Here is a 124,873-nt window from a genome sequence, read left to right as displayed (position 1 = left end):
GTCATGCACGGCACTGCAGATTGTCCCCCCCCCACCCCCACCCAGGGTTGTCACTCTGCCCTCTCCCTAAATAAAATGTGGACTCATTAGGCCAGGATGAAGGACAGATACAGGGAAGGAGAGGCTGTAACCAGAAGGCAGTAGAAAGCCCAGACCTCCCCAAGGGCCTCTGCTGCACTCAGTCCCTGTTGAGTCAGAGATAGGGAGAAGCCAGGAGGTAGGGGAGTTGGTGAGGGGAGCAGCCTTGGTGAGCAGGAGGTGGAGAGACAGAGAGAGAGACAGAGGTGGGGAGAGACAGAGATGACAGAGATCAGGAGAGACAGAGATGAAGAGAGACAGAGTGAGACAGAGATTCCTTTTTGCTACTCTACGCCAAACTCTTCATGGTGTAATTGCACATAAGCTCCCAGCAGGACCCAGACGGCCCCTGTTGGAGGCTACTTTTGGTGTAACCAAACTCTATCTAAAACTCTTAACCATACCTCCATCACCCAGTCCCTTTGCGTTCCGGTATCTTTAGTGCCTAGCTTAACCCTATATAGCGAAGGAGAATTGTCTGAACTAGCTTCCCAGCTCAGCTCCAGCAATAACATCCAAAAGCGGGCTGTTTTTCTTCCCTTAATTATCGGGGTTTCCCTAGCTTCAACAATTTAACGCCCCCTTAACCCCCGGACCACCGGTATGGCTACTGCCTGTAGTACAGCAGATGCTTCCATTCCTAATTCCCATACTAATCCTCTGCCTTATGTTATGTCTTGCTCCCATTCTAATAAAATTTCTCCGAGCCAAGGTTCAAGAGATCACCCGAGTCACCTTCAACCAAATGCTCCTGCATCCCTACACGCAACTGCCAACCTCAGACCCTAACTACGCCCCTTAACAGCAGGAAGCAGCCAGACAGACCACGGCGCCCTAAATTCTTATAATCAATAAGAGGTTGGACTGTTTGGGTGAAGGAGAAAGGACAAGATGGAGGAAGGTGAACAAGAAGGCATAATCCATGTTGCTTCCGGGTTCTTCCTCACCAACTTTCCCGCGCACGGGAAGATGCAGATCAACCGAGCATGCTCCAGGTGATGTCAATCCGAAGAGATAGAAACTTACCCGGCCACGCCTACGGAGATGCCCCTATCACGCCCTTATCCTGCCCACTGCCCTCCCCCTTCCAGTACCAATGCATAAAAGTCTGCCACTGGCAGGAGCCAGCGTGACTTCTTCGGCCCCCGCATTTGTGGACCGGAGAACATCACCCGAGAGCGCCGGTGCGACTTCCCTGGCCCCCCACACCTGAGGACCAGAGAACCTCGTCCGAGAGTGTATGCATATTTGCAATAAAAGACTGCCACTTTCTTATGTACTTTGGCCTCATGTTTAATTACTTAGCTCTCCCAAATTAAGTTACATTAAATTAAATCAAAACAGTTACTGCCAAATTAATTTAAATTAAAACAGTCTCAATCTCTTGACCTGGTGATTGGCCCACGCTGGCCTCCCTAAAGTTCTCAGATCACAGTTGTCCAGCTTCAGCTTACAGGGCTTCCGGAAATGGGAAATTTTATTTTTTAGTGGTTCCAGGCCAGAAGGGTGGGAAAAAAACTGGAAACATCAGTTTAGAGAAAATCAGATATTAGAGGAAACTAGAAGAATTCAGGATCCAATCCAGTTTGTAGGTAAAGATCAAAACCTCAAAAACAATGAACAGGGCTAGAATCTAATAATGGGTGCACTGTAATTTTCTTCTGAAACTAATTTTTCTCTATACAGTCACCCTATTTCTATCAAAGATGTTGAAGTAAGACTAATTCGTAGCATAAGTTTAGGTTGATTAAACTTGGCCTAATTACTTACATAAGTGCCACAACAATAGTGAGTGAACACATAGGCTTTCTTTAAGTTTGCTTTGCTAGGACTTTTAATGGGCATCTCAGATTGGGCTTTTAAAAGCCTTGCCAGGCTAGGAAGCCAAGCCAAAGCCTCACCATCATACTTCATTTGCAGTCGTTACAGGTTTGGGTGAATTCCTCTCTTTTTGAGGTCCGCCAAAATATCCTGACATTCGAAGTGACTTTCCTTACTCACCTACAAGGCAACCATGTGACCCATGTATTCAAGGTATCAAACCCATTTTTCCCCAAGGGCTTTATTGGTTCCATAAAGTCATCCTTAGTTACTTAAAGTTGTCTGGCCATATCTGAAAATATGGCATTTCAGTCAAAGCCTTGGTAATATAAACAGCATTTCCAATTGTATCCTGGAGAAGAGGTTCTTACTGAACTTATGTAAATAAACATATTGACATGAAAATCAAAATACTCATGAATAGTTTCTGAATTATGGAAGGATAAGGCAGAGAGAAAAAGTAATTGTTTCACTTTTGTTTACAAAGGCACACTTTACCAAACTGCTGTAAGCTATGCATAGCTTAAAAGAAAGGAGAAAAAAAAGCTTTCTTAAATCTGGAAAACAAAACATTAAAGAACCAGCAATGTTTCCAACAAAACATAAAAAAATTATCCTGGCTGGGTGCAGTGGCTCACACCCGTAACACTTAGGGAGGCTGAGATGGGAGGATCACTTGAGGCCAAGAGTTTGATACCAGCCTGGTCAACATAGTGAGACCCTATCTCTACAATAAAATTAAATAAATAAATGTCATTGGTTTATTCATCGCCATGTAATTTATTCTTGTTCTGTTTGATCTTGGTCAGCAGTTTCAGGAACCCATCGGTGTCGTCATTCGAGTTCTGAAAATTCTGGCCAGGCGTGGTGGCTCACGCCTGTAATCCCAGCACTTTGGGAGGCCAAGTCAGGCAGATCAATTGAGGCCAGGAATTTGAGACCAGCCTGGCCAATATGGTGAAACCCTGTCTCTACTAAAAATATAAAAATTAGTCGGGCGTGGTGGGCGCCTGTAATCCCAGTTACTCAGGTTGCAGTGAGCCGAGATTGCACTACTGCACACCGGCATGGATGACAGAGTAAGGCTCTGTCTCAAAAAACAGTTCTGGAAATTTTTTTTCCAGAGTTCTTGAAATTTTGTTCAAGCAATTCTCCTGCCTCAGCCTCCTGAGTAGCTGGGACTAAAGGCACGCGCCAGCATGCCCAGCTAATTTTTTGTATTTTTAGTAGAGACAGGGTTTCACCATGTTGGCCAGGATGGTCTCCATCTCTTGACCTCGTGATCCGCCCGCCTCGGCCTCCCAAAGTGCTGGGATTACAGGTGTGAGCCACAGTGCCTGGCTCCAGCCACAATTTTAAGTAATCAAAAACCTAATAAAAAACAACATGAAGAATAAGGAACTATCTTGATATAACACAAACATCTGTTTCCAAGGTCAATTATTTAAAAGGTAAACAGAAATCTTCACAATCTCAAATACTCTAAGAAAACTTTGTCATTTTAATAGAAAAGACCAAATTAAAAGTTCTGCATCACTGTACTACTAATAAAGCTAATTTTAACGAAACCTTATAAATGAATCCATCTAATCTCACACAAGATAATATTTATTTTCCAAGATTTCTTTTCTATAGATCTTTTACAACTTAAAAAAATTATGGCCAGGCACGGTGGCTCATGCCTGTAATCCCAGCACTTTGGGAGGCCGATGCGGGTGGATCATGAGGTCAGGAGATTGAGACCATCCTGGCTAACACAGTGAAACCCTGTCTCTACTAAAAATACAAAAAATTAGCCGGGCATGGTGGCGGGCACCTGTAGTTTCAGCTACTCAGGAGGCTAAGGTAGGAGCATGGCGTGAATCTGGGATGTGGAGATTGCAGTGAGCTGAGATCGTGCCACTGTACTCCAGCCTGGGCAACAGAGTGAGACTCTGTCTCAAAAAAAAAAAATTCTATCAGTACTTTTTTTCCCTACATTTTCTTTCTCATTCTGAAACAACCAGTTACTATATATATTAGCACAGCATCAGTTATTTCTTTAAGGGATTTTATAAATTAATTTGGTGCTACTATCTGGAGGTAGAAAAATATCATGTATACATAACATACAAACATACATATGTAGTTGCTCTGCAACTAAAGTTGGCAGAGGCCAGATGCGGTGGCTCATGCCTGTAATCCCAGCACTTTGGGAGGCCAAGGCAGGCAGATCACTTGAGGCCAGGAGTTTGAGACCAGTCTTGCCAACATGGTGAAACCCAGTCTCTACAAAAATACAAAAAAACTAGCTGGGCGTGGTAGTGTGTGCTTATAGTCCCAGCTACCTGGGAGGCTGAGGCAGGAGAATAGCTTGAACCCAGGAGGTGGAGGCTGCAGTGAGTCTCTGTCTCAAATTAATAAATAAATAAATTTGGCAGAGTATACAGTCTGGAGGGGTTTGAGGAGAGGGGATTCAGGTGACTGAGAAGTTCTGATGGGAGAAGTAGGATCTAATAGAGAGAACAGAGAGGCCTCATAGTGAACTGGGAAGAAGAGACTTCCAGCCCAGGAGTCAGGGAGCGAATCCCCATTCAGAACAAGGAGCCAGGAGGAAGACCTTCCAACCCAGGAAGTATTATACCTTTCAAAAGAAGCCTGGGACCTTAAAAATCAAAATCTGTCCTTACCAGTTAGAATAAAAGTTTGTCTACAGCCATGGCTCAGGAGTTTAACTCACCAATACATCCCCAATCAGCCAGTCAGGAGAGAAGACAAAGGCTGCAAAGTTGCACACTGAGAGTCCTGGGTTAGGCCGGGCACGGTGGCTCATGCCTGTAATCCCAGCACTTTGGGAGGCCGAGGCGGGCGGATCACGAGGTCATGAGATCGAGACCATCCTGGCTAACACGGTGAAACACTGTCTCTACTAAAAATACAAAAAATTAGCCGGGCGTGGTGGCAGGCGCCTGTAGTCCCAGCTACTCGGGAGGCTGAGGCAGGAGAATGGCATGAACCCAGGAGGCAGAGCTTGCAGTGAGCCGAGATTGCACCACTGCACTCCACCCCGGGGGCAAAGGGGGGACCCCCGTCTAAAAAAAAAAAAAAAAAAAGAGTCCTGGGTGAGAGTCCTGTGGCACCACAATCATTAAAGAAAAAAATTATTCAGCCTTTGTCAAAGCATGGTAGGGAAGGCCTTATTCAGGAGTATTGCCACCGGCATATGGACCACAGGCAATGGGGTTTTGCTGCAGGGGGGAGATTCAGCTCAACTCTGAATATAGCAGGGACAAGCGTGAACTGATAGCTAAGAAGCAGGGTGGAGGGTGAGTGGATGGAAAATTACTAAGAGGAAACATGAGTGATAAGGGGGATTCTGGCTAAGCTGACCTAAGAGGATTCTTGCTGAAAACAGGCTGGGGTGATCAGACATCACCTAGAGGATGGTGGAGGGATGAGGAATTTCATCAGTATTATGGGGAAACGAAAGAGAGATCAGCCTGTTACTGTGTCTACATAGAAAGAAGTAGACAGAACAAGACTCCATCTTGTTCTGTATTTGAGATGCTGTTAATCTGTGACCCTACCCCCAACCTTGTCCTTGCAAGAGACATGTGCTGTGGTGACTCAAGGCTTAAAGGATTTTGGGCTGTGCAGGGTGTGCTTTGTTAAACAAGTGCCTGAAGGCAGCTTGCTGGTTAAAAGTCATCACCATTCTCTTAATCTCAAGTACCCAGGGACACGTATACTGCCAAAGGTTGCAGGGACTTCTGCCTAGGAAAGCTAGGTATTGTCCAAGGTTTCTCCCCATGAGATAGTCTGAAATATGGCCTCATGGGAAGAGAAAGACCTGATCGTCCTGGAGCCTGACACCCGTGAAGGGTCTGTGCTGAGAGGCCTCTTGGCAGTTGAGATAGAGAAAAGAAAGCATCTGTCTCCTGACCGTCCCTGGGCAATGGAACATCTCGGTGTAAAACCCGATTGTATGTTCTGTTTACTGAGAAAGGAGAAAACCGCCTTAGGGCGAAAGATGGGACTCTGCACTAAAAAGGTTTATGGAGATGTTTACATATGCATATCAAGGCACAGCACTTTTCCTTAAACTTAAGTCACAGAGATCTTTATTCATGTCTTACTGCTCACCTTCTCCCTATGATGATCCTATTATCCTGTCACTCCCTTTTTCTAAGATAGTAAAGATAATGATTAATAAATACTGAGGGAACTCAGAGACCCCGGCCGGCCCGGGTCCTCTGTATGCTGAGCGCTTTTTCTTTCTCTATACTTTGTCTCGGTGTCTCATTTCTTTTCTCAAGTCTCTCCTTCCACAAAACAAGAAACGCCCACAGGTGTGGAGGGGCAGGCCACCCCTTCAAGTATTGAGGGCAATCAGATATCAAAAGCAGGGTGGTTCTTGCTAAACTGGAATTCACACAGATGGACCTAGAAGGTTTAGGAGCCTGATAAAGTTTGGCCAAGCAAATAATCTTTTGTCAATACAACACCACAATACTTTTCACTTTTTTTTTTTTGAGACAGAGTCTCCCAGGCTAGAGTGCAGTGGCGCGATCTTGGCTCTCTGCAATCTCCACATCCTAGGTTCAAGCAATTCTCCTGCCTCAGCTTCCTAAGTAGCTGGGACCACAGGTGCGTGACACCACGCCCAGCTAATTTTTTGTATTTGTAGTAGAGACAGGGTTTCACTATGTTGGTCAGGCTGGTCTAGAACTCCTGACCTCAAGTGATCTGCCCGCCTCGGCCTCCCAAAGTGCTGGGATTACAGGCATGAGTCACCATACCCGGCCTTGCCCACTATTTTTTTGGAGACAGTCTCGTTCTGTCGCCCAGGCTGGAGTGCAATCTCAGCTCATTGCAACCTTCACCTCCCAGGTTCAAGCGATTCTCCTGCCTCAGCCTCCCGAGTAGCTGGGATTACAAGCACCCGCCACCACGCCTGGCTACTTTTTGTATTTTTAGTAGAGACAAGGGACAAGGTTTCGCCACGTTGCCCAGGCTAGTGTCGAACTCCTGGGCTCAAGTGATCCGCCTGCCTGGGCCTCTCAAAGTGCTGGGATTACAGGCCTGAGCCACAGGGCCCGGCCCACTATTTTTATCACTCAAGATTTTCGTCTGCAGCAGCTATTATTGGGGTGGCTACCTAATGGGAAATTTTTCTATTTCCACTATTCCTTCCACATTTATTGACAGGAAAGTTAGTCTAAGGAAGAGCTGTACCCTCACTTACTCATATCCTCCTTTTCCTTTTTTTTTTTTTGAGACTCTCACTCTATCGCCCAGGCTGGAGTGAAAGTGGTGCTATCTCGGAGCACTGCAGCCTGGAACTCCTGGACTCAGGCGATCCTTCCACCTCAGCCTCCCGAGCAGCTCGGACCACAGGCACCCGCCACCAAGCAGCTAATTAAAAAAAATTTTTGAGCCAGGCGCAGTGGCTAACGCCTGTAATCCCAGCACTTTGGGAGGCCGAGGCAGGCAGATCAATTGAGCCCAGTTTGATACCAGCCTGGCCAACATGGTGAAACCCCGTCTCTACCAAAAACATAAAAATTAGCCGGGCGTCCTGGTGGCGCCTGTAATCCCAGTTACTCGGATGGGTGAGCCAGGAGAACCACTTGAACCCGGGAGGTAGAAGTTGCACCCCAGCCTGGGTGACAAAGCGAGACTCCATCTCAAAAAAAAAAAAAAAAAAGTAGATACTGGGGTCTCACTATGTTGGCCTGGCTGGTCTCGAACTCCTGGGCTCAAGTAATCCTCCTGCCTCGACCTCCCAAAGCTCTAGGGATTACAGGCGCAAGCCACCGCGTCCGGCCTAACCCTCCCTGTTTTGGATCTCCTGTTATAGTATTAGCAAATGGAAAAGCTCCAGACAGTTGAGCACACGCGTTCTTTGTAAATGATGACGTCTGATACAGTGATGCTTTTAACCGGGTTGTGTAACGCCTGTGTGTGCACGGTCTCTTCTGCAGTCTCCACTGAAGGTGGCCCGTCTGCGCGTCCGCTCCCGGCTTACCCCGCGCTCCCTGTTCCCGGCATTCCCGGCGCTCCCCGCGCTTCCCGCGCTCCCCTGCTCCCGGCATTCCCGGCATTTCCCGTTCCCGTCGCTCCTCGCGGCCGCCGCCCTCCGTCCGGCGAGCCCCGCCCGGGCAGCGACTGTTAGCGCGACAGCGGCCTGGGGGTCTAGTCCCGCCCGCGCGGCCGCGCTATTGGGCCGCGCGCCGCGGACGCGCGCGCTACGCGCCACCGATTGGCGGCCTCCGCAGCCCGCTCCGCGGCTCCCCCAATGCGGGGCGGCCGCGTGCGGGGATTGGCCGCGCCCGCGAAGGTCCGCCCTCCGCTCGCCCGGCGCGGCAGGCTGGTCTCGGCGACCGGAGGGCCTGGACAGGCTTTCCAGATGGCTGCGGCGGTCGGTCGGTGAGGCTCTCCCGGCTGTGGTCTGGCTGCGGGCGGCTCGGGTAGCCCGCGGGCGCCTCAGGTAGGTGCGGGGCGCGAGGGGCGCCCCGCGGGCGGGCGGGCGGGCGCCGCGGCCTGCGCGAGGGCGCGCCCTTCCCTCCCGCCTCCCTCCGGGACCGAGGCCGCGGGTGGGGCGGGGCCGGGGCGCGGAGCCCGGCCTTTGTGAGGCAACATGGCCGCGGGCGGTGGAGAGCGCGGGGTGGGGACCCCTCCGGGGCTGGGGGGCTGGCCCCGGGCCCAGGCGTTGCCGACTCTGGTCGCTGTCCGCCGGGGTAAAGAGGCTCCTCTCCCCGCGGGCCCGAAGCCCTAGCATCGCCTTCAGGCGGGAAAGGTGTGGACAGGGACAGTGCTCGCCTGGGACCCTGCTGGCGTTAACACAGTTTGGGAAATCCAAGAAGTCGCCTAAGTCTTTTTGTCCACCAAATGCTCACGGGTTGAGTGTCACGTAGATAATTGGGATACGGTTTTATTGTAACAATGAGCATGGCGGAAATAAATGGAAGGTGGCAACCTGTTGACAGTGATGCCTGTCTGGTGTCAACCGATGGACTTGGCTTTCTTGTGGCAGGAGTCTGATTTGCCTTTTTGCATGCTTGCATGTACCTTGTTCCTGTACGGCAGTCCCGTCTATGGCTGTCTACTGTTCGAGGCCAACCACCAGGCGAGGATCCACTATTTCCTGGCCAGACTAGACTCCTGGCTGTGGGTGTGGCCCAAACCCTGCTGCAGGCCTTCACTCACAAAAGGGAGTGAATGGCCAGCGCGGGGTACCCAGTGTTGCCTCTAAGTGCGGGATGTGAGGCCTGTTGGAGGATGACAAAAGGAACGGATGAGGTCATACTGCCGCTGGGTTGGGCGGGAGGCTGCAGCGGGAGAGACTTGACCAAAAAGCAGCATCCATGGCGCTGGCACTGGTGCTGGCCCGTCGCGGCCAGTGCCTCGGTTAGCCAGCACAGCAAGTGGACTAGGAAGAAGGGTGCTGTCCAAGTGTATGGGTTTTCTCCCCGTGCCAGGGGTCCAGGGGAGCTTGCTGTGAGCCCATTCCTGTCTGATGGTCCTGTTGGCAAGGCAGGGTTTGCATCCGGTGTTTGGTCAGCTGGAGCAGTGGGGAGGCCTATGGGCGGAGAGCTCCCCTTTGAGCCCTTTGCGGCCAGGCACTGTGTGGAGCACTTCCCAGGGGTTGTTTTGTAGTCTCACCACGACCTTGGGGTAGGAAATGTGCTTTCTGGCTGGCTTGCCCAGTCTTAGACTCTGTTGTTGTAGCCCCCTCCTTTGTGATGTCATCCAGCCTCCTGGCTTTAATGCCAACTTTCCTTGACATCTTAACAGCTCCAGCCCTGGCCTCCCTTCTAGGCTCCAGCCTGGTGTTTCTGGCCACCTCTTCTGTATCTCCATGTGTTACTCTGGCGCCAAATAGCCATATCCAAACCAAACTCAAATCTTCACCCATGCCAAAACATTCCTTGGCCTGTCTAAAGTCCCTTTGATTCCTCTTTTTCTTACAACTTCATGCAGTTGACAGGAGGCCCTGTCAACTCACCTTCTATTTCTAAGCACAGACCGTTTTCCACCACCTCCAGGTTAACATCCTGGCCCAGCCTACCTGGTGAACCTCTAATTCTCTTTACTGTCACCTTTGGTCCTCACTCCCCATCCACCACCTATAGTTTTTCTGGACACAGAGTGATTCTTCTTCCTCTTCTTTTTTTTTTTTTTTAAGACAGAATCTTGCCCTGTCGCCCAGACTGGAGTGCAGTGGTGCAATCTCAGCTCACGCAACTTCTGCCTCCCAGGTTCAAGTGATTTTCCTGCCTCAGCCTCCCAAGTAGCTGGGACTGCAGGCTTCCACAACCACCACGCCCAGCTGATTTTTGTATTTTTAGTAGAGACGGGGTTTCACCATGTTGGCCGGGCTAGTCTCAAACTCCTGACCTCAAATGATCTGCCTGCCTCAGCCTCCCAAAGCCCTGGGATTACAGGCGTGAGCCACTATGCCTGGACACAGAGTGACCTTTTTTTTTTTTTTTTTTTTTTTTTTTGAGATGGAATCTCACTTTGTTGCCCAGGCTGGAGTACAGTGGCGCAATCTCCGCTCACTGCAATCTCCGCCTCCTGGGTTCATGCCATTCTCCTGCCTCAGCCTCCTGAGTAGCTGGGACTATAGGCACCCACCACCATGCCCGGCTAATTTTTTGTTTTTTTAGTAGAGATGGGGTTTAACATGTTAGCCAGGATGGTCTTGATCTCCTGACCTTGTGATCCACCTGCCTCGGCCTCCCAAAGTGCTGGGATTACAGGCGTGAGCCACCGCACCCTGCCCAGAGTGATTCTTTTCAACCATAAGATGGTATAAAACAGAGGTGGTGTAGATGCAAGCCAGCTTGCCTGCTTGTAAAGCAGTTCCATCACTTCCTAGCTGTGTGACCTTGAGCACATGAGTGAACCTTTCTTTCATAGTGCTATGTGAGAACTGGGTGAGTTAAAATGCTTAAAAGTGCTTAGAACAGGGCCTGGCTGAGGGTTGGTTGCCACCGCTATCCTGGAATCAGCTGATGCCACTGCGTGGGCCTTCCTTTCCGGTGGCCCATCTCTCTCACTAAAAGCCAAAGTCCTGGCAGCAGCCTCGGAGGACCAGCCCTGATCCATCTGCCCTCATGGACCTGGCCCCCTGTCACATTCCCTCAGCACACTGCCCCAGCTGGCCACACCACATTCCTGACCCCGGCCCTCTGGTTTTCCTCTTAGTGTCACCTGGAACTTCCCCTCCTCCCAGCCCTGTTACCCACCTGGCTTACTCCTCTGCCTTCACGTGGACGCAGGTCATGAGGCCTTCTTGGATCCTCCTTCCTAAAACTGCCTCCCCTTCTTCAGGCGCTTTTCTTGTTTTGTTTTTGCTTGAATACTTCTTGGCATGTGACAGTGTACATACTCTTCTTAGTTGTTAGCGGTCCATCACCCCCACTAAAATGTGAGCTCTGTAGAGCAGGGTTTTGTCCACTTTGTGTCTGCAGCATCTAGGATGGTGTGTGTGTGTGAAGAATGGAGAAAGCTTGTAGAGGGGAGGAAGGAACTTGACCAGGACTGCCCACCACTGAGCTCTGGGACTGGGCAGGTTTCCTGCTTTCCCAAGGAGCTCACTCACTTGCACGGCGCCAGGCTTCCCTGCTGTGCATTTCTTCAGGGCCGCTGCTCAGCCCCTATTAGCACCTTTGCTTGGAATGTCTACTCTAGCTGCTGCTTTGCCTTCTGTGGTAGCAGGCTTCCCCATTCCACCATACTGTTGGTCTCTAATCCCCTGCTCCCTGTAGCTTCTTCATGTAGCTTTTTGTGTCCCAGAATCACGGATTGACTCACCAGGGTCTCCATGGGACTGCCAGGTTCTGAGGTGTCTGGTAATCTGTGGCACTGGGCGCATTGACCCCTCGGTCTGTTCTCTGAAATGGTCTTTCTTGGTTGTCAGGAGACTGACCTCACCCCACTTAGTGTTCCTCATGCCTACCTAGTTGCCGCCCACAGCCTCCTGAACGTCTTCGGCACTTTATAGTCAGTTATGTGCTGTGTTTCCTGGATTATAGTCAGTTATGTGCTGTGTTTCTTGGATCCTTAGCACTTTTGATGGACACATCTTTCGAGATGTACTGTGTGAAATTCCCATTGGATTCAGAAATGTTAGGACATCCTAGAATCCAGGAAATGGGGTGACAGCACAGTGGTCATTGCCCTGCCAGTGTGTCCAGGCCCTGTAACCTTGTCTCTTGTCCATGTAGTGCGTTCCTCAGAGTAGATTGCCAGTGGATAGTTGTTCAATGTATTGAGTAAACCTAAACTAGTCTCTGGTTTTCATGTCGTGTCCCCTTCGAAGTACAGCCACCATGCCCTATCCCTTGTTAAATGCGTGATGTCTGCATCTCCTGTTCTTTCTGGGAATCTTGGGAGGATGTTATGTCATGCAGTGCGGTTTGCATGTGTGCATCTTTACTGGTGTGCACGCATGTGCATGCATGCGTGTTCCTGTGCACGTTCTGGGAGTGTGCATGTGCGTGTGTCTGCATGTGCTCCTCCTGCTCCGATGCAAGGTTTTCTGGCTGCCCCCTCAGACCCATCTTCCCTGCTTCATGTTGTCCCTTTCTTCATGCTTCCTCTGTAGTAAGGCTTCCTACAGTTTCTTCCTTAACCCTCATCTCGGGGCGGCCTTCCTCCTGTGGGTTTGGCGACTACCTCCTCAGTGCATCTTGGCCTTCCGTATCTGGGCCAGTCATGGCTCCAGAGTTGTGGCCTCGGCACCTTCAGAGCCTGCCTGGAGGTCCCCTCCATTCTCCTCGCCAGGCTCCTGCCTGCATGCTGGAATTTGGGTGTCCTTCCTTGTCTTTAGTTCCCTCTTTTCTCTGCTCTCCACCTCCACTGGGTCAACAAGTGCGGTCAGTTCTGTGACACTGTTCTTGGCCCATTGCCTGGGCCTCTTTTACACCTTTGTCCTCTGGCCTGGAGGACTGTCCCTGTGCCTCGGGTGCAGTTGCTTCTGCCTGGCACAGCTGTGGGTCTCCCCTCTCAAGCAGAAACCTACTTGTGGCATGAGAGTCGCTTCACCTTCAGTGGCTCCTTATTGTCCCTAGGGCGGAACAGGCTGCAGATGGCACCCAGGCCCCTCTGTGCCTCGGCTCCAGCTGTCTCTTGTGGCTCCCCACCCCAAATCCTGGCAGGTCCCTTCCCCACAGCCACCCACCCCTCTCCTCCATCGGGAACAGAACTATGCTGCCACCTCTGGTGACCTCAGCACGCTGCATCACTGTCCCCGTCCACGTGCTACCCTGTGGGCCCAGGAGAGCCCTGGGGTCCCTGAGTAGCAGAGCGCCTGGCCATGCCTCTGAGGCCCCTAGTGCCGCAGAGTTGAGCTGAGGGTCTCGCGCTCGCCCTCTGACTGACCCAGCCCTTTCAGGTGAGTGGATTGCTGTGCTCTAGTGGCCTGAGGGAGGCCACGTGCCTTCTGTGTGTTCCAGAAAGGGTGCCTCCCACCGCATGCTTGCTTATCTGAGTTAGAAGAATGCTGTGGTGGGGTTTAGTGTAAATTTTTAAAATATTTTTTGAGCCTTATGATTATATAGTTTTTGTGTTTCTGAAGTAGGAATTAAAGTGGGCAGTTAACAAAATATTTAACTTTGGACTTAAGTTATAATTCAGGTTCTGAAGAAAAAAAGTAAGGTTAATTTGTTCTGATGCCTTAAAGGTCCTCTTAGGGAATATTATTTGAAGCCCTTTACTGTGCTGTTAATAGTGCTTGACTTTTAACTTGGTACCAGGGAAGTGGAAGGTTTCTGTCATTTTGTGATGATATTTTTAAATTTCTTTGCAGGTAGAAGAAGAAAGGTGCCACTCCGGCATGAAGACAGACTCGCTTAGTCGCCAATCACTTAAGCTGAGTGCATTGTGATTTCCAATAATTGAGGCAGTGGTTCTAAAAGCTGTCTACATTAATGAAAAGAGCAATGTGGCCAGCTTGACTAAGCCGCCAGCGCACAGCGCGGCAGGACGCGCCTGGGTCTCAGCGGACTTTTGCATGTTAGCTGTGTAGATTTATGTGAGGGCTTGTAAAACTCTGGTCTTGTAAACTAGTCTTAAGCGCTTTTAATATGGAGACAGATGAGAGCCCCTCTCCGCTCCCGTGTGGGCCCGCAGGAGAAGCGGTGATGGAGAGCCGAGCTCGCCCCTTCCAAGCGCTGCCCCGTGAGCAGTCTCCACCACCTCCCCTGCAAACGTCCAGTGGTGCAGAGGTAATGGACGTTGGCTCTGGTGGTGATGGACAGTCCGAACTCCCTGCCGAGGACCCCTTCAACTTCTACGGAGCTTCTCTTCTCTCCAAAGGATCCTTCTCTAAGGGCCGCCTCCTCATAGACCCGAACTGTAGTGGCCACAGCCCGCGCACCGCCCGGCACGCACCTGCGGTCCGGAAGTTCTCCCCTGACCTTAAGTTGCTTAAGGATGTAAAGATTAGCGTGAGCTTTACCGAGAGCTGCAGGAGTAAGGACAGGAAGGTGCTGTACACAGGAGCAGAGCGTGACGTGCGGGCGGAGTGCGGTCTGCTCCTTAGCCCTGTCATTGGGGACGTGCATGCTTGTCCCTTTGGCGGGAGTGTTGGTGACGGGGTAGGCATAGGGGGTGAGAGTGCTGATAAGAAGGATGAGGAGAATGAGCTGGATCAGGAAAAGAGAGTGGAGTATGCAGTGCTCGATGAGTTAGAAGATTTTACTGACAATTTGGAGCTAGATGAAGAAGGAGCAGGCGGGTTCACGGCTAAAGCAATCGTTCAGAGAGACAGAGTGGATGAAGAGGCCTTGAATTTCCCCTACGAGGTATGTTGGCAGCCCCTCCTTTAGAGGGCTCTTAGCAAAACCCAAAGAGAGATTTGGAAATTGCAGCATCTTTTGAAAGCAGGGAAATTAAAAAAGAAAAAAACCAAAATCGTCTCTGAGGTGGAATAATGTTAATGTGGAGAAGAGAAAGATGTAAGGAGTCCACATTTTTAAACTTTCCTAATGAAAAGTTTGGCCCATGGATAGGCCTTGCACCCCTGATCCAGCACCTGAGGCAACAGGTGCTGCTGAGACACTCCTTGGCAGTGTGTGCCCCTGGACCAGGTGTGTTGGTGTCAGCTGGTAGCTTCATCCCGTTTGTTTTTCAGATGATCATGCACCCTAAGGGCACATCTAGGCCCCGTGAGAGCACCTCCTTTCTGTGTCTGTTCTCAGGAATGCTGTTGAGCTCTCCTGGTGCAGGAGCATGAGCGCCAGGGGCTCTAGTGTCTGAACAGCGTGTTTTGCAGGATGACTTTGACAACGATGTGGATGCTCTGCTGGAAGAAGGCCTTTGTGCCCCCAAAAAGAGGCGAACAGAGGAAAAATATGGCGGAGACAGCGACCATCCGTCCGATGGAGAGACGAGTGTGCAGCCGATGATGACCAAGATTAAAACAGTGCTCAAAAGTACGTGGGTGGGTCAGAAGTGGTGGGTGTTCCAGGGCAGTGGAAGGGTGGTTGCCTCCTTAGCAGAAATGCTTTGAGAGAGCTCTGGTGCCAGGTAGTGGGCTGGGTGGAGGCATGTTTGAGGACAGGACAGTCATGTCTGAGGAGGGAAACACAGGATGTAAGGATGCAAGGACATCCTGGTGCATGACCCAGATTCAGATCCTGGTGTGTGCTATGGAAACCACAGAGCAGCAGGCACTGTGCAGAGGAATAGGAGGGGACTTCTGAGGGGGTCAGGAGGAGATGTTGGTGCATGCCAGGAGCCAGCATGACCGTCAGCTGAAGGGTGTGGAGGCCAAGGGCAGAGGTGGGTGCACAGTGAGATGGCAGGTGATAGTTGTGGTCCAGATTCTGGTTCTGTACCAAGTGTCACAGGAAGCCACCAGAAGCAAGTGGTGTTACCTGATTTTTGTTTAACAACATGGCTTCTGGGCCACACATGGTGCGTGTACTTCAGGTGGGCAGGGTGGAAGTGCCCTGGTAGATGTGGCACTTCCTCAACTTTGAGTTGAGGGCAGTGGGGAGAGCACTTGGGAGGCACCCAGAGTTGCACTGTGAGGCTCTGTCATCGATGTGGTGCAGGTGTTGGGGGAGTTGGAGTTGGTGGCTTGGAGGCACCTGTGAGGGTCTTGGTGGAGATGTGGGACTCGGTAGAGGGACTAAAGAGATGCACGGGGACTCATGCTCACAGGTGAGACCCCAGGCTGAGGGCTGGGGTGCAGAAGGTGGCAGGGTGCAACTGGGAGCAAAGCAAGGGGCGGGTGGCACATGGCCATCCTCCTTGGGCCATTGAGGGGACAAGTCAGCCATGCCAGGTGCCACATGTTGCTGCCTATGTCGTGTTGGTAGCAGTTAAGCAGGAGGGCTTTTGGGCCAGAAGGTTGCAGGCAGGGTAAACCTGGGGCTTCAGCTTCTGGGGGTGGGGACAGGAGGCTTGACCTCCGGGCCTCTAGGAGGCTGGTTTGGTGCTTCAGTTTCAGCAGGCTCATTCAGAAGGTAAACCCATGTTTGTCCTGCACAGCTCACAGGTCAGCAGCCATTCTGGCCTGGATGCCTGGACGCTCACAGATGGACAGCTGCATGTGATCCCTCCCTCAGGTGGCTGGGCCAGCTTTGTGTCCACTCACAGTCACAAAGGAGCAGCCCCAGCGGACCCGTGGCCCGTCTCTTGCCTGGCTCCTTATTCACTTTGCTTCTTTTCCTGACTTAGCCCAAAGCTGGCAGGAGGCAGCTCCATCTGGGTCTGACTCCGTGGGGAGAGCACCCCCGCAGTGTGCGTGCACTCCGACCTTTAACACTCCCTTCCTGGATCATCACCTGATGGTGACCTGGGTGCAGGTGTCAGGTCCAGGGTCAGGGCCACTTGGTGGGAACCTGGCCCTGAGAGTCACTGGCCCTTTTTCCCCTTATGTATATTTTTTAAGATTTAATTTGCTTTCTTCTGTTTTCTAATTTTTTTTTTTTTTTGAGGTGGGGTCTTGCTGTTACCCAGGTTGGAGTGCAGTGGCATGATCATAGCTCACTGCAGCCTTAGCCTCCCAGGCTCAAGTGATCCTATCCCCTCAGCCTCCCAAGTAGCTGGGACTGTAGGTGTGTGTGGCCATGTCTGGATAATTTTTAAAAGGTTTTTGTAGAGTCGGGGTCTTGTTGTGTTGCCTAGGCTGGTCTTTCTAAGTTTTTGATTTGTTCCCAATACCTGTGAAAAAGTTAAGTTTTAGTTACATCTTTGCCTTATGCTCTTCCCAGCAGTCAGGCCTGGTGGCAGGTGTCAAGTTGATAAGTCGTAAACCTCTTCCTCACAACTGCCTATAAAGCAAAGAAGGGGTTGGGAGTAGTGCATTTAACTGACTTAGAAACGGAATCATTTGAAGCAGTGTTTTGTATGCTGCTGAGAGTGCAGCTCAGTTACAATGAAGACTTGTCACCTGGTCCCTGGGAGCAGTGGCTGACAGCCATGCAGTTTATTAGTAAAGCTCACCCAGCCCCAAGGCGCCTCTGGCCACAGCCAGGCAGACAGGAGAGGAGTCCAGTGTCTACAGTGCTTACCAGATGTGGAGGCAGGAGCTGAGGCTGGGACTTGTATCTTGCATGGACCTGTTCTGTGCTCCTTCATGTACTGGTTTGACATGTGTAAATTCCCACCTCAGGCCGCATGCTATCTGTCCTAGGCCTAGAGGCATAGCAGTGAGGAAGGAGAGAGGAACTTCGATTCTTTGTGAAGATCCAGATAAACACATGCATAGTACCCAACAATTTCTTGTGCAGGAGGTGCTGTGACAACAATTCCAAATGTTTTTACAGTGATTATAGGATGTTCTTGTCTTCCTGTGCAGGTCGTGGCCGCCCACCTACAGAACCGCTGCCCGACGGGTGGATCATGACATTCCATAACTCTGGAGTCCCAGTGTACCTACACAGAGAGTCTCGGGTGGTCACCTGGTCCAGGCCATACTTCTTGGGAACGGGAAGCATACGGGTAGGGGAGGCATCAGTCGTGACTTTAGGCTTGTAAGTTCTCAGACCAAAATGTGCACATCCCCCCACACGGCACCACAGCCAAGCAGAGGCCGGTGAAAGGCATCAGAGTTTCAGACTCTCGGGTTGTCCTTGTAATCCATATTGCAATTTCACTATCCACAGAAACACGACCCTCCTTTGAGTAGCATCCCTTGTCTGCATTATAAGAAAATGAAGGACAACGAGGAACGGGAGCAAAGCAGTGACCTCATCCCTAGTGGGGATGTGTCCCCTGTCAAGCCTCTGAGCCGATCTGCAGAGCTGGAGTTTCCCCTGGATGAGCCTGACTCTATGGGTGCTGACCCGGGGCCCCCAGATGAGAAAGACCCACTAGGGGCTGAGGCAGCCCCTGGGGCCCTGGGGCAGGTGAAGGCCAAAGTCGAGGTGTGCAAAGACGAATCTGTTGGTGAGTTTTGAAGGACTCTTCCCTTCTTGCCTCCTGGGACCCATGAGCTTTGTTTTTCTAATGAAGGTCATCATTGTTCCTAGTTGTACTTGTCAGCAAGGGGCTGCGCACCTCCGCTGTTGATGTGGCTGAAAGGCTTGTCTTTCTGTCCTTGCAAGAACCTACCTGGGCGCAGCACCCTAGGCTCCTGTCCCTGGGCTCTGCAGGGCCTGCATGGCTGAGGCTGCTGGGGAGATGGCTGCTGGCATTGGCAGTGGGCCCTTTTCTCTTTGGTTGTTTGTATGATCTTTCCCTAAGTCTTGCTTTTTCAGTAGGATGTGCTCATGTGGCATTGTTTTGATTTATCTTGATGAGCTCAATGAGCCTCTTTAATCCATGACTCAGTGTTGGGAAACTGTCACCATTTTGTGGACAGTTCCCTCTTCAATCCTGCAATTGCTTGTTGGATGTATACTGGTGTTTCCCATTCTCTCTTCCATGTCTTTTAGCCTAGTCCCACCATTTAAGTCTTAGTTCTCTCTTCAGGTGCGGCAAGTCTCTGTGAACCCACCTGCTGGATTACTTTCAAAGAGCACTTTCCATTTTCTAGGTTTCTGTTTGTCTGTACATCACTACCCAGCCTGTCTCATAACTCCGTGGAGTGTGGGGTGCCCTAGAAGAGCCTGTGATGGGGGCTCTTGCCAAGGATGGGAAAGTGGCCCGGGAGGAAATGTGACAAATGCGAGACCCTGTGCAGGGAGCTGCCTGGGTGTGTTGCTGACTACAGAGGTGGCCAGGATGGCCAGAAGGAAAAGAGGTGGTCAGAGGTGGCGGGCGCATGGAGCCCGGGTGCTGCTGGCATTCTGGCACCTGTTTTGATGCAGGGAGGAGGTCCCGAAGGCCATCTGACTTTTTAAAGCTTTCTTTTTTCCTTTTTATTTTTATATTCTTCTTGCCCCAAATGAAGTAAAAGAACGTCTCAGAAATTTATCCGGAAGGGACCTGCCAGAATAATCTGAGCTGCTGTAGGGAGGGCTTCATTCTTTGCTTCCCTCCCCTTTGAAAGGGACGGGGAAGGGAAATAGTGTAACGTGACCTGGGCCTGCCCCACGCACTGGGCTGTGAGAACCTGACTCCTATGTTGGAAGTTAAGTAATTTGGTTCTCTGGTAAATCTGGGACAGATCTCGAGGAATTTCGAAGCTACCTGGAGAAGCGTTTTGATTTTGAGCAAGTTACTGTGAAGAAATTCAGGACTTGGGCTGAGCGGCGGCAATTCAATCGGGAAATGAAGCGGAAGCAGGCGGAGTCTGAGAGGCCCATTTTGCCGGCCAATCAGAAGCTCATTACTTTATCAGTGCAAGATGCACCCACAAAGAAAGGTATAAGCCTCTGCGTTTTAACATCAGCAGACTGATTCTGTTTTTATTTCTAATGTGATGTGTTGAGGGCATGTTTTCTGAGTTGCATTTCGTTCAAAGCTTATGTTTATCCCATGAATGCAGGGGTCTGCCACATTCATGGTGGTGAGCCCCTAGTTACTGACATGGTAACAGGAAGCTGTGTGCTGGCTTGTGGCACTGCTTCACACTTGCTGAGATGATCCTTTTTGTCACAGAGTTTGTCATTAACCCCAATGGGAAGTCCGAGGTCTGCATCCTGCACGAGTACATGCAGCGTGTCCTCAAGGTCCGCCCTGTCTATAATTTCTTTGAATGTGGTAAGTCTAACCTTCCCCATGTCAGTCCTAAAGAATCACAAGGTGTCACTTCAGTCAGGGCTAGGGAGGCAGGCGCTGACCACTAGCCCTCCTCTACTGGGATGGGAGGGAAGGGAAGGTAGAGAGCAAGGTGCTGCAGATGGGTGGCTGGTTTCCTGGAGCCGCGCCCCATCCGAGTGGGTGGCTCTGCTTTCCCCTTCCAGTCTGTCCGCTCTCCCCACCTTCCTTTTGTCCTGCCCCATCTGCTTTGCTGGTTTTTGATCCTGTGTTGTCATGGACAGCCTTATTGCAAGCAAGTCCTCCCCACTGTGCACTGGGTCCTTTCCCTGGTTTCCTGGTGCCCCTGGGTGTCTGAAGGGTCCTTGGGCATGCATTTCCCACCAGCTCTGTTTTCCTTGGGCGCCCTCATCACACACCTTTGTGAAGACCACTCTGTCTTCCCCTTGGAAGCTGGAGGCTGGGGGTCACTCATCCTTTGGGGTGGTGTTTCTTTGGCAAGCAACATCTTGTGCTTTCCCATTCCGACAGTCCTGTGTCCGTCTTTCATAGACCTCAGTCCCTGTCATAGGAGGCTCTGCCCCTCAGCCTTCTGCCGCCCCTCTGGCTCACCATCTCCCATGTGCCCCATTTCCCTCCACTTTCCCAGCTATGCCCTTTGCTGCTGCCTGTCTGCTGCCCATCTCCAGTCCCAGGGAGCCCCAGGTCTCTGCAGTCAAACACAGGCTGACTCTCTTCAGGGACAGCCCCTGACTGCGCCTTGTCTGTCGCTGTGGGCAGACTGTCTACACGCTTTTAATGTCTTGACTAGTATGTTTTAAAACAAGTAATTTTAATTTTAAGAGAACCCAAGTGAGCCTTTTGGTGCCTCGGTGACCATTGATGGTGTGACTTACGGATCTGGAACTGCAAGCAGCAAAAAACTTGCGAAGAATAAAGCTGGTAATATGCTTGCTTGGGTGTCAAAGATACGTGCTGCCTGCTGTGTCTGCCTTGCTGCTTGGTTAGGGAGGGGCTGAGCAGTGGTGACAAGTGGCAGGTGTGGGTAGGGCATGTTTATTTTATTTATGTAATCATCTACTTTGATTTTTAAAATTACATGCTCATTGGAAAAGGCTCAAATAGAGTAAAATGTGAGATTTAAAAGTAGAAGGCCTCAGCCAGATGCGGTGGCTCACACCTGTAATCCCAGCACTTTGGGAGGCCAAGGCGGGTGGATCACGAGGTCAGGAGATCGAGACCATCCTAGCTAACATGGTGAAATCCTATCTCTACTAAAAATACAAAAAATTAGCTGAGCGTGGTGGCGGGCACCTGTAGTCCCAGCTACTCAGGAAGCTGAGGCAGAAGCATGGCATGAACCAGCGAGGCAGAGCTGTGGTAAGCCGAGATTGCACCACTGCACTCCAGCCTGGGCGACAGTGCGAGACTGTCTAAAAAAAAAAAGGAGGCCGGGCACGGTGGCTCAAACCTGTAATCCCAGCACTTTGGGAGGCCGAGACTGGCGGATCATGAGGTCAGGAGATTGAGACCATCCTGGCTAACACGGTGAAACCCCGTCTCTACTAAAAAAAATACAAAAAACTAGCCGGGCGACGTGGCAGGCACCTGTAGTCCCGGCTACTCGGGAGGCTGAGGCAGGAGAATGGCGTGAACCCGGGAGGCGGAGCTTGCAGTGAGCTGAGATCTGGCCACTGCACTCCAGCCTGGGTGACAGAGCGAGACCCCGTCTCAAAAAAAAAAGTAGAAGGTGTCTCTACTGAGTGACAGCTGGGCCAGTATACCCCTCCCTAGTCCTGGCCCTGCACATATTCAGGGGTGTGCCTAGAGCCAACTGGGCTGTACTGGGCACACGCTGTAGTGCTTGTTTGTTTTTAAACTGAGCAGCATGTGGGCATGCCAGGAGGGAGGAGAAGTGGGCCAGCGTGCTGTCGGCATCCTCCCCCAGTGGTGCTGGCTCTTACCAGCACTATTTCCTGAGTCCTCCCACTCCATGTTTGTGCCTAGCCACACAGAACACCTGGCACAGCACAGCTCTGGGAAGGCCGTGTATCCTGGTGAAGACCCACTGCCCTTTTGTACCATGCCCTTGCCATTTGCATTCATGCCGTGCATTCATGGTAGTTGACGTTCTTTCACGAAAAACCATTTGCCTCAGCGTCAGGGTTAGTTGGCCTCTTGTAGGGTGGTGTTGGGTGTACACCAGGCCTTGGCACCCACAGGTCAATTCTTGAGGTATCTGTCATGGCCATGCGTTTTCCAGAAGACCTACTGCCCATCTTAGAGAGATTCTGCCTAAGAGACTTTTGCAGCTCAACAAAGTGGGTGTGGTGGAGGTTTTGACAGATAACTTGCAGTGGGGTCTTGTGTGGCGGTGGAGATGCCTTGGGCATGGCTGTGTGCCCTTCCCTTTGCGGGGTCACCCGCTTTCCTTCCCATGTGCTGGAACCTACTTCCCCTGCCCAGACTCTGGCTGCCTTATAGACATCGTGGCTCCATGTCTTGCCAGCACTCATAGCTCTGTGGGGTCTATGGAGCCATCAGCCGTTGGCTACGGCACCTCTGACCCCAGTGGCCATGCCTGTGCTCTGCCCTCCGGCAGCCCCCTCTAACGTCTCTCAGACCTGGCTGCATCTCTCCACCCACGCCAGCCACTGCCGTTGCCACCTGGTCTAGGTGCCTGCAGCAGCCTGCTCTCAGGCCTCCCTGTGTGGTCCAGGGCCCACGAAGCTGTTTTCTCGCGTACCACCAAAGTGGTTCCCTAACACACAGCTCTGAGCTCTTCCCTGCCTGCTCCCAGGACCCCAGGGTGAGAGCGCACATACCCAGTATGGCCTGTGAGGCTTTCCGGCAGCCTGCCCCACGTCTCTTTTCTTTAGAACGGGCTTTTCGTCTGTCCTGTCCTGACCCTGTCTCTGAAGTGCTGCCACTCCTCAGGGCCCTTGCTCAGCCCCTGAGCTGTGGGGATGGGAGGCAGCAGTGCACAGTTCACTCTGCAGGATGGTGAGAAGAGGGCAGCGCCCAAGCCTTACCCTCAGGCTCTTTTTTTTCATAGCCCGAGCTACACTGGAAATCCTCATCCCTGACTTTGTTAAACAGACCTCGGAAGAGAAGCCCAAAGACAGTGAAGAACTTGAGGTGAGTGTTGTGGTCCTGCCCTACTGGGAGCTGCGGGTGCAGTGTGGCTACCCTGCCCTATTAGTGTGAGTTGGGGGTGTCCATGGGCTGTCCCCATGCCTTCCATGCCCTGCAGGTTAGTCATCCAGCCTCCAGGTTCTTCTGTTTGTATTTTCATAAAAGAGGAAACTTGCCTGTCTTTGTATAGGCAGAGAAAAAATGTCCTTTTTCTTAGAGATTTTTGTCCTCTGTTTTGCAGCATTGAGTGTGCACCGTAAATGTCGGGTACATGTAGGTTTGTGATGGGAATGAATCTTTGAGGCAGAGTCTACAAGATTTAGATTTTTTTTTTTTTTTTTTTGAGATGAAGCCTTGCTCTATCACCTAGGCGGTGACAGACTTTGATCCTGACCCTATTGCAACTTTCACCTCCCGGGTTCAAGTGATTCTCTTATCTCAGCTTCCTGAGTAGCTGGGATTACAGGTGTGTGCCACCATTTCTGGCTAATTTTTGTATTTTTAGTAGAGATGGGGTTTCACTGTGTTAGCCAGGATGGTCTCGATCTCCTGACCTCTGGTGATCCGCCCGCCTCGGCCTCCCAAAGTGCTGGGATTACAGGCTTGAGCCACCGCGCCCGGCCGGAAGACAATTCTTTCTACACTTGACCCTTGAGCAATGTTGGGGGGCAGGGGCATGAGTCTCTCAGGATGACTCAAGCACATCACATTTATTGTGCACTCTTAATTTCTGTTATTGCTACATTATAATATGTATTGAAATAACTATACAACTCACCATAATGTAGAACCAGTGGGAGCCCTGAGCTTGTTTTCTTGCAACTAGATGGTTCCCTCTGATGATGATGGGAGACAGTGACAGATCATCAGGCATTAGATTTGCATAAGGAGTGCACAACCTAGATCCCTTGAATGCACCGATCACAATTGGGTTCATACTCCTGTGAGAATCTAATGCTACTGCTGATCTGACAGGAGACAGAGCTCAGGCATAAAATGAGTGATGGGGAGCAGCTGTAAATACAGATGAAGCTTCACTTGCTCATTCACTCTGCACCCCCGCCCCCTTCACTCATGTCCTGCTATGCAGCCCGGTTCCTAACAGGCCATGGATTGGTACCTGTCCGTGGCCTGGGGGTTGGGGACCCCTGATATATACTGTATTCTTACATTAAAGTAAGTTACAGAAAAGAATGTTATTAAGAAAATCATAAGAGAAAATTTATTTACTATTCTTGAAATGGAAACATCATAAAGGTCTTCATCCTCCACATCTTCATGTTGAATAGCTGAGGAGGAGCGGGAAGAGGGGGAGTTTACCTTGGTGTCTCAGGGGTGGCAGAGGCAGAAGAAAATTTTTGTATAAGTGGACATGCAGTTCAAATCCATGTTGTTCATGCAGTTCAAATCCATGCAGTTCAAATCCATGTTGTTCAAGGGTCAGCCATATGAAGAACCATTTAAAACTAGCTGTAAACCTTTTTGGGTAAATGGTTATTTGTAGCAAGGGCTTCTGAAATTTTGAAGGCTGCATTCTTATTTATATAATAGCTTTATTGAGATAGTTTACATACTATTAAGTTTGACCTTTTAAATTATATAACTAAGTGGATTTTTGTATATTCAGAGTTGTATAACCATCATAACTACCTAATTTTAGAATATCTCGTCACCCCCAAAAGAAACTCCATACCCATTAGCATTCACTCTTAGTTCTCTCCAACCACCAAAAGCCACTAATCTGTCTTCTGTCTCTATATATCTGCCAACTCTGGACATTTCATATCAGTGGAATCATATGATATGTGGTCTTTTGTGACTGGCTTCCTTCACTTAGTGTGCTATGTCAGCTGTAGGTTTTTATCAGAATAAGGAAATTTCCTTTTCTTCCTGGTTTGCTGAGAGTTTTTGTGGGGATGTTAGATTTTGTTAATGTTTTTTTGCTTCTATTCAGATGATCATGTATTTTTTTTTTTTTGTCTTTTATTTTAGTAATATAGTGTATTATATTGGTTTCTGAATGGTGAGCCAACCTTGCATTCCTGGGATATATCCCACTTGGTCATGACATATAATGATTTTTTTAATATGTTGCTGGATTCATTTTGCTGGTATTTTGTTAAGGATTTTTGCATTTGTAGTTATAAGCAATATTGATCTGTAGTTTTCTTGTGATATCTTTGTCCAGTGTAACAACAGGTGCAGGTATCAGGATAATACTGGCCTCATAAAAATGGTTGGAACATGTTCCTCTTTCTTCTGTTGTGTGGGATAGTTTGTGAAGGATTAGTGTTCATTTTTTTTTTTTTTTTTTTTTTGAGGCGGAGTCTCGCTCTGTCGCCCAGGCTGGAGTGCAGTGGCCGGATCTCAGCTCACTGCAAGCTCCGCCTCCTGGGTTTACGCCATTCTCCTGCCTCAGCCTCCCGAGTAGCTGGGACTACAGGCGCCCGCCACCTCGCCCGGCTAGTTTTTTGTATTTTTAGTAGAGACGGGGTTTCACCATGTTCGCCAGGATGGTCTTGATCTCCTGACCTCGTGATCCGCCCGTCTCGGCCTCCCAAAGTGCTGGGATTACAGGCTTGAGCCACCGCGCCCGGCCTAGTGTTCATTTTTTAAATGTTTGATAGACTGTGCTCAGTGAAACCTTCTGGTCCCAGGCTTTTCTTTGTCCAGAGCTACTTAATTGCTAATTCAATCTTACTTGTTATAGGTCTGTTGTGATTATCTATTTCTTCTTGAGCCAGTGTTGATAGTTTGTGTCTGTTTTGGAATTTTTTTCCCATTCGATATAGATTATCTAATTGATTAGCATATATTTGTTCCTAGTATCCCCATATGACCCTTTTTTATTTCTATATGGTTGCGATGGTCCCTTGCTATCATTCCTGATTTCAGTAGTTTGAAGTTTTCTTCTTTTTCTTGGTCAGTAAATTGTTACACTTGATATCTCACAGGTCTCTGAGGCTCTATTGTTTCTTCTCTGTTCTTTTTTCTTTCTGTCTCTCAGAGTGGATTATTTCAGTTGCCCTGTCTTCAAGTTTGCTCCTCTATCTTCTGTCGGCTCAGGTTCTGCTGGTGAACCCCTCTAGTGACTGTTTCATGATTTCTATCCTTTTTTTTGAAATTCTCTATTGGGTAATGTATTGTTTTTATACTTTAATTCTTTTTTTAAAAAGTTATATATATAGGGTCGGGCGTGGTGGCTCACGCCTGTAATCCCAGCACTTTGGGAGGCTGAGGCGGGTGGATCATGAGGTTGGGAGATCGAGACCATCCTGGCCAACATGGTGAAACCCCATCTCTACTAAAAATATAAAAATTAGCTGGGCGTGGTGGCAGGTGCCTGTAATCCCAGCTACCTGGGAGGCTGAGGCAGAAGAATCTCTTGAACCCAGGAAGTGGAGGTTGCAGTGAGCTGAGACTGCGCCACTGCACTCCAGCCTGGTGACAGTGAGACTTCTGTCTCAAAAAAAAAAAAAATATATATATATATATAAAAAATATATATATATAATTTTTATATATTTTTATATATATAAAAAATATATATTTGTATTTTTTGCTGGGGATAGAGATGGGGTTTCGCCATATTGCTCAGGCTGGTCTCAAACTCCTAGGCTCAAGCAATCTGCCCACCTCAGCCTCCCAAAGTGTTGAGATGACAGGCGTGAGTCACTGTGCTGGCATTATACTTCAGTTCTTTAGACATGGTTTCTTAGTCCTTTGAGCATGTTTTCTGTAGGTGATGTAAAATCTGTTTCTGGTAAGTCCAGTCCTCAGAGAACGTGTATATTAAACTGCCTTTCCCTTCATGTATAGGCTGTCTCTATTTTCCTATTTCTTTGCTTGTCTCAGAATTTTTTGTTGTTGTTGAGAATTGGACATTTAAAATATATGGCAACTCTGGAAATCAGATTACCCCACCTCCCTTAAGTTTATAGTTTTTGTCATATGTCCTTGCTCTCTATTTGTGACTGTATCAGTCTGCTAGGGATGCTGTAACAAAGTATCACATACTGGGAGGCTTAAATGACAGAGATGTATAGTCTCAAAGTTCTGGAAGCCAGAAGTCCAAAATGAAAGTGTCAGAAGGCTAAGAGAAGGCCTTTCTCCGTGGGTGGAGGATAGCGATCTTCATGTCTATGCCTTTCTCTCTGTGTGCATGTTGGTCTCCACATTCTCCATTTGTTAGAGAGACACCTGTCTCACTGGATTAGGCCCCACCCTAATGACCTCATTGTAACGTGATGACCTCTGTAAAGACCTTGTCTCCAAATACTGTTGCATTCTGAGGAACTTCAACATGTAAATTTGGTGGTGACAGTTTGCCTCATAATAGTGACTTTCCTAGATTGATTTTGTGAAGTGTGTATTCTTTGTGATTTGTGGCCACTGAATACACTGGCCCTTTAGCTGAGTGGTCTCCTGATGCTTGGACAGGGATTTTCTTTTGTTTTTGTTTTTTTTTTTTTGAGACAGAGTCTCGCTCCGTCGCCCAGGCTGGAGTGCAGTGGCGTGATCTCCACTCACTGCAAGCTCCGCCTCCCGGGTTCACGCCATTCTCCTGCCTCAGCCTCCCGAGTAGCTGGGACTACAGGCGTCCGCCACTGCGCCTGGCTAATTTTTGTATTTTTTTAGTAGAGACGGGGTTTCACCGTGTTAGCCAGGATGGTCTCGATCTCCTGACCTCGTGATCCGCCCGAGTCGGCCTCCCAAAGTGCTGGGATTACAGGCGTGAGCCACCGCGCCCGGCCTGGACAGGGATTTTCTTAAATTCCCTGAGCCAGTAAGTCTCCCGGCCTGTGCTGAGGTCTGTGGGTCTGTGGGGCTCACCTGGTGTGCTCCGGTGGCTGCTGTCTTAGCCTTTGTCTGCCACCTGCACAGAGCCTCCAGGTCAATCAGCTGGGAGGTTTTCCTGGGCCTGCATGCAGCCATCTCCAGACATACGCTAGAGCCTTTCAGAGGCCCAAGGACATATCCAACTTTTCCTTCTCGGGTTCTTGGCCAGCCTCTTGTTTGCCCAACTAGTGCCCCAGCCTCTGGCAGCTGCAGGGTGAAACAGTTGCTAGTGACTCCTTTTGACAAATGCTCTGAGGAACTGGGCTGTTTTCACTGAGTGAGGTCAAATAAAGACAAGTCCTGCCATGAGGCTTTTCCAGAGAGTGGCCAGGTAGACCCAACAGTGACAGTTCTCTGGGCCTGGGGCCTTGAGGACCCATTCTGCATTGAGTGGCTACCACAGAGCTGGGGAGAAGGGCTGGGAATGGGGCGAGTTAAGATGCCAGCAGCTTCTTGTTTTTAGCAAGACTCATTGTCTTTCTTGAATCAACACTCCTCGGATTGTTGAAAGCCTTTCTTTAGTTTTCAGGGTTCTGAAAGAATTGATTCTGACTATTTTTGCTAGCGTTCTTGTTGCTTTGATGGAGGAGAGCAGATTTTGAAGATCCTTATTCAGCCATTCTAGAACTACTTTATGGTTTTGTAAAGTTTTGTCATCTTTGTGTACTGGGGCTGTTGTAAAATATGGTTAAGTGTCCATGGTAGTACTAACTTGCTCTTAAGTTTCTCGAACTCCTGGCTTCAAGCAGTCCTCCTGCTTCAGCCTCCCAGGGTGATGGGATTACAGGCGTGAGCCACCACACCCAGCCTCTTGCTCTCAAGTTTCTACATTTTTTCTGTGCTTTATGTAATTGCTTCATCGTGGACAGGCAGACAGATCCCAGGCCGCACTTGGATCAAGCACAGTCTCCAAGTACTAGCTGCTCCAGGAAGAGTCACATTTGTACCTTTTTTTTTTTGAGATGGAGTCTCGCTCTGTCGCCAGGCTGGAGTGCAGTGGTTCGATCTCCGCTCACTGTAACCTCCACCTCCCAGGTTCAAGCGATTCTCCTGCCTCGGCCTCCTGAGTAGCTGGGACTACAGGCGCATGCCACCATGCCCAGCTAATTTTTGCATTTTTAGTAGAGACAGGATTTCACCATGTTGGCCAGGATAGTCTGTATCTCTTGACCTCGTGATCCATCCACCTTGGCCTCCCAAAGTGCTGGGATCACAGGTGTGAGCCACTGCGCCCGGCCACATTTGACTTTTATTTCTGAGTGATCCAACTGTGGGAAAGATGGCTCCCAGGGAGGCTTCCAAGGCCCTCTGGGGAAGCGCTTGCGTAGACCCCTGCCCACCAAGACTCTTAGCATGGGTTGTTGCAGATGATGGTGCCTGAGTTGTATGGGTCTCACGCCACCTTCCTGTTTGAGTAAAAGCCCTGCCTTTTCTTTGCTATGGGGTGGTGGAAATGTCCGTGAACCACTATGGGTTCTGGCGCCAGAAGAGGGCCCAGCTGGGAGTCAGGTTCTCAGCCTCCGTTCTGGGGCTCTTCTGTGAAGTGGAGAAGATTTTCAGAAACTATATTGCAAAGTAGTATGAGAAAGAATAGGTTTCCCCAGGTGGAGAAGGACATGGGGGTGGGGCATGTGGTGGCTTCCGCTGTAGACTCGCCTGCCTGGGGCTTTTTCCACACCCTCCTCCTGGCCTCCCACACTACAGTCTGTCTGGAGCTAGCGTCAGATCTCCCCAGGTAAGGAGTTCAGTTCTGTGGGACTGCCACCACTTCCTGTGCCAGCTGCAAATGGGGACCCCGCCACCCAGCACAGGACCCCTCCTCATGCTTGGAAATTTGCTAGGACTCAGGGAACTCAGGAAGAACATTTTACTTACGAAACTTATTTTTCATGAAGGGCTGAGAGTTCCTCCCCTCTAATGACACATTTGATCTCTCTAGGGAGCCCACCCTGAGCCATCTCAGCATAAGCACTGTGGTGGGGTCGTTTTGAATCACAGACAAACTTAGCCTCAGGAAATCCTCAGGGTTTTAAGAGCTCTGTTCTGGGAACCTGAGAGAAGACCATGTATTTTTATGATGCCATGCCTTGGTTTAGGGTGCCTTTTGTATGTGTCCCTCCTGAGAAGCTCTTTGACCCTCTGATTTGTATATATGTCATCTGTCATGTCCCCATTTTAAAATCTGTCAGAGGGGAAAGTAGCTTTTCCCTCAGTGGTAGGGCGCGGGTTTAGACAGGGTTGGCTGTCTCCCGTTCCTGGAAGTTCCTATTTGCTGGTCCTCCTGAGCGAGGCTCTCAGGTTGTGCTCCTGCCCCCTGCGCCTCCCAGCTGCCTGTGCAGAGTTGCCAACACCTGTCCTTGGACTGTCCCCTGGACAGCCTGGGGCGTGGGGTGGCATCCCCTCCTCCTGTGGACTCCGGAGGTGGGGCAGACGTTGCAGGAGGGTGGGTTGATGCCTGTGAGGTGTGGTGGCCACGTATGTGTGCTACTTGATTAAAAAGGGAAAAAGAGGAACAGAACTGGCATCATTTCCTTTTCATAAAGCTTGTGGTGATCTCTTCTTGGTATTTTGTTGCTAGCTGTGGGTTGGTGTTTCGTGGCTATTAAATTTAGGTATTAGTGACCAAATGTTTTTTTTTTTTCAACTTATTTTAAAATTTACGTAGAGTTAAATTAACTTTTTCGTGCAATACTGTGAGTTTTGACAAATGCAGTCATGTAACCAACACTGCAATCAAGATGCGGAACATTTCTGTACACTCCCACATGCTCCTTTGTTGGCCAAACTCTGCCACCTGTATCCTCTGGTGGGCACTGAACTTCCCCTGTAGTTTTGCCAGATCCTGAATGTCCTCTCAGTGGAATCACATGGTAGGTAGCCTTTGAACCTGGCCTGTGGCTTGGTGTGGTATGATGCATCCGTCATGTGGTCATTTGTACTCCTGAGTGCTGGCCACCAGGTGGCTGTGCCCCTCAGTGCATCTCTCCATTCTCCCTTGAGGGACACTGGCAGGTTTCTGGGTTTTGGTGATGGGCAGTAAGGCTGCTGTAAGGCTGTCCAGGTCTGTGTGTGATGGACAGATTCGTTTCCTTCAGGTAAACCCCTGGGTTGGGGTTGCTGGGCCATGCGGCAGGTGCACGCTTACGTTAGCATTGCCCTCACACCTTTCTCAGTCACTAGGTGACCGTGGAAGTGTGTCTGTTTCGGGGTTCTCTACTGTCTCTTGAGCTGTGTGTCCTTTCACTGATGCCACACTTTGCTGATGACTTGAAGTCTTGGAATCAGATAGTGGGAATCCTCCGAGTTTGTTATTCTTTCTCAAAAAATTGTTTTGGCTATTCTAGGTCCTTTGCTGTTCCATGTAGACTTCAGAAACAGTATGTCAGTTTCCATAAAAAGTTCTGGGCTGGGTGCGGTGGCTCACACCTGTAATCCCAGCACTTTGGGAGGCTGAGGTGGGTGGATTACCTGAGGTTAGGAGTTCGAGACCAGCCTGGCCAACATGGTGAAACCCCATCTCTACTTAAATACAAAAATTAGCCGGGTGTGGTGGCGGGCACCTGTAATCCCAGCTACTCAGGAGGCTGAGGCAGGAGAATCACTTGAACCCAGGAGGCGGAAGGTGAAGTTACAGTGAGCCAAAATTGTGCCATTGCACTCCAGCCTGGGCAACAAGAGCGAAACTCCATCTTAAAAAAAAAAAAAATCCCAGCACTTTGGGAGGCCGAGACGGGCGGATCATGAGGTCAAGAGATCGAGACCATCTTGGCTAACACAGTGAAACCCCGTCTCTACTAAAAAATACAAAAAACTAGCCGGGTGAGGTGGCGGGCGCCTGTAGTCCCAGCTACTCAGAAGGCTGAGGCAGGAGAATGGCGCAAACCCGGGAGGCGGAGCTTGCAGTGAGCTGAGATCCGGCCACTGCACTCCTGCCCAGGCGACAGTGCGAGACTCCGTCTCAAAAAAAAAAAAAAAAAAAAAAAAGCCTGCATTTTGATTGGAATTGATCCTGTAGATCAATCTGGGGAGAATGGACATCCTAACAATATTGAATTTTCCAAATCATAAACATAGTTCATCTGTCCATTTATTTAGGTCTTCTTTGATATCTTTCATGGGTGGTCGGCAGTTTTGATCACATAGATTTCATCACATCTGTGTATATTCTACTAGATTTATAGTTAAATATTTCATGTGTGGCACTGTGGTGAATAGTACCTTAGTTCTGATTGATTGTTTATTGCTAGCATACAGAGCTAGAATTTGTTTTATTTATACTGACTTATTCTAGTAGTTTTTCTGTAGATTCCGTATCCAATTTTCTTCTTTTATTTGTCAATATAGTTAATTATGTTGATTTTTTAAAAATGTGTTCCTGGAATAAGTCCTACTTGGGCATGGTATATATTCCTTTTCGTGTGTTAATGGCTTTAATTTGCTAGTTCCCCACTGCATCTGTATTCTGGATGTTAATGTCATGGTACGGTTAGTGTCGTCAAGTGAAGGGGAAATAGCCCTCCTCCTGAGTTTTTCAGAAGGGCAAGAGAGATGTAGAATTGGTATCATTTCTTCCTTAAAATTTGGGCCTGTAGTTTTCCTAGTGGGAAAGTTTTAAACTACTACTGTATGAACTACTAACTATAACTACGACTATTCTGAACTACTGTTGAGTTTCTTGAACAGGTGTAGGGCTGTTGAGGCTACTGAGATAGTTTGTGTCTTGCCAGGCATTGGTCCATTTCATCTAGATAGTGGAATGGAGAGGTGTCAGGCGTCTGTGGTGCTCCCGCATGGTCCTTTGGCATCTCCCAGGCACTGATTGCTTAGGTTTCTCCTGTGCTGTTTGTCAGAAGCAACAGGGATTTGTCTGCAGGTCACTTCTGCCGTCCATCTGCTCTCACGAGCTGGAGCCTCCACCTGTCCCTGGCGGGTTAACCCTCAGTAGCACATATGGCTTCAGGCAGCTTGGTGCCGGGCATCCTGGCTTAGGTCTTTTGCCAGAAACTTCTGAGCATGCTCTCTAGCTTCCACGGCCACGGCTTCTCTAGGGCCAGTCCCGAAGCCGCGGGGTATGTGGGTCCTTGTGGGCCGAGAGCACTAGACGTTGCTAATTGGTTGGCTGGTTGACAAGCCCTTGAGGTTCCAGGGCCTGATGTCTTGGTGAGCGACCTTCCCTGGAAAAAGACCCACGTTGATTTGTGCACTTGAGAGGAGCAGTGTCTTCTGGAGACCTATTTGAAGACCGTAGCCAAGCCGTACTGTGAGGATTTTTCGCTTGCCAACCTCAGTGCTAGTGCCTTCCTCTTCCATGCAGTTGCAGCGAGTTGGCCTTCTTGCTGCTTACTGGAGTGGTAAGGGCAGAGGAGCTGCCCGCTGCCCTGTCTGTAGGGCCAGCATCCCTGTGGAGTGGGCTTGCCACACTGTGGGGCCTGCACGGCGAGGTGTGTGAATCATTTGATTCTAGGCTTCCTCGCTGCCCATGGGCCAGGCAGGCTCCAGGTCCCTGCAGACCTCTCCAGAACAGGGCCGGTGGGGGAAGCTCTGTGAGGGTGTGGCTGATGGGTAATCTCCAGTACTTCAGCATGTGGTCTTTTTTGGAAAGAGGATGATTACAGATAGAATTAGCTGGGTTAACATGAGATCACACTGAAGCAGAGTGGTAGTGTGATCAAGTGTGTCTGGTTTCTCTAAGAAGAGGGAGGAGGGGCAGGGCTAGTAGACCACATGAAAATCGGAGCAATGCTGCCATAGCCGAGGGGTGTCGGGGCCATCAGGAGCTGGCAGAGGCTCCCTGGAGGCTTCTGAAAGAGGATGGCCCTGCTGAGGCCTTAATTTCAGACTTCAGAATGGTGAGAGAATAAACCTCTTGTTCTAAGCCACTGAGTTTGTGGTATGTTGTCACAGCAGCTCCACCAGGGAGGTTGTCCATGCTCCAGAGTGGGCTGGATGGCGTCTTCCTTTCACCCAGGAGGGGCTCTCAGCTTCAGCCAAAGGCCTAGTTGGGGAAGGCACAGCAGGCACTGCCTCTACACCTCAGCTCAGTGCAGCTTCCCTATGCCTCAACTGTGCAGAATCTCCCCACCCCCTCGAGTGTAACTTAGGGAACTTGTTTACCTGTATGCCTCTCTTGCCCTTCCTGTGTGTCTTCTTGGGTTGGCTGCAGAGCCAGGGTGATGGCACTGTTGGAAGCTGCGCTGGGCTGGGCCACCTGGGGCTGGGCTCTGTGTGGCTGTGTGGGGCTTTGGCCTTTGGGGAGCTGGGCCTTTTAAGGCCAGCTTTTGGGTCTGGCTGACTTTCCCTCTCCTGTAGTCTCAGTTGTGACAATAGTAAAGCCTCTCTTCAAAAGTGCTTTATCTTTATAGAGTTCTGAGAAAGGTGCCTTGTCGATCAGAATCAGATCCAGATGAGGTGGGCCTGGCCAGCCAGCCATGTGCCTGGGGCTCTCTTGGGATGCCAGACTCCGTCCCACAGTGCTCAGGGCGGAAGGGTGCTGTGGGCTCTGGAGATGGGCAAGTGGATGGTGATGTATGGAGCGTGTCCCATATCCGGTGGGTTCCTTGCAGAGTTGAGGGTATGATGTGCTAGGCGAGCTCACAAGAACAGATATTAAGCATCTGGGGAAAGCCAACCCCAGGCCCAGCCGTGAAGAGGCAGGCGGGCCTGGTGGGGACTCATGAGCCTCTGCTTTGTGTTGTAGTATTTTAACCACATCAGCATCGAGGACTCGCGGGTCTACGAGCTGACCAGCAAGGCTGGACTGTTGTCTCCATATCAGATCCTCCACGAGTGCCTTAAAAGGTAGGGTAGGGGGGTGCCTCCCCTCCTGAGTCAGGTCAGGGGAGCTCCTCTCTGGCGTCTCATATTCTCGTGGCTGTTTGTCCTAAGGCAGAGGCATGGCCAGGTTTCCCTGGTACACAGCAACTCCTTGGCCCTGGCCACCAGTCAGTCCCGCAGGCCTGAATAGGGCGTGTGGAGAATTCCCCCCTCTGGCTAAGACGCAGTCGGGGGAGAGGCTTGGTCATTTCCTAAGGGCTTCCCAGAGCAGGCCTCCTCAGAGGCAGCTGGCTGCTCTGCTCAGGGGACACCACCTGTTGTCTGTTTTCTCTTAAAGAAACCATGGGATGGGTGACACGTCTATCAAGTTTGAAGTGGTTCCTGGGAAAAACCAGAAGAGTGAATACGTCATGGCGTGTGGCAAGCACACAGTGCGCGGGTGGTGTAAGGACTCCTTCCCTGCTGCCTGGTGGCTGCCGGGCAGGCGGCCCCTGGTGTGGCCCTGTGCCTCTGTGGCTTGGTCTCAGCTGCTGCCCTGGCATTGTCCCTGAGCCCAGCTGTGTGTGCTGGCCACCACACATTCAGCCTAAGGCAGACTTGCGGCCGTCCTGCCTGTACTTTCTCTGTCTTCTCCCTTTCCCCCGCTGCCATCCCTGTCTCTGTCCAGCCCTTGTCCCTGTGGCAGGAGGAAAGGTTCTCCTTCTCAGATAGCTGGCAGAATCCTGCTGCTCCCTGTTTCTGGAGGTGTGGGTCTTGGCGGGAGGGAGGCTCTCAGCTGTGTGGCTTTGAGTGGTGGTGCCCTTAGCTCCTGGACTCTGAGGGCTACTCTCAAGGTGGCAGCTGTGTACTGTGAGACTCAGGTGCCCAGAGCAGTGGCAGAGTGCTGCCTGTTCCTATAGAATGTGCCCTTGCTGGCGTTCGGGGTGTGGGTCAGGAGGGCTGGGGGCAGCAGGGGGCCCCGTGAGCACTGGGTGTTTGTGACACCCTTTCTCCGTGCTTGCTCTTTCTCTGTGTAGGTAAGAATAAGAGAGTTGGAAAGCAGTTAGCCTCACAGAAGATCCTTCAGCTGCTGCACCCACATGTCAAGAACTGGGGTTCTTTACTGCGCATGTACGGCCGTGAGAGCAGCAAGATGGTCAAGCAGGTAACTGGCCCTCAGCAGGTCCCAGGGCAGCCTGTGCTGCCACCCTGGAGCGTGTTCCTGAGGCTCTGTGCTCAGAGGGTTGCTCACAGCTGCCTCTCTCCTGGGCCACTTGTGTGGCTTTGTGGGCAGTGGGTGGGTCGTCCTAGCCACATCTCCCATCCCGGCCTGCTGGGAATGGTCAGTGAAATGTGGGTGATTGAGAATGCAGCCTGGGCCCAGCTATGTGGCTTGTAGGGAGATGGCTGAAGTGCAAGGCAGGGCCGGGCAGGAGATGCTGAAGGTGCGCCTGGCTCTGGGATATGCAAAGGCTCAGGAGCCAGGGCCAGCCCTCCCTGCTTGAAAGAGAGTGTCAGGGTAGCTCTCCCTGGTACCAGTGCCCACTCCTGAGGGGTGGAGGGTAACATGGGGAGGTGAGTGTTCACGTTCCTCATTTTCCCCAAATGATTACAGAAACTCTCTGGGTTCTGGTCAGTGGAAGGGGAAGTAGGTGTGGAGGGGTTGGGGCTGCAGGTGGGGCGGCCCCAGGACTGTGTGGTGGGTGGGCCCTATGCCAGAGCCAGCTGCCAAGAGCAGGGCCTGCCTTTAGGTCCCTGAGACCATGGCCTCGGCACTGTCCCTGAAGAGGCCCTTACTCTGGACATGATAAGGGAGGGTGAGGGGGCCCACACGGGCCACCAGGGCGTGTTGAGGAACTTGAGGAGAGACATTGTTGGGAAGCAAATTGAAATGTAGGTAGCGCTTGCTTCAGCCTTTGCTGTGCATGGTCCTTGGCTCCGACGGAGGGAGAGAAGGCAAGCCCCACTCTGGCCCGGGGGTGGGAAACTTCCCTAAGCAGGAGGGGGAAAAGTCCCAGCCTGGCATAGCCACAGTTGGGAGGAGCTCTGGCATCCCGAAGAACCACAGCAGCCTTGGGGCTGGCCTAAGACTTGAAGGGGCTGAGGCCAGTCTGATGCTCCTCTGCAGTCATGATATTTGCAGAGAGCTCAGTGCCTGGGGTTGATGGGCTGGGCTGCAGCATGCTGTTCTTTACTGGCTGCAGCCGCGCTCTGGTTTCTCTCCTTGATGAGGGCTCTGGGCACCACGAGCACCTCACCTCCCTGCTCTGCCCATGGCAGGAGGCCGCATAAGTGGCCTCGTGTGGGCAGAAAGGCCTGGCAGCCGTGGACTGCCCCTCACTCTCGCTGCTGTCAGTGGGCCTGGCATCACTGAGGCGGGTAGTCAGCATGCAGTTATGTGGCCACAGCTCCTGGCTGTTTGGTGTCTGCCAGGCCCTGGACGCGCCTGCCTTCAGGGTTGCAGGCACACAGCTGCTGGGCAGTGGGCAGGCCATGGAGCTACAGCCTGCAGTCCTGAGCGTGAGGTGCTGTACTTCCCAGGAGACGTCGGACAAGAGTGTGATTGAGCTGCAGCAGTATGCCAAGAAGAACAAGCCCAACCTACACATCCTCAGCAAGCTCCAGGAGGAGATGAAGAGGCTGGCTGAGGAGAGGGTGAGTGCTACCCTAGCGGGGGAGCTGCTGGGCCACGGCCATTCCTGTGGCAGCTGTGGAGGGACAGCAGGCGCCCCCAGCACCCGTGTCTGAGCTTGACACCTTGGAAATGCTTGGATCCTCCTTCCAAAATCAGATACAGGCTTTTCTTTGAGCTTCAACATGTGTGATACTTTTATAAATCACTTCAGTTTTGGTTCTGTTGTTAGAGAGCTGGCAGGCCAGCCTGGTGGTGGACCATGAAGGTCACAGCCTTGGTGGGCCACCTGGGTCCCATGTGCACCCTGGGTGTTTGGAGGTAGGTCAGTGCGCCTGCCAGGGTTGAATCTGTAGGGCTTGGTCCTGATGAAGCCCCTAAAGCCACCTTGGGAACCCCACTCAAAGAGGGGTCTGTCAGGCTGGCAGTGGTGTCGTCTGTCCTCAGGCATCGTCTGCGTGGCCACGGCGTGACGCACCCGCCTGGGCCTTCTGGGTGGGAGTTAAGTGTGGCAGTTCCCTGGCCTGGGTGAGAGCCCCAGGAGGTATCTGCCGCCGCCCAGGCCAGCAGGTCCCTCGCTGCTCCCTGGGGTGGGGCTTGGCCTCCTGGAGCCAGTGGGACTTCCTGGTTTCCCCCTAGTCGGAAGAGGGGCTGTGGGGCTCAAGGGCAGCAGGTGCAGGACACAGTGCTCCTGGCTGGGCCTGGGGCAAGCAAAAGCTGGGCAAGGGAGAAACACCCAGTGGGGAAGCCTGGCCTGCCACTGTAACTACACCCAAAATTCTTCACTTCTTGGTACATATCCTGATTGCCAGGTAGGCTGCGCATGTTGTGCTCTGATGGCAGTCCAGGGGGCCTCTGCAGTCTCAGGCTGGCCTGCCTCAGGCCTTCCCTGCTTCTTCTAGCCTTCCCTGCCCTTGGGCTCCAGGGCCTCCTGGCATGGTCTGCTGGGCTCTCCCTCCACCTTGTGCCCTCCCGAGCCTCTGCCGAGCCCCCCTCATTGGCACCCCTGACCTTTGTTGTTCTTTCAGGAGGAGACTCGAAAGAAGCCCAAGATGTCCATTGTGGCATCCGCCCAGCCTGGCGGTGAGCCCCTGTGCACCGTGGACGTGTGAGGGAGGTGGCACAGGCCAGGGCGCGGGGGCCGCCAGCAGCACTTCTGAGGAGACCAGCAGTCATGCATCGTGCACCACAGTGTCAGGCCTCCAACCCAAGCTCCTTCCCTGTGGCCAACCTGTGGGCCTGGCCTGAGGGTGGAGGCTCTGATGTACAGGGACAGTCACGGCCACACAGCACACATGTGGAGCAGCGGCTCCCCCTGGAAAGCTCCAGGCCTGAATGGATGGACTCAGCGACTGCACCAGTGGCAGCTGGTGACTGTGGACAGTGGTGGACCTTGCTTCTGTGCACCTGCTGCAGGCTCTTTTTATGAAGGCTTTCATGAATTTTAGTATGTAATATGCACTGATGACACATGATGCTTGGATGACAGATGAGAGGGGATGGCTGAGTCCTGCGGCTGGCCCGTGATGCCAGGTGGCCCATGTGCCCAGGATGCCTGTAGGGCTGCTGCAGGGACCTGGTTAGGAGGTGCACATGGTGCCCTGCCCTCACCTGCCTTCTGTGTTTCCCCTTCTTTGAAAAGGTAGAACAGAAAAGAGTATTTTAAACCTTTTTGGCTTAAAATAAGCAGAATTTTAGTATCAGAACTACCTTTCTGGGATTGGAGGCAAACCATCAAGGTGGTCCCTCTTCAGTCTGGACATGATGCCAGCGAGGATGATGTCCCGCCACCTCCTGGACTTGCCCTGGCCTCCTAGGGCCCCTTTTTCTGATGAAGTCTTAACACCCTAAAAGCGCCTCTCTGGACACTGAGGCCCTCCCTGCCTTTCCTGGCCTCCGGCAACAGTTTTTTACAAAGATTTTTTGCAGTCGAGTCCATATGTCCACCCATTGATTTTTAAAGCTTTTGTGATATCTTCGCATTTTGAAAGAGACTTTTACAGTGAGAGTAGAAGGTAGATTTGGAATCATGCATTTTAGCAAGTGGACCTGTTTAAACAGGAAGCAAGGGCCTTCAGTGTAGCCCATTCTTCATCCAGAGATGTTGACTGACAGCGGCTTCTCTGGATGTCCAAGGCAGCTGCCCGGTGCCCAGCTTGCTTCTCGACTGGTGGCCCCTGTGTGTGGGTGTGGGATGGAAATGTGTTCCTGCCTGAGTCTGAGGCACCAGGGTGTCCTCAAAGGCACCTATGCAGGGTGCCGTGTGCTTGTGGTGCACCATCTGAAGCAAGAGTCCAGCATTCTGCTGTGTCTGTCCTCCACCACACCCCCCACAGGTGGTACTGATGGCGTTTTTTTTTTTTTTTGTCAGGAGAACAATGTTGGCCCATGGGCCGCCCACAACATATCCCTCCCTCACCACCTGTGTGACCAAGGTTGGCTTCTGTTAACCTTTAAAAAGGAAACCCTCAACTCAAGTTGCTGTAATTAGATACTTGCTTCTGTCTTGCCTCCTGTCTGCAGCTGTGAATAGTCATTTGACTGTGACTGTTGCCCTTAGCCAGCCAGATGCGCCTGTGAACCAAAGCTTCGTGCACATGTGTTCCCCTAAAGGTTGGGGAGCCTCGCTGTGTCTTGCTGTTCCCAGGCACCACCACCACAGCAGGTGCTGCCATACTCTCGTGGTCTCCGTGCCCCCACCCCCCCACCCCCACCCGTATGCCAAGTGTGGGTGTGAATTGTGCACACAGCCATGCTTCAAGGCTAGGGCAGGGGAGCCTATGCTGATGCCATCCAGGGCACTGGGCTGTGCCTGGAAGGCGAGCCTCAATTGTCTGAACGCATAAAGCAAACTGTCCAGAAGGGAATGGCTAATGTCTTTATTCTGAGTGTGAGAGGCTGGCACCCTGTGGACCCTTGACCGGGCAGATCCCCTCCTGGAGCCTCTGCAGGCTGCACCCTGCCTTTGTAACAGCTGAACAGCACCACAGGATGGCCCCTTCCTTGGTTGTGAGGGCAAGGCTGGCCACGGAGGGGCCAACTCTCTGCCCAGAGTTCTCCACCCCCGCACCCAGCTGGTGCAATTCCCAGACTTATCTCTGCCTCCTCAAGTTTAAGTATCAAATCCAACATTCTGTTTAAAAGTAAGCTCTATGCCCTGACTCCCCTAGCTGTGCAGAGGGGCTTGCAGAGCTGCCCAGGCTGTCTGACCCTTTCCCTGGCACCCAGGCCCTGTGTTCAACCCCTGGCTCTCATCACAGAAACACCCCTCATTGAGCAGTTTTTTATTCTGGCCCTCATAGCCTTGGCTAGTCCACAAAGACCTCGCGGGTGGGGAACAGGCTGCAGGAGCCCATCTGCCTTCCTGGTCAGGCCCCCTGGCCCCCAGCAGCAGGCCAATCCTGGTGGGGCGCAGGGTTCTGTGCCCTTTGGCTGCCTACCTCTGAATATCCTGGCCAGCAAGCCATGCCTTTGCTGCCCCTGGGGCCCCGGGAGCCCTTCAGCTCCTGTCCCCATGATGGGTCCTGGGCCTAGGATAAGGGGAAGGCCCCAGTTTCTTGGGTATCATCTGGGGGTCCTGGTGTGGGTTGAGCTGGAGGGCTGTGGGGCCCCAAGACCCCTGTGCCATTGGGGTGCTCCACCCTCTCGAACAAGATGAGCATCTCACAGTGCGGGGTCTGTGGGAACAGGTCCACTGCCACGGCCTTGACTGGCCGGAAGGGGGTGCCCTTCACCCGGTTAGATGGGGCTCTGCAGAGGCTGTGGGGGGAAAAGGCAGGCACCAAGGTCAGCCGATGGGCTAGTCACGGGCTCCTGTGGGAGCTGGGGGCTTGGTGCCAGGCCTGGCCCCCGTCCAGGCCCCTGCTGACACTCACTCCACAAAGTTGCCCATGGCTGCCCGGGGGTTGCATGAGACGTACAGCAGTCGCCTGATGTTCTCGGCTCTGCGGATGGCCAGGATCACCTTGGAATCTGAGGAGGCAAATACCAGCTGGGTCCCCACAGCCAGAGAGTCCACAACCTGGTGAGTCACCCCATGTGTCCTCGTTCCCATGCCACCACGTCAAGCAAAAGCCACTCACGCAAGCCGGCACGGGGTGGGTCCAGTATGGCCACAAGGTGCTGGGAGGCCAGTCTGCTCACCAGGGCGGGCACCAGGTCCTCGGCCCTCCCACAGTGGAACTCCACATTACTCAACTCTGAAGAGATGGCACGGCGGCCTGTCAGAGGGCCGCATGCCCTCCCAGCAGGGCCAGCCCCGGGGAACCCCTAGCCAAAGAGCTTGTTCGCTTGCTCTACCTGTTGGGTAGCCCTCAAGCCCTGGCCGTGGCTGACGCTTGCAGCAGGGGTGGCGGCTGCCCCTGTCCCACCCCCACCCTCGGCCTTGCCACTCACCATTGTCCTGGGCGTTTACCCGGGCGTCCTCCACGGCCTCTGGGCATAGCTCGACCCCAATGACTCTCTTCACCTTCTGAAACAGAAAGTGTGGTGTCGCCCCACCCAGGGCTACCTCAGGGAGGGGAGTGCATGGGGCCGAGGGCAGCAAAGAGGAGCTGGCCCTGGGGCATGATGGAGTCAGTTGCAGTGCCTTCGAGCTGGGGTCAGTGGGGGTCTTGGGGGTGGGAAGAGGGTGCCCTCAGCAGGGCGGGAGGGCTCACCCGGGCCAGGGCCAGGCCAATGGTGCCGGTGCCACAACACACGTCCAGCACCGTGCTCCCTGCATCCAGCTGGGCCCAGTCCTGAATGACCGTGTAGAGCACCTCAGCTGCGGGTGTGTTCACCTGGGGGCAGGCAGTGCCCAGCATGTCAGTGGCTCCTCTCCTGTGGTGCCACTGGCGCCCTCTGAGGCCCACATTCCTGGTCCCTCAATCCTGCTGGGACCTCTGGCGCCCACTCCCCTACCTTGGTGCCCAACCCCATCCCTGACCCCATCTTGGATCAGCCTTGCTGATGCCCTCACCCAGCCCCCAGCTTTAAAAGCCAAGCCTGTGCTAAGCACAGCCTCCTCCTTGCCCCGCTTGGTTGAGGGCTCACGAGGCCCCACAGGCCAGTAGAGTGTACTTTCCCTGCCCCAGCAAGGGGGCTTTGCCTCCCATAACTCACACCAGGGTCCCTGGATTCACCCAACTGCAGCTCCCACCCCTACACCTGGCCCTCCAGGAGGTCCTGCTGGGCCTGTCTCCAAAAACAGGGCTGCTCCAGGTCCCCACAGCCTTCCTGCAGCAGTGAGCGGACAGTGAAACAATGTTTCCCAGTCCAGAAGCCACCATGGCCTCCCTCCTGCCAAGCCCAGAGCAGCACCCCGTGGTAGTGCACTGAGGGCCACTCCTCATCCTCCCTGTGACAAGGGCCACTACCATGTGTACCTCTAGATTGTCACAAGTCAAATCAGTGATGACCAACCTCTTTCCTACTTCACCTCCCCTGTGGCTTCCCTGCCTGGATGCTTCCCCAAATCTTCCCACCTGAGCCCACTGTTCCCATCACGTCCTGATGGCGCGCCAGGCCTTCCTCAACATGTCCCCATGCCCACCAGGGACTCAGGGCTACCTGGAAGAAGGCGTGCGGAGAGATCCGGAAGGTCAGCCCTAGCAGGTCCTCATGGATGCACCGGTCCCCAGCCACGTGCTCCAGGGGCAGGCCCTCCTGGCTGGGAGTCTTTCTGTGGGCGGAGGTGCAGGTCCTTCAGTGTCACAGTCCCTGCAGGGACCCACCCCGCCCCACTCGGGCTCCTCACCGCTGTCCCTCCTCCACGAAGTAGAGGCAGGTCACTCCACTGGCCCTGCCTGGCCCTGCTGTGAAGTGCTGTGCTAGGGAGGCTTTCAGCTCTGCCAGCTCCTCCGGGCTCAGTTTCTGGAATAAGTGGTGAAAAGGTCCCATCAGGCTGTGCCGAGGCCCACCCAGGCCAGGCATCCTCCCTCGGCAGGGCCCCCGTTGAGACCTGGGGGTGGAAGTAGGCAATGGCCATGGCCTGGCGGCGGCGGCTGGTGCGCACAGTCAGCTGCTTCCAGTGGCCTGTGTATGTTTCTGGGTCGTATGCCGAGTATGGAGTTGACCTGTGGGGATCACGAGCTGGCCTGAGTGGCCGAGACTGGGGAAGCAGCTCCCCTGCTCTCTCCTCTGGCCACACCTTCCTTCAACTGGCTGAAATGGCAGGCACTCCAGAATTCCCTGGGTGGGATCCCCACCCTCTGCTCCCACACCACACAGGACTTCCCAGGAGCCCCCTCACAGGTCCTCACCGGATGAACTCCTGAAAGGCCTTCACCACCTGCTTGGTGGCTTCGGGGATGTGCACGGTGTCAAACGGGGCCGCCACAGCACACGTCCCGCCCTTGTACTTGCCGAGCCGACAGCCCACGGTGTTATCCTCCCCATCCACCCCGACGCCAACCAGAAACTCACACTTATTACGATACTCAGTCTGCAGGGAGAGACAGCTGCACCTTACCCTGGTTGCCCAGCACTTGTGCCTGGAAACCCTGATTTCCCCACAGGGGCTGGCGGTCAAACAAGAGGAATAGCTGATAGCTATGTGATAAGTTACCAGAGAAAACAAAAAGATCAACAGGAAGGGTGAGCAAAAGCAAAGTTTTCAAATCCCGGGATAGGGGTTTGTGGCCACCGAAGTCTAGCCTGACCTGCTGGGGTGATGGCCTGACCCCCTCCAGTGGGCAGCAGGCCTTGTTGTGCTTGTGCCTCTGCTCGAGCAGCCAGGGCAGCAAGGCACGGTTGGTGCTCCCGATTTCCCTGTAAGAGGAGCAGATCTGTGGTTGGACTCCACCTACTGTCCCCCACCCATGCTAGGCCACTCCCCAATGTCCAGGCTCCCAATCCCTCCTTTCGGACCTCATTGTGCCCCCTGTAACATGGGTGTCCCACTCGCTAGCTCCCAAAGGGGCCGCCAGATCCTGTGCTGGGCCTCCTGACTGGTGCACAGGCAGGCTGAGGAAGCACAGGGCCGGGCAGAGCCCCAGCCAGGAGGGGTGTCTTGCGCCCTCACTCACTTGGCGAGCTTCTGCAGCACCTGCTCGCACTCCAGCTGCTTCCGCTCAAGCTGCTCAGCATAGGGCACTGTCCATAGAGGGGTCACCACGTCGGCCACTCGTGTTGCCGGTGGCTCACTCTCACCCTCCTGTCGCCTCCTCCTGGCCATGGGGTCGGCCTTGGGTCGGGCCAGGCGCACACTGAGTGGGCGGCCTTTCCAGAGGGCACCATGCAAAACGCGCAGGGCCTTGTCCCTCTCTGCAGCGCTGCGGAATGTCACAAAGGCGCAGGGTGGTTGCCCAAAGAGTTTGGTTTTGTGGGGCTGCAGGCCAAAGCGGCCCAGGAAGCGCCGGACGTCGCTGAAGCTGGCGTGGCGAGGCACGTTCTGCAGCTCCAGTTTGAAGATCTCAGAGGTAAACAAGTCATCCCTGATGTAGCTGTAGAGCCCAGGTTGAGGCCCCGGCCCTGTAGCTGCTCCAGCGCCCTCTTTCTCCACCTCCTCCAGGGCTGCCGGGTCTGCAGGGAGCACCGAGGCTGTAGGGCAGCTCGGGGCACTGCTGCTCTCCTGGCCACAGCTCTCCATGGGCTTCGGGCCCTGTGTGGGGACAGATGGGGTGCTACGGTGAGGACTAGGCCCTGGGGCCTGGCCCCCCAGGCTCCCCTATGGCACACTCAAACCTCCGTCGGTGCACTCTGCACTCAACCCTGCCCCTTCCCTCCCCCATTCTACCCTCCCGACCCCATTCCCGTCTCCTTTCCTCCCCCATCGCACCCTCCTCGTCCCCACCTATTCTCTGGCAGGTTTCCTGCCCCACCCCGCCTCCTCCCACCCCATCCCCGTCTCTACCCAGCGTCTCCCCGCACTCTACCTCGTTGTCGAGGTTCTCACTCATCGCTCAGGCGGTACTCCGCCTAGACCAGGGGTGCCACGGGGGCCGCCTGGTCACCTCGTCCTGGGCCTGTCACAAGGGAAGTGCTCAGAGGGGAAGTGCTCAGAGAGCCAGTGCAACGCCGCGAGGTCGCCGCCAGCCCCGGCTTCGACCCAGATGGGGCGGTACTCGAACCTGCGGTGCTCAGGTCCTGGTCTCAGGCTTGGGGCTGCACCGCCCGCCCGCCAGGGGCCCGCGCCGGCCGCACGCTTCGCCAGCCACTCTTAGTCCGCCAGCGCGTGCCGCGGAGGCCGAGCGTCTCTATGATCCTGACTTCCGGCAACATCATAGCCACGCGCCGGCTCCAACCACTTTAGCCAGCTGTTGGGGCGCGCGTGGCCGGGACGGAAGTGCGCGCAGGGGTCGCCGGGAATGCGCGCTCCTCTGGCTGACGGGCGGGCCGGGCATGCGCCACGGGCGTTTTGGCGGGAAGCGCGGGGCGGGCCGGACAATGAGAGTGTCCGCCGCCTGAGCCAATAAAGCTGTACTGGTTTTGAATCGCGGCGCGTTTCCCGCCGCTGGGGTCAGGGGTCGAGGTTCGGGTCGCGGGGCGGAGGGAAGAGCGGGCGGGCGGGCGGCGCCGGCGCCAGACGCGGAGGGAAGGAGCTACGAGTAGCCGCCCAGAGGCCGCGGAGCCAGCGACGACCGACCCAGCCGAGCCGCCGCCGCCGCCGCGCCCCCATGGCGGCCGCCAAGGTGCGGCCGGGCCCAAGCGGGGACAGGGTGGGCGGGCGGGGCCGGTGGGACCGGGGCCGTTATCAGCGGCCACGTGGGCGGCCCGCGCAGCAGCAACCAACCCCCGCCGGCCTGCAGGTTCGGCCGTCTGCTGGGCCTCGGTGGCGCGGGGTCGGGACGCGTGGGGTTTGGGGGCTCGAGGCCTGCGGAGTTGGGGCCTCTGGGGGTGCAGGCTCTGCAGAGGCCTGGGGGCTGCGTGACCTTGGGGTGGGTTGGGGGGCGGCCGTCGCCACGCGGGGCGGCCCCAGCCTCCGGGAACTGGTGCGGGCGGCGGGTTTCCTCCGGCTCGGCCCACTTGGGGCTTCCCACTAGTACGGTGCATTTATTCCTTCCGTCGCCCACGCAGCACTTCATTCATTCGGTTCTCACGTCTGGAACCGGCTCTGGCCTCTGTGGCAGAAGCTCGCGTTCCAGCGTGGGGCACAGGTCCTGGACGCTCCGACCCAGGCAGCGGCTTTGTTGGCTGAGGTGTATGGTTGAGTGCGGGCCGCTGCAGAGCCGCAGTGCTGTGGGAAACACAGAAGAGCAGCGAAAAGCTTATGTTTTCTTTTCCAGTTTGAGTCTAGTGGTGAAGTCTTGGGTCTCTTATGGACTTCTGGGTGACCAAGGCACGTGTTCTGGAAGACTCGAACCTAAAATATGATTATTGGTGCTCTCTTATCCTCTAAATTGGGTCAGGATTTCATGACTTTCACCGGTACAATTTATCTAGTTACTAACTTAATTTCTTGAACTGTGAAAAAATTGCTGGCAGAGCTATGAATCCAATGTAAATACTACCAGTCCTGTAGCGACTTTTTTCATTCTAGTAAGCAAGAGCACAACTATTTCCTAATTAGTAAAAGCTGAAATAGTTACATTTTGCTTTAAAGTAACATTTCAAAATCTATTTCGACCCATCATTGTGTCCTTTGATCTTCACACAGCAGGTATCGTCTGCATTTTATGGATGAGGAAGAAACTGATGCTCAAAGAGATGAGGCAGTTACTCCCAGGCCACTCTGCAAGTGCTGGCGGAGTTGTAGGGCCCCCCATCAGTCTGTGCACAGATCTGACTGATGTCTGTGAATCTGGGGGAGGGGCCCCAAACTCAGGTGTCTCGCTGTAGGCTCATGCACTGAGTATATGGAGCTGGGCGTAAATGCAAACCTTCCCTAGCGTGGAAGAGAGGGCCTGATTTCTTGCTTTGGGGTGGAGCCCATCCTTGTAGCTGAAGTCCCTTCACTGTCAGGGGGCTGACCACTGCAGGCACTGGTTGGGCTCTGGCTGTGAGCCAGATCCATAGGCCAGCAGTGTAACCTCTTTGTATTTCCTCAGGACACTCATGAGGACCATGATACTTCCACTGAGAATACAGACGAATCCAACCATGACCCTCAGTTTGAGCCAATAGTTTCTCTTCCTGAGCAAGAAATTAAAACGCTGGAAGAAGATGAAGAGGAACTTTTTAAAATGTAAGTAAGCTGATGTCCCAGAAATAGGACCCTTTAAGGTTGAAGTTACAGCTTTTTTGGGTGTTAAGGTCTTGGCCTGACTTTTAATCAGACTGAGGTTCTTTAAAGAAAGGGCCTAAAGTTGCTTGGTGACTAATCCCATGTGGAAATTTAACCCATTGCTTTTATGAATCTTCACCAGGTGCCCTTGCTGCCCTGCAGCCAGTTGCATGAAGGGCATCCCATTATTGCTGCTCTGTTCACTGACATGGCGGCCCCACTGCTGTTTCTTGCCACTGGCTTCTGAGGATCCAGGGAGTCCCTTTGGTTGAGCAGGGGATTTTAACTTTTTGCAGCAGAGTTCTTTGGCATTGTGAAGCTTATAAATCCCCCACCCGGTGGTGGTGTTGTTGTTTGAGATGGAGCCTCGCTCTATTGCCCAGACTGGAGTGCGGTGGCGTGATCTCAGCTCACTGCAAGCCCCGCCTCCCGGGTTCACGCCATTCTCCTGCCTCAGCCTCCCAAGTAGCTGGGACTCCACGCCTGGCTAATTTTTTGTATTTTTATTAGAGACGGGGTTTCATCTTGTGAGCCAGGATGGTCTCGATCTCCTGACCTTTTGATCTGCCCGCCCCAGCCTCCCAAAGTGCTGGGATTACAGGCGTGAGCCACCTCGCCTGGCCCACCCTTAATACACAACGTAATACTGCGATTACACGTGAAAATAGGTGATGGTTTAGTTATCAAAAACACCTGAAAAGATTCTGTACGTGTGCTTCTTGACACTTTCAGTTAAGAGCTATTTGCAGTGGTGGATACCAGCCTTGTGTCTTGTGAGAGCGTCACAGCACTGCAGAGACTGGCCTGTCACCTACACTCAGGATTGCAACAGACATCATGTTTAGTTATACACTGTAGTGAAATGAGATTGTAGTTTTTCCCTGTTCAAGTTCACGGAACCCCCCACCCTTGAAGTAGCTTTAAGAGTACAGGTTAAGGTTTGGTTGCTCTGGGGTGGGAGAGGGAACCAGAGAGAGTCATTCCTACTGTGAGTTTCTTCTCCAAGGAAAGGGGCCAGGAGGGATACCTGGGAAAGGAGAGCTGTGTGTCACCCTTTGGTCACAGAGGGTGATGGACATCTCCCTGAAGCCACTGGGTGGCCATGTCTCCACTCTGCTGATGCATTGCTGCAGCCCGTTTGGGAGTAGCTCCTTGCTGGGGTGAAGTGCTTGCCTCTATCCTCTCACTGCCCACGTCGGGTGGGAGGTGCTCCTGGTGGCCTGGGCCCAGGCTCTCCCTGAGGGAGGTGAGGCCAGCAGGGTGGGCCCGGGTCTTTGCGGTAAAGCCTCAGGGGCGTCCTGTTGGGGAACTTTGTGAGACAGTCTCTTGCCAGAATCATGTTGGGGCAGAGAGTGGAGTCGTCTGAGAGAGGCAGGTGGAGCTGTGCCCAGAAGGAGGGCGCCAGCCTGAGCCCTGAGTGCATTGCTAGGTTCTGGGTGCCCTGGTCCCCAGCGGGAGGGGCTGTTCCTGGGCAGGAGGGCCGGGTGTTGGCCAGGACCTGTTGCCTGATTAGAGGCCTGGGCCTCTTCTGTGGGTCATCTGACCTCAGGTGACCTGCCTGCCTCGGCCTCCCAAAATGCTGGGATTACAGGCGTGAGCCACCGCATCCGGTCGTCTAATTCTCTTGGTTCTGGAACTGGAATTCAAGATGACCTGGAGTTTGTTGGGCTGCTGCGCTTTCTGGTGGTGTGACGGAGGTCCTTGGCCCGCACCTGATCCATGCTGTCCCTGCAGATCTCTGGGGCTGGGGTGCTCTTGCACAGTGACCATGGGATGCCCAGCCCACCCAGGGGGCTTCTTTCCCTACATTGGGCCATTTTTCTCTCTCTTTTTTTTTTTTTGAAACAGATTCTTGCTCTGTTGCCCAGGCTGGAGTATAGTGATATGATCTTAGCTCACTGCAACCTCCGCCTCCCAGGTTCAAGCAATTCTCCTGCCTCAGCCTCCTGAATATTTGGGGCTACAGGTGCCCGCCACCCCACCCAGCTAATTTTTTGTATTTTTAGTAGAGATGGGGTTTCACCGAGTTAGTCAGGATGGTCTCAATCTCCTGACTTCATGATTGGCCTGCCTCGGCCTCCCAAAGTGATGGGATTACAGGCATGAGCCACCAAGCCTGGCCTCTTTTTTTTTTTGAGATGGAGTTTCGCTCTTGTTGCCCAGGCTGGAGTGCAATGGTGCGATCTCAGCTCACTGCAACCTTGGCCTCCCAGTTCAAGGGATTCTCCTCTCTCAGCCTCCTCAGTAGCTGGGATTATTGGCACGTCCCAGCATGCCTGGCTAATTTTGTAGTTTTGGTAGAGATGGGGTTTCTCCATGTTGGTCAGGCTGGTTTCAAACTCCTAACCTCAGGTGATCCCCCCACTTCGGCCTCCCAAAGTGCTGGGATTACAGGCGTGAGCCACCATGCCCGGCTTTTTTTTTTTTTTTTAATAGGGTCTCACTCTCACCCAGGCTAGAGAGCAGCAGTGGGATCATGGCTCACTGCAGCCTTGAACTCCTGGGCTCAAGGGATCCTCCTGCCTCTGCCTCTTGAGTAGCTGAGACTATGGGTGTTAGCCATCATATCCAGCTAGTTTTTTATCTTTTTGTAGAGATGGTTTCTTGCTGTTTTGCCCGAGCTGGTCTCCACTGGGGGAAATATTGTGACTGTAGGTGCAGTGGGGCGATCTCCGCTCACCGCACCCTCTGCTTCCTGGGCTCAAGTGATTGTCATGCCTCAGCCTCCTGAGTAGCTGGGATTACAGGTACCACGCCCAGCTGATTTTTGTATTTTTAGTAGAGACAGGGTTTCACCATGTTGGCCAGGCTAGTTTTGAACTCCTGACCTCAGATGACCCACCTGCCCCGGCCTCCCAAAATGTTGGGATTACAAGTGAGCCACCTTGCCTGGTCATCTTAATTCTTTTGGTTGTGGAACTGGAATTCAAGATGACCTGGAGTTTGTTGGGCTGCTGCACTTTCTGGTGGTGTCATGACAGGCAGTTCTTGGAGCCTGAAGAAGGGCTGGGGCGTTTGTGGAGGCATCGGGTCCTGCAGTGCAGAGTTGTCCTGTGTCCTCCCGAGCAGGCCCTGCATGTGGGCTGCAGGTCTGCACTCTTACCTCACGGCTTTTCTTGCAGGCGGGCAAAACTGTTCCGATTTGCCTCAGAGAACGATCTCCCAGAATGGAAGGAGCGAGGCACTGGTGACGTCAAGCTCCTGAAGCACAAGGAGAAAGGGGCCATCCGCCTTCTCATGCGGAGGGACAAGACCCTGAAGATCTGTGCCAACCACTACAGTAGGTGTCCTTGGGCGGGCGTTCATGCTGGGCCCAACAGTCCTCAGCAGCTCAGCCTGGGACCTTCGGGAAGATTCTTTCAGGGCTGACTGGGAACTGGGGAGCGTGTTATTACATGGAGTGCAAGTTTGTGTTTGTTGAATTTAAAAGCCAGAAACGTTTTTCAGACGTGCCTCTGAACTCAGAGCAGGCCACTTGGCAAGCTTAGAGCACGGGGGTGTGGAGTCAATGACGGGCCCTGATGGGGAGGCCTTGGCCTTGAGCTGAGGCACTGAGACGGGGAGGCAGGCAGAGAGTAGCTGTGTGTGTGTGTGTGTGTGTATATATGTATATGTAATATAAATATCTAAAAGTAAAAGTAAATATCTAAAAATTGTCAAAATATCATATAAATATCTAAAACCTTAAATATCCTTAATAAATATCCAGTATATAATTAAAATGTATATAAGTAAAATCTAAATATCTAAAACTATAATTAAATGCAAATGTCAAATGTCTCTTTCTATATCTATATCTATTATCTGGTAGTAGTGTGGTAATCTAATGTCGTATTTAATAAGAAATTGTAGTTGGGTATTGGTATTTTGAGGTAACCTGGGTGGGAGTGCAGAAATTGTGTTGTCACAGTGTGGTATTTGAGGGGTATGAGAGGAAGAGGTGATGGTGGAAAAGTGTATTATTATTATTGTTATTATTGGTATTATTATTATTTTGTGGTAGGTATTATTGTGTGTGTGTGTGGTGTCGGGGTGTGTATGTGGTGTCCGGGGGGGGCTATGTGGTGTCTGAAAGTGTGAGTACTGTAGCATGTGTAGTCTCTGAAGTTGTGTGGTGGTAGGGTGTGTGTGTGGTGTCTGGAGGGCATCTGGGGGCGGTGTTTGGTGTCTGGGACGGGGCAGTGTGTGGTGTCTGGAGGGGTGTGTGTGTGATATCTGGGGGGGTATGTGCGAGGGAGCTGGGGTGGGTGTTTGGCGGTGTCTAGAGAGGAACCTCTCTGACTTGAACCTCTCGGTTGGCTTGCCCAAGCAGGCGGCGTGGTGTGGCATTTTGTCCACAGGGGTGTGTGTAGTATCTGAAGATGTGTGGTCTGGGGGACTTGTGTGGTGTCTGAAGGTGTGGTGTCTGGTTGTTTGTGTGTGTGTGTGGTGTCTGGAGGGGTGTGTGTGGTATCCGCGGGTGTGTGTACGGGGCATCTGGGGGGTTTGTGGTGTCTGGGGCGGGAGGTGTGTGGTGTCGGGGGACAGCTGGTGTGGGGGGTTGTGTGTGGTGTCTGGGGTGGGGTGGTGTCTGAAGGTGTGGTGTTTGGGGGTGTGTGTGTGCGTGCGCGCGTGAGATTAGGGGTGTGAGGGTAGATGTGTGAGGTGCCCAGGCGCCAGCCTCCCCAATTATGGTGCGTTCTACCCTCACCAGGATCTTCCCTGGGGAGGAAACGGGAGGGGACGGGGTTGAGAAGGTGACCAGGTCCTGGGCGCCTGTGAAGCTACATAAGTAGAGGCCCTTGGGCAGGTTCAGCCAAGAGCTCCAGCCACCCTGTGAAGGGTCCAGCCTGGCCTGCAAAGAAGTGACAATAGGTTGTCCCAAGTGTGCCTGGCTGCCAGCTGTCCTTAGATTGAACCTGTGCTGCCCGGCTTGGTGGCATGTTGGAAATACACTTGTCCTGGGGTGTCCCTTGGTAAGCTCCCTAGTGTCATTTGCCGAGTGTGATGTGTGTCCGGCAGGGCAGGGCCCCTTATCCCAGGTGCAGGATGACTGCTGGCAGGAGCCTGAGTGGCTCAGCCCTTGAGGGCGATGCAGAGGGGTAGACGGTGGTCTGCCTGTGCCATGGTACCTCGCTGCATGGCCTGACCTGCCAGACTTCCTTGGGAACTGGCTCCTGGGTTCCCCGCCCTCCCTGCCCAGCATATCTAGTCCTGGGGAAGCTTGTACTCTGGCTGGTCCTCCTCCTTGAGCCCAATATGAATAATTTCTTTGGGGGGGTCTTCCCTTATGCCCTGTGCTGCTCCCAGAGCCTGGTCAGGTTGTGGGTTATTGTGTGTGCATCATAAGTTGGTCCTGGGCCCCTAGGCATCTGGGCAGAGCCATCTGCGTAGCCAGTAGTGTCTTGTGCCCATCATGGGCCCTTAGTAGACAGGGAAGGTGGCAGTGGGTAGAGGCTGCCCTCTGGGTAGGGTGTTGGGGAGGCTGTGGGCTGGCTCGGGGGCGGGGTGTGAAGGGGGCATGCAGGGGGCCTGCATCTGCTGTGGCGGGCTGCAGTAGGTGAGACCCCCCAGCTCCCAGTTCAGATGGTGACATGTAGGGGTATCCTGGGGGTGCATGTGGCCTGGGCTGGGCCTGGGCACCTGGGATAGTCCGGGTTCTCAGGGAGCTGTTCTGAAGAGTGGTCGCCTGCAGGGCCATCTCCCCTTGGGGCTGCCTGTGCCTGGGCAGTTGGGGTGGAGGCGTCCATTGCAGGCCGTGGCTCTGACTCCTGTGTCCTCCAGGCATCAGTCATGGGGATGCATGGCCGTGGCCCCCAGTGGGCTCCCTTCTGGCAACTGCCCCACTTTCTAGCCTTCTGCTGCCCCCACTTTCAGACAGGCTGGCTCCATGTGTTGGGTTCCCTCAGGAGAGTCTGGACCCCCTGGCTTGTGCCCTGATGTCTGACCCAGGGCTTCTGACTTCACAGACGGGGTCAGGATGATCAGGGTTGGGCTTGAGTGCAGCCCTGGGATACAGCTGGGGCCTGCTTTGCCAGCTCTGCTTCTCTGTGTGCCAAGTGGTGTTGAACACTGCTCAGGATCTCCTTGCAGAGACAGCTTTACGGTCAGGGAGCAGGCTGCCCATTCCTGGTTAGGATGGTCCTGGTTTTAAGTAAATATGGGGCATTTTCAAAGAGGTTTGAATAAAACTCAGGCCCTGTGGTACTTTTGTCTAAGCGTGGTTCTCCGACCCCAGACTGACCATCCCCGTGTTGTCTGAAGCAGACCCCTCAGGTTGGTGAGCAGGGTGCTCTGTGGCCCAGGGCTGGGTGGGCTGGCCTTTGCAGTCATCCCACCATCCTCACGAGCTTCTCTCTCCTCAGTCACGCCGATGATGGAGCTGAAGCCCAATGCAGGTAGTGACCGTGCCTGGGTCTGGAACACCCATGCTGACTTCGCCGACGAGTGCCCCAAGCCAGAGCTGCTGGCCATCCGCTTCCTGAATGCTGAGAGTGAGCCAAGGGGCCCTGGGGACCTGCCCGACTTAGGGCTCACCTACGTGGCAGTGTGGCGGCTTATGTGCAACAAATGCTGTTGCCTTTTGGGGAGAGGGGGCAGTAACTGGGAAGTGTGTCGTGTGGGCTGCCTTGCCCCGCCGTTTGGGGGCCATGCCCAGACTGAAGCCACGAGCAGCGCCTTCCCCCTAAAACTCAAAGCTGTGCCAAGTAGCTGCTAAACAGCAGTGCCCCCTCAGCCGCCTTGTGGCTGGCACTTTGGTTTGCTCTCCAAGCTCCGGTTCCCATCAGTTGTTGCAGAGCCTGAGGCCCAACCCAGGGCTTCCTCCCAGTGCTGATCCTTGTGCCAGGCTTTGGCTTACTGGGGCCAGGGGCCCCTCATGGTTGCCTGGGTGCCAGCAGGGGCTGGCATCTCTCCTGTGGAGCGATCCACAGGCCCAGGCTGATCTCTCCCCTGCTCAGAGGTCTTTACAGTCCAGATCGTCAAAGCTGTGTCCAGTGGCTCCTAGAGTAGTCAGTGGGTACTGTGGCCTGGCGCCTGGTGGCTGACCGTCTGGTGCCGAGTGACCTTGTCCTTGCTCTGGGAGTGGCTGCCCCAGCAGCCCTTCCAACACGGTTGGGAGCCAAGACTATGGCAAAGAGGCCCATGCCCCTTGGTTGCCCAAGGGTCCATGCTCTTTACCGCTCTGCCCAAATGGTTACAGTTAGATGAAGGAGACAAAAGGCCAGGGCCGATGTCAGGTGGTCCAGTCCTTTCTTAGGTCAGAAATTACCATGAAACGGGTCTTCTGTGAATCCCAACTCTTCAGACCCGGCAGAGCATGTCCCTTCCACTGCTCACAGCTCTTAGGAAATCTCTCTCTCTTCCACAGATGCACAGAAATTCAAAACAAAGTTTGAAGAATGCAGGAAAGAGATCGAAGAGAGAGAAAAGAAAGGTGACGTGGTGCCATGGGTGGGGGTGCTTCTTTGCAGACTCACTCTGCACCTGACTGTACTTCCAGGCGGGTGCTTTTTCTGTCTGCCAGATAAACATTCCAGAGTGCTGTGGCTGCCTCACCTATCCAGGGCGATGCAGCTCCCTGGGGACACAGGTGCTTCCTGGGGAGCCCTGAGCACTTGTCAGTGTTGCTGGCCTCACATCCAACTGGGCAGGCATTGGAGTCCAGGCATTGCCTGGAGCTCACCAGAAGGTGCTCTCTCAGAGGGCTTGGTCACCTCTGCCGTGAGGCTGGACTGCAGCTGTGGTGGCAAGTGACCAGATGTCACTGAGCAGCCTGACCATGGTCTAGGCAGTGCTTGAATGCATCCACTTGGCTTCCTTTGGTCATTGAATTTCAAGAAGACAGACTCCAGGGGTGGCTTGGCCAGGCAGGAGTCTGTCCTGAGGGTGGGCAAGCCCTGTGGGTGGGTGACGGTGCTTGGGACCGTCCTGGCGAGGGCCATGTGCTTGAATGCACTGTGCTTCTGTTTTCTCACTGTACTGCTTGTGTTTTAGCAGGATCAGGCAAAAACGATCATGCCGAAAAAGTGGCGGAAAAGCTAGAAGCTCTCTCGGTGAAGGAGGAGACCAAGGAGGATGCTGAGGAGAAGCAATAAATCATCTTATTTTATTTCCTTTTCCTCTCTTTCCTTTCCTTTTTTTAAAAAATTTTACCCTGCCCCTCTTTTTTTGTTTTGTTTTTATTCTTTCATTTTTACAAGGGACGTTATATAAAGAACTGAATTCAACATTCAGGTTGTTTTTTGTTTGTTTGTTTCTAAGTTTTTGCCCTATTGAAGATGACTTCAGAAAATCCATTCCCCAGTCATGAAAATGTACTGTGCTAACTTTCTTTTCCATAGTGGAAACACTTATTTATAGTCATCAAAAATAGTGAATAAAAAACACATTTGGAACCTGGACCAGATGGCAGGACTGTGTGTGTACGGGCCCCTGTGCTGTGAGCACTGCTTGCGTAAAAGCCCCCCAGGTGTATGTCCAGGCCTGTCTGCAGCGCAGGTGGGTGCTGCACCTCACTATAGCCTGGGTTTCCGGGAGACACCCTGGTGTCTGAGGTCTGTGTGTTTTGCTGTGGGTCTTGAAGCTGAGGTGTCTGAGCTGGTGCTGGTGAAGGACCCTGGCCAGGGGTGTCTGGTGCTGAGTGTGTGGTATTGATGCACGGCTGTGGGCTGGGCAGCGTGGGCTCTGCCAAGGCAGGCTCCACTGCGCCTTATGGCCTGAACAGCCGCTGCTTTTTTCTGTGGTGAGGAAGGGTGGGCTTTCTGTGTTTCGAGGAGAGAAAGGAAGACCACCAGAGTACCTTGGCTTTGGAGCAGGAGGCAGTAGCCAATTGAGTGGGTCTCTGGCATCAGCCAAGGCTGACTGGCCCCTGTGGTAGAGTGGCCCCTGTGGAGGGAAAGGCCAGTCTGGTGTGCTGGGTGGGGCTCAGCCCTGTAGCCCTTCTGTAGGAAAGCCTGTCATACCTTGACCTTGGAGAAAACTTCTGGGGTCTTGGCCTCCTGAACGTGAAGTCCACACTTGGCAGTGTTAGAGTTATGGGCATCTGCAGTAACTTTAAAGAAGGAGATGTTTTCCAGTGTGCCATTGGGGGTTGTCACGTGTAATGGATTGTCTCTGCAAACACCATCTTAAGTGTGTGGTCTCAACTGCCATAACGTGCCCTGTCACCGTTTATCATGAACCAGACGTGCTTCACTGTGAGGCTGGCTGCCTGCTGCCATCACTTGCTCTTTTGTGTCCTCCACCTGGGCCTGGGCCCAGTTCTCTCTGGTCTCCATGTGCTGTGTCCTGTCTGGTGACTGCCTGCTGGTTTAAACACCAGTCCTTTGTTCCTCTGGGGCTGGGGTCCCCAACCCCTGGCCTACTGACCCGTACAAGTCTGTGGCCTGTTAAGAACTGGGCCACACAGCAGGAGGTAAGTGGTGGGCGAGCGAACTTTACCACCTGAGCTCCTCCTCTCAGATAAGCAGGGCATTAGATTCCCATAGGAGTGCGAACCCTATTGTGAACTGCACATGTGAGGAATCTGGGTTGTGCACTCCTTATGAGAACCTAATGCCTGATGATCTGAGGTGGACAGTTTCATCCTGAAACCACTCCCCTACCCCTGGTCCATGGAAAAATTGTGCACCAAACTGATCCCTGGTGCCAAAACGGTTGGGGACCACCGCTCTGGGGGATGTACTTCCAAAGGCAACTACTCAGGTTTGTTTATTTTTACATAAATGGGAACCACTTTATGGTCTCTAGCATCAGCCAAGGCTGACTTTGGTTGGCCCCTGTGGCAGAGTGGCCCCTGCAGAGGGAAAGGCCAGCTCAGGAAAGAAGGCTGTGCTGACTCCTCGTGGTTTCCAGTGCCCTACATGTTCAGAGAAAGTTCTTTGGTAATGAACTATGGAAATGATCCCTGAAAGTATGGTCTTTGCTCCTGGTTTTAAACAGCCCAACTGAAGACTCCTCACTGGCATCTTGCCTGTTTTCTGTGAGCTGTGGCCCTCATGCTCGTGGACGGCCTTTTAGCAGGTTGGCAGGGGGACAGTGGTGCACTTTGCACCCAAGAAGAGGTGAAGCCTGTGCCCCGTGCCGAGTGAGGTCCTCGTGTTGGGAGGGTGACGCTGTCCACTGCAGACAGTGCCTTGCTGTGCCGTGTCACCCTTGGGGCCACAGGCTGGGTACAGGTGTCAATTGGAGGCTTTGATGTCTGTGAAAGGGAGGGCCCCATGCACTGGCCGGAGCTTCCAGGAGGGAAGCCCTTGGCTAGGACAGGCACCCCACACCCCCAGCACAGAAAGGATGTTTAGCATTCTGTATTTGATTTGGGGTTCTAGTAAAATTCCAGGCTGACTTCCTTCATCTGGGGATGGGAGAAATGTCTCCAAGGAGAGTCCTCAACAGTGGGAAGGCCCCTCGGAATGGCTGGGATACAGTGCCATCCTGTGGTGGGGCTGTGTTGCAGGGCGCATTTGAGGATGCAGCTTGTTGACACTGCAGGATGTGATGTGCTGCAGGAAGGGAGCTGTGCTGGCCCCACGGGAACACAGGGTAGGCTCTACAAGGACACCCATGTGGGCACTCACGCCAGCTGTCCAGCCCAGTGTGTTTCCAGTGGGTCCCCTTCGGCAGACAATGGTGAGCGGAATGGGGTCCTGCTGGTGCTAGAGACTGTGTGAGAAATGCAGTGTGGTTCAGCCTTCCATCCCACGTCTGTCCGCCAGGCTGCAGGCGGGGGAGCCTCCTGCTTTCTGCTTCATTTTCCTCTTCCCTGGGATCTTAGCTCTTCTTGGGGAGGAAACTAGGCCATGGGCTCAGCAGCCATGCTGGTGGGGGAGGCCGGTGCTGACCTCACTCAGTTCTCTGTCTCCAGTAGTGGGTCTGTACTACTGGGGATCCCTCTGCCCAGGCCTCTGTTAAGGAAAAGGGATCCCAAGGCCAGATGCAATGGTTGACACCAGTAACCTCAGCACTTTGGGAGGCAAAAGCGGGAGGATCACTTCAGGCCAGGAGTTCAAGACCAGATTGGGCAACATAGTGAAAGACCCTATCTCTACAAAAAAATTTAAAAAATAACCTGGCGTGGTGGTGCGCGTCTGTGGTCTCAGCTACTTGGGAAGCTGAGGTGGGAGGATCACTTGAACCCTGAAGGTTGAGGCTTCAGTGAGCCATGATTACACCACTGCACTCCAGCCTGGGTGGCAGAGTGAAACCCTGTGTTAAAAACTCAAGGGAAAAGGCATCTCACCAAGTAGGCCTGATTCCGCTTCTTCCCACAGTCAGCATTTGATAGTTTACTCCAGGGTTCAGCTGGTGGAGGAAGGTGACTGTCCTGGCACCCTGCACAAAGCATGGACTTGGAGTCAGACCTGGACCCTGAGGGGTTCTGTGGTGTGTGCCACTAGAGGAGTCACTTCCTTGGGGAAGGTAGGAGCAAGGGGGAGGCTAGAGATGGGCGCCAAGTGGCAGGTGTGTTGCCAACCGAGAGGCTCACTCGTGGCCACTGCAGAGCCCAGGTAAGGAGGCATCTGCTCCAGTGGTGTCTGCTCTAGGCTCACCATTGTGCCCTGAGACCCCTCCACTGCCTCAGTGCTTGCGAGCACCTCCTGGAGCAGGGCACCCTGAGAGCAGTGCTTACCACTAGAGCTGCCTGGGAGAAAGCCCATCACCATTTCAACAGCCACAACCCTGGCCTGCCCACCCTGAGGAGCTGGGGCCAGGTGCTTCCCCAGGTGAGCAGGGGCCTCCAGGCCAAGGAGCCCCATGCCTGCACAGCATGGTAGGGCCGCATGGGGTTCTGGTTGTAGGGGAGCAGACACTCAGGGCTGGGGGTGATGGGTGAGGTCCCCCCCACAGATCTCCACCTAGGGAGGAGTCTAATGGGTCTGGGTTTCAGAACTGGGGGTGATTGGGACCTGTTGGCGTCGCCGAGGACAATGACCCTCACTGGAGAGGCTCCGGAGCTTGACTGAGAGTCTCCCGCTGGCGCCACCTGCTCTGCCAGGGGGAACCCACACGAGGCCCCGCCCACAGCGCCGAAGGCCCCGGTTCGGTCCACCTTAAGCGGCGGCGGGGCGGGTGGGATTTCCTGCGGGAGGAGACGCTCAGGGCCTATCGGGCAGGGCCGGGGCGCCGGGCTTCCCAAGGGGCCCGCCTCGGGGAGGATGGGGGCTTCAGCCTACCCTCTTTCAAGCCTGCAGTTCGGGCCAGGACGCGGAGGGCCTGGCGCCCGCTGGCCGGGCTCCTCCAGCCCAGTCGCCCGAGGGAGGGCTGCGAGGCGGTCAGGAGGCAAAACAGCCACGACGCCGCTGCGGTGTCACACCCGCGCCCCCTCGTGAATGCCAGGGGGTTCCAGACCAGAGGGGTCGTTAGGGAGAGGGCTGCGCCCACAGACGCCCCCGAGGCCACCTGCACGCCTCCGCGGCCCGGAACCAGGGAGCCCTGGCCTTCGCCGTGGTGACCACCGGCCGGCCGGGCCGCAGGGGTGCGTGGGTGCCCGGCCCCCGAGAGCCGCGGGCGCTCGCCGAGATGGGGTCCCCGAGGCCGCGAGGCCCCGCCGACTCCGAGGGTCCCGCGAACCGGTGGGCGGCCCCGGGGACCCGTCGATTCGCCCCGCCCCGTCCCTCCTCGCCGCGGCCCCCGGCGCCCGGTCCACTTTAAGCGGGCGCGCTGACATCAGCGAAGCGCCGCCGCCGCCGCCGCCCGTGGGTGGGATTTCTCCGCCGCCGCCGCCGCCGCCGGGCGGGTCCTGCGCCGCGTCCAGCCCGCCCGCCCGACCCCGGCCCGACCTCGGCCGGCCCCGCCCGCCCGGCCCCGGGAGGGATGAGGGCGGCGCGGCGCCCAGGATGCCCTGCAAAGCCCCGGGACGCGCCTCAAACCCGCCGGGTACATCCCGGTGGCCACGCCGCTGCGCTGCTGGTCGGCTCCAGCACCCTCTTCTTCGTGTTCACGTGAGTCGGCGCCGCGTCTGGGAGCACCGGGGCAGCGATGGGCAGGGCCCGCACAGCCCGGGCACGGGGGCGGCGCTCGCGGGCTGGCGGGGCCCGGGACAGTGGGCGGGCGGGGCGCCGGCTGCAGGCGACGGCAGTCCCTCTCCCCGCGCCGGGGCCGGGGGAGCTGAAGCCGTGTGCGGGCATCCCGGGCACCGGGGTGAGTCCGTTGTGTGGGGACACCAGTGCGGGCTGGGCACCTCGGGAGTGTCCAGGCAGGCCCTGTCCGGGAGTGCTGGGCCCGGGCAGGGGAGGAGGCCGGGCTGCTCTGGGTGTGGCTGCAGCCCTTCCCTCCCCATGGGGCTCCCGAGGGGACGTGGGCCACCCAGAGCCATGAGCCCTCCCTGCAGGTGGCTGTGGGTGCCTCTCGGGTCTCCTCCTGGCTGCCCGCCCCAGGCCAGAGTCAAGTTGTCCCCACGTAGGTGTGGCCTGGTCTGGTTGCCACATGCCTGCCCCACAGCCACTGGTGACCCGGGCCTGGCCCTTGGCCTCCCTCTCAGGAAGACCCAGTGGTCATCACAGTTGGAGGACCCAGGTCAGGCCACACCCAGGGCTCGATGTTAGCACAGCACCTCTGTGGTTAGCCATGGTGCACACCAGGACCCTTGAGGTCCTGTTTCTGGGAGTGAGAGCCCGCGCCTGCTGGACACTGGGCCCCTCCAGCCTCAACTTCTTCACCCAAGATACAGGCTGGCTTAGGACCAGAGAGGCATGTGGACAGCACAACCTCTCTCTGTGGCTGTGGGGTCACCACAGGGCTTCTTCAGGCACAAGGAGGGTTGGGGGCTCCAGGCTTCGGTTGCACAGATCTTCAACCACACACCCCCCTTCCACCAATCTGGGGTTGAGACATAGCCCAGGTGACATGAACGATGGCGACCTATTCCAAGGTAGGGCCACCCCTGAGCATGTGAGCCTGGAGAGGGGCAGGTAGGGGCTGCCTGACACTCGTCACCTTTGCAAGAATTTGGGGAGTCGCCGCATGCATGGCGAAGCTGAATCGGGTGCCCGTGGAGGCGAGAGAGTTACCTGCAGGCTGGGGCTGGGTGGGCACCGCAGGCTGCCAAGAGCATGTTTAAAAAAGGCCTGTGTGGACGGGCTTATTTCTGGCTCGGGCAAGCCAGCGTGTTCTTGTCACTCAGACAGTGCTGGTGTGGGGCAGAGAGAGGTGGGTGGTGGGCAGCCGGGGGAGCCTGGCCTGGGTGAACACATCCCACCAAGGCTTCTGGAGGGGTGGGCCCAGCCCAGTGTTGGTCCCCAGGGCCTCTGTCAGTGTGGGGGTCTGGCTTGGTTCCTTACTCCCTCCATGCAATTCAGTGTCCTTTCTCATGACTTTAAAAGTAATGTGTGGGCCGGGCACAGTGGCTCACGCCTGTAATCCCAGCACTTTGGGAGGCCGAGGCGGGCAGATCACCTGAGGTCAGGAATTTGAGACCAGCCTGGCCAACATGGCGAAACCCCATCTCTACTAAAAGTACAAAAACTAGCCAGGTGTGGTGGCGGGCGCCTGTAATTCCAGCTACACAGGAGGCTGAGGCAGGAAAATCGCTTGAACCCGGGAGGCGGAGGTTGCAGTGAGCCAAAATCGCACCACTGCACTCCAGTCTGGGTGACAGAGCAAGCACTCTGTCTTGAAAAAAAAAAAGTAATGTATGTTCTTTTAGAAACTTGTGGTAAAATACAGAAAAAATATGCTAAGAAATTAAAATCAACCCTGCACACCCCCCAAATCCCATCCTCCTTGAATGGCTCCTCTGTTCCTGGCACTGCATCTGTAGCCGGCTGTGGTGGCTGCGGCTACTGGTTCCCTCGCGTGTGATGGATGTCAGAGGGCCCTTTCTGTGACTCTGCTGAGAACCTGACCCAGCCCCAGGCATGGAGTGCTTGGGTGGCTCCCACTCTGCTGAGCACCAGCTTCTCCTCCTCTGTTCTGGGGTTCTGTTTCAGCGACACCAGCAGTCTTGAGGTATGGGGTTCCTTCTTGGGGCAGTGCGGGCTGTGCCTGCACCCAACCCTACGCCTGGCCTGTGCTGACCTCTGACGGCCCTGCACATGGGAGAAGGTGCCATGTGTCCCTGTAGAAGGATGGTGGCCCAGGTGCTCACCTGGGTTTGATGTGCAGTGGCCACCTAGCAAGGCTAAGAAGCCCTGCTTGCCCCTTCAGGACAGGGCTGCCCTGAGGCCACACCCCTGGGCTGAATGGCTGTGTCAGTGATCCTGGCCTCTTCCCCGACCCGCCCCAACTCTGCTGAGCTCCTCCAAGACTGCTCAGTTCCTGAGAAAGGGTTCTGTTGGGTCGGCTGGCCCATTGATGACACCCATGGCAGCTGTGCTGATTCTGAGTAGGCAGGGGTCCAGGCGGCCCCTTTCTTGAGGCAGGCCACTTGTCCACCCGTTGCCCAACCTCCTGCCCTGTATCTGGTCCAGGTACGCAGGAAGGAGAGCAGGTTGCTCCTGTGCCCCCTATCCCTGCCCACAGGGCCTATACAGGGTTCCCGACTTTACTGTTTGCTCCTCGGACGTTACCAGACAGTGAGTGGCCCCAGCCCCGTCTCTGCACTCAGTAAACATGAGTTGCTGCCAGTGGGACGGCTTCACCCATGCGCCAGGTAGGCAGGAGTTCTGGGTGTCATGTGGTGTGGGGAGCTGGAGGCCTGAGAACCAGGGACCCCTCCGTCAGCCAGATCGCCAAGGGTCTTGGGACCAGCAGGACATTCACACATCTCTCTAGGAGGGTCTGGGCATGGAAGCATGCCCGGTTGTGAGGGGTACCCTCTCAGGATGGGGCACATACAGCAGGGCAGCTTGTCAGAGGCCCTCTTCCTTCAGGAAACCTTCCCAGGATTTTGTTGTTGTTGGTTTGTTTGTTTGAGACAGGGTCTCACTCTGTCGCCCAGGCTGGAGTACAGTGGTGCTACCTCGGCTCACTGCAGTCTCGACCTCCTGGGCTCAAGTGATCCTCCCACCCCAGCCTCCTGAGTAGCTGGGATGACAGGTGGGCACCCTCACACTCGGCTAATTTATTTATTTTTTGTGTTTTTTTTAATAGAGATGGGGTCTCGCTATGTTGCCCAGGCTGTTCTCCTGAGCTCAGGTGATCTGCCAGCCTTAGCCTCCCAAAGTGCTCGGACTACAGGTGTAATCACTGTTCCCGGCCCCTTCCTATGTTTCTGGGTGTTTTGTGTCCCGCTGGGCTGCAGAAGCCCTTTACACTGTGGCATAATGCTAGGCTGGGTCAGCTGCTGGCAGAGGGTTCGAAGACTCTTAGGCCAGGCTCCCGACCCTGCCCTGACTTCACTCCAGAGCCACGTTGCAGAATGACAGGGACCCTGTGAATGTCCAAGGTCTGGGGCTGCCTGGCAGGCTGCCAATGCCTGGGGCTGAGCCAGGCTGGCTTATCTCTCTCTGGGGCATCTGGGATGGTGTGGCTGGTCCCTAGATCGTCCTGAGCCCTCTCCTTGCCTGGAGGCCCAGTTCAGGACAGCAGTCAGAACAGGCCCTGGGCCAGACTAGCCTTGGGGGGCCAAGAGGGACTGAACTGCTGACTGGGACCTCATGAGTCTGGGGAGCCTGGGGGTGAAAACTCAGTGTGAGCCCCCCTGCTGGAATCTACCGAATGTGGCCTGGGGTATTCCTGGCCCCTAAGCCTCAGTTTCCCCATCTGTCCAGGTGTCTGTAGGGACTGGACAGGTAGGTGCAGGTACTTTGAGGTCCAAAGGCCCAGCCTGACAAGGGCACAGCGGCTTTTGTCCCGCCGGTCCCGGGCGCCCCACGGGCGAGTGCCACTCATACACAAACAGTGCTAATGAAGAACCTGATTTAAATGAAAACGTCTGAGTTAAAATTTTCCATTCCACATTTAGCTGTGGCGGACATTCTGCCCCTAAGCCACCCCCCCTTGCTGGGCGGTGTCTCCCTGCCAGCCCAGGCGGGACTTGGGGCCTCAGCCCGGGTGGGGCCTATGGTGGTGGTGCATGTCCCAGCCTGTGGCCCTGGATGAGGGATTGGAACTTCGGGGCTGGGCCCCCCGGACCTGCCCTCCGCCCATTGCTTGGCTGGAGCCAGCCAGGAGGGGCTCAGAAGGACATGGCGGGCCAGACACTCCACCCCCAGCCCAGGCCCAGAGCCTGTCTCTGCCTGGCCCTCCGGCAGGCAAGCCTGGTGTGCACCATCAGGTCTGGGTGGGAGTGGAGCCTCCCCGAACCAGGACCCAGACTACTGGCTGCTGGGCCCTGCCCATAGGGAATGTGTGTCTTCGAGTGTCCCTGAGCATCCACACATGGCCTCCCCTGTCTCCATGTGTCCTCATGCATCCTTGCATGTCCTCCTGTGTCCTCCCGTGTTCTTGCACATCCCTGAGAGTGCTTGTGTGTCCCCACACTTGCCCTATCCACAGAGGAGCAAAAGGAAGCCCAGAGAGTGGGAGGGCCATGTCTGAGGCCAGAGTGAGGGGCAGCTGAGCCGAGGCTGGATAGGGCTGGATGCGGTGTGAGGAGGCGTGTGTCTTTGCACGCCTGTGTTCACGTGTGCTCACACATCGGTCTTGGCTGAGTGATGTGCAGGCATGTCTGCATTCTTGCATATGCGCCAGCGTGTGCATGTGTGCATGTCTGCATGCAAGTGTTCATGCATGTATGTGTCTTGCATGCAGATATGATTCATGTATGTGTGTGTGCCTTCTGTGCACCAGAGCAGGTTGTCTGTGTGTTTATGTGTGTACATGCCTGTGTATTTGTGTGTGTGCACCCGCCTCATGCACATGTGCCCTGGAGCATGTTTGTGCGTATGTCCATATCTTCACACATGTGTCTGTACGTGCCTGCACGTGCTCCTCATCTTCCCCACTGAGCCCTGAGAGTTCTGGGCCCTGGTGGGTTGGCCCGTGAGCTGGTCCCTGTTAGGCAGGATCCCACCTTGGGGATTACAGAGAGGACAGTTGCCTCACCCTGAAGGACTGGAGAGGTGGGCAGCAGCTCAGGTCCCAGTCAGAGAACCCACGACAAGCCTCCCCAACCCCTGGCTTAGTGCCCATAAGGGCCCTCACAGGCACGTAGGCTGGTGGTACCCGCACTGGGCGGGGGGACCCGGTCACACTGCAGACTTCCCAGAGTGGCCCTGTGGCTGTGAGGCTGCTGTCTGGCCCGCCTGGCGTGGGAGAGTCCAGGCTCAGGGAGGACACAGCAGTACCGCCTGCTTGGGCTGTCAGGGAGCTCAAGTCAGCATGGGGTTCAGGCCCCACCTGCCTGATGGGCAAACGCACTCCCGAGGCCCCAGTTAGGGCCAGGAGGCAGGCTGGCAGCCAGCACAGGTGCAGAGGGGCCCTGAGGCTTCCATCCTCAGGTCAGCAATGGGAGGATAGAGGCTGCCTCCCTCCTCGCAGCCCAAGGGTTGACCAATGGCACTTGCCCCATCCCTTCCCAGAGCAGGCCAGCCCCACAGGCACCATGAGAGCCTGTGTTTGATTTAATGCTCTGCTGTCAACATCTTAAAATTTTCTGTAATTTTAAAATAAGGGGCCCACAGTTTCATTTTGCACAGATTACGTAGCCAGCCTTCCCCAGAAGGCTTGTGGGGAGCACAGGCCCTGCCTCTCCCTAGAGGGCCGCTCACCTGCCTGTGCCCACCTTGCTGGGCTGACCATGCCTTAGGGACCTGTGGTCCTTGCTGAATGGCGTTGCATTGGAGGCCAGGCACGTTTGAGTGCTGCCTGTGTGCCAGGCAGGGCTGGGGAGGGTGGAAGGAAGCCTGGGGGCTGGGCCACTGGGCAGGGACAGGGAGAGCCCTCCCAGCAGAGGGAGCTGTGGCCGCAGCTGTGTCCTCACCCTGGGGTCTACGCCACGGGCTGGGCCCTGGACAAGAGGAAGGGTAACTTGGGCTCCTGGCCCTGCCGAGGATGGCTGTCGTGGGAAGCAGAGTCTTTAAATAGCCTCTTGCTTTCCACTAAAAATAGTGAAGCTCTGCTGCCGTGGAGGTGGTTGCCGGGGCGGCGGGGCTGGCTGCTGGCCAGGCGGGTGTGGGTGCAGCAGTGTGGCCACGTGCGCTAGGGTGGTAAGCAGCGCGTGGGCCCCGTCCACTGCTAGTGGCCACGGAGGTCAGGGCTGCTGTGGGGGATCCCCACTAGTCCCCCAACTATGCAGAGGGCCTGGGTACAGGGAGGGACGCAAAATCCTGTGTTCCTGTCCCTGCTGCTTGTCACAGCAGCCGTCTCAGGATGTGCAGGGGAGAGACGAGGAGCCTGAGGCCAGAGGGGCTTCTCGGAAGCTGAGTGGGTGGATTTAGGAACCTGCTGCAGGCCGTGTGGCCCGAGGACTGGCAGGTCTCCTCAGAGGGGACTCAGGCCAGGCCCCTTGCGGGCTGAGGAAGGCACCTTTCAGGAAGACGTGTGAGGGCACACCTTACAGGGAAGCTGCGGAGGGCAGCCTGGAGTCCTGGAAAGCTTCCCGGAAGAGGGGGTGGCCTTGGAGCCAAGTGCTGAGGGCTGGGAAGATGGGAAGTGGTGGGGGACATTGTGCATTTCTAGAGTCCCTAAGTGTTCTACTTTGTCATCTGGGGAGGGAGGTGACAAACTCAAAAGAAGGGGCTGTCTGGATGGGGCTGTGCCTGTCTGGGAATAGTCGGGGCATCCCATGCATTTACTGACCAAGGATTGAGGCTCCCCACACCCCAGAGTCTCCCTGGTGAGAGGTCCCACTGTGCCAGGGATGGGCCTGGATGAGGCGTCGTGGGCGCATTTTCCATCTGCGGCTCCCACCTCCAGCCTGTGCACTGTCCCCCCCAGCCCCCGGCCCCCCGCCCCGGTAGTGGAGCCCAGGGACATCGCTGGAATGGTGTGACCTTAGGCCTGTGGGCCTGTCTGAGATGGCTGCCCTGAGGGGTTGCCAGGTCAGGGCACGGGTAGCCCACATGCTGTACTGATATGCACAGCCTCTGGCGGTTACTCGAAGGAGCCATGTGGCTGAGGTTTCTTGGCAGGGCTGTGGCAGCCTCCCCACTGCCTTTGAGCTCTGAGGGTGACCTTGCAGGCCCAGTCTGCTGCACCACATAGCTCTGCCCCTGCATCCCCTCTGCACCCCCAGACTCCACTCTCTGCCCCCACTGTCTACTGCAGGTGCCCATGGTTGACACGAGCTGTGTCCCCAGCTGTTCCCGTCTACAATGGCATCATCTTCCTCTTTGTCCTCGCCAACTTCAGCATGGCCACCTTCATGGACCCTGGTGTTTTCCCCCGAGGTAGGGCCCTGTGCTGGGCAGCTCATCTCACTTTCACTAGAGTGTGAGCGGCTAACTCGAGACAGCCTCAGGGGTTCCTGGTGGGTGGGCTGGACTTGGGGGAGGGATTCACCTGCCAGGAAAGTCAACTTCGTGCTCCCTGCCTGGCTCCTGGTCTGCAGCGGATGAGGATGAGGACAAGGAGGACGACTTCCGGGCCCCACTGTACAAGAACGTGGATGTGCGAGGTATCCAGGTCCGCATGAAGTGGTGCGCCACGTGCCACTTCTACCGCCCGCCGCGCTGCTCCCACTGCAGCGTCTGTGACAACTGTGTAGAGGTGACCGCCCTGCTGCCCTGCGCTCCCCCAGCCCTGTGCCACATCCCTGCCTGCCACGTGCCCTGACGCACTGCTCCCGCCCAGGACTTTGACCACCACTGCCCCTGGGTCAACAATTGCATCGGGCGTCGAAACTATCGCTACTTCTTCCTGTTCCTGCTGTCACTCAGCGCACACATGGTGGGCGTCGTGGCCTTCGGCCTGGTCTACGTGCTGAACCACGCTGAGGGGCTGGGAGCCGCACACACCACCATCACGTATCCTTGGTTCCTGTGGGCCTCATTGCAGAGGCGATGTGGACCGGGGACACGTTCACTGGGGAGATGGAGCCTCAGAAGGCTTGGTTGCTGCCCAGGGATCCCCAGCGGGCAGGTGGCCATCCCTAGGTTGGGAGGGGGTTTGTCCACAGGCACCTGCTCCGTGCTGCTGCGATGGGGTCTGTGGTGTCCTGGCCTGTGCCGTTCGCCTTAACGGGCTAGCATGGCTGTCATGTGTGTGGCCGGCCTCTTCTTCATCCCTGTCATTGGCCTCACTGGCTTCCATGTGGTGCTGGTCACTCGGGGGCGCACCACCAACGAGCAGGTGCAGACCCCACGGGGGATGGGCAGCCCCAAAGGGCAGAGAGAGTTGGGCCTGCATGGGGACAGGGTGGGGCCTGGGGCACCCTTGTCTGAGGTAGCTTGTGCAGCTGTGTTGAGACGAGGCTCCAACTCTGAGACCCCCATGTGGGGCCACGCCTGCCCCATCCCCTGTGCACATCCTACCTGTGGACAGTGTAGCCACCAGTGACCCAGAAATCCCACAGCTCCCTGCAAGGACAGGCTGGGTAACCTATATGAGGGGCAGCCCTGGGCTACCCCGCCCAAGCCACTTCCCATGAGTACCAGCTTCTAAGGAACCCCAGCTCCCCTGCCCAGCCCCCTGCCCACCCTGGCCTGGACCTTGGGAGGCCAGGCTGGCTGAGGGTCCTGCATCCACAGGTGACTGGGAAGTTCCGCGGGGGTGTGAACCCTTTCACCCGAGGCTGCTGTGGGAATGTGGAGCACGTGCTGTGCAGCCCCCTGGCGCCCCGGTGAGGCCCGTCCTGGGCAGGGTGGTGGGGGCCCTCTGCTGGGTGTGGGGCAGGCAGCCTTAGACCCTCAGCTTGGTCCGTTTTGGCTCTTGCCAGGTGTGGCCAGCCCTGCCCTTGTGTGTTTGTGGCAGGTGGGCTGGCTACTGACCCCTGTGCCCTGGTGCAGGTACGTGGTGGAGCCGCCCCGGCTGCCACTCGCGGTGAGTTTGAAGCCGCCTTTCCTTAGACCTGAACTCCTGGACCGAGCTGCACCGCTCAAGGTCAAGCTTAGTGACAACGGGCTGAAGGCTGGCCTGGGCCGTAGCAAGGTGGGGGCCTGGGCTTGGGGATGGGCTGGCAGTCAGGCCCGTGGATGGGGAAACAGGCAGGTTGGTGGGGGCCTACAAGAGGTGGATGGGGCAGGTGGAGCTGTAGACGGATTCTGGGGAGGGGACCAGGTCCCAGGCTAAATCCCTAGTGAAGCCCTGCCCCTCATCCAAGCCCCACACACCACTGACCCCGCCCCCTCCCAGTCCAAGGGCAGCCTGGACCGGCTGGATGAGAAGCCGCTGGACTTGGGGCCACCACTGCCCCCCAAGATAGAGGCTGGCACGTTCAGCAGTGACCTGCAGACCCCGCGCCCAGGCAGTGCTGGTGAGGTTGGGGCAGCCACACCTAGGGAGGGACGTGGGTTGACCCCCATCTGACCTCAGTCTGACAGTGGTCTGCATCCCCAGAGAGTGCCCTGTCGGTGCAGAGGACCAGCCCCCCGACGCCTGCCATGTACAAGTTTAGGCCGGCCTTCCCCACGGGTCCCAAGGCGCCCTTCTGTGGACCAGGCGAGCAGGTAAGGAGGCCTAGCCTGTCCCCTGGCAGGCCTTGTCCCCCAGGCCCGCCTCCAGGAGCTCTCCCCACAGCCTTCACCCCATGGAGGCCCCACCTTCAGAGCCCGGCCTCTCCAGTGGAGGCCACATCCCCTGAGACCATGCCCCTCAGGGCTCTGCCTGGGTCACCAAGGACCTTGTGTGACTGGTAGGACCCTGCCTGTGTGCACCCAGAACTGGGACCCACGGAGGGGAGCAGGGTGTCCTGGAAGGGACTGGCGTGGGCCGTCCAGGCTTAACGTCTGTCCCTTGGCTGGCACTGCCCTAGACCAGGTGGGCGGCTGCCCCCAGGAGCACTGTGTACCAGGATGCCTGGAATTCCACCATTAGTCACTCTGTAAGGCCCACGGGAAGACTTCGGAAGAATTTGAGACGTGCTTGAGAAAGCACATTTCTCTTCCCTGAGTTGCATGAGTGCTCTGTGGTCGCTGGAGTAGTAGGCAGCATGGGGCAGTCTGTGCAGTGAACCAGAATACCCAACAGTCCCACAGTGTCATCCTTCTTTCTGTTCTTTCTGGGCCACCCCAAAAGGCACCCTGTGGCTGGGCCCCGTGCACCTAGATGAGCCCCATCCCCGGGGACCTCTTCCCTCAGGATTGATGTCCTTCCTGGAGAGAGTCACTGGGTGGAGCAGTGAGTCTGGGCCTCCTTGGCCAAGGGTCTGAGTCTGCAGGCATGTAGGGGCTGTGCCTCGAAGGAGGAGGCAGCCCTGCTTGGAGATGAGGGCTCCGGATACGTCATCTTCCTGGGACTCCTGAGTCCAGTGGGGGATTGGGTCTGGTTGGCCCAGTGCATTGATCCCACATTTGCCCTGATCCCCGTCTGGCTTTGTGGTTCCTGAGGCTCTTGTCCCAAGCCCAAGCCCATGCCCATGTGCCCGTCACAGAGGCTAGACGAGGCCCCTCCTCCCTGTGGCTGCCCTGAGTGGTGGGCCCCTGGGGCTGTGTGGCTCCAAGGGCAGAGCCCCAGGTGTCTGCAACAGCCAGCTGTGGCCTCCCTCCCACTGCAGAGCCCCTGCCCCTCAGCCATGGATGCTCAGGGACAGGGCCTTGGGTGCTCAGGGACAGGACCATAGGTCACTGTGTGACTCTTACGGCTCCTTGAGGCCCAGTTCCTGAGGCCACGGTGCCAGGTGTGGCCCCTGTGGGTGCTGACTGGCGGCTGCAGGTAGGGTGGCAGGCGGGCAGTGGTGAGAATGCCTTCTCCCTACAGGTTCCAGGCCCTGATTCCCTGACCCTGGGGGATGACAGCATCCGTAGCCTGGACTTTGTGTCCGAGCCGAGCCTGGACCTCCCTGACTATGGACCCGGGGGCCTGCACGCAGCCTACCCGCCATCCCCCCCGCTCAGCGCCTCTGATGCCTTCTCGGGCGCTTTGCGTTCCCTGAGCCTCAAGGCCTCGAGCCGGCGGGGCGGGGACCATGTGGCCCTGCAGCCCCTCCGCTCTGAGGGTGGGCCCCCCACGCCCCACCGTAGCATCTTTGCCCCCCATGCACTGCCCAACCGCAACGGCAGCCTGTCCTACGACAGCCTGCTCAACCCTGGCTCACCTGGTGGCCACGCCTGCCCCGCCCATCCAGCAGTTGGCGTGGCCGGATACCACTCACCCTACCTGCACCCTGGGGCGACGGGCGACCCGCCACGGCCCCTGCCCCGCAGCTTCAGCCCCGTGCTGGGCCCCAGGCCCCGGGAGCCCTCACCTGTGCGCTACGACAACCTGTCCAGGACCATCATGGCATCCATCCAGGAGCGCAAGGACAGGGAGGAGCGTGAGCGCCTGCTGCGCTCCCAGGCCGACTCTCTCTTCGGCGACTCAGGCGTCTATGACGCGCCCAGCTCCTACAGTCTGCAGCAGGCCAGTGTGCTGTCCGAGGGCCCCCGAGGTTCCACGCTGCGCTATGGCTCCAGAGACGACCTTGTGGCTGGGCCCGGCTTTGGCGGCGCCCGCAACCCTGCCCTGCAGACATCACTGTCCTCGCTGTCCAGCTCCGTGAGCCGTGCACCGCGGACGTCGTCCTCCTCCCTGCAGGCTGATCAGGCCAGCAGCAACGTCCCGGGGCCCCGGCCCAGCAGTGGCTCACATAGGTCGCCTGCACGCCAGGGCCTGCCCTCCCCGCCCGGCACTCCCCATTCACCGTCCTACGCAGGCCCCAAAGCTGTCGCCTTCATCCACACGGACCTCCCAGAGCCACCGCCCTCGCTGGCCGTGCAGAGGTGGGTGCCGGGAGGTGCGGGTGGGCTTCCTGGCACAGGGCAGCTGTCCAGCCATCTGCAGGGCCCCTCTTGGCTGGGCACTCATAGGTCATCCCAGGGGCCTGAGTTTTTCTCTGGGGTCGGGACAGGGAGGATGCGCCTCGCCCTGCCTTGAAGGCCCTGGCTAGCCCGTGTGGCCCAGCTCTGAGGATGTCCTGGGCACGCTCTGGGGACGGGGTATGAGAATTTGTGTCCTCATCCCAACAACTCGTTCCCCTAGAGCTGGCGTAGACCCAGCATGTGGGAGGCCGTGGGGCTTTCTCCTTGGGGCGGGTGTCATGCGGCAGCCTGGGTCTCCTTTAGGCTGTGGCTCTGGCTTCCTGGGTCACAGTGGCCCTGTCCACCTGGGCCTCTCCTGGACCTGCTTTGCTGCATCTCTAGGAGGCTGGGGCTGAGGACATTACCTAGCCGCAGAATGTGCCACCCTGGGTGACCGGTCCCTGGCCCTCCCTGTGGGACATAGTTCTAGGAAGCAGGGGTTTCCCTGCTTGTAGGTGGGGAAACTGAGGATTGGAGAAAGCAGGCTGGCTCCAGGCAACCAGCAGGTTGGTAACTGAGACAGCGGGGTCAGCTGGCGTGCAGGCCCAGGCCCAGGTAGGAGAACTGCACACCTGCTGGGGCCAGGACCCAGGCTGCGGCGCTTGGTGTCCTCATGACGTCTGTCGCCCGGTCCAGGCCTGGAAACCTCAAGCACAGGCTCAGCTGTTTCCCGTTGTCAGATGCAGCCCCAGGCGGAGAGCCCAGCCCAGCCTAGGCCAGGCCACTTGGCCACAAAGGGGCTGAGGGCACAGCAGTCCATCCAGCCCTCAGCAGACCTCCCCTACCCCACAGCGTGGGAGTCTGTTCAGCTTTTGTGGAGTTGGGGAGGAGGCTGCCATTGGCAGTGATGAATGGGGAGCCTGAGACCTAGAAGTGGGCAGCATTGCAGCCAGGCGGGGATCGCCGCCCTGGGATGAAGGGCTCTCACCTCAAGAAGGTTTAAGCGGCAAGGGTGGAGCTACTGTTGGTCAGTGCTGGTGGGCAGGAGGGCAGCCCCTCGTTTTCCTGAGAGAGAGCAGGAATGAGGCCAGGCAGAGTGACCAGGCTCCCAGTGCAGGGCAGGGCAGGGGCTCCGGTCACTGCCCACCTGGCTGCCCCATGCTCTCTGGGGCCAGTGCTGCCTAGGAGGGACCCAGGGGCCCGGGAGGGTGGTGGCAGTTGTGGTGACATCTGTCTGTCCTGTGACGGCACAGCCACTCCCCAGGCAGGCTCTGCATCTCCTGCCTGCTTTCCAGGTGAACCCTCCGAGCCCAGAGGGCAGGGACTGCCTGGGGCCCCACGACCCGGCTACACTAGTCCACGTCTGCGTCGTCTCTGTCCTGCTGCCTCCTCTGTCCTCTGTCCCCATGTGTTCCTGTGTTCACCGTGTGCATGCGTGTATGTGCTTGTTTTGATGCAGGGACCACCCTCAGCTGAAGACTCCCCCAAGTAAGCTTAATGGGCAGTCCCCGGGCCTGGCCCGGCTGGGACCTGCCACCGGCCCCTCAGGGCCCTCTGCCAGCCCTACGAGGCATACGCTGGTTAAGAAGGTATCCGGCGTGGGTGGGACCACGTACGAGATCTCGGTGTGAGGACTGACTGCCACCCATCTGCCGTGGTGCCACGGGGACCAGGACCCCGCAGCGTGCTCCCCCCACCGACTTCTCTGCCCCAGGGACAGAGAACCATCCCAACCTGGTGTGGACCCATCAGCGGGAGAGAGTGCCACGCCTCCACAGCTTGCCCCAAGCGCTCTGCCTGCCCGTCCACTCATCTGCCCATGGGGAAGTCGGCTCACTGGGCCAAGGGCCACTGGGCTGTTCTGTGTCTGGGCCCGTCCCATGGCTGGGGCAGTGAGGGGCCCCAGTCAGCCTCTTTGGGGCACCCTCTCTCAGCCAAGCTTGGCCCACTCCCATCACCCATGCACCCCAGATCATCGCCAGGCCAGCCCCCAACGGCCCCCTTACGGACGGGTCCCAGAGATGGACAGAGGCATCCAGAGCCCCCACCTTCCTTCCAACACAGCCTGTGGGCTCCAGGACCGAGTGTCCCCCGCCAGGCTACTCCTAACTAACGCGTTGCCTTTCATGGACCCCGCTGGAAGCTTGTAGCTTGGCAAGGCCAGTGCTTCTGCCCTGGCCTGCTCTGGGTGGTGGTGGATAGGTGGACAGACGGCCAGCCAGCCAGCTGTGGCAGGGGGCCCGGCTCCATGTGTCCTGTGTTGCCCGGCGGGCGGGCTTGTGTCCCGTGTCTGTGTGCTGTGCTGCCGCACCGTGTCTGATGTGTCAGTGCTCCGGCCGCCGCTGTCCCTTTCATCAAAGCCTTAACCTTTGCTTCATGCTCTTGTGGGAGGCGACGGGGGGCAGGCGGGAGCAGGCACGGGGGTGATGCTGCCACAGGGGGCCAGTGACACCCAGAGCCCCCTCCCCAGCCCTCAGGCCCTCCCTGCCAAACTGGAGAACCCTGCCCCAAGGCATGCCACGTCCCCAGCCCTGGCCTGGCTGCGGTGCTTGCGCCGCGGGAAAGCACACTGGGGAGGGGTCCGTGCTTCCCTTGGTGTCAGGGACCTGAGAGTAAGCACACGACAGCGTCCGCTTGCGTTGTGTCTGTTTTATGTTTTTATATCTACATCTATATATCTATAATTTTATTAAAAAAAAGAAAAAGAGTTATTTTGATTCTTTCCTTGGGCAAGGCCAGGGCTGTTGCTGCAGGACCCCCAGGTTAGGGGAGGGCAGAGGCCGGGCCCCGGAAGAGGGGGTGGCTGCTGTCTGGTGTGCAGGGGTAGGTGGGTTCCTCGGGGGCATTTCTGCCGACTTGGGCCAACTCAGAGGCCTGTGAGGAGGGGGCGGCCGATGGTCTGTGGCTGGGAAGTGTGAGGGTCTCTCGCCTTGGGTCTGCGTCAGTTCTGGCAGTGATGGGGTGTTTACGGGAAAGATTTGGGTCTGCCGCTACCCACAGGGGAATCCCAGGAACCCAAGTGCTTGGGGAGATGAAATGGGGGTGCATAGGGGCCACCTGCTGGCTCAGGGCCCTGTGGGGGCTGCTGAACCTGCTGGAACTCTCCTGCCTGTCAAATCCCAGGGGCAGGGCTGAGGGAGTGTGAGGGATGCGCAGCTGTTCGGGGCTGAGACAGCCTGGGCTGGGGCTGTCCAGCGCGGGAGGCGTGCGGGCTGTAGGGCCCTGAAGCTGACCTCCACCTTTCTGCTTCTCTCTCATGGACGCCGCGGCCCACAGGGGGCGGATTGGCACCTGCACCCGTGGATGGGGGCGGCGTGGCCAGCCTTGGGTGCCTCCTGGGCTGCACCTGTGCCACCTTGGCCGCCCGGAGGACCGCCCACCACTGCGGGCCCCCTGGAGCCCGGCCGCCGGGGCAGCCCCACGCGGGGCTATGTGCCGCCTGCACTTGGCTGCCTCCAGTCTTTTCCCCAGCCTCTCCGGGCCCTAGCAGGATGACAAGTAGGCAGCTCTGGGGCCCAGGACAGCCCAGCTGGGGACCCAGGAGGTCAGACTACCATGGACCCTCGGGCAGGGCTGGGGGTGGGCTGGGCTCTCTGCTCCACCAGCCACAGCTTGACAGACTCCCAGCCTGCCAGGGCCCGAGACTCTGTGTCCACATGACCTCAGGAAGTCCCTCACCTGCTGCAGGGGGTCCAGCACCCCACAGGGGGCAGCCCCAGAGCTGTGGGGACCAGCACGACCTTTGCCCAGCCTCCCTGTCCAACCAAGCACTTTAGACTAAGCCACTTCCTCCTCGGGGAGCCCAGGCCTCCGTGGGTTGGGCTGGGTTGGGGGGGTCTCAGGTTGCCCCCGAAGGTCTCTGCACTCCTCCTGCCCTTCCCCTGACACATGAACAGATGCCTTAACTTCGTGGAGCTGCCAGCCTGGTGAGCCACTGGCCCCTGCCTGCCACCAAGGTCCTATAGTCATGGCCAGCTCTGCCTGGGCCCCACTGGGGCTGCCTGCACCCAGAGACGATGCTGCTGGGAGGTCAGAGGGCCCGAGGCCCAAGCCCTGTGTCCTCCAGCAGTGGTACGGCCTACAGCAGGGTGGCACTCCGGCCAGCCCTTCTCCGGCACAGGGTCCCGGTACCTGGGTGCACCCTGGGCTGCGGCTCTATTTCTCCTCTTTGAGGACGAGAAAGCCGCAAAACTCTTCTCTGTTGTTCTTAAGGGCACCCCTGCTAATTAATTCCCCAAATAAAATGTTTGGTGTTGATCTCCACAGCTCTGTCTACCAGTGTGGCCCCCTGTACCGGACAGGGCCCTGGGTTGGGGAGGTGACAGGAGCTGGGCAGGGCGGGTGGTGGCTAGGCAGGGAGGGGAGTTGCATGAGGGGCATGAGGTCAGTGGATCAGCAGGGTCAGCACTGAAAACCTGACCTCTGAGGTCCCCGGGAAGGCCTGGTCCAGGGGGCAAGACCTGAGGATCCCCCGGTCCTCACTGCTGTTGCCTTTCAGCGGAGACCTTCCTAAGACGCCTTAGGAGTCAGAGCCCTGTGCAGAGGGGCTGCCTTCTGGATGGCAGGTGGGATGTGGGGTGGGAAGCCAGCCTTGAGGCTGGGGTCTCCACCCTGACGGACCCTCGCTGCTGGGTCACCCGGTGTCCCTCCCCCAATTTCCACAGAGACATGCTCACCGGCCACATATGTCATGACTCTATGTCCAGCCACAGGCCCAGCCCTCAGGACAGACCCCGCCTCCACCCTTCTCTGCAGCTCCTGGCAGGGACGGTGCACAGTGGTGCTATGTGCAGGGGGCCGGCGCGGCCACTGGGCATCCGGGGCAGTGCTGGTCGCCTGGCCTCCTCGCTGGGGCCGTTGGGCTTCCGGCCTAGAAGGGCAGGAAGCCGTCCACCTCGAGGCGCAGGAAGGGGTCCAGCAGGGCCCGGAGCTTCCAGACGGTGGCACGGCTCAGCAGGGGCGGCACCAGCCCCTCGAAGGGCGTGGGGTTCACCACGTACACGTAGGCAGCAGTCCAGACCAGCAAGGTGCCCAGCAGCAGCCTCAGGGTCAGCAGCCTGCGGGCGGCGGTGGTCAGGGGCAGGGGCGCGCGGGGGGCCTGGGGGCTGGTCTCTGCCGCGCAGTCACCTACCAGAGCTGGCCTGCCAGGCTCTTGGAGCTTCCCAGCTTTGGCCTCCCTTTCTGTCGGGGAGGGGCTGGATCAGAGTCCACCCCGAGGGTTCAGGCTGAGGGCAGGGATCCCTGGCTTTGGGAAACCCTCCTCAGACAGGGGTCCCCCCACCGCAACCCCGGCCCCTTCCTTCTGGACAGGCTCCTGCAGCCTCTTTTCGGATGCCCCCGCCCTGGGCCGCCCTCCTGGACCCCATTTCTCCCCCTCGCCCAAGTAGGGCCCTGGGTGGGGAGGCTGGTGTCCAGACCCAGAGTGGGGCGTGGGGGGCTCACTGCCATGCTCACCATCTGCTGCTCCTTCCTGGCTCGAGTGCGGCACTGGGCCCGCTCCCTGCAGGGGCCTCACGGTCAGGATCGCATGCCCTCCACCCCCAGCCTGGCACCCACCCCCTGGATCGGTGCTATGGAGGTGGGGGGTCAAGGATGGGTCTGCCCTGTCCTGACCAGGACCCCTTCCGAGACCTTGCTCAGCCGGCCTGGCACCTGCGCCCACGTCACCTGAGTATCTCCAGCTGGATATCCTCCATCTGGTCCAGCACACCCCGGATGTCCTTCTTGAGGTTCTGGGGGCCAGAGGAGGTAAGCACAGCAGGCCCCGGCCCCACCCTCCCCGGCCTCTCGCCTGTCCGGCCCTGTCCTTCCAGGTGCTGTCCTGTGGGGACCTACCAGGAGGCCGGTGGCCTGGTTGTTCAGGGCCATGTGCATCTCAGCCACGCTGTCCCACACCTGGGGGGAGTGGGGTCACGCCTGAGGAGCAAGACCCACTGGGTGGGCCCCCAGCATCCCTCCCCCTCAGCCAGGCGGGCACCTCTGTGATGACCATCTTCTTCCTCTCAAAGCACAGGCGGATCTGCTGCAGCTCGTTCTGAGGGTGGGGCCAAGGGTGGGCTTGGGCGGCATCAGCAGGGTGGCCGGTACCTCCCTGCCTTGCCCACCGGACTGCTGCACGAGGGTTCCTCCCCCACAGCCCTCCCCCAGGCTCACCGGCCTGCTGCACGAAGGTTCCTCCCCACTGAACCCCCCCAGGCCCACCTGGGACTGCTGCACAAAAGCCTCTTGCCCCTGGCACAGCTCCCGCCGCAGCAGCTGCAGAGGTGCCCTGTTCCCCAAGGGCTGCGTGCCAGCTGGGTCAGGGGGCTGTGGGAGAGCCCCCAGATCAGCCCCAAAGCTGTGGGCTAGTGGGGCGTTGGCTGCATGGGGTCCCTGGGCCCTGTACTTACCCAGGCCAGAGCAGTGCAGCTTGAGTGTTCGGGACACAGGGGCAGGAACTGCTGCCCCGGCCCTAGGAGGGCCCCCAGCTGCTCTCGAAGGTCCTGGTTCTGCCTTTTCTGGGGTTGGGGACAGAGAGAGGGGACTGCCTGTTATGGCCGCTCCTGGGGCTGGGGCTGGGGCAAGGGTACCAGGCGGTGGGTGGGGTGCTCACCAGGCTGTGGTTCTCCTGCTCTAGCTGCAGGAAGGACTGTTCTGCAGAGCCCAGCGGCTCTGCAGAGGCCAGGGCCCCTCCCTCTGGTGACAGGGGTGGGCATGGGCAGGGTCTGGGCTCTGAACCAGTGGATTCCCCCTGCCTGGGAGCCCCCTGGTTCGACCCTGGGTGCAGGGGCCAGCCCCACCCAAGCCCTGGCTCCACGTCTCCTTGTCTCGGCCCCTCAGGGCCTCTCGCTCTCTGCTCCTGGCTGGACAGAAAGAGCCCAGGAGCCTCGCCCTCCACTCTGGCCCCCCTGCCCCCTGCCCCTGGGACTGGGAAAGGTCTCTGGGACTGCACTGAGTGAGCAGAGGAGATGGGGCCCAGGCAGGGCCACCCTGCAAATCCCTGGCAGGGCTGGTCCAGGCGTTCTCCATGGCTGCTGGAGGCTGGGGCTGGGGGACACTGGGGGTGGGGGTGGCCACAGGGGCCCAAGGTTTTCAGCCCCTCCATCCCTCCCTGCAACCCCTTCCTGACCCCAGGTCCAGGCTCTGGCCTGGCCCAACCTGCCACCCTCTTACTGAGGGCTCTGGGTGACCCATTGGCTCCCAGGCTGCCCCAGGCAACAGTCACAAAGGCCTGGGTGCAGCCAGGGGGGTCACACTGGGCCCCTCCCACCTGGTTCTGAAGTTGTCCCGCCTGGTGACCTCACTGCCTCTGACCCACCGACCCACGATGCGAGTTTTTTCTTTTATGGAGGGGGCTCTGCTCTGTCACCCAGGCTGGAGAGCAGTGACACAATGATGTCTCATTGCAGCCTCCACCCTGGGCTCAGGCAATCCTCCCACCTCAGCCTCCCAAGTAGCTAGGACTACAGGTGTGTGCAACCATGCCCGGCTAATTTTTAAATTTTTTTGTAGAGATGGGGGCCTCACTGTGTTGCCCAGGCTGGTCTCAAACTCCTGGCCTCAAGCAATCCTCTTGCCTCAGCGTCTGAAAATGTTGGAATTACGGACGTGAGCCACTGCACCCAGCCTGGTTATTTTTCTTAAGATGTAAAACAGATAATGCACACACACACACACACACACACACACACTCTCTCCCCTCACACACACACAGTGTGGATTCAAAAAATATCAAACAATAAAAATGGTGTCCAAGACTTTCCCACCGGACAGGAGCCTCCTCTTTAAGCTCCTGGAGGTGGGCTGCCATCCCCTGCCCCTCATTCCCACTGAAGAGGTCATCGTGTAGCCTGCCCCTCGTTCCCACCGAAGAGGTCATCCCGTAGCCTGCCCCTCGTTCCCACCGAAGAGGTCATCCCGTAGCCTGCCCCTCGTTCCCACTGAAGAGGTCATCCTGTAGCCCAGCTTTTCTTTTCACCTAATGTATCTCTGAGGTTTTAAAACATTCTTTTCTAGCTATGTATTGAACACTTACTTTATGCCAGATACAGTGCATGCCATTGTTACCCTCTGTTTACGGGTGTGGAAGCTGAAGCAGGAAGCCCTTTAGTCACCTGCCGAAGGCCACGCTGTTACCGGTGGGATGGGATTTGGGTGGCTGAAGAGCACTCATGCAACAGTGGGGCCGGATTCACGCCCCAGGCCCGTTCCCTCCTGCTCCCTGGTGCTCCTCACGCCATCAGCCCCGCTGCCCCTCACTGCCCCTGAGTCCCAGTGCCTGTGTATTCCTTCTTGAACCCCTCAGCCCTCAGTTAATCCTCAGAAAGCTGGCTTGGAGAAGTTCTCGTGTGGTAGGAGCAGCCCCGTTCCCTGCTCTCTCGGTGTCCTGGCCCTGCTGCAAGGTGACTTCGCCTCCTACATCAAAAGGCGGGTCTTGGTCTCCACCCCTGGGCTCTGGGCCGGCCTTGGATGCACTTAGCCAACGGGATGCTCCTAAGCTGCTGTGGGTAGAGGGTGGCACGACACTTGTGCGCTGGGCCTGGACCTCTCTTGCTTGGCTGTGGGGACTGTCCTCTCTGTAGGAGGCCTGGGCTGGGCTGCAGGATGAGAGGCCATGGGGCAAGAGAGGCTTCTGTCAGCCCAGCCGGTCCCCAGCTGCCTGAAGATGGGTGGACAAGCCCCAGAGAACCGGCCCATATGGCAGCCAAGTTGCTGGTCATGTACCGCCGAGCCCCGGGCTGCCATGGTTGTTGTGCCGCTGAGTTTTGGAGTGGGCTGTGATGTGGGAGGAGACACTGAGAGGCCTCACAGGCCTACAAGCATCTTACCCTGACCTCGTGCCTGCTGGACATTGGGCTGGGGAGAGAATCGGGGCCAAGGGCGTTTTCCCACAGGACTGGAAGGCCGGTCGTGGTCCTTGGTAGTGAGAGCTGGCCGGGCCGCCGGCCTTCTCCCCGGAAGCCTGTAGGGTCCCCTCTGATCCCTGCACCTCTGGGGGTCACACCAACTGTGGGTGATTCCTTCCTCACAGCGCTGGGTGCTTGGTGAACACATTCTGCCTCGAGACCTGGCATTTCTTTGATAACATTTCTTCTTATTTTCTGCTCATTCTGGAACTCCTGTCAGTCAGATGTTGGGCCTTTTGAATTGATCCTGTGAATCCTTCTTTCCACCTTTGCTTGTAGATAGACTTCCCTGAATCCAAACACACACACACTCTTTCTCTGCTTTTTAAAAAATTGGTTTTGGGGCCGGACATAGTGGCTCACACCTATAGTCCCAGCACTTTGGGAGGCTGAGGCAGGCAGATCACTTGAGGTCGGAAGTTCCAGACCAGCTTGGCCAACATGATGAAACCCAGTCTCTACTATAAATACAAAAATTAGCTGGACGTGGTGGTGGGCGGCTGTAATCCCAGCTACTCAGGAGGCTGAGGCAGGAGAACGGCTTGAACTCAGGAGGCGGAGGTTGCAGTGAGCCGAGATTGTGTCACTGCACTCCAGCCTGGGCAACAGAGCCAGCCTCTGTGTCAAAACAAATAAATAAATAAAAATTAAAAATTGATTTTGGATTTTAGCAGTCCTGTTTTTCATTTCCAAGACATCTCCATCGTTCCCCAAGCTCCCCTCTTCTTGTTCCAGAGAATTCTGTTCTGCTCTTACGGATAAAGTGGGTTTGGGGGAAGGCAAATCTTTTCTTTCTGCATTTTCTCTCTTGTGGTTCTGTTTTGTTTAGTCTTGGAACTTCCCATGAAACTCAGTACTCAAATGTCTGGCTTTTCCTTCTTTTCGATCCCTGTTTATAGGGGAGGCAGGCAGAGCTGCCGGGCACTCCTCTCTCCTTTTTAACTTGAGGAAGCCGGACACCCAGGTCTTGGGAGGGAATCCTCCTGCCTCCAGGCGGCATCTCGGGCTGCAGGGCTGCCGTCTGGAGTGGGGACAGTACCAGCTCCCACTGCTGTCCTGCCATGCTTGTTCGCAGCACGTGTCTCCTCACACCAGTGACGAGGCCACTGCTTGGCTGCTGCTTGCCTTCTTCCTGCCAGGCTGTCCTGCTACGTCAGCCTCCACTCTCCACCTCAAGTGTCTCGAAATATCTTGTCTGCAGATGACCTCTCTCCTGTTCTCGGTGCCACATGGGGCCTCCCCAGCAGAGGCGGCTGGACACCTGGTCCTGGCTGCCAGAGGCTGTCTGTTTAGCTGCCAGAGGGTGGCAGCAGCCTCTAGCACCCTCTCCTAGCCTGTGCCCTTTTCATTCTTTGCTGGAATGTCATGGGTCTCAGGAGGTGCTGAGCTGAGAGACCCCATGGGACAACTTGGGATGGGGGCTAAGGAAGGCCTCTTGGAGGAGCCCTGAGGAGAGGTGGCCCTGGGGTGGGGTGGAGGAGGTCCTGAGCAGCAGGGGCGGGGGCTGCCCCTTGCTCTCTGTGTCCCTGAGTGAGTGGGGCGGGGGCTGCCCCCTGCTCTCTGTGTCCCTGAGTGGGGCGGGGACTGCCCCCTGCTCTCCGGGTCCCTGAGTGAGTGGGGCGGGGACTGCCCCCTGCTCTCCGGGTCCCTGAGTGAGTGGGGCGGGGACTGCCCCCTGCTCTCTGCATCCCTGAGTGGGGTGGGGGCTGCACCTGCTCCGTGTGTCCCCAGCCTGCTAGGTGCCCCACAGGGGCCAGGATGCTGAGGAGGGAAAAGTCTTCATGGAGACGGGTGGCCCCTGTAATAAGGAAGACAACACTGGATTCCTGGGCGAACAGCAGGGCAGGGTCCTTAGGTCCCAACATAGGTGCCCAGGCCCAGATGAGATTCCCCAGTGGCCCCGAGGGGGCGCCCGGGACACCCTGGGTGGCCCAGTGTCCTCCCATCACCCTTGCCCCTGGGCACCATCCTCCTTGGCCTGGAAACCCTGAGCTCCCTGACGCCCCCGCCCCTCTCCCTACCTGTGCCAGGGAAGGCTGCTGCTCTCTGTCAGCCCTGGAGCCCCTCCTCCCCCAGCTCCTCTCACCCCTCCCTGTGGTCCTTGCCAATCGCCCTGAGCCCGAAAAGGTGGGGGACTCTTGGAGAGACGGGGTCCTGGATCCCCAGCCCTGGGGTCCCCTACTCACAGGGTCAGATACGCTAACAAAGGCCAAGCACCCTGCCAAGCGGTGTCCTGGATTGGGGTGGGCATGGGGGTTCGCCTCAGGTCCAGGCTCCGGGATGTCGTGCAGGACAGGGCGCGGCTGCGGCTGTGGCGGGGGCACTGGCTGGAAGCCGGAACTCCCGGCCTCGAGGGCGGAAAGTGTGGCCAGTACGGCGTGCTGGGGGGGCCATGGCCCCGTTGCCAGGCAGCGCCTCCCTGGACGCCAGTTGCCATGGAAGCCGGTTCCTGCCCATGTTGCCACGGTGTCCAGGTGGCCTCGGGGAGTCTGGTTCAGAGGGGCCGCCCTGTGCCCTTGCCCGTCCTCCGCTGCCCAGTTATGGGCTGGGAGGGCAAAGAGGAGGAGAGGCTGCGACGCCCAGCATGGAGACCCAAGTCCTTCCTGCTGGAGCTGGGCTGCGGCCCAGGGCAGGGGCCAGATGTGGCTGTTCTGCTGTCCGCACTGCGGACTTGATGTTCATACCCCAAGCTCATTTTATTTATTTTCTATTTTTATTAAGACAGGGTCTCACTGTTGCCCAGGCTGGAGTGCAGTGGTACGACCACAACTCACTGAAGCCTCCAACTGGGCTCAAGGGATTCTCCCACCTCAGCCTCCTGTGTACTGGGGACCATAGGTATGTGCTACCATGCCCAGTTAATTCTTTTTTTTTTTTTTTTTTGAGACGGAGTCTTGCTCTGTTGCCCAGGCTGGAGTGTAGTGGCCGGATCTCAGCTCACTGCAAGCTCCGCTTCCCGGGTTTATGCCATTCTCCTGCCTCAGCCTCCCGAGTAGCTGGGACTATAGGCGCTCGCCACCTCGCCCGGCTAGTTTTTTTGTATTTTTTTAGTAGAGACGGGGTTTCACCGTGTTAGCCAGGATGGTCTCGATCTCCCGACCTCATGATCCGCCCACCTCGGCCTCCCAAAGTGCTGGAATTACAGGCTTGAGCCACCGCGCCCCGCCGCTAATTCTTTATTATTTTGTTTTTGTAGAGACTGGGTCTCGCTGTGTTGCCCAGACTGGTCTTGAACTCCTGGCTCAAGTGATCTGCCCGCCTCAGCCTCTCAAAATACTAGAATTACAGGTGTGAGCCACCTCGCCCATGCTTGGCTGCTTCCAAGTATATCTCAAAAGCCAAGAAATAGGCCCTGAGTGGATGGAACTTGGGGTCACTGGGCCATCTCCAGCCCTTAGAGGACTCCATCTCTGTGGCCCCTAACCTGGGCTCCTGGCCCACACCCTCCAGGCTGCCTGGCAGGGTCTGCTCCCTCTCCAGCCCTCGGAGCTGCCCTACGTGGAAGGTTGGGGGTCCCAGAAAACCTGGGACCAAGAAGGTGGACTAGCCAAGCTGCGGGCCCTGATGTGGGCACTACCCTTCATGTCCTCCCAGGGCCTGGGCTGTAGCCTGAGGCGTGAGCGCTCCTTTGCCTCAGGAGGGGAAGAGGTGCGTGGTGGCCTTCAGTCAGGCCCATGGGGTTCTAAGAGTGGTCTTGGGCCTCCCAGCTTCCCCTAGACTCACAGCCAAGAGGACGGGTCTGCGGGGGGCTGTGTGAGGGATGCGGTGGCCTGCAGAGTGCCCCGCCCTGTCCAGGGCAAGGGTGGCGAGTGGACACATGCCCTGAGTGCCGGGCAGCCTCCTCTGCCTTCCCACCCTGTGGGGCACCCCTGAGGGGACAGAGAACAGATGGGGGCTGGGTCCTGGGAACAGGGTGTGGGAGAAGGGCAGAGTGCTGGGGATGCTGGGCCCACACCTCCCTGTCCCTGGGGCTTCCCCATGTCAGAGGCGAGGCTCAGAGAGGTAAGGGCGCCCCCTTTGTCTGCCCCGTCCCCAGCATGGCCAAGCCGCTCCCAGGGTGCGGGCGATGGCAGGCCATTTGTCTCCCTCCTGAGTGAGTCTCTGGACACGGATTCTCACACTTTTTATTTAAGAATCAGAGAGATATAAGAATGTCAAGGAAAAATCCTCTCATGGACAAGGCAGCCCCAGTAAATGACTGTTAGCCGGCGTGACCAGGGCTCCAAAGCCTCAGGAGGTGGCTGTCCTGGGGCTGCCAGGCCTCTGGCTCCAGAGTTGCCCGGGCTGAACTGAACATACCCACCCCTGCCCAGGCCCAGGGACACCCTGCCCCTGAGGAGACCCCCGGCGTGGCCAGTCCACCTTCTTGGCACTCCCTGCCCACCTACCCCTTCTAGTCGGACAGTGGAGCTCGGGGGGGACAGGGTGGCAGAGTGCCTGATGGTTGGTGCCAAGATCATTTCCCAGGTCCTTGTTGGGGCCAAGAGCCAGGACTCCTTGCCCATCCCCGTCGCTGCCCTGTGCCCACCCAGCACCTCCTGGGGACTAGGCTGCCTGTTGGAGCAGGAAACACAGTGCTGGGCTGTGAGCCCCTGGGGCCTGTCTCTGTGCCCCAGGACCAGGCTTCTGGGTTGAGGGAGAGACCAGGGGCAGGTGAGGAGCGGCAGGGCTCCCGGAATCCCTCCATGCCCGCCCCTCGGTCTCCAGGACTTGTGTGCACGTACAGGCTGGAGCTGTGGTGCAGTTCCCAGTCTCACCACCAGATGGCACCATGCCCCTACAGAAGCAGTGCCCAGCGCAGGCCAGGCGGTTCTCGGGAGCTGCAGTGGGGGCATCCGCCCAGTCGAAGCTCTGGCAGGGCAGGGGCAGTGCTGCGGGAGCCCCCTTCCCACTTGGATCTGAAGTTCCCATGGGGGCCTAGGACAGGGGCTGGCCGGGAAGTCAGAAGTTCCCTTGCTGGGTCGAGGGTGTCTATCCCACATTTCACATGGTGAGGAATCATCCCAGACATGTGGGCACTGTCCCGGGGCTGTTTGCTACCCCTCCCAAGGGGCAGCGCTCCTGTCCTGGGGCCTTCCCAAGCATAGTAGCCTTCGGGCAGCCCCGGCCTGGCCCCAAGTTGTCCCACTTGTCAGTGGGCAGCGGGGTCTGGGGGAGGGGTCCCAGCTCCTGTCCAAGGTCGTGACTGCCCCTGACCAGGGTGTGGCAGCCACTGTGGCCTGGGTCAGTGAGGCTGTGGCCGGGGAGTGGCCCGGGTGTAGGCGCTGCTCTCAGCTAAGAGACAGCCCATCTGGAGGAAGAACCAGGAACCAGAGGTTCCCAGCCCACAGGAGGCCAGCTTAGGGTCAGCAGGGGTCCCTGGCAGGGACCGCAAGAGGCAAACCAAACCACATGGAGAGTCACCTGAGAGGGAATGATGGAGGCTGGGGGAGGTGGAGCCCCCACCTCCAACTGCTGCCTCGGCCCCCACAGCAGGCGAGGGCGGGAGGCTGGCCCTGGCTCTGGCCTGGGAGATGCCACCCGGGCCTTGGTCTGGGGCGGAGGGCTGGCCAGGAGGCTGGGTACGGCCACTGCTCTGGAGTGACCACACCATTTCCACCCTGCTTGCCTCATTCTTCTCATGAGGGCCTCAAGGGGACACACCAGAGGTTTACTGGGGGCAGGGCTGAGGAGGGATCTCAGCACTGGCCTTCTGGGGCCATGTGTCTGCTCTGCCCCTTTCTGACCTGGACTGGGGCCTCTGCCCTCCCCCGGGCCTGGTGACAGAGCCCTTTTGGAGGCCCTCAGGCCCAACAAGCGTGGTTGTTGGAGCCAGGCTGAGGGCTGGGCTGTATCCTGGTGGGGTGGCGTGGGGTGGGAGTGAGGCTGGGAGCGGGTCGAGGTTGGTGCCTCAGGCTCTGGGGAACGGGCCTGGGATGGCTGGAGAGCGGAGGAGAGGCTCTCTCGATCCTGGGCTTTGGGGTCTGAGCCCAGCCCTGTCCCGAGGCAGGCTGTCCCCTGCAGCTCTGGATTCCCATGTTGGTTGGAGTTGTGGTGAGAGGTGCTGGGGCCTCCCTTGCCTCTGCCCAGGACACACAGCTGAGAAGTCATGCTCTGCTGCCCGACTGTAGGGGTTTCAAGCCCCACTGGGGCCTCCAGGTGGGCCCTTGGGCAGCAGGACCTTGTGGCGGGAGGAGGGGACCCTGGGAAATCAGGGACCAGGCAGGGAAGGGAGAGAAGGCAGGAGCACAGTTGTGGGTGTGGTTACCCGCCCCTTCCCGAACTGGTCCTCCCGGCGCACCCCACTCCAGTCCTCTGGGCCAGCTGCCAGGGGGTGCCCGAGGCCACCTGCCTCCCCAAAAAGAGGTCTCACCGTCAGAACCAGTCTTTGAAGCTCCTGGTGACCTCAGCCTGTTGCCCTTGACCCTGAGTTCGCCTAGATCAATTGGGAGGCCGCTGTTTGGGCCTCAGTTCTCCCATCCTCAGGGAGCAGGTCCTCTGTCGCCTGACAGCACCCCTCCTCGCTGTGCCACCACCACTGCCAGGGTTCTGACCTGTGGATGTTCCCTAGGGGGTGGCTCTGCGCCCTCAGGCAACCGGCTACTCTGGGTGGTGGTTTGCACGTGAATAGTGTCACACTTGGGTCCTTTGCTTGAAGTTGGCTCTGCTGAGTGCAGCCTGCAAACATTTTCAGGAAACTCAATCCACAGCTGGAGGCTTGGGCTTCTCCCCAACCCAAATGGCCCCCAGCCAGCCAGAGAGCCACGAGAACCCAGCCGCTAGCAACTGCCAGCAGGAAAACCACTACCAGCCGCTCGCAGATGGACAGCCCATCCCAGCAGCTGACCCCACCTCCCCGCCCCTCTGCTGACCAACCCAGCAGCTCCTTGGGTGGGTGTGGCCGCCCTGCTGCCCCCACCTGCTCCCGGACCCTGTGGGAAGCGGTGCTTCACCTCAGCGGAGCCTTGCCTCCCTCAGAGCTGCTCTGCTGCCTGACCTGGCAATGTCATGGGTTCTCTGGGCACCGGCGCAGTTGGGTGGGATCAGCTTTGGCCAGCAGGTTGGGGACAGGTGGGTAAATCCTCCTCCCTCTATGCTGTCTCCGCTTTCCTCCTCCTGCCTGGCTTCCCTGTCTTTACCCCACTCTGGCTCCCAGGGTTGCACTGCTCAGAAAGCTGTCGCTGCCGGACTGCTCGCAGGCCTGATTTTCTTGGGAGCCTGGGCTCCCAAAGAAAAGACCCTGACCAGCCCTCCCACCCACCACCCACACCACCAACCAGCTAGCCAGCAACTGGGCCAGGAGTGATCAGGAGGGGCCCACCCGGCCACCCACCCGGCACCTCCAGCCAGACAGCTCTGCCCACTCAGGGCCGTGAGCTGGAGGTGCCAGGAGCCTTCCGGGAGGCGGTGTGAGGCATTCTTCTTAATAAGTCCCGCATCGATGATAAAGGGCCGTATCAACCCCTCGCTGATGTGCAGTGAGTGATAAACGTTTAATTTATCTCGGGAACTGGGCGTAAGTTATAAAAATGGTAATTTCTTGGAGATTCAATTACGTGTTTTCATTGTTACCCTCGGTAATCAAGGAAACGATTTTTTATAAAAGACCGTGGGATGACACTGATCTCAGGAGAGGATCTGGGTTGGGTGGGGGCTTTGGGGACGAAAAGGAGGGCAGTGTCTGCTGGGGACAGGCAGGGCAAGTGGAGCTGAGCCGCCTGGCTCACCAGTTCCTCTAGCCCTCCAGCTCCTCCAGCCCTCTGGCCTCAGTCTTCCCATCTGCCGATGGGCCCATCTCTGGTAGGGAGGGTCTGTGTTTTGGGATGAGGGTTGATGAAGTGAGGCGTGACTCCTGGGCCACGAGGGTGGCTGTGAGGGTGGCTGCATCCCTTCGCCTCCCTGCCTGGTGCCTGAGCAGTCTCATCCATCTGCTGAGGCCTCTGCGGGGAATAGAGAGGGGTTCCTCGTGGAATGCGGGACCTGATTTTTTCCCCAAGTGATGTCTTGGCTCTAAATAACATTTGCAGGATTAATGGTGCCGGCAGCCAACAGCACCAGGTGATTGGAAAAAGGGTTTTATGGCCCCGTGGGTAAAATTGAACTTGCATCCGAGGTGTATTTCCAAGATGGGATTTTCCTCCCTGGCAGAGGCGGCACATTCCACGCTAATTATAATGGCAACTCCTCGACATTCATCACCCGCAGTGGGGGGGACACCGGTCTGGGGCACAGGGGCAGGGTGTCCCTGGAGTCACCTCCAGGCCCCCTAATCTCAGCAGACCCTGGGGGGGCTGCTTCTAGGAGATGCGCCCTTACCCAGTGCGGGGCCAGGGAAGGGGGAGGCGGGAGCCCCCAGAGGATGAACGAGCTCTAGCTGGGCTGCACCGGGGAGGAGGCTGGAAGGAGGCCCCAGGCTGAAGGTGGGACCCAGCTAGTGCCTGCCCAGGGACCCACAGGAGTCTCGATGAGCAGACTCCGGGGAGGGGCCTGGCCCATCTTGTCGCGAGGGGCTGGAGTCCTGGGCTGAGCTGGGCAGTTGACCTTGGATCTGACTCAAGTCTTTTCACCCCAACTCAGGCTCCTGCAGCCCAGCACAGCGCCCAGCCAGGATGGGCAGGAGGAAGCCTTTCCTCCGAGGGGCCCTCACCGTACCCTGCCTGAGAGGCCTCGAGCCCCAGGGCTCTTGTCTCAGCACCGGGCCAGAGATTCGGGAACTATGGGAGTTTGGGGGACCTTGGTGGCTGAGGGTTGTGCTCGTGGAGGACTCCTTGAGTTTGGAAGATGAGGCCCACCTTCTGCACAGCCAATAGGTCATTGTCACGGGGACACTGACCACCAGCACCAACCTCCATTCCCTGCCGGGGACACCTGCCTTTATCACCCATTTCCCAGGTGAGGACAGGGGCTCAAAGAGGGGCAGGGTTCCTCTGAGGTCACACAGCAGGTGAGCAACAGAGCCAGTGAGGGCCTCGGGGTGTCCTGCCAGGGGCTGAGGTATGCCCACATGCAGGAATCCAGGGGTCCTTGGGCCAGGGCCCTGCCAATAGTTGGGGGCTGGGAGAGGGAAGGGAGCATTGCCAACCCTGTAGCCCCTGCCCTGGGGGATAGGGGGAAGACGCATCCCCAGGGGCCCGATGGGCAAGGTGGGCCATGCTGTTCCCTCTAATCTGCCACAGGTGAACCTGACAGGAGTGGGGATGGAGCCTGGCATCCCCAGGGAACCTCCTGGAGTAATCACTCCACATGCTCGCAGTAAATACTGGGCTCTTCTTCCCTTCCCAGTAATTGAACTTATTTACTTTTAACTAAGATTAAATGTTCTCTGTGAGCTCAAGATACTGACTGCCCTGTCAGGCTCAGGTCCACTCTCTACTCTTCCTGCCTCCGGGACTCCCCCAGGCAGGGAGGGACCAGGCAGCCCTGGGGGAGCAGAGTTGTTTCTCCAGGAAACTCCAGGTGGAGAATCCATTTACATCATCACCACTGTCACCATGAGCATGGCCATAACCACCATCATGGCCAGCTCCACCAGCATCACCACCACTCACCACCACCATCACCATCACCACCACCACCCTCACCACTGCCTCACCACAACCTCCATCACCCTACTATGACCACCACCACCACCACCACCACCATCACCATCAATACCACTACCAACACCACCACCACCCACCACCACCATCACCATCACAACCTCCATCACCTCCACCATGACCACCACACCACCACCACCATCACCATCACTACCACCACCACCACTACCACCACCACCACAACCTCCATCACCTCTACCATGACCACCACCACCACCACCACCATCACCATCACTACTACCAACACCACCACCACCACCACCACCATCACCATCACAACCTCCATCACCTCCACCATGACCACCACCACCACCACCACCATCACCACTCACTACCACCACCCACCACCATCACAACCTCCATCACCTCCCACCATGACTCACCTACCACTACCCACCATCACCTCACTACCTACCACCAACCACCACCACCACAACCTCCATCACCTCTACCATGACCACCACCACCACCACCACCACACCATATCACCATCACTACTACCAACACCACCACCACCAGCACCACCATCACCACCACTACCACCACCACCATCACCATCACAACCTCCATCACCTCCACCATGACCACCACCACCACCACAACCTACATCATCTCCACCATGACCACCACCACACCACCACCATCCATCACTACCACCACCACTACCCAATTATCACCGCTATCACCTCCTCACCACCACCATAACCTCCATCACCTCCACCATGACCACCACCCCACCACCACCACCACCACTTCACCACCACCACCACAACCTCCATCACCTCCACCATGACCACTCACTCACCACCTACAACCCATACCATCTCCCACCATGACCACCACCACCACCACCATACCATCCATCACCACCACCACCACCACCACCATCACCGCCACTACCACCACCACCACCACAACCTCCATCACCTCCACCATGACCACCACCACCACCACAACCTCCATCACCCACCATGACCACCACCACCACCACAACCGACCACTTCCACTCATGTGACTCACCACTCACTCACCACAATTCCATCACCCTCCACCATGGGACCACCACCACCACCACCACAACCTCCATCACCTCCACCATGACCACCACCACCACTCACCACCATCACCACCACCACTCCAACCCACCACCACCCACCACCACCACCACCCTCACCACCACCACCACCACAACCTCCATCACCTCCACCATGACCACCACCACCACCACAACCTCCACCACCTCCACCATGACCACCACCACCACCATCACCACCACTACCACCACCACCACCACCACCACAACCTCCATCACCTCCACCATGACAACTGCCACCACCACATCACCATCATCACTACCACCACCACCACCACCACCACAACCTCCATCACCTCCACCATGACAACTGCCATCACCATCACCATCACTACCACCACCACCACCACCACCACAACCTCCACCATCACCTCCACCATGACCACCACCACCACCACAACCTCCATCACCTCCACCATGACCACCACCACCACCACCACCATCCCCATCACTCACCACCACCACCACCACCACCACAACCTCCATCACCCCCACCATGACCACCACCACCACCACAACCTCCATCACCTCCACCATGACCACCACCACACCACCATCACCATCATCACTACCACCACCTCACCACCACACCACCACAACCTCCATCACCTCCACCACCATGACCACACCACCACCACCACAACCTCCATCACCTCCACCATGACCACCACCACCACTCACCCATCCTCACTACCACCACCACCACCACCACAACCTCCATCACCTCCACCATGACCACCACCACCACCACAACCTCCATCACCCACCATGACCCACCACCACCACCATCACCATCACTACCACCACCACCACCACCACAACCTCCATCACCTCCACCATGACCACCACCACCACCACAACCTCCATCACCTCCACCTCATGACCTCACCACCACCACCACCATCACCTCATCATCACTACCACCACCACCACTCACCACTCACAACTCCATCACTCTCCACCATGACAACTGCCACTCACTATCACTATCACTTACTACCCACCACCACCACCACAACCTCCCTCCATCACCTCCACCATGACAACCGCCACCACCACACCATCACTACCACCACCACCACCACCACCATCACCATCACTACCACCACCATCACTCAGCACTACCACTCACCACTCAGAACCTACATTATCTCCACCATGACCTCACCACCACCACCATCACCACCACCACCATAATCAGAACCTACATTACACCACCACCACCACCACCACATCACCATCAACACCATCACTACCACCACCACCATCACTCACCTACAAACCTATCACTTCCACGACCACCACCACCATCACCACCACAACCTCCATCACCTCTCCACCATGACCACCACCACCACCACCACCACCATCACCACCATACCACCACCACCACAACCAGAACCTCCATCACCTCTATCTACCATGACCACCACCACCACCATCACCACCACAACCTCCATCACCTCCACCATGACCAACACCATCATCACCACCACAACCACCACCACCACTACCACCATCACTGGTTCCACACCACCATCAGCACTAACACCACCTCCATCACTACCTCTGTCACCACCACCATCACCATCGCTATCACTACCACCACCACCACCATCACTATGGTCACTGTGACTGAGCCCATCATCACTGCTGTCATTGGCACTGTCAAGCCCACAGTGGATTTGAGGGCTGCCATTGTTGGCACTAATTTCTCAGGCACAGGAGACTCCATGCTGGTCTGATTGCAATGGAGGGGATGCCTGACAAGGCTCTTTAAGGGGTGGGCATTGTGGAGTGGGAAGGGAGAGGCTAGGGCAGGCCTCAAGGACTTCATGTCATGGGCAATCTCCCCAGCCTCCTTCTGTCTCAGCAGCACCTCACGCTTCTCCTTGACTGAGCTGGAGCAGAAGAAGCAGGCAGGGGTGGGAGAAGGGGCAGGGGTGGCCACAGCCACCTTTACCTAGGCTGGAGAACAGCTTCCCGGTCTCCCTAAAGCGAGGGGCCACCCAGAGGAAGCACCTAGCCATTCTAGCCTCCAGACTCCACCCAGTGCTTGGATAGCCAAGGAGGCCTGCCTGGGGTTGGGGCTGGGCACTCAGCCAAAGGGGCCCGAGAGCATGCTGTGTGAAGATCTGCTCCCATGAGTGGGTGAGACCCTGCTGCACAGATCTCTTGCCCCAAGCCTTGGCTTACTTATCTGTGAAAGGGGTGACGTGGTGCCTGCTGCACAGCAGGCCACAAGGGCAGAACAACAGGACAGAGTGAGGGGCCGTAAGGTGCTGCCTCGTAAGAGAGCTGTGGACTGGCCTTGAGGGGTAGCCTGTGTCCTTTCGCTGAGAACAGTGGGAAGTGAGCTGCGAGCTTGGGCCCACAGTGGTGGTCTTAGGCTGCCATGGTCACATAATGCCACCTCCCAGTGCCTGCGGCAGTACTCCTGGGCTCTGCAGCCCCAGCCAGCCGTCCATGTGGCCCATCCTGTCCTCTCCGGGCCCGTCTGTGTGCACCCAATGGAGTGTCTCCTCTCTCCTATGGCTCCCCGAGGCTGCTGGTCACAGGGCTGATGAGGACACTGGAGGCCGCTGCGGGGCTGGCTGGGAGCCTGCGGGATTGCAGCAGCCTGGGATCTGCAGCTGGGGCTGACCTAGCACAGCAGGCCACTGATGCCACCTCTCATGTGGCAGGTGCTTCACAGCCTCCCACTGCAATCTAACCGGCAGGACTTGGGGCCAGGTCAGGCCCATCCTGGGGGCCATTGGGGACCTGTATTGGCCACAGGGCTTGCGAGCAAGGGCACCCCAGGGCCCGGTGGAAACAGCTGGAGGGAGGGTTCAGTCACCCAGGCCTGCCCAGAGCCCTGCTCAGGGCCCAGGATGAACTGATGGGGGCAGCCTGCAGGCGATGCCAGCAAGAGTGGGAGCTCCCCACAACAGGGTGGGCCCCAGCCAGCCTCACCCAGAGCAGGGAGGGAATGTGTGGACGTACAGGAAACCTCTCCCATGTCCAGGAAATATTATTAACAATTAAAAATGTTAAATCTTGGTGACATTCCCAATGGCCAGATAATTAATATAAGCGCAGATAATAATTACTCAATGATTAATAACTGCACTGAATAGTTTTCAAAGTAATTGTGATAAAGAGAACGTTAAATGAAAACTCATCAAAGTTGCTGAGGCCCCGTACAGAGGGCACCTTAGTGCTGGGGGTGGCCACGTCGACTGGGCCGAGACTGGCCCCCCCGGCCTGCTGTATCCTGGTGGCACGTATGGGGGGTTGTTACCCATACTTGGAGTGTGAGGACCCCCCTGCATCACACACGGGGTGAGGACCCTGCACGCACATGCAAAGGCAGGGGTGTCTCTTAGTACTGGGCCAGGTGGGCAGAGTCTATGTCTCTTCCTGCCTCACTGGGATTGTGGATGGCCATGGGGTTGGCTCAGGAGTCTGCCCTGTGACCGCAGGTGTTCTGGGTATCTGGGCTAGTGGGCGGGGCATCATCTGCCCCATGGGCCAGTCTCTGGGCTAGTGGGCGGGGCATCATCTGCCCCATGGGCCAGTCTCTGGGCTAGTGGACGGGGCATCATCTGCCCCATGGGCCAGTCTCTGGTTCTTCGATTGCCCCAGTCCCTCCAGGCCTTGGGTGAAGCCTCTCCACCATCCAACTTGACCTGCCATGTTCCGGGGATCTAGCCCAGGGCTACTTCATCTGCCAATTCTCGCTAAAGTGTGAGTGGTTGCTTGGCGCTACCCTAATCTTGGCAGCCTCATGTGTTTATTGGTGTGGAGGTTTTAGCTGCAGGGGGATGAAGAGGGCGATCCCAGGCAAAGCAGGCCTGCTCCCTCCACCCTTAGGCTACTGACTCTGCAGCCCTGGACAGTGGCTGGGAGCTGCCAGGAGCCCAGGTCGGGGCAGGCCCTGGGGACCTATTGCCCATCACATAAGCCAGTTTCTCTGATCCTGGTTCCTTACCCTGTCTGGCACGCCTCCCAACTGACACCGCTGTGCAGCTCCCTCACCTCATCCTCTGAACAAGACCGTCCTGAGTTGTCACAGCTTCCAGACCCCTCGAAGCCACCGGGTCCCCTATCAGGCTGATGCTGTCCAGACATGGCCTTCCACGAAGCCCTGAGTGGACATGCTGGCCTGGACACCAAGGATGAGGGACCTCAGCACTTTGCATCTCAGGGATGCTGGGTGCTCACCCACAAAGACCCAGAGGGGAGAAAGGGAGAAAACGTCTGAAGGGTTTGTGACCACCTTGGGGTCTTGGTGGGGCCAGGCAAGGTGGCCATACCTGTAATCCTAGCAGTTTGGGAGGCTGAGATGGGAGGGCTGCTGAAAGCCAGCCTGGGCAACATAGAAGACCCTGTCTGTATGAAAAATAAAGTAATTAGCTGGGTGTGGTGGCAAGTGCCTGTAATCCCAGCTACTCAGGAGATGAGCCCAGGAGTTGGAGGCTGCAGTGAGTCATAATTGTGCCATTGCACTCCAGTCTAGGTGACAGAGTGAGAGCCAGTCTCAAAAGAAAAAAAACTAAAATAAAACAAAAGAAGAAGGGCTTCTGGATCACCCTGGGGCCACGTGGGGATCGGCTGGCTCTGGAGGCCACAACTGTATTCTAACCACAGTGGTAATGATGGCTTTGGGCAGGACCACCGATGGCCCAGAAATCACTGGGTGAAAGGCTGATGCAGACGGGCCTGTGGCTGAGCTCAGCTTCCCCACAAGATCCTAATTCCAGAGAGGGGAAGGTGTCCTCCCGGTGGAGAGCCCTCGGAGCTCAGCCCATGAAGGAGAGACACGTGGTGCCCCTGCTGCAGCTGCCGCTCCCCAAGTCACCAGGAAATGTAGACCACTGTCCGCGGCCACTGCACTGCTTCCCTTGTTCAGAGGTCGTCATCCCACAGCGATGGCAAAGATGACAGTGACCACGGGGCAGGTGAGAGCCCAGTGGGCTGTGGGCCAGACAGGTGCAGGCCCAGCCTCAGCTTCCCATCCCTGGCAGGGCCAGGGCACGGCAGATGGGGCGCTTAAACTGCTCTTGCTGCTTCGAGAGTAACATGTTTCAAGGCACAAGATTTTAAAAAGGAGGCACCTGGAGACATGAAGGCCACGGGTGACAGCCTCGTGGGGAGGGCCGTTGGGGGCCTTCCCGATGCTCGGCACAGATGGGTGCTATAGGCTATGGGCCCGGCAGGTGTGGTCCCGGCCTCAGGTTCCCGTCTCCCGCTTCTGGGAGCTGTGCCTCCCTTGTGGCCTCTGTTTCAAGGTCACTTCTGGATGGGCAAACAGAGGCCCCGTGGCTGGGTTTGTCCAAGGTCCTGAAGGCCGGTGTTGGAGCCCCCAGGTACTTGGCCCCTGCGGCCCCCACGCCGCTACCCCCAGCCCAGGCCATCAGGTCCAGAACCTCTTGCCCTCCAGCCTGGGGTCACTGTGCCCGACCGGCATTCCCTCATTAACCGCGTCCCAGCTCTGTGTTCTGGGGTCAGAGCTCTGGGGCTGTTGTCCTCCGGGCCTGGCTGCTCACTGAGGCTCCTTCAGGGGCCCTGCCACCCGCCTTGTGTGCCTGTAAATGTCCTTCCCATAAGAGCACCAGCACCACGGCCCTGACCCCCTGCCCTGCCTCCCCCGTCATGGCTCCCCACCAGCACAGCTGAGCTGCTGCCCAGAGCCCATCACCTCCCTATGCCCCAACTCGCTCCTAGTGCCTGGCATCAGCCTGGGAGGGGCTGATGATCTTGGGGGAGGATCCTGCCACAACTGCGGGGCCTGGGACAGGGATGGAAGTCCAGGCCTCCAGGGAGGCTGGGAGGCTGGTCCCAGTCCCTGCTCAGCCATGAGGGCTGCCCCCTCCCCACGCTGGCCTCAGTTTCCCCATGTGTAGCGTGGGTTTGCGGTAAAGGTGATGCACTGCCATGGCAAGATTTGTTATTGAGGATCCTTGGAGCTGGGCCAGTGCAGCGTGAAGTCCCCGTGGGACCCCCTGGGTGGGGTTGGGCTGTCTCAGGAGATGATCCCAGCTGCTATTTCATGTATTGTGAGGACACCAAGTCCCACCCTAAGGCCATGAGGGCAGAAGGCCAAGGCCATGAGCCTTCTCTACTTGGAGACATTTGCCCTGGGGAGCAGCTGTTCCCAGACCCTAGGTGCCTCCCCCATGAGTGATCTGCGGACTGCGGAGGGCACTGCTTACATCTGCCCCAAAGCCAGTGGCAGAGGCTTTGTGGGATGAGGGTGGTTTATGCTCTCAGAGGCACTGGGCTCAGCCAGTGGCTGGGGTGGAACCGGGGCCCTCAGGGGCAAAACATCAAAAGTCTCTGAGCTCCTGTCCAGGCCTTGGATGAGTTGTGATTGGTGCTGCCCCAGCACCCAGGCTCCCCCAATGCACCTGCCACATGGCAGTCCCTCCCCAGGTCTCAGCACCCACCACGAGTCCTCAAGGATTCGGGTGATTCTGTGGCCTGCCTCGCTGGGCCTCCCTTTAATAATGCATTCCTGCTAATAACCTTCCCTACTGTGTGTCATTAAACACATCCTCTCGCTGGTGGGTAGTGGAGCAGCTGGTGGTGGCTGGGGAGGCCCAGACCCCCAGGAAAGAGGGGACCCTGGGAGGCTGGAGGCAGGAGGGGACAGGGCTGGTGCACCACCTGGGAATAGGTAGAGGGGCTCCAGCTCTGGGCGACATCATGAGATGCTTGCAGGGTTGGGGGGCGGCAGGGCAGAAAACAGCCTACAGGGGCCAGGCTGGGGGCTGCCCTCCTCGTCCTATGGTCATTGCGCTGTGGGAATGGGAATAAGGGCAGGGCAGTGCTAGTGGCCCACAGCCCTGGGGGGCAGCAGCCCAGGGATAGTTACAGAACAAGGTTTGCATAAAAACAGGCTTGAAGGCAGGTGTGGGGTGATCCCTCCTGGAGGTGACGGAAGGGAGTAATGTGGCAACGTCCTGGAAATCATGGTCAGAAGGCCCAGCTGGGGACTGTGGCCTGGAAGAGGCACTGCCCCCACCGCCACCAGCCAGGGTCTTTCCCTTGCCCCTGCCCACTCCTCAGGGCCCCGCACTGTCAGCCCTGCCTGTGGGTTTCTGCCCCATGGGCAGAGCATCAGACTTAGCCCGGGTGGAGGACACGGTTTGTCCTGGGGGCAGGTCGGGGGAGTCCCAGGCCAGAGCCCAAGGCCACCCGGGGGGGAGCCCTACCCATGCCTCATCTGGTGGACCAGGGAGGAGTCCTCCATCAGGCATGGTTACAAAACTTCTCAGACTTAATTAAAATCAATCTCCAGTGACTCAGATGCCATTGATTTGGGTCTTGACTGATGGGGAAAATATGATCATCATCATGGGAAACGTCGATGGGAAGTACCTGGGTACAGGGCCGGTCTGGACCCAACACAGTCACAGAGCCCCCGCTCTGGGCCCAGCCACGGGGCTCTCATGCAGAACCCTTGTCCAGGTCCTTCCGGAAGGGTCTGCCACTTGCTGCCTGGGTGTCCCTGAATTCTCACCCCTGGCTGAACCCAGGGGCCTCACAGAACCTGGATCCTGCCGGGCCGATGGGAGGCTCAAGGGTGCGTGTCTTGGGGCCAGCAGCAGCCAGTGCTCCATGGAGACCACCTACCCTCGTCACGTGGCTGGGGTCCTCTCGGTGTTGCACCAGGGGCCCTGGGCTGGCAGGACTAAGTCTAACTGGGGATCCAGGGCTCCTGCCCAGTCAGCCCCAGTGAGTGAGTGCAAGAGGGAAGGGCCCTTTGGTCAGTGCTGCACCCTTCGCTTACGTGGGCTTTGAGGCCTGGACCCAGCCCGAGGCCCATCAGGCAGCAGATGTCAGCACCTCTGTAAGAGGCAGCTAAGGCCAGACTTCTCCGTCCAGCCTCAGCAGGGAAGCAAGGGCGGAAAGCAGGTAGAACATCAAGAGGTAGAATATCAAGGCGGAAGGAGGTGATGCTGTTCGGGGCTGGAGAGAAGTGCCTTAGACCAGAGCGCCTGAGGTTCTCTTCTGGCCTGGCAGCCTGGAGCCTGGTCTGGGGCCAAGAGGCATCCAAGCTGTGAGGCCTCAAGTGCAGGACCAGGCAGAGGAGACCCGGAGGCAGCTAATGTCGGGGAGGGTTGACTGGGGATCGTAATCTAGTTTTCTGTTTTTCCTTGGAAAAAGAGAGACATAGCCCCCAACTCACCGGCCCTTAAAATAGAAAGTGACAGGCTGGGTGCATTGGCTCATGCCTGGAATCCCCACAGTTTGGGAGGCTGAGGCAAGTGGATTGATTGAGCCCAGAAGTTGAAGAAAGACCAGCCTGAGCAACATAGGGAGGGAAACCCCCTCCCTACAAAATAATACAAAAATTAGCCAGGCGTGGTGGCGCATGCCTGTAGTACCAGCTACTTGGGGGCCTGAGATCGGAGGATCGTTTGAGCTCTGGAGGTGGAGGCTGCAGTGAGCTGAGATTGCACCACTGCACTCCAGCCCAGGTGACAGCGTGAAATCCTGTCTCAAACAACAACAACAACAACAACAACAACAACAACAACAACAAAGCAAAAAACAAACAAACCAAAGTCACATAAAATGTCTTCATAAATACAACAGAGGCAAACCTTATGTGATTTCTGTTCATGGCCTTAGAGGTGCCAAAGGCCCAACAGGAGTGAGAGGAGGAGGGAGGGGAGGGGTGTGAGGGCCAAGGGTAGAGGCTGGGAGGGGCCGCATGGTGGTCTGAGTCCACTGCAGGTGGCAATACTGGCTTTGGTGTCCTTGTTTCATCTCCTGTGACCTCTGCCTTTGGTGTGTCCCCAGGTATCTCCTGTGGGGTCCTGGCTGTGGTGGGGTGGGAGGAGGAAGCTGAGGGTGGCCAGGATCTGTGTCCATCGAGGGGTGTCCAAATTCTAGTGGAGGGAGGGCTGGAGGGGAGTGGGAGGGGGCTTTGGCCAAAGCCAGGTGCTGGGGTGTGATGGGTCTCCATGGTTGCCAGGACCTTGTGGCCATTCCTGGGACATGCCTTTTGCCTTAACAAGGGCCCTGGGTGTTCCAGGGGTCCCCATCCCCTGCCCCTGGGGGCTCAGCACGCAAAGCCCAGCCTGGGGCCTGGGCCATGGTGGCCAGGGAGGTCAGAGTGCGAGGCCTTGGTGACCAGGTGGGCGATGAGCCAGGGGGTGTGGACATGTGCACAGTGCCGGGCCTGGGTCCTGCGCTTCGTCAACCCTGCACGCCTAGACCACAGCCTCTCCTAGCAGGGCCCGGCTTGCTTTGTGCTGAGTCTTTTGTTACTTTAATTAATGCCCAGCTTCCTGACGCTTAATTAAACTGGAATTGCTGCATGTCCAATAGCTGAGCGTCTCATTAGATACAAGTTAATGCAACTGTCGCAGTGGCCGTGAAATGAGGCTGGCACGGCCCCCAGGGAGGGACGCAGAATGCATCTTGGAGGACGGTGTGGCCTGACCAGGCAGCTGCACACAGGGCCGCACTGAGCCCGCACTGGCCAGTCCTCAGTCCCCCCAGTACTTCCACAAGGCCCTTTCCAGGCCCCTCGAGGAGGACTCCCCTTGTGGGCCCCTGGCCTCCATCTCCTCTGCACGCCCGAGGGCAGCCTGGTTGCTTCTTGCTGAGGTTTGCTGTTCCAACTCCATGAGAAACTCAAACTGGTGTATCAACATTTGGAAAATGCAGAAAAATCAGAGAAAGGAAAGTAGGGACCCCCCACCCCAGAAACGAGCCGTCCTCCCACGGGCCTGCCTTTCGGGCTCCATAGGGGCTACAAGATGCTCTCCAGGGCCTGCAGTAGGGGCCGGGGCAGGAGCTCTGGGAAGTCGTCGGGCAGAGGCCACGTTGTGAGGTGCCATTGGTTCCTCGGGAGCCGGAAGTTCTAGGATGGGGGAGCAGGGCTGGGAGCCAATGGGGGTGAGGCGGACTGGGGATACTGGGGTGATACGGTGCACCCACCAATCTTTGGTGCCAGCCTCTCACCCTGATGGCCCTGTGTCCAGGACAGCCTCAGGGTGCCTTCTGCCAGTGGTCAAGGGCATTGTGCTTGGTTGGTCCATCACTCCAGAGTCTTTTAAAATTAGACTAAATTAAATTATAATTAATTTTAGAGACTGGGTCTCGATCTGTCACCTAGGCTGAAGAGCAGTGGCACCATCACAGCTCACTGCAGGCTTGAACGCGCGTGCTCAAGTGATCCTCCCACCTCAGCCTCCCAAGTAGCTGGGACTGCAGGTGTACGCTACCACGCCTGGCTAATATTTAAAGTAACTGGGACTGCAGGTGTGTGCCACCACGCCTGGCTAATATTTAAAGTAACTGGGACTGCAGATGTGTGTCACCACACCCAGCTAATATTTAAAAACTTATTTATTTATTTGTTTGTTTGTTTGTTTTTAGATGGGGTCTTGCTCTGTCACCCGGGCTGGAGTCCAATTGTGTGATCACAGCTCACTGCAACCTTGAACTCCTGGGCTCAAGTGATCCTCCTGCATCAACCTCCCAAGTAGCTGGGACTATAGGTGCAGGTCACCACACCTGGCTAGTTTTTAAATTTTTTTGTAGAGAGGGGCTTTCACTATGTTGCCTAGGCTGGTCTCAAATTCCTGGCCTCAAGCGATCCTCCCACCTTGGCTTCTCAAAGTGCTGGGATCACAGGCCTGGGCCACCATGCCCGGCCAGCCCAGACTCTTGGTTCAATCCCCTAGAGGGCTTGAGTGGGGCGAGGAGGTGGCAAAGCAGGCAGCGAGGGGGCCGCCCTGGACAGGTCTCCCTGTCTGCCTACCCGATGGTACTGAGCGGCCTCTGCACTGGGCTTCCAGGCTAGACTCGGTGGTTCTGAGGCAGGAGCAGCCTCCCCCTGGAGGCCAGCTCAGGTGGCAGAGACCCAGTCTGCCCTGGAGCTGTGGAGTGGAGGGTAGATCCCTGGTGCGTGGGCTGCTGGGCCTGGCTCCCTCTCAAGCTTGTTTGCTGTCTGGGTCCTCCTCTTTGGGGCCAGGGCTGCATTCACCTTGTCTCCGTGCTGCACCTCTGCGGTATTAGCTTGGTGCCTGTGAGGGGCTGGGTATCTCAGGAGATCACAGCGGGTCCCAGCACCACCTGGTTGCATCCTCCAAGGACTCCCCGCAGCTCAGTGTCTGTGCAGCAGGGGCGAGGTGTTGCCTCCCATGTTCCTGCTTAGAAGGATGCAGCCCTGGAAGCCCTCACTGTGAAGCCTCTGAGCCCCTCATCCGCAGAACAGCCGTTGCTGCTGTTTGCACAGAGAGCAAATCCGGGGCATGTTTGTTTAGTAAGATTGCCTCTGCCGGGGCCTGGCCCAAGGGACAGGCCAGGCACAGAGGGGTGGGGGCTCTGTGCATACTGAACACCCCCCGAGAGTGGCTCTGTCTACAGCCGGACTGCTCTGGAAGTGACGGCACTGCAGGCCTGAGGGCTGGAGCAGTCCAGCTGGACACTATGCCCACACAAACAACAGGGGTGGGCGCTGAGGGAGGATCCTGGCTGCCCTGCTTAAGCCCTGCAGCCTGTGGGGCTGTGTCCACCCCAGTCCCATGTTGCTTCTACCTGCACAGTGGCCCCACCACGCCAGGTGCCATCCTGCCCTCCAGTCAACTTCCTGGGGCTCTGAGCAGCCTGTGGTAGCACCCCACCTGGGCGGAGGATTGGAGGGGCAGCCCCCTTCCCTCTGTGCAGGGAGCCTGAGTGGGGTTCTGTCTCGCTTTGAGACAGTGGGGCCGGGAAAGCGTGGCAGGTATCAAGTGCAGACAGCAGATGTGGATGCATGTAGGGGGCTGGGCTGGGGCCAAGAACACGGCCCTGGAGTCAGGGATGCTGGCTTCATGTCCTCACTCTGCCATTCAAGAGCTTGGGGGACCTTGGGCAGGTGGTGTAGGAACAGGGAGGGGTCTGCCTGGAGCATGCGGAGGAGGGCTGTGCTGGTCAGGAGGCGTTTTGGGGAGAGGGCATCAAGAGAGGTTGACTTAGGGAAGGGGGTCAGAGTGCAGAAGAAGTGGGTCCAAATCCCGCTTCAGCACTGAGACCCTGCCTCGGCAGGGGTCCCCAAGTTTGGCTCCACCCCCTGAGGGTCCAGTTACTGCACACCTTGCCCACCCAGGAGCTGGGGGCCCTGGTCCTATTTCCCAGGGAGCTGTTGGCATTTGTGGGCTCCTGGCTGGGGTGCAGGTGGGCTCTGCTCCTCTGCCCTGCCAGCACTGTGTACTGAGCCATCCTGCAGAGACTCCAGGGGGCCATTAAAGGTGGCCACACATTCCTTGACCCTCTGTGTGTCTGTCAGTCTTCATCCCTCCCTGGACCTAGGCAGGAGCTGGACAGCTTTGACCATTGGTGTTGGGAGGACATGGTGCTGGGCTGCACCCCAGGCCCTCAGAACCCAGCTGTTCCGCTTTCTGCTTTTGACCCTGAGCTACCTTGAAGGAATCTGACCATCAGGGAGAGCCCATGGAGCAGAAGGACCTGTGGGGCTCAGCCCTGTGACCAGCCTGCTGAGGCCAGGCCTGGGTACACAGCTGGGGCTGAGTACACTGAGTGCCCCCTCGATGCCACGCACAGCAGAAGAGCCACCCACACTGCCCTGCTGGGCCCTGCCTGGACTCCAGACCCACAGACCAAGCACACAAGAGACCCGGCTGCTTTGTCATGCAGCAGCAGGTAACCGGGCCCATGTTTCCCCATTCCCCTGCCATCCTCTCAAATCCTGTAGGGAGAAAGCAAGTGAGGTCCAGTGGAGGTTGGAGTGAGGGTCTGACTCGGGGCTTTCTAACCCAAGTCTGAGTCCCATCCAGCACCAATGCCACAGGGGAGGGTGACTGGTGCTGCTCACACTAGCAAGCTCCTACCTAGGCCTCGGAGCCCAACTCCACAAGGCCCCTGAAATATCCCTTTAGGGCACCGCAGCCCCCTTGCCTTCCTCTGCTATGACATCAGCCACTCTGATGGTATTTGTGGTTTGATGTGTTTAAGTAAAAGGCTTGTTGCAGAGTTTAATTGACCCCATATGTCTGCCTGAGGAGGCCATGAGCTGTTAAGGGCAGGTGTAAGCTGGGTTCTTCCCTGGGTTCCCATGTCTTGCTGGGCACGCACAGGGCACACACGAGCATATGCGGCAGGGGCCGGGACCAGCGGGGGATGGGGAGGCTTGGCGCCCACACCCCCGCTGCCCACTGTTTCCACTGCAGCCTAGGAGAAAACAAGGGCTTCACGGCTGTCACAAGCATTTCATCTTGTGCATTTTACAGTCCACGACTGCTGTGAATGCTGGGCTCCTGTCAGAGCTAGAAGATCATAAAATGCATGTGAATTATTTTATTTTATTTTATTGTTTTGAGATGGAGTCTCACTCTGTCACCCAGGCTGAAGTGCAGTGGCGCGATCTCCGCTCACTGTAACCTCCACCTCCCGGGTTCAAGAAATTCTCCCGCCTCAGCCTCCTAAGTAGCTGAGATTATAGACGTGCGCCACCACACCTGGCTAATTTTTTTGTATTTTTAGTAGAGACGGGGTTTCGCCATGTTAACCAGACTGGTCTCAAACTCCTCACCTCAAATGATCCTCCTACCTCGGCCTCCCAAAGCGTTGGGATTACAGGCGTGAGTCACTGTTCCCGGCCAAATGCATGTGAATTTTTATGTTCAATTATTCCAGGTTCCCTGCTACAGGGAACCTATACAGGTTCCCATGTGCAACCCACCCCTAGGTCCCTGCCCAACCCATGCTCAGCAAAGGCCAGCCCCACACCCACCCCACATCCTCTTGGCTGGTAAATACTCTCCCCTTCTTCCTTCTCCCTCCACATCTCAACTGCTGGAAGGGAAGAGCTCCTCAGTCTACTTGGAGTCCCTCCTGCACAAGAGGATCCAGGGTGGTCCAGGAGGACCCAAACCCTGGGCAGTGGATCGGGGATCCAGGGCTTGTGGGGGTATGCACCCACCAGGGCAGGTCCCTCAGGCTCAGCCTCCCCGCGCCTCAGTTTCCTCTCCTGAAAAGTGGGCTTGCCACTGTAAATGTTGCAGGGAGCTGCTGAGAAAATGGCTGCTGAAAGCTTGGCAGGAAGTCATTGTGACCAGGGATGGGGCTGGGGTGTTTCTGTCAGGCCAGGGCTGGAGGCAGGGGCTGCCTGGGGTCAGGCAGTGCAGGGGTGTGGCCGGCATGGTGGGCGCATGGGGATTGGCTCATCAGTTGCGGCCTCACGTCCCTTCATTACGGCGCCTGCAGAAGATGTTCTCTGATTAGTCTGCTGAATTATGAATTAGGTTCCGGGTCCCTGTGCAGCTGTTCTCGGCTTGTCATCCCCACCACTTTATTTCCCCATCTGCTTATAAAACCAGGAGCGCCGTCCCGCAATAAACACTTCAAACGCTTTTTTTAGGGGCTAATTAATTGTGTTGCATTTCTTCGACACAGCATGCAGGCCGGACCTGCCCCGAATTCCCAATGTGGGTGCGGCTCCCGCTGAGCACCTGGGGAGGGAGCTGGGCCTGGAGCCTGGGGGGCTGCATGTGGCCACCCCAAGTTTGCTTTCTCCAAGGCAGCCCTCCAGCTTTATGTGGTGGGCTGGGCTGTCTCAGGAATGCGCCGGTCACGTCAGGTTCCCCCCAGATTCCCCCTGGGCACCCTTTGGCTGAAGTCCTCCTGCTGGGACCATTGGACACTCCTCAAATTATCTGTGGCACATCCAAGGTCAAGGTCATGCCCTGCTGCCAGCTACAGCGCTGACCCCGAGGGCCCCACCTCCCAGACCCCCTGAGCATCATGCTAAGCCCTCCCTGCCTTGCCTGCCCAGAGCACCTCTGCCCTCCAGGACCCCCTCGGCGAGTGCAGTGGGCGAGTGCGGTGGGTGGGTGGCCCGTCTAGGTGAGCCAATCTCTCCTGGGATCCATGCGCCTCTTTGGAGAAGGCCTTTGGGAGCCCCAGCCCTGCTGTGCACCCTGAGGCCTCACTCTGTCTGAGGAACCCGGAGAGCATCACAGGGGAGGCTTAAAACAATGACAATAAGAAAACAAAATCACAATTACCAAGTCACAAAACAGCTAAGAGGCAATTGAGTTAGGCAGCCGCCCACCGGTGCCCAATGCCGGGAAAGCGGCTGTTTGGGAACTGAGTCTTAACGCGGGCTGCGCATCGGTCAGAGGAGGTGTTCAGTCTGTGGCCAGGCATCGGGGCCCCAAGCCAGCCCTCCACCGCAGGCAGAACCTTGCCCAGCTGCGGCTGGAGCCTGGTGGCATCCACTGCATGCCTCTGGCAGGGTTGGGGGTTCTTTGTCCCCAAGGCCAGCGTGGCTCCTATGGGCCACCATCATGTCCACGGGGACTGGCGGGAAACTGGGTCTGGGGACTCGCACCCTCTGGTTCCTCACGTCCTCATCCTCAGGTGCCCTCCCAGCCCAGCAGGGGTCCTGTTTTCCAGCCATGGGCAGGATGTCGCTCCTCTGCCCCATCTAGCTAGAACTCAGGGTGCCAAGGCTGGTGGAGCCTCCCTGCAGCCCCAAGGGAGGAGGCTGGGGCCAGAGAGGCCCTGGGGTGGGGCACACCTCTTCCCAGTGAACCTCGGATCCCTCAGGCACCCACGCTCCCCACTGAGGGCCTGGGGCCACAGCACTCTGCCTGTGAGGGGTGGGCGCTTGGAGGCTTGGGGACATGTGTGCCCACAGGCACGTGGGGAGAGCCTGCTGAGCGCTGTCTTGGTGCTGGTTCCGCACACTGGCCCCTGACACAGGGCTTGGTGTAGCAGCTTGTTGGGGAGGTGGTGCGTGGAGCAGGATGGGGACCGGGAGTTGGTTGCTGTGGGCTCTGCGGGGCGTGAGGGCTGGTGTTTGCCCCAAGCTCAGTGCCCGCCTGTGACCACACCTGCTCATAAGTGACCTCTGGGTGGCCCAGGGGTGAGCGGAGAGTGGACCTGAGCAGGCGACACGGGCTGGCGAGGAGCTGTGTCTCTCTAGGAGAAGGCAGCCTGTCCTGCCAGACCTGGCACCGCGCCACCCCAAGGCAGGCCTCACAGAGCCCTCGGGAGCCCCACTCGGAGATGGAGACACGCTTCCCTGTGGCGGGGCTTCGCTCAGAACATTTTTATGGGCTGTTAATTGTTATGCTTTCATTTAATTCTGGGTGTCATTCCATGTCAGCCAAGCCCGACAGGCTGGGATTTATGCCTCCAAATTATGGGGCTCAGGCTGCTCAGAGGTAAAACAATTACCCATCAATCAGCCACCAACCGGCTTTTGCTTGGGCTGGCAGCCCCATTAGTGTGCATGGGCGGCCATGGCCCAGCAAGACCCCTTGAGGGGCAGGACTGCCTTCGAGGGCAGGACAGCCTGGGCGAGGTCTCACCCCAGGTTGGCCCTGTGCTGTGGCAGGGCGCAGCTCTCTGGGGAGATGGCCACTCAGGGAAGGAGCCCAGGGTCCACATTCACACCCGACTGCAGCCCTCGGCCTCCCACGTGGTGGTGTGACCCCAGGTGGGCTGAGGGTGACCCGCCGGAAGATGCTGCAGTATCATCAAGGGCAGGACTAAGTGTCCCATATGCTGGGCGGCTGGGGGCCTGGGGGGCCCTGGCCAGCCATGGTCACTCAGTGGGAGGGGCAGGGTATCCTGCCTCCTGAGCACCCCCATCCCTAGGAGGGAGGGACCAGGTATGACCCACTTAACAGGGAGGGAAGCCTTGGCTGTCAGAGGGAACACCTGGGTCTGTCATTGGGAGGACCTCCCGGCCTGGGCTTGAGGCCCACCTGGATCTGTGCAAACGTAGATATGGGTAAGGTGGGTCAAGGGAGGGGATGTCGGCACGGGAGGTGTGGCTGGTGCAGGGGAGGTGAGGGAGGGGAGGTGGGGGAAGGAAGGGGAGGTGGGCAGAGGAGGTAGATTGGACTGGATGTCAGAACAGCTCAGGAGTGGGGGTCTTGGAACCTGGGCCACAGAGCGGATCCTGTCTCACCTTGACCCTGGTGTGGTTGAGTTGGCGGCAAAGCCAGGCCCCGTGGTCCTTTACCCAGGGAGAGCCTGTGCCTCTTGGGCACTGCTAGGCCAGCACACAGCAGCCCTGACTGAGCGCCTCCTATCTCAGGTGGTCTCCCAGATGCCCGGCTGGCTGCTCATGGGGAGGGGGGCTGGATGGGACAGTGATGGGAGGTGGGCTCCCCCAGCCCCAGTGACCCTCTAGGCCAGGGATTGGCTTCTCTCCCTGCAGAGACCACCTTTCCCTGCGCCTCTGTCCAGCTGCCCTGGGATTCGTGTCCCAGTCTGCCCAGTGTTCATCCTGGGTGATCTGCACATGGGCAAGGTGCCTCACCAGGTCAGGGCGGTGTCCGGGTAAGCGGGTGGAGGGCTGTCCTCACTGCCCAGCAGTGCTGCCCCAGCTGCTCTGACAGCCAACCTGGTCCCCAGCTGGGGCATCTCACGCCCAGACCTGCTGCTCATTGGTGCAGGGCAGCCCCCGCCAATGCAGACACTGTACCTCGGTCTCCGGGACTCCCTCTGCCCCTGCAACTCGACACTCTGCTCCTGCCCTGCTGGGAGCCCACATCTATGGACCCTCCCTCTGGCAGTCTCGCCCCATGACGCTGCTACAGGTCTGCCCTACCACCCCGGGCATACTCCCTCATCCCGGGGCTGCGCAGTCGCGTGTGGACTCCCAAGGCGGCCTGTGGCTCCCTGCTCACGCCCTGCCCTGGCCTCCTGCCTAAGGCCCTAGCCCTCATGGGCCAGGCATGGTCCTCAGGCGCTTGGCTTTGCCAAGGCTCTGAGACCCCACCCTAGAGAGACCCTGGCCCACCCAGCCTGCCCCTGCGGCAGTGCCCCAAGTGCCCCCGAGCCCAGCCTGGCTGCTGCCAGGGTGACCACCAGGGGCAGGCAGGCAGATAGAGGGTGGCGGCTGGGCCCAGTGTATCTGGGTGACCACAGGGCCTGAAGGCGTGGTGGCCCTGTCCTGCCTTCAGCCCGCTTGGGTCAGAGTGAAACTGGACTCCTAAGTCAGGGTCGGGTCCTCCCAGGGTCGTGTCCTCTGGGACGGGGGGCGAGTCACTCTGCCTCAGTGTCATTGTGGGCAGAACCTCCCACATGTAGCATTGAAATCTTTCAAACTGAATGGGAAAAGCCCCGTGTTTTCTGAGCCCTATTATCATAGACCAGTACTGTCCTAAGAGTATTCTAGGGACAGACAGTGGCCAGCCCCATAGCTCAGTCATTTCTGTCTAAAGGGTGAACAGGCTGGGTGCAGAGCTTGAAGATCAAGGTGTTGAGTGGAACCCAGTGGGCCACGCATGGCTCTGACACCCATGAGTCATTCACACGATGCCACTTGCTCATTGCTGTCCCACCCCAAATGCAACACTAGTGGGCGAGATCCCCCCAGCATATTACCTGCGGGATGTGGCTCCAGCTCCTCACTCCCAGCTCACTGCTGCCTCAAACTCCTGGACTCAAGGAATCCCCCTGCCTCAGCCTCCTGAATTGCTGGGACTACAGACATGTGCCACCACACCTGGTGAATTTTTTTTTTTTTTTGTAGAGAGGGGATCTCTCTCTGTTGCCCAGGCTGGTCTCAAGTTCCTGGGCTCAAGTGATCCTCCCACCTCGACCTCCCAAAGTGCAGAAACAACTGAGCATACAGGGCTGGCCACTGCCTGTCCCCGGTGCCTGTGCCGGGGGTGACTTTCCAGCTGGGGCTCAGCGTTGCGGGTGGGAAGATCTCCTGGGGCCAACATGGCTTGGATTGTCAGGTCACGTGGGTCGCTGTGGGGACAGAGTCCTGCAGTGGCAGAGCCACACAGCAGTGGGGCGGGGCAGGGCAGGGCAGGGCAGGGCAGGGAGAGGGCCCTGGATGGCCCAGCCTGCCCAGGGCTACACGGTTTCCACCCCTGCCCCCAGCTGCAGTGGGACACTTGCCATGGGGGAGGCTGGGGGAGGCCTGGGGTGGCTCCTCGGGCTCTCAACCAGGAGCTCGCTCACTCCAGGTCAGGCTGGAAGAGCAGCCCCAGGGACCCTGCAGCCCCCACTGCCCATGCCCATCCTGGGCTGTCTGATGCCCAGCAGGGCCTCTGGGCTTCTCGCTCCCAAGCTTGGGTGGCCATGCTGGCATTTGGAGCCTGGGGAGCTGCTAACAGTGCTGGTCCTGCCTGCGGAGGAGGTGGTACCAGGCTGTTTGGAAATGTCAGGCTGATGGGTGGCGGCATTGCCCAGTACCTCACCCCTGCTCCCACGCCAAGAGGCTGGACACAGGCTGGGGCCCCGGTGATGGAGCCAGGCCGGGAGCCAGGAAACGCGGCTGGGCAGGGAGAGCTGGCTGGAGGCTCCCAGGCTGCAGGGGATCTGAGGCTGATGGACGAGGGGCCTCTCCTTGCCGCCGCAGCTTCGGCCTTGGTGGGCCGGTCGATGCGGAAGAGTGATGGTGCACGTGGGGCGGTGGGGCGTCGGAGGGAGGTTTATTGATGTCGGCTGATTTCCCTGGGGGCCCCTTGCTGGCAGCAGCCACCATGCTCCCTGAGAACTAACCTTATCAGGCTGAAAGGGTGGTGGGCAGCATGATGGAAGGACTCTGGCTGTCGGCTGTCTGGGCCTGGATGGAGCCCCGAGATGGGCACACTGTGGGCTGTGATGAGAGTGCTGTGGCGTCCCTGGGGGAGCAAAAGGAGGCCTCTGCGGGGGTCTGTGCTGGGAGGTAGACCTGAGAGAGGGGAGACAACATCCCAGGGTGGGCATGGGCATGGGGCAGAGGGCACGGGTGACACCAACACAGGGCCCCGGGAGGTGGGACGGAGGGGCCTGGGTCTGGGGCATCAGGAGAGGCCTGGGACTCTGGACCTGGTCCATCTTTCTTGTCCCCTGTGTGAGCACCAGCCCTTGCAGCTGAGCCCTGGGAGGAGCCTCCTGCCCACGCAGCAAAGCTCAGGGCTCTGTGGCCTCCTCCGGGCTCCCAAACAGCGGGTTTGCTCCCAGCTGCTACCCTGACCCTGACACCTTCTAGGACTATGCGACTGCCCTCCCCAGGCCTTGGCCCTCGATGAGGAAGGGCCCTTCTCCACCTGTGGCTCTGAAATAGGTCTCATGATGGTGCCAGTTTAATGACAGGAGCAATGGCTAATCCAGTGGTCATTATTGCATGGGCTGTCATGCCCTTCTCTGTCCGTGCTCCCTGAAGAGGCAGGGGCTCCATTGCCGACTGCCACACAGAGGAGCATGGCCACAGAAGGAGGCTCCTCTGCTCTGAGTGGGATGTTGGCTCCTTGGGCCACGCTGGGCTGAAGGACAAGGAGAGGCAGGGGTGGGAGGGCCCTGGGCTGGGTTGGGCCTCACAGATGGCGTGGCCCTGTGGACAGTGAGTGGCCTCTCCTCCCCAGGTCTCGTCCCCTGAGCCCTGCTCCTCCTTCCGGCCTCCCCTGGCCCCACACCTCTCCCACTGGCTTCCTCTCTTGGCCTCTTTCTCTCTGCTCCTCGTCTCCATCTCTCATTCCTCTGGGCCTTGCTTCATAGAGTCACCAGCCCGTGTGACAATGTCCACTTTCCCCGGCCTCATGTCTCCACCCTAGACTGGGACCTGCCTTTCCCGGCTCTTGGGCCACATGAGATCATGGAAACACATGGCTGCTGCCCCCACGCTGACCTGGCTCAGCCCTGGCTCATGATGCTTCCTGTGCACCCTGGTCCCATCTGTACCTCAGTTTACCCATCTGCCACACAGGGCTGAGGGCATCTGCCTTGTGTGTGACTGCCAAGCCATTTTGGCCTCCTCAGGTCTGGCCACTCTGTGATGGACATGGCTGTGCCCCCCGTCTGCCCTGTGTGGACCTGGGCATATTAGCCCTTTCCACAAGCCTGGTCTACAGACGAGCGCCCACGGGGCTGGCAGTGTCTGAAGAGTCTCGGGCAATGTCCACTCACCTCCCAATCTGGTCCCAGCTCTGCTCAAACTCAGACTGGAGGATCCCCCAGGGCAGTGACTCCAGCTCAGAGCCTAGCTGAGTGTGTCCCTAGCAACTAGGTATGGCCCAAGGTCCAGAGTTGGAGCCTGACCTCTCTGTGCAGGGCCTCTGGGAGGTCCCCAGGCCCTAAGAAAGCTCAGGGCCAGTGAGGTAGGGACAGGTGGCTATTTGAAGCCCCCAGTGGGGGATCCTGCCTGGGGCGCCTGTGCACAGTGGAGACAGATGGCTGCCGGCAGGACACATGCCCCCATCCTTCGGGGCCGGATGCCTTGGATTGGGCGTGGAGCAAGGACCTGGCAGACACAGAGGCCAGGGCGGGAAGGGCCCGGGCACCGGGCGGTCTCTTGCCCTGTGTCAGGGCTCCAGGCCTATGGTGGGGCTGGGCCTACCCACCCTGTCACTTTCCCCACACGGCTTCGGGGTCCCAGGGGTTCAGGGGCCCCTCCTGCCTGACCCAGCCTTAACTTTTTGTTTCTTCTCATTACAAAAGAAGCATGTTCGAAAGAACCCCACAGTCCTCATGAACCCTACAGTACCCCATGAACTCCAGAGTCCTCCATTAACCCCACAGACTCTCATGCACCTCACAGTTCCCCATGAACCCCACAGTCTGCTATATACCCCACAGGCTCCCATGTACCCTACAGTCCCCCATGCACCACAAAGTCCCCTGTGTACCCCACAAGCCCCCATGCACCCCACAGTCCCCTATGTACCCCACAGGCCCCCCTACCCCACAGTCCCCCATGAATCCCATAGTCCCACATGCACCCCACAGTCCCCCATGAACCCCACAGTTTTCCGTGAACCGCACAGGCCCTCATGAGCCCCACGGCCTCCTATGAGTCCCGCAGCCCCTCACAGCCCCCATGTGAGGGCCTCGCTTCTGGCCGCTGACTGACTTGCCAGTTTCCTGGAGTTCTTCATCCAACTTTCAAGGTTGCCGAGTCCCAGGAACACCTCAGAAACCTCATGAAACAGTGACAGGTTGTCAATCAAGCGGCAAGGTTGACATGTTTGAGCAATGTTCAGCCCGGGAGGCACTGGGGCCAATTAGAAGAGACTCCCGGGTAGCAGAGCCCCTGGGCTCAGGGCTACAGGGTGGATGGTCAGCCCTAATGCTGCTGCCCCCACCCAAGGATTTCTCCCCAGCCCTGGGCTTGGGGCTGAGGGACTCCTGTACCCTCCTGGCCACCTGGACAGAGTCCCTGCTGTGGCTCAGCCTAGGGCGTTGGCTCAGACCGCACCTGCCCAAGGATGGAGGCTGACACCTAGGAAGCAGCTCCTTGCAGCGCCCCGGGCCTCCGTGGGGCCCCTCTGGGCGGAGTAACCTGGGGAGAAACCCGCTTCTGTGAGGCAGGTGAGGATGCTGCCTTGCGGGCTGAAGGCCAGGGGGAAGAGGCACACTGGGGCCGCTCAGGCTGGCCAGTGGTCAGGGCAGCCACCCCTCCCTCTCCACAGGCTCTGGCGACCACTGTTCTGTTTAGCCCCTACCCCTCCCCACCTTTTAAAAAGACGAGGTCTCGCTCTGTCACCCAGGCTGGAGTACAGTGGCACAGTCAGAGCTCACTGCAGCCTCCAACTCCTGGGCTCAAGTGATCCTCTCGCTTAAGCCTCCAAGTAACCAGGACAACAGGTGCATGCCACCATGCCCAGATAATTTTTTTTAAAATTATTTTTTGTAGAGATGGGAGTCTCACTTTGTTCCTCAAGCTGGTCTCAAACTCCTGGCCTCAGGCAATCCTCCCTTCTTGGCCTCCCAAAGCCCTGGGATTATGGGAGCCGGGTTCCCAAACACTCTCTGCTCTTCCCTCCACCTGGCATCTCCCTCCCCAAAGCTCTGCCCCATCCCAAAGTCCCCACTGCAGATGCTGCCCCTCCCAGAAGGTAGCTGGGCATGGGCTCTGCAGCTGCAGAGGTACGAACTGGGCCTCCCTGGGCAGCTTCCTGGGAGCTGCGCCATGCACAGGCCATGGGACCCTCCTGGGTAGGTTGAACTGGGAGGTGACAGAGACTCTTCTAAGGTCCCTGTGCTGGGTGCTGGGCTGCAGTCACATGGTGCCCTCCCCACGAATCCCTGAGGGATGGGTGTGCCTCTCTCAGCAGCACCTGCAAGGACCAGCGGGGAGGGGTGAGCATCTTTGTTCTGTCCAAGAGCCTTTTTGGAGCATGAGCATTTGCCATGTGCAGGAGAGAGCCGTGTTCACTTTCCTTTCATGGCTGAGTTTGAGATGTCTGGATAGAGGGTCGTCAGCCAAGGCACTGATAAGGTCTGCAGGGAATACACTGTAAAGGACTGAGCCTGGAGTGGGGGCTATCTCCTGCTCGGGCTGGTGTTGGGGGTTGGAGTGGACTGGGTGAGGCTGCCACTCCTGGCCTGGATATATGGAACCTTGGGCAGTCCTGCCTGTCCCATGGCTTTGCTGGACACAACAAGAGCTGCCATATGTCATTTGTGTGGGAATCGTTTTGCTGTTTGAGCAAAGCTGGATTTGTGAGTTTGCTCACCGGTGTGGATGGGTGACTTCTGACCAGGAGGCTGCCTGTTGTCTGTCCTTTACAGAGGACCCTCCACACCCAGGGTAGAGCTGGAAAGAAGGAGTCCTGGGGAAATACTGAGTTAAACAAGGCTGACGTGTCCTCTGCAGGACTTCTCGGTGCCTTGAGCATGGCGGGTGTAGGTGAGTCTAAGAGATGGCCAGGTAGCCAAGGTGTGGACATCACCAGGCAAGGGCTGCTGTCTGTCTCCTCTGCTTACACTCCTGTGCAGGGAGGGACTTGAGGGTGGGCCTGGGGAAACTGTGGAAAGTAGGAGTCTCTGTACCCAGACACTGTCTCTGAAGTGGGGCCAAGATTCAGTCATTTCATGTCTCCACTAGGCAGTGCTTACAGGTGTTGCCCAATATGGGCTGCATTGATTAAAGGTAGAGCTTTCCGACCATCGGGTGGGGGCGCTCTCCTGGTGAGTGGGGCTGGGAGGCAAAGCCCTGTCCTCCGCGGTGTGACCTGGAAGTAATCCCCTCCCGGGGCTGAGTGGAGCTGGAGCCGAAGGGCAGGGGCTTGCGCCTCCCACAGGCCCAGCTGTGTAGGATCTCATGGCGCACTCTGCTTTCATTCTGTTTGCACAGATACCTTCTATTTGCCACCTGCGATGCTTGTTTTCCATTTCCAGTGGTGCTGTAAGAATTCCTTTCAAAATGTAATCACTTAAGTTAAAAAAGCCCGTTCGGAGAAAATCCTCGAGTAAACAATAGTGGAGCAGGTGGGCGGGTGGAGCCGGTCCTTGGAGCCGGTGTGTGGGCTGGGGGCAAGCGGGAAGGGGCGGGGTGGAGAAGAAAGGGGAGCAGGGGGTGTGGGGACCCTCCCTGGGAAACTCCCAGCCCCCCGCCGACCTCTGTTACTGCCTGGCTCTGCTGGGCCCCCTGGGCTGCTGTGTGGTGGCCAAGGCTGGCGTTGGCTGCCCGGATGCCATGGGGTCTGCACCAGCAGGGGTTGGGGGACAGCATCACAGGAGGAGGAAGGCCACCAGGGGGGACACACAGGGGCTTGTCTGAGCCCCACGTGAGGATTAACAGAGGGGATGCATTGCAGTAAAGAGCATGAAGCTGCTGTGACCTTTGCCTCTGACCACCCACCTTGCAGGGCCACACCTGCATGTAGCCTCTGGGCAGGTGCCATGGGGTCTGCCAAGGCTGGCATTGGCTGCCCAGATGCTGCCCAGCCCTGGGGTTCCATAGTCCTCCTGGTCCATGGCCACTGGGGCCTTACACTGTTTCCAGCTGTGCTTTTTATTTGCCTGTTAACCTCCCAGCATACTTATTCATGACCAAAGTGATGGGGAATGGGGCGAAAGTCCGAAGTGTCCTTCACCAGCAAGGGGCTGCTGGAAAAGTGGGACTCCTGTCCCAGGCCACTTTGGGTGGTGTCTGTGTCCCAGGACTCTACAGCCAAACCCAATGCAGCTGGGGGCCTTCCACCCGCAAACCAACATGAGCAGTGGTAAGGACCTGCTGTATTGAGCCAGCTCCTCACACGCGCCTTCTTCCCAGAGGGTAAACTGAGGCCTAGGGGGTTGCCTCTAGCCTGAGGCTGCATGGCTGGGTGGAGCCAGGCCCTGACCTCTTTGCTTCTTCACCTGCCCAGGGCAGGTGTTTGGATGCTGAGTCGACTGGTGCCCCAGGGCGCCAGGCCCTCCTTCCATCTCACAGTCCCTGCCCCTGAGGCCCGTGTGTTGGGGCTGTGTGAAGGTGGCCCTGTCTCCTTTCCAGGTGAGTGGTGAGCACCCTGGTGAGCAAGGACCGCAGGCCCTGGCTGCAGGGCCTCCCTGTGGCTGGAGGCGTCTTCCACACGGCCAGTGGCCGGCACGAGCACTCTGGGGTCGGACACTTGAGATGGGCTGGAAGGAGGGGACATAGAGCCTTGCACAGACAAGGGCAGCTCGGGCCTGGGTTTGAATCCTGACCTAGGCACCCTGTAGTGAGGACAGTCACAGGCCGGGGACACTGGTGTCCAGCATGTGCCCAGCTGTCACCTCTACCCTGGGTTTGGCATGGGGCTGGCAGCAGGCCGCAGAGGGATGGGAGTCAGAGTGAGAGGGAAGCGGTGGGAACTCGGGACACTCTGTGGGCTCCATGGGAACAGCATTGGCCCTGTAGTGTGGGCAGCCTCAGCAACTGGGCAGGGGCTGTCAGAGCCCAGGGGATGCTCCCAGAAAGTGGGATGGGAGCCCAGAGCCCACAGCCCCTGATATCACTCAGCCCAGAGAGGGCCCACTGCGTCCACCGTGCAGACGAGGAAACTGAGGAGGGCCCTTGAGTTCCCTGCCCAGGCCTCACAGAGAGCAGGTGACAGCTGGAGCCACCCCAGGCTTGTCCGCCCCCATGAAGGGATCCCCAGGTGCCCACCCTCTTCCTGCCGCCTGGGGGCATGACTCCTACTGCTGACTTGAGAGTGAAGCTACCGCCACCGCCTCCCTCCACACCTGGATCAGCCTGGGCCATGCCAGGGGCATGCCTGGTTCAGGCCCCATGGGCCTACTGGACTTGACCATTAAAAAGCAAGTATTGGGCCGGGCGTGGTGGCTCAAGCCTGTAATCCCAGCACTTTGAGAGGCCGAGACGGGTGGATCACGAGGTCAGGAGATCGAGACCATCCTGGCTAACACGGTGAAACTCCGCTCTACTAAAAAGGCTAAAACCAGCCGGGCTGACGTGGTGGGCGCCTGTGGGTCCCAGCTACTCGGGAGGCTGAGGCAGGGAGAACATGAAACCCGGAGGCATGGAGCTGTGAGGTGAGCTGAGATCCGCCACTGCACTTCAGCCTGGGCAGCAGAGCTAGACTCCGTCTCAAAAAAAAAAAAAAAAAAAAAAGCAAGTATTGGGGCTGGGCGCAGTGGCTCCCACCTGTAATCCTACATTTTGGGAGGCTGAGGCAGGCAGATCATTTGAGTTCAGGAATTTGAGACCAGCCTGGCCAATATGGAGAAACTCCATCTCTACTAAAAATACAAAAATTAGCTGGGCCTGGTGCCAGCCACCTGTAGTCCCAGCTACTTGGGAGGTTGAGGCAGGAGAATTGCTTGAACTCCTGGGAGGTGGAGGTTACAGCATAAGACACCCACCTGCACTCCAGCCCATGCATAAAGTGAGCCCTGTCTCAAAAAAAAAAAAAAAAAAGCATGTATTGGGACTACAGTCAACAATAATTTATTGTGCGTTTAAAAATAACTAAAAGAGGCCAGGCACGGTGGCTCATGCTTGTAATCCCAGCACTTTGGGAGGCCGAGGTGGGCAGATCATGAGGTCAGCAGATCGAGACCATCCTGGCTAACACAGTGAAACTGAAACCCTGTCTCTACTAAAAATACAAAAAAGAAAAATTAGCCGGGCGCGGTAGCGGGCGCCTGTAGTCCCAGCTACTCGGGAGGCTGAGGCGGGAGAATGGCGTGAACCCGGGGGGCGGAGCTTGCAGTGAGCTGAGATCTGGCCACTGCACTCCAGCCTGGGAGACACAGTGAGACTCCGTCTCAAAAAAAAAAAAAAAAAAAAAAAAAAAAAACCAAACAAGCAAACAAAAAACTAAAAGAGTATAATTGGGGTGTCTGTAACACAAAGAATTGATGAATGCTTGAGGTAATGGACACTCCATTGGATGTGATACTAACCATTGTATGCCTGTATTAACGTATCTCATGTACTTCATATCTCATGTACCCCATAGATATACCCACCTACTATGGTCCCACAGAAAAGGCATGTACTGAGGCCAGGCACAATGGCTCACACCTATAATCCCAGCATGGTTTGGGAGGCCGAGGCAGGAGGATCACTTGAGGCCAGGAGTTCAAAACCAGCCTGGACAACATAGCGAGACTCCTATCTCTACCAAAAACAAAAAACTTAGCCAGGTATTGTCATCTGCACCTATAGTCCCAGATACTTGGGAGGCTGAGTCAGGAGGATTGCTTAAGTCCAGGAGTTTGAGGCTACAGTGAAGTATGGTTACACCATGGGTGACAGAGCAAGACTATGTCTCTAAAAAACAAACAAAAAACAAAAACAAAACACAAAAAAGCATGTATTTTCCTGTCCTTTCACCACCCCATGACAAAGACAGTACTCGCTATTGACACAAAAGATGTGAAATGCCCACATGCTAAGGAAGAGAGAAGCCCCCAGAACCCAACCTGGGGGTGATACAGAAGTGCTGGAAATGGAAGAGTGTGGTCCCTTTAAATGATGTGAAATAGGGGAAGGGGGCTGGGCGCGATGGCTCACACCTGCAATCCCAGCACTTTGGGAGGCTGAGGCAGGCAGATCACCCGATGTCAGGAGTTCGAGACCAGCCTGGCCAACATGGTGAAACCCCGTCTCTACTAAAAATATGAAAATTATCCGGGCGTGGTGGTGGACCCCTGTAGTCCCAGCTACTTGGGAGGCTGAGGCAGGAGAATTGCTTGAACCTGGGAGGCGGAAGCTGCAGTGAGCAGAGATCAGGCCATTGCACTCCAGCTGGGCGACAGAGCAAGTCTCCATCTCAAAAGAGGGGAAGGAAAGTGCTGGGTAGAGGAAGGCGTGGTTAGGGCTCCACCCCCACGGACCTAGGTGAGGACAGGCATTTCCTGCCCAAATGTTGCATTTCCCAAGACCACCCTTGCCTGCCATGCCCCATCCTCTGCCTATAAAACCCCTGAGACCCTAGCAGGCAGATACTCAAGCAGCTGAACATTGAGAGGAGTGGATCAGTGGAAGAACACACAAGAGGCTGGACGTCGAGTGGAATCCACCGACAGGCACTGGCAGGCCTGGCATTTGTGAAGCTGACTGCAGCAGAATGATGCAGAGTTTGGCTGGGGCAGTCGGAGGAGAGCTCAGGCCACCCAGGAGAAAACCATCTCCCTTCTGGCTCCATCTGCTGAGAGCTACTTCCACTCAATAAAACCTTGCACTCATTCTCCAAGCCCACCTGTGGTCAGATTTACACAAGGCAAGAACCCCAGGATACAGAAAGCCCTCTGTCCCTGTGATAAGGCAGGGGTCTGGTTGAGCTGGTTAACACAAGCTGCCTATACATGGCTAAACTAAAAGAGCACCCTGTAACACGCCCACTGGGTCTTCACGAGCTGTCAATATCCACCCCTAAACACTGCCGTGGGGTCAGTGCCCCACAACTTGCCCGTCGGTATGCTCCCCTACAGGGTTGAGCAGCAGGGCACTGAAAAAGCGAGCCACACCCTCATTGCATGCCCTGTGAGGGGTACAAAGGAATTTTCCTGTTTCAGGGGAATGGTCTGCACTGCCTTGTCCAGCTTTTCTGCCCCGAGCTGTGAGGACAGCACGGCTTGGGTTCTGTCCACAACTTGTACTGGGAGCCTGAGGCTCCGTCACTCACTCGACTGCTTTCTCCTGTGCTACAAGAAGCCCAGGAGCTGGCTGTGCAGGTGTGTCTGAGATTTCATGGACATAGACGACTCCAGGACAGCTCCTTAAACACCAAGCTCAAGCAGGTGTTGCCGGCTAAGTGAGGTCGATTCCTGGCAGCGGATCTCAGGGAACTGGCCTTGGACCCCACCTGCCTGCCCCCGCAGGCAGAGACCTTTCTAGAAGATCACAGATGCTGCTGCGGGATGGATCGGGTCCCAACCCTGGCTGGGAGTGCTGCCTGACAAGCTGCTGTAATTCTCAGTTCTGCTCCAGAGGCCTTGGAGGTGCTGCAGGCAGGCGAGTGGGCAGGTGGGGTTGGGGGTCAGCATCACAGGAGGGGGAAGGCCACCCATGGGGTCACACAGGCTTGTGTGAGCCCTGCATGAGGATTAACAGGGTATGCATTGCAATACAGAGCACAAAGCTGCTGTGACCTTCCCCTCTGATCGCCCTCACAGGGCCTAGCCTGCACGTAGCCTCCTGGGCAGGCACACCCCTGGACCCCTCCCTGGTGCTCTGCTGGAGGCCATGCTGGGCCCTGGGTCTTAATGTGCAGAGCTCTTGAAGACCCACACTCCACCCTTGGGCCCCCTCTTCCTTCCTGGGTCCTGGAGGGGGCTGTTAGGGGGAGTGAGACCACGCCGCCCCTGAGCACCTACTGTATGCAAGGGCCTGGCATTTGCGAAGCAGGCTGCAGCCATCCCAGATGGGAGACAGGGAATGGGGGTCCCGGAAGTGCTGGCTCTTCCAGTGGCTGTGGGGGCATCAGGGGGCCTTGCTGTGTATCCGTGCACTGAGTGATCCTCTGGGGGGCTGAGCGCTGGCAGGAACCCATCATGTTTCCCAGGAGCAGGGCTGGGCATGAGAAGCCCTATCCTGCCTCTCAGCGAGGCCATGTTTAACACCCCACAGATGCTTTGGAGGTGACAGATCTGGGTCAAGACTGGCCTTCCTGGTGACCGGCCTTCAGATGGACGCTGGGCGGCAGGTGGTCCTGGGCTGCCATGGCTGGTCTTCTGTGCTGGTCCCCAGAGCAGCCTTCCTCTCCCCTCCCAAGACACCCCATCCTCTGCTGAGGCCTGCGAGCAGCTGCTGTGTGTCCACCTTTTGCTTAAACCCCAGGATGGCCTTACCCAGATGGAGAGGCTTGGTTGGATTGAAGGGGCTTGCTGGAGGTGCAGGGGGACAGGAGGGCAGAGCCCACATGCATCCTGAGCTCCCTCATCGTCCACACCCCATGCTCATCTCCCCAACCTGGCCCTGATGCTGTCAGCCCTCAGCTGGGGGACGGACCCCGGGGACCTTAGAGGCAGGGCTCCCGCAAGCACTTTGCTGCACATATCTGTTCCTGAAAATGCCTCAACCCCACCAGGGCAGCAGGCAGCAGGCAGCAGGGTCCGTGGGACAGCCAGGAGTCCCGCTGATTGTCCCGAGGGGTCACCCCAGCCTCAGGAGGAGGACCTGCCCTTCTCAGGGCCCTGCTGCTGCTCCTCCTTCAGCTTGCCTCCTCCATGCTGGCCTCCGGGCTGCTCACACAAGGATTAGAGGAAGGAATGAAGAAAACCAAAGTCAGACCACTACCAGGACCAGGCGGCAAGAGACCAGGCCTGGACACCACTTGTGACTGGGGCTCTTGGGCTGCTCAGCACATCCCTCTCAAGGCATATACACAGTGCAGCGGTAAAGGCTGTCCCATCTGGGGCTGTGTCAGGTCTCTGTGGGAGGAGGTATGTGGCAGGCCCAGCTCAGTTGATGGATTCGGATCCATGCATTTGGCCAGCCCTAGTCAGGGCAGATTGCAGCAGCTGCCTGCTTAGCACTGGGCAGGAGGAAGTGTCCTTTCTAAGAATGGAGGGAGCTCCTGTTCTCAGGCCTCAGGAACGAGGTGCTAAGGGGGCTTTCAGGCAGTAGCCTCAGGCGGAAGGAGCTCCCATCCCATGCGATTGGCTTTGCCCTGACACTGGGGGTGCCTCAGGCAGGTCACTCTGCCTTCTGTGTCCTCCTCCTTAGTGGGCTGGTGGACTGAGCCAGGAGTCGGGCTTGGGGCTGTTCCAGGCTTGCAGGCAGGAACAGGCCTGGGACACCCCAGAGACAATATTGATGCTGTTTCTGCCCAAACAAATGCCAGCTACTAATTCCAAACTCTGTTGGAAAAACAGAAATCAATGCTCACTTGAACAGGGAGGCTGGCCCCTGAGGAGCAGTGTGGTGTTGGGACCCCAGGCAGTGATTACGACAGGACAGGCAGGCAGGTGAACAGCCTCTCGACCTTAGACATGTCCTGTGCGGCTCCCCCAGTGACCCGGACTTGGGGCAGCACGTTGGGGGTCAGACCAGTGGCTTCTTGGGGACCTGGCCTCGAGGGGCACCCCTCATGCCTCAGCACCCTCCTCTGCAAAAGGGAAGCAGGACCTGGACATGACCCCCTACCCTGGCTCCTGCCACGTTCCCCTGACTTTATTTACCACCTGAGATACTCATAAATAATAGTTGAGGGGTCAGCGAGCGAATGAAGTAGCCAACAAACCGGCCGGGGAATGCGCGTGCAGGTGCAGAGAATGGGTGCTGGGCTGGCCCGGGCACAGGTTCACGGGCCTCTGGATGCAGCTCACCCGGCCTGAGGGCCGGGACAGCCCCACCCTCCTCTCGAGGTGCTGGTTGGGGCCAGTTTCCCCATCCATGTGGCATCTTGATCTCTGGGTCCTACCACATCCCTTGGATCTCAGGCTCCCAGCCAGGAGGGGCTCTCACCACCATCTCATGACCTTCCGAAGCCCCAGCCCTGAGTGTGCACCCTTGTGCCAGGCTCCATGGGCAGCAAGCACTCGCCCCTGGCCTGCTGGGCACTGCACCCAGGAGGTGCCCAGGACTTGCTGGGACAGCCGTCTGCTGCTATGTCCTGGGCTCGTGTCCTGCCTGCAGCTTCCGGGCTGGGGAGCTTGGGCAAGGCTCTTGGCCTCCCCCACCCCCACCCTGGTATCCCTCAACCCTCCCCCCGGACATGGGGTTGGTGCCTGTATTGGAGGAGCTGGTGGGTCAGGCAGCTCTGGCCCACAAAGTCAGCCCTGGGTCTGCCAGCCGCCCCTCTGCCCTGCCTTTCCTGGGTCCCGCCTCCCCTTTCTAGGGCTATGGCTGCTTGTGGACAAGCGTCTCATGGGTAGGAAACAGGGCCTCTGAGAGCTCCTGGCCTGGCTGGGTCCTCAGTGTGTGGGTCTGTGAGCCAAGCCCATGCCAGGCAAGGGTTTTTACCTCTCTGAGCCTCAGTTTCCTCATCTGTAAAAATCAGCAAGGGGATGTCTCCTTGTTGGACACACAGCAGGACTGAGATTATAGCCACAGCCGGCCCCACCCCAGCCCCTGGTCAGGTGGGGGTGCTGCCATCTCCCAGCATCCTGCCCGGGCCCCTCCCTCACCTGTTTCGAGACCTGCTGGCCCCACATGGGCACCCAGCGTCCTTGGGGGCTCACCACAGGCTGATGCCCCAAGCCCATCCGTCTGGCCTGGCAGGGGGCCCGACAGCTTGGAAGTGCCAGCGTCTCCTTGCAGACCCCTGGTCAACGCTGTAGATTCTTCCCTCTTCTGTTATGGGCCCCAGGAAGGAGGGTGGGTGGGGCCCCGGGCTGGTGCACCACCCCAGAAGGCCCCAGCTCCTGGCAGGAACCCCTCCCCCTGCAGCCCCTCCTCTGGGAGCCAGTGCCTCCCTGTTCATTCCAGGCTGGACGCGGCCCCCATTATGACCCTTTCTCTCCAGTCCGTGGGCCTGGGGTGGGGGTGGCTCTGGCCAGGCCCTGTGCGGCCTCCCCGTCTCCCCCTTCACCCCCTTCATGTGGGCATGTGGCACATTCTAACTACAAGCTGATAGCATTCACTGAGGGCACTGAAAAACCGGAGAGCCCCAGGAGCCAGGTCACGTGGTGACTGTGAAAGAGACACTCCACAAGGTGTCCCAGCCAGGCAGCTTTCCACAGAGTGGCTCTGGGTGGGGGAGGCTTTTAGGTTGGATGCTTGGTTAGGCACCTGCCAGGTGACTCTCAGCTGGGGGCAGAGAACCCGGGGCCAAAATCTGGGAGCCGTGGTCCCGGGGTGCTTCGCTGGGCCCCACAGCAGGCACACGCCCTCCCACCACGCAGGGGAGCTCCTCCTGCCCATGAGCCCTCCCTGCACTTCCTCACCCGTCCTTACCCTGCCCCAGGCTCCAGCCTACCCTAGAGCGGCCCGTCCCTCAGGCCCTCCTGGCCATGGGGTCAGCCTGGTGCCTGCTGTTTTGCCCTCAGGACGCCTTTCTCCTGACCCCTGTCAGGAGCCCTCAGCATTCACTGAGTCTTG

At 57.1% G+C, this 124,873-nt stretch overlaps 5 protein-coding genes, 1 long non-coding RNA gene, 1 other non-coding gene and 1 pseudogene across 18 annotated transcripts; 4 read left to right on the top strand and 4 right to left on the bottom strand.

The window, feature by feature from the left end:
• The first annotated feature begins 8,221 nt into the window (after positions 1 to 8,221).
• On the top strand, positions 8,222 to 40,204 carry DGCR8 (DGCR8 microprocessor complex subunit). Of its 3 annotated transcripts, none has more exons than XM_009216823.3 (14): positions 8,222 to 8,368; positions 13,697 to 14,693; positions 15,164 to 15,323; positions 17,699 to 17,841; positions 18,006 to 18,288; positions 19,451 to 19,648; positions 19,885 to 19,986; positions 20,827 to 20,925; positions 23,039 to 23,121; positions 34,655 to 34,755; positions 35,069 to 35,151; positions 35,748 to 35,875; positions 37,252 to 37,365; positions 38,371 to 40,204. In XM_009216823.3, the coding sequence occupies exons 2-14, from the start codon at positions 13,974 to 13,976 to the stop codon at positions 38,452 to 38,454; spliced, it is 2,298 nt and encodes a 765-aa protein (XP_009215087.1). In that variant the 5' UTR covers positions 8,222 to 8,368; positions 13,697 to 13,973; the 3' UTR covers positions 38,455 to 40,204. The 3 variants fall into 3 exon arrangements, with proteins under 3 accessions (XP_009215087.1, XP_003905282.1, XP_021777073.1); XM_003905233.4 differs by having other exon boundaries at positions 35,069 to 35,175; XM_021921381.2 differs by lacking the exon at positions 8,222 to 8,368 and adding an exon at positions 10,565 to 13,282 and having other exon boundaries at positions 35,069 to 35,175.
• Position 40,205: 1 nt separating this feature from the next.
• On the bottom strand, positions 40,206 to 45,590 carry TRMT2A (tRNA methyltransferase 2 homolog A). 2 transcript variants are annotated; one of them, XM_003905235.5, is made up of 12 exons: positions 45,199 to 45,590; positions 44,350 to 44,924; positions 43,984 to 44,092; positions 43,585 to 43,766; positions 43,284 to 43,398; positions 43,080 to 43,195; positions 42,893 to 43,004; positions 42,001 to 42,123; positions 41,738 to 41,813; positions 41,425 to 41,541; positions 41,218 to 41,314; positions 40,206 to 41,101 (listed from the first exon to the last, which is right to left on the bottom strand). In XM_003905235.5, exons 1-12 carry the CDS (start codon positions 45,220 to 45,222, stop codon positions 40,873 to 40,875), a joined length of 1,875 nt encoding a protein of 624 aa, XP_003905284.3. In that variant the 5' UTR covers positions 45,223 to 45,590; the 3' UTR covers positions 40,206 to 40,872. The 2 variants fall into 2 exon arrangements, with proteins under 2 accessions (XP_003905284.3, XP_021777074.2); XM_021921382.2 differs by lacking the exon at positions 41,425 to 41,541.
• Positions 45,591 to 45,691: 101 nt separating this feature from the next.
• On the top strand, positions 45,692 to 55,867 carry RANBP1 (RAN binding protein 1). 5 transcript variants are annotated; one of them, XM_009216822.3, is made up of 6 exons: positions 45,692 to 45,954; positions 47,311 to 47,447; positions 50,609 to 50,766; positions 53,831 to 53,959; positions 54,835 to 54,900; positions 55,464 to 55,867. In XM_009216822.3, exons 1-6 carry the CDS (start codon positions 45,940 to 45,942, stop codon positions 55,559 to 55,561), a joined length of 603 nt encoding a protein of 200 aa, XP_009215086.1. In that variant the 5' UTR covers positions 45,692 to 45,939; the 3' UTR covers positions 55,562 to 55,867. The 5 variants fall into 5 exon arrangements, with proteins under 5 accessions (XP_009215086.1, XP_003905286.1, XP_009215085.1 ...); XM_003905237.4 differs by having other exon boundaries at positions 55,461 to 55,867; XM_009216821.2 differs by lacking the exon at positions 45,692 to 45,954 and adding an exon at positions 46,044 to 46,601.
• On the top strand, positions 54,934 to 55,058 carry LOC116270899. Its single transcript, XR_004179204.1, has one exon. It is a non-coding gene; the product is annotated as a small nucleolar RNA SNORA77 (small nucleolar RNA).
• Positions 55,868 to 57,196: 1,329 nt separating the features above from the next.
• On the bottom strand, positions 57,197 to 57,388 carry LOC116270927 (annotated as a pseudogene).
• Positions 57,389 to 58,003: 615 nt separating this feature from the next.
• Positions 58,004 to 76,423, top strand: ZDHHC8 (zinc finger DHHC-type palmitoyltransferase 8). Of its 3 annotated transcripts, none has more exons than XM_009216819.3 (11): positions 58,004 to 58,094; positions 67,554 to 67,675; positions 67,837 to 67,994; positions 68,079 to 68,251; positions 68,474 to 68,576; positions 68,975 to 69,066; positions 69,233 to 69,374; positions 69,579 to 69,699; positions 69,783 to 69,892; positions 71,142 to 72,142; positions 75,437 to 76,423. In XM_009216819.3, exons 2-11 carry the CDS (start codon positions 67,639 to 67,641, stop codon positions 75,645 to 75,647), a joined length of 2,148 nt encoding a protein of 715 aa, XP_009215083.1. In that variant the 5' UTR covers positions 58,004 to 58,094; positions 67,554 to 67,638; the 3' UTR covers positions 75,648 to 76,423. The 3 variants fall into 3 exon arrangements, with proteins under 3 accessions (XP_009215083.1, XP_003905281.2, XP_009215081.2); XM_003905232.3 differs by lacking the exon at positions 58,004 to 58,094 and adding an exon at positions 60,169 to 60,406; XM_009216817.3 differs by lacking the exons at positions 58,004 to 58,094; positions 75,437 to 76,423 and adding exons at positions 60,205 to 60,406; positions 73,620 to 74,871.
• Positions 76,424 to 76,832: 409 nt separating this feature from the next.
• CCDC188 (coiled-coil domain containing 188) lies at positions 76,833 to 79,405 on the bottom strand. Of its 3 annotated transcripts, XM_009216824.3 has the most exons (9): positions 78,753 to 79,400; positions 78,550 to 78,657; positions 78,362 to 78,466; positions 78,138 to 78,194; positions 77,996 to 78,055; positions 77,828 to 77,892; positions 77,615 to 77,660; positions 77,292 to 77,341; positions 76,841 to 77,217 (listed from the first exon to the last, which is right to left on the bottom strand). In XM_009216824.3, the coding sequence occupies exons 1-9, from the start codon at positions 79,242 to 79,244 to the stop codon at positions 77,031 to 77,033; spliced, it is 1,170 nt and encodes a 389-aa protein (XP_009215088.1). In that variant the 5' UTR covers positions 79,245 to 79,400; the 3' UTR covers positions 76,841 to 77,030. The 3 variants fall into 3 exon arrangements, with proteins under 3 accessions (XP_009215090.2, XP_009215089.2, XP_009215088.1); XM_009216826.3 differs by lacking the exon at positions 77,292 to 77,341 and having other exon boundaries at positions 76,833 to 77,217; positions 78,753 to 79,403; XM_009216825.3 differs by lacking the exons at positions 77,292 to 77,341; positions 78,362 to 78,466 and having other exon boundaries at positions 76,833 to 77,217; positions 78,753 to 79,405.
• A 2,298-nt stretch (positions 79,406 to 81,703) lies between these two features.
• LOC116270692 lies at positions 81,704 to 83,799 on the bottom strand. The gene is made up of 2 exons (XR_004178854.1): positions 83,232 to 83,799; positions 81,704 to 82,843 (listed from the first exon to the last, which is right to left on the bottom strand). It is a non-coding gene; the product is annotated as an uncharacterized LOC116270692 (long non-coding RNA).
• Positions 83,800 to 124,873: the final 41,074 nt, after the last annotated feature.

The sequence above is a fragment of the Papio anubis genome, chromosome 16 (assembly GCF_008728515.1).
Source record: "Papio anubis isolate 15944 chromosome 16, Panubis1.0, whole genome shotgun sequence".
NCBI lineage: Eukaryota > Metazoa > Chordata > Mammalia > Primates > Cercopithecidae > Papio > Papio anubis.
The sequence above is the reverse complement of the archived record's forward strand: the minus strand, read 5'-3'. Positions and strand labels throughout refer to the sequence as shown.

Excerpts from the sequence above, each read along its gene's own strand:
- TRMT2A (XM_003905235.5), bottom strand. The coding sequence starts at position 45,222 with ATGAGTGAGAACCTCGACAACGAG. Across the intron at positions 41,814-42,000 it reads TTGGCCTGGCCCTGGCCCGG|AAGGTGAAGAGAGTCATTGG; the intron begins GTGAGCCCTCCC and ends TTTCTGTTTCAG. Across the intron at positions 41,315-41,424 it reads CCCACCCCGTGCCGGCTTGC|ATTCCAAGGTGATCCTGGCC; the intron begins GTGAGTGGCTTT and ends TTGCCTCCTCAG.
- DGCR8 (XM_003905233.4), top strand. The coding sequence starts at position 13,974 with ATGGAGACAGATGAGAGCCCCTCTCCGCTCCCGTGTGGGCCCGCAGGA. Across the intron at positions 35,176-35,747 it reads GCACACAGTGCGCGGGTGGT|GTAAGAATAAGAGAGTTGGA; the intron begins GTAAGGACTCCT and ends TTCTCTGTGTAG. Across the intron at positions 35,876-37,251 it reads GCAGCAAGATGGTCAAGCAG|GAGACGTCGGACAAGAGTGT; the intron begins GTAACTGGCCCT and ends TGTACTTCCCAG.
- ZDHHC8 (XM_003905232.3), top strand. The coding sequence starts at position 60,279 with ATGAGGGCGGCGCGGCGCCCAGGATGCCCTGCAAAGCCCCGGGACGCG. Across the intron at positions 67,676-67,836 it reads CCCTGGTGTTTTCCCCCGAG|CGGATGAGGATGAGGACAAG; the intron begins GTAGGGCCCTGT and ends CCTGGTCTGCAG. Across the intron at positions 69,067-69,232 it reads TGCAGCCCCCTGGCGCCCCG|GTACGTGGTGGAGCCGCCCC; the intron begins GTGAGGCCCGTC and ends GCCCTGGTGCAG.
- RANBP1 (XM_031656080.1), top strand. The coding sequence starts at position 46,943 with ATGAGGAAGAAACTGATGCTCAAAGAGATGAGGCAGTTACTCCCAGGC. Across the intron at positions 46,997-47,310 it reads AGTTACTCCCAGGCCACTCT|GACACTCATGAGGACCATGA; the intron begins GCAAGTGCTGGC and ends GTATTTCCTCAG. Across the intron at positions 53,960-54,834 it reads CCGCTTCCTGAATGCTGAGA|ATGCACAGAAATTCAAAACA; the intron begins GTGAGCCAAGGG and ends TCTCTTCCACAG.
- CCDC188 (XM_009216826.3), bottom strand. The coding sequence starts at position 79,244 with ATGGAGGGGCTGAAAACCTTGGGCCCCTGTGGCCACCCCCACCCCCAG. Across the intron at positions 78,658-78,752 it reads AGCAGGAGAACCACAGCCTG|AAAAGGCAGAACCAGGACCT; the intron begins GTGAGCACCCCA and ends CCCCAACCCCAG. Across the intron at positions 78,195-78,361 it reads CTTTTGTGCAGCAGTCCCAG|AACGAGCTGCAGCAGATCCG; the intron begins GTGGGCCTGGGG and ends CCCCACCCTCAG.